Genomic DNA, 144,179 nt, shown 5'->3' on the forward strand with positions numbered 1-144,179 from the left:
CGCCGTAACAGAAAAATAAAATCACAACTGCGTTATGTATAGCTTGAGGCTCCTGGTAGTCATACTTTTTTTTTGTGGCTCTTTGTGTCTGTAAGGCTACTTTCACACTTGCGTTCGGAGCGGATCCGTCTGGTGTCTGCACAGACGGATCCGCTCCTATAATGCAAACGATGGGATCCGTTCAGAACGGATCCGTCTGCATTATCTTTCAGAAAAAATTCTAAGTCTGAAAGTAGCTTCAGACGGATCCGTCCTGACTTTGCATTGAAAGTCAATGGGGGATGGATCCGTTTGAAATTGCACCATATTGTGCCAACTTCAAACGGATCCGTCCCCATTGACTTACATTGTAAGTCAGGACGGATCCGTTTGGCTCCGCACGGCCAGGCGGACACCCGAACGCTGCAAGCTGCGTTCAGGTGTCCGCCTGCTGAGTGGAACGGAGGCCAAACGGTGCCAAACTGAGGCATTCTGAGCGGATCCGCATCCACTCAGAATGCATTGGGGCCGTACGGATGCGTTCGGGGCCGCTTGTGAAAGCCTTCAAACGGAACTCACAAGCGGAACCCGAACGCAAGTGTGAAAGTAGCCTAAGGTTGGCAATCCCTGGTTTAGGGGGAATATAATTATATTGTGGTCACTGTTACCTAGTGTTTCTCCAACAAACTCTGCATCATTAGAAATTACCAGATCCAACAGAGCATCACCCCTAGTGGGAGCTTCTACAAACTGGTCCATAAAGTGGTCCTGCAGCAAGTTGAGGAATCTTCTCCCCTTTGTGGTTGAGGCGGAATCATGACCCCAGTCAATGTCTGGGAAGTTAAAATCTCCCATTATGACCACTGTACCAGCCTGAGCTGCCCGCTCTATTTAGTTATACAGTTACGTTTCTATCTCCTCTGTGATGTTAGGGGATCTATAGATTACACCAAGAATTATATTTTCAGTGTTTGTTTTTATCCCTTTGAACTTCCACCCATAAGGTTTCCTCATTCTCACCATCCTCACCCACAATTGCCTCTTTCACACTTGTCTTCAGATCACTCCTCACATACAGGCACACGCCGCCACCTTTTCTATTGACCCTGTCCTTCCTAAATAGTGTAAAACCCAGATCTTGTGGTATAATAAAAGTGGCAGGGGTCAGTCTTACTAGTGTGCACGTCCCAGATGCTCCGGGAGGGATCCACTTGTATGCTGCTATTCCACCGGCATAATAGAGATCACTGGGCAAAGTGTAATTATAGGTAAAGTGATAAAGCAAATATATATGCTGCAGCAGTAACAGTTATACGTTGGTTATAAAGACACCATTCCTCCCCTTCTCCGCTTTTGCTTCCTAAGCTACTTACAAACTGGCAGGAGTATTTCAGACCTGTTTCTGTTGTGGACCCGTTATTCAACTTCTCACAGTCATCATCCCCACCTGAAGGGAAAAACTGGTTATATTCCCATGACTTATTATGGAGGGTCCTAACTAGTCCCTGCCTACTACCTAATTGTGACAATTCAGCTGTCACTACGCAAGCAACCGAGCATGCATTGGGCCATTTGCGCAAGGGACTTGGAGGGACTCCCTGCCTCCAGCTCCACTGCATACTGCCACTGTGTCTCGAGGTCATCTGCCTAGTCTTCCTCACCACCCTCTACCTCCTCCTCTCCTGTGACTTGCGGGTCCGCAACACACCACGGACGTGTGAATGCAGCCTAATAACTCTGCCTTTTCCTAATCTTCAATCTTCAGTGACTACCCCCCCCCCTTCCCCCCCGCCACACTTACCATTATTTAGGGGACCTACCAGCTTGGATCTTGTTTTTTTTAACATTTATATATTTAAAGAATTTTTTGGGATTTGTTTTGCTCTCTTTTGCCACCTGCAGTTCGTTTTGTATTTTTGCTAATTTTATCTCCTTTTTACAGATTTTATTAAGGCCTTTGTAATCTTCAAACGCTACAGCTGACCCCTCAGATTAGTATTTTTTATTGCCCTTTTTACAGTAGCTGTAAGACATGGGGGATTTAATTTTAGCCGTTTATACTTGTTAACTAAAGGAATAAATTTTTTTGTGCAATTACTCAATGTGGATTTAAAGCTCTCCCATTTATCCTCAGTATTATTATGTGACAGTAGCTGCTCCCAGTCTATGCCCTGAAATGCTGCCCTCAACCCAGGAAATTGGCCTCTTTAAAATTCAGTGTCTTTGCTCTGCCTGACAGAGTTTGCTTCTTATAGTTTAGGGCAGGGGTGGCCAACCCACGGCTCTCTAGCCGCATGTGGCTCTTTGCAGCTTTAAGTGTGGCTCTAGCGGTGGAGATGGGAAGCAGCTGCGCAGCCTAATAGAGAACATGGCACACGCTGCTCTCAGCGCGTACCATGTTCTCTTCACTAGCACAGTGGAGAAGGAGGGAGTCCCTCCCTCTCCACTGTGACACGGCTGCCGCTTCCACCAATGGGGAGATAACAGGGAGGAGAAGGGGAGCGGCTGTGGCCACTGCACCACCAATGAATGTAATTAACACATTAATTCAAGTATAGGAGGCAGTGGGTGCCGGCAGCGGTATTCCATACCCGTCAACTGGCCTCAATAACAGGGCATTTGACCCGCCGAACCGTGGAAATTAACCCCCTCAGGGTCCCCTCCCCCCCTCTTCATTGGTGGCAGTTCCGATCGGAGCCCCAGCAGTGTAATCCTGGGGCTCGGATCTGTTACCATGGCAGCCAGGACGCTACTGAAGCCCTGGCTGCCATGGTCAGCTCCCTGCTGCTGTGTGTACTATGCACAGGGCAGCAGGGAGAGTGTGAAGTCCTATTCACCCTGATAGAGCTCTATTAGGGTGAATAGGACAAGGGTTCTAGCCCCTAAGGGGGCTAATAGTAAATAAATAAAAAATAAATAAATAAAATACAAAAAATTGAAATTGCTCCATTTCCCAATTTTACATAAAAAATTTACAAACAATAAAAAATAAACATATTACATATCGCCATGCCCGAAAAAGTGTGAACTATTAAAATATAAAAAAATATTTCCTATGCGGTGAACGCCGTAACAGAAAAATAAAATCACAACTGCGTTATGTATAGCTTGAGGCTCCTGGTAGTCATACTTTTTTTTTGTGGCTCTTTGTGTCTGTAAGGCTACTTTCACACTTGCGTTCGGAGCGGATCCGTCTGGTGTCTGCACAGACGGATCCGCTCCTATAATGCAAACGATGGGATCCGTTCAGAACGGATCCGTCTGCATTATCTTTCAGAAAAAATTCTAAGTCTGAAAGTAGCTTCAGACGGATCCGTCCTGACTTTGCATTGAAAGTCAATGGGGGATGGATCCGTTTGAAATTGCACCATATTGTGCCAACTTCAAACGGATCCGTCCCCATTGACTTACATTGTAAGTCAGGACGGATCCGTTTGGCTCCGCACGGCCAGGCGGACACCCGAACGCTGCAAGCTGCGTTCAGGTGTCTGCCTGCTGAGTGGAACGGAGGCCAAACGGTGCCAAACTGAGGCATTCTGAGCGGATCCGCATCCACTCAGAATGCATTGGGGCCGTACGGATGCGTTCGGGGCCGCTTGTGAAAGCCTTCAAACGGAACTCACAAGCGGAACCCGAACGCAAGTGTGAAAGTAGCCTAAGGTTGGCAATCCCTGGTTTAGGGGGAATATAATTATATTGTGGTCACTGTTACCTAGTGTTTCTCCAACAAACTCTGCATCATTAGAAATTACCAGATCCAACAGAGCATCACCCCTAGTGGGAGCTTCTACAAACTGGTCCATAAAGTGGTCCTGCAGCAAGTTGAGGAATCTTCTCCCCTTTGTGGTTGAGGCGGAATCATGACCCCAGTCAATGTCTGGGAAGTTAAAATCTCCCATTATGACCACTGTACCAGCCTGAGCTGCCCGCTCTATTTAGTTATACAGTTACGTTTCTATCTCCTCTGTGATGTTAGGGGATCTATAGATTACACCAAGAATTATATTTTCAGTGTTTGTTTTTATCCCTTTGAACTTCCACCCATAAGGTTTCCTCATTCTCACCATCCTCACCCACAATTGCCTCTTTCACACTTGTCTTCAGATCACTCCTCACATACAGGCACACGCCGCCACCTTTTCTATTGACCCTGTCCTTCCTAAATAGTGTAAAACCCAGATCTTGTGGTATAATAAAAGTGGCAGGGGTCAGTCTTACTAGTGTGCACGTCCCAGATGCTCCGGGAGGGATCCACTTGTATGCTGCTATTCCACCGGCATAATAGAGATCACTGGGCAAAGTGTAATTATAGGTAAAGTGATAAAGCAATATATATGCTGCAGCAGTAACAGTTATACGTTGGTTATAAAGACACCATTCCTCCCCTTCTCCGCTTTTGCTTCCTAAGCTACTTACAAACTGGCAGGAGTATTTCAGACCTGTTTCTGTTGTGGACCCGTTATTCAACTTCTCACAGTCATCATCCCCACCTGAAGGGAAAAACTGGTTATATTCCCATGACTTATTATGGAGGGTCCTAACTAGTCCCTGCCTACTACCTAATTGTGACAATTCAGCTGTCACTACGCAAGCAACCGAGCATGCATTGGGCCATTTGCGCAAGGGACTTGGAGGGACTCCCTGCCTCCAGCTCCACTGCATACTGCCACTGTGTCTCGAGGTCATCTGCCTAGTCTTCCTCACCACCCTCTACCTCCTCCTCTCCTGTGACTTGGGCAGAAAAACCACCCATTTCTGTATACATTGCTTATGTGTGAATGTCCTCCTCCTCCAGTTCAGCCCTCACAGGGCTCAGGTGGCCATGAGATGTTGGTGCCACGTCTCCTGTCCCCTGGTCAGACAGATTTAGCAGCATCTGTTCCAGGACATGAAGCAGTGGAACGACGTTGTTCATTCCGTAGTCCTGGCGACTGACAAATAAAGTGGCTTCCTGAAAGGGCCTGAGCAAACGGCAGGTGTCATGCATGAGCTGCCACTGGCTAACGTCAAAGTAACACAGGGGAGAGCTCCTGTCCGCCTGCATCAAGAAATCGTTTATGGCCTTCCTCTGCTCATATAGTCAGTCCAACATGTGGAGGGTGGAGTTCCAACAGGTGGTAAGGTCGCATATGAGGCGATGTTGGGGAATGCCATTCTGCCTTTGCAGCTCAAGAAGGGTGTGCTTTGCAGTGTAAGAGTGGCTGAAGTGCATGCACAGTTTCCTGGACATTTTCAGGATGTCTGGCAAATGGGTGTAAGACTTTAGGAACTGGTTTACAACCAGATTAACCATGTGCACCATACAGGGCGCATGGCTCAGCCCTCCTTGACGCAGTGCCGACACAATGTTCTTCCCGTTGTTGGTGACCATGTTTCCAATCTTAAGTTGGCGAGGAGACAGCCAGGATTCGATTTCTTAATGGAGGATGAGGAGCAGTTCCTCCCCTGTGTGACTCCGTTCGCCCAAGCAAACTAGGTGCAGAACAGTGTGACACCGCTGTGCCCTGCACATGTGGTATGCTGGAGGAGCACTTCAAATTGTGCCTGCAGTGAGGACTGAGGACAAGGTAGAGGGTGAGCAGGCAGCAGAGGACATTGGCGCAGGACCAACAGCTTGAGACCGTGGAGGCGGCAGGACCGTCACCTGGCCGAGTTGCTGTTGTGGCTGTGCAGGAATTACATTTACCCAGTGGGCCTTAAAGGACATATATTGTCCTTGACCGTAGTTACAGCTTCACACATCGGCGGTGCCATGAACTTTAGCAGACACAGACAGGCTCAAGGACTGGCCTAACTTCTGTTCAACATACAGTTGTGTTCAAAATAATAGCAGTGTGTTTATTTCCATACACACAAATGCAGTGGGAACACTACACATTCTATTCCAAATCAAAACATGAATAAAAATATCAAATTTGTGTTGTTCCTCTAAAAAAATTGAAGAAAAGTAAAAAACTGTATTGTGTGCAGGGCTGGTACTGCATTTTTGGAGAAATAATGACTGCTTAGGACTCTCCACCTTGGCTCAGCACAAGCCATCAGTTCTCTGAATGGTGCAGAGTCCGCCACATGGAAAGGGAGCGACTGTAGTACCAGCAACTTGGCCAGGAGCACGTTCAGCTTCTGCGCCGTTGGATGAGTGCACGCATACTGTTGTCTATTTGCAATCGCCTCTGGGATCGATTGCTGACAAAATGACTTACGGGGAGTAGAAGGAGGAGCAGGAGCATCAGGACCAGTAGATGATAGGGAAAAAAAAGCACAACTCCCTTCTGCTGAGGTGGTGGAGCCTTGACTTGCGGAAAAGGGGTGCGGGCCACTGGGTGATGCAGCAGTTGCTGCCTCAGGCTGTACCTCTACATTAGAACCATGGTTTTCCCAAGCCACTTTATGGTGACGCTGCATGTGTTGACACAGGGCCATGGTGCCAACATTGGCACCCTGGCCACGCTTTACCTTCTGCCCACAGATTCTGCAAATAGCCATGCTGAAGCCCTCTGGCCGTGGCTTTATGAAAAATTGCCACATCGCAGAGTATGGCATCTTCCCCCCACCACTCCGTGCTGACTACCTGCTACCACTGCCTCCGCGAACCCCTGGACTGCTACTTCTTTCCGGACAGGTAGGCTCCTGCGTAGTGGGCAGTCTACCCCAGGCACGTTTGGCTCCCAACCTTCCACCCTGCTGACTCACGGCCACGCTACCACCCTCTTCACCTGAGCCAAGACTGAAAATGAATTTAAAAAAGAGAAGTCGTATCTGTCCTTTCTACTTTTATGATCCACTCCAGGCTGCATCAGGAAACCTGACCGTGTGGTCATACCCTTAGGGCCATTTCACAGGAGTGTGTCCAGTGTGGAAAGCACTTTTGTCTAACAGGAGCGCACAACATTATACTGATTTTTAATGCTGTGTGTCTCTGCATGACCTTTATGACATCATTATGTCAGTATAATGCCTCATTCACACGTCAGTGTTTTGATCAGTGATTTCCATCAGTGATTGTGAGCCAAAACCAGGTGCAGCTCTAAACACAGAGCAGGTGCAGATCTTTCCCTTATACTTTGTCTGTGGAGGTTCCAATCACTGATGGAAATCATTGACGTGTGAATGAGGCATTATACTGACATAATGATGTCAGAAAGGTCATGCAGAGACACACAGAATTATAAATCAGTACAATGACGTGTGAAACAAGCAGTGTCCACAACAGGGAATCATGCTTGCACACATGTGATTTCTGCAGTGGACACATTCGTCTGAAACAGCCCTTAGAGTTCCGAGGACACTGTAGACTAGGAACCAACCGTTATAGTGACGTATTTATTTTCCTTTTCAAAAACAGGATTCAATCCTATCCAGAAAGCCCCTTCCACTGTCCTCTGATAGGACCCAATCTGCCATGCGGATGAAGTCTTAAGCTGGTTTTAGATAGAAGCATTCCACCCATAGTCAACTTCCCATATTATAAGCATGACCACACCCTGACACCCATAGAGCAATTTAACTTAGTACCAAAGTGATCTATGTTTAGTTTGGTAAAACCGTGCAAAATCTGGGTGTTCAAATGCTAGGGCAGATTCAAACACTACATTAAAAAGTATAGTGAAGCTTAGGAAAATGCACACGACCAACAAAACTATTTGCATTCCGATTTTGCAGTGGATTTCAGTCATTACAATACAATTTGTAAAATGTACAACAGGTTATGCTGCATACACCAGTTTCTGCAGGAAACCCTAAAATCCCATTCACTGGACTTTTGGCACTACATTTTGGTTTGAAAACAGTGCCAATAATGTAACTCCTCACAAAGCAAATACACAAAACGAGCGTCGAGGTGTGTTCAGGATCCTCTGACTCATGCACCCTCAAACATGTCTACAGGTGGGTTATTTCCCTGACTATTTTCATGGTGACACCTGTTGGGGTTCCCTTTCTTTCTTCTTTTTGGTCCTACAGTGAATGGGGAGTGTAGGTATTTGTGTGTGGGAGCTACATTGCAGTGGGGGGTACACTGTGCATGATTCGACCCCAAAGGGCATATTATTTTTGATAGCAATGGGGTTGCTCGTTTCTGTGCAGTAACATGAGTTTCCAACTTTTTTCCCAACTCTGATGTTTTTTGTCCTCATATTTATTCTTTTTTGTATATTATAATGTCAATAAAATTGGATCTTTTATATATTTTTTCAGTCTTTATGCCTTTTTTCCTCCATGTGGGGGATTTGCTTGTAGGTTTATTGCTTCATTAGGGCAGGCATTATACTTTTTTGAGGCTTGTGTTGGTTTTTCTTTGTATCCTTGTATTAGTAAGAAGTGAAAAGAATACAAACGGACAACAAGCTGAAAGTTAAAGATGTTTTATTCAAACGATCAAGAGGAAACAGTCTTGTATTTTATTCCTGCAGAAATCGACAAAAGACACGCTGAAAAATATTTACACGTATGACAAGGAATCCCAGGGAAAAAAAGTTTCCATTGAGGCTATAAAAATGCAAAGAAATATTTTTTTTTTTTGTAAAAAGCCAGAAACCAATGCCACATTTATTATTTTACAGAAAATCATTATAGGTATGAGCAGTCACTGCATCCTGCACTTTAGCTATTACTTCCAAAGTGTTCTCAGAACCCATCACTGTATTATAGCCTGACAATAATAAGTTTTTTAAATAAATGCTGAATACATTATATGTCATTGCCATAAGTGCAAGTAAATAACGTGTGGTAGCAGGCTGACTGGTAGGTGTCCTATCAATGGGACCCTCATCAATCACAAGAAGAGGAGTTCTGTGTTCCACAATCGCTATAAGTGGTCCAGCAGAGGGTAAGGAAGCTGATCAGTAGGCAAACTCTATTAATCTCTATGGGAGATACCAAAACAACTGGGTACATGGGACCCCTGTTCTTATGACCGCTGGGTCCCACACTTTTCTCACATCTCCTATGGAGCAGTTTGACAGCTGTCAAAGCATGCCATTCCTCACCTATATGTTACTAGAAAAGTTTATAATAGCCAGTATTATAAAAACCTGACCGTGTAGCTGGTTGACGACTAACCAGAATTGGAATTTGGAGTGGCAATGTGCATACTCGAAAGCCATTCCAAACACATGGAGGTCTCCCGTTCTTGTATTAATGGGGGTTACTGCAGTCAGACCCCCATCAATCAAACAGTTATCTCCCATCCAGTGGATAGGGATAGTTTCTTGTAACTGGAATATCCCTTTAAAGCCTCATTCACACGTCAGTGTTTCACGGATGTGTGCTGTACGTGTTCTCCACGGACAGCACACGTCCCCATTCATTATAATGTGTGTATTCAGACATCAGTGTTTTAGCACAGATGTATGCTCTATTTTGTCCGTGTTCACGCATCCATCACGTCCATTATAGTCTATGGGTCCGCGAAAACCACGGATGCAACACAGATGCTTTGAAAATTATTTTTCAGCTGTTCGGTGTCAGTGAAACACGGATGCAACACGGACAGCAAAAAACAGACACATGGACCCAATACGGATCCTTCACGGACAGCTTCATGGATGCATCACTGACCACCTGCTCACGGATTTCAGCAAGGACACGGACGTGTGAATGAGGCTTAAGACTGTAGCAACAGCTTCAGATGTCGTATGGTTGCCTCAGTAGCCAGTCCATCCTGTCTGCCACCAATTTCAAGCTTCAGCCACTTCAATGTTTTTTAACTTGCTTTATTTCCATTATAATCTTGAGACAATAATTAAAAAAAATAAAAAAATCAATAAGGGGCGATTTTTCTATATTTCGATAAACTAAAAATATCCTTTAAAAGTGCTGCTTACGTGTTTGCATGAATACGCGCACACATACAATAATATTTCCAGTGACCATGTGCACTACGCTTAGGCTGTGGTCACACATCAGTGGGGTTGACGTGCTTGACATTTGCATTCTTTAATTGCCACCTTTTATCATCACATCTTTTTTAGGTCCAAATTTGTGACCTGATTAATGTTACAGCGCTTGTGAATAAGATTCTAACCAGGCCCTAGTTCAGCAGAAAACATTAATTACACCCCTGCACTACTTTTAATAGTCATCTGGGTTTTGAAGCAGTGACTAGTCTTAGTGTCCTTGATGTTTACACACCCATTCTTCCTTGTATGTCATTCCGGTTGTCAACCAAGGAAGAATGACCACTGCAGCACTGTTCAGCATTACTATTTTTCTGCCTAGGTTCCCTGTCTAGCTGCATGTCACTACTGGGCCATGTACCACTTGGAGACACATCACCCCTGAGACCAGTCATGCAGAGGAGCACCTGACACTGTCTGTCTCTCCAGAAGTTTACAAGGCAGGGACAGAAAACCGCTAAAGGGACCCAGGGAGCTGGAAGAAAGCGTGAAAGAGCTGCTGATAATTTCACCAGGTACTGCAGGCTGGGGTTGAAAGTAAAAAAGAGAAGCTGGACAACCTGCTTAGGCCTCATGCACATAAGCATATTTTGTGGTCTGCAAACTATGGATACTGTGCGTGTTGCCTCCGCATTTTATGCGGCCAAGTATCGGACGCGTCTGTTCTGCATTTTGTAGACAGACATACGGATATAGAAAGCACACGGATCAACCATGTGCTTTTCGCATCCGTATGTCCTTTCTGCAAAAAGATAGAATATGTCCGCAAAATATGGATTCCGGACCCATTGATGTCAATGGGTCCGCAAAAAAGAAATGCGGACAGCACACGGACATGTGCATGAGGCCTTAAAGTAAGATTCCACTTTTGGCTCCACTTGAATGGCTACATACTGTAGCTGCATTATGATCACTTCCCTGACGTATAACTAATATCAGAACTTTTTCCCTTAAGAAAAGGATGTATTTGAGTAGTAGTTAAAGGGAGTCTATCACCTTCCCAAAGCAACATTAAAGGGGTTGTCCTGCAATACAAAAAAGTGATCATTATGTACCTGGCAGATGCCGCACTGCTGCTCTGGTTCTCCTGGCTGGGATCTGTTTACTTGGCTGCAGCAATGATGTCACGTGGACAACACATGACTGCTGCAGCCTATCACTGGCATCTTCGGTGCACTGCTGAGACCAGTGATTGGCTGCAGCAATCACGCGTTTCACCTCTGCACCCAGGTAAATAGATCCTGACCAGGAGAACCTGAGCAGCAGCAAGGTATCTACTAGGTAATTATCACGTTTTCACTGCTGGTGGATCCCCTGTGTTGTCCGGTTTCCGAACCCCTTTATGTTCAGTAGTACATAAACAGTACTCCTGACACTGACTCCAGATCACTAATTAATACTTTTTAATACTCACCCCTGTTTCCCCACTGTGCTGCCGCTGAAATACATTGGGTGTACATTAAGAAGGTCTTCATTAATAGCGTGCACTTATGAGTCTTGTCAATGTATTCCAGTGGGTGAATGGGGTGAGCATAAATATATATATATTAGTCATCCGGAGTCAGTGCCATGTAGTACTACACTTCATAGGTCACAGACTCCCTTTAAGAGGAGCAGTCAAGGAGTCAAAGTGGCATCCTACTGAGAATAATTTACCATAATCCCTTGTGGCTGCTTTCCTCTGTTACATGAATCTCTGTTTGCAAAGGTCAAGGGCATTGATTCATGTAATAGAGGCAATTTAGGGAATTGCCAATAAAAGTGGAGTACTACTTTAATGCTTTATGAAAAAACACGTCCCGTCTTTAGAATTAGAAGGTTTATCAAACCAACAGAAAAAAAAATGTATAGCGCATACATGTGACAGGGCCAGGCGTAATGATATTTACATTGCCTGGCCCTGTCAATCAAAGTGCAGAGGGAGCAGCAGTTGCAGGAAGAACAGAGTTTTTAAGTGTAACGGCTCCTAGAGGCTGATTTGCACATATTAAAACATAATTTTTCTCAGCGATGCGGTCACATATGAACATGGGACCAACACAGACGCCTTCAGCTGCCAAGCGCACATATAACAGGTCAGCCAGTACATAGGTACAAATCTGCTGACAGACGCCCTTTAATATTGTTCACCTGTGCTTTAGATTTCTTTACTATACTCAAGGAAACATTAGATTAGCCAGCAAGGCAGAGTATTCCTGATAATTTCCTGTAAGAAAGCAGCACCGTAAATAATTATATCAATAGCAATTCCCTAAGCCCCGACCAGCCAAGGGTTACACAATTCCTCAAATTATATTAGATAATTGCTATTGTGAGTCCACCTGCACCAAAATGGTCGCTTTCCCTGCAGTCATCTTCCAATATAATATGGGGCCGCAATCTAACAGTATGGTCAGTCAGCATCAAATACATTTTCCCTTTACATCAGCAACAGATTTAACAGAATCCTATTGTACTTACCGCAACGAGGACGCAAGGAATAACAGTCCATGAATATACAGCGCCATCGCAAACTGCCTTCCCATACCATCCTAGCATCAGATACAAGGTGCACGCTTCCTAGCGTAGCTGGGACAACTACAGTAAAATGCACTAATGCTGGACGGAGGAGAATAACCAGATCATACGTATTATAAGAAGTGATATAGTGGAACAGGAAGAGAAATGAGCTCTGCTGTGCAACCAGGAACAATACAATGATACATCAAAATATGGAGTGTCCAAGTCATGCCAACTAGGCAGGGAAGCTCAGTATAATCTACCTGTTCCTCATCCTATCTTCTAGGCAGCAGAGATTTATAAACGGCTGGATTTAGCCATGTGATTCATCTCGCACTGCACAGGCTGGTTTTATATATTTTTAAGAACGGACCAGTGGTGAAGTACCAGCAGATGTGCTGCTGGTCCATTTCCTTCCCGATTCTGTCGTCTGAGCCAGAAGCTGCCAGTCACCCCAACCTCTCAGATCTCCTCCCAGCAGCCTAGCTGTGAAACGGGAGATGTTACAAAGAGCAAGGATTATGAGGCGGATTCATATATACTATCACAGGAAGGTCTGGAACATTTATAACGACTGATGCTAAAGTGACTTATGACTATGGCATCTATTCTTGACCGCTGACGCCAGTGACTGGCTGCAGTGGTCGCATGGGGTGTATGGCTATGTCACAGAGACAGGGGGTAAAGAGGTAATGCAGAAAATGGTGGACGATTAAACTGGTGACTATCGCGTCTATTTTTTTTTTTTTTTTCATAATCCTTGGCTTTGGGCGACTTTCAAATAACTTAGACAATCCCATTAACCAGAGAACAGTATACAAATCTACACTATAATGTCCACATAAATTTCGACAGGACAAATCAATGGCAAAAGAGTTTTCTTTTAGCATACATTTGATGTTGCACTCAACGACTGACCTCCTTGTATGTGTGTGCACACAGAGATAGCTGTCAGTCACTAAGTAGGACTGACCACCACTGGATTTCTCAGATAGGACTGCATGTTGAACATGGCAAGAAGTATAAAAGACACAATGACTTCTATTACTCCCTATACTTGGGGCCAGCTACAAAAATGACAGTATTGTACGTTGCCCTGCAACTGGCACTTACAACATAGAGCCAGCCTTGTAGTAGTTTTTTAGGCGAGATACATTGATACATCCGCTTCATTGACACTGTTCCCCGACCTGATCATAATACGTCTTTATTGCCTTTAAATTAAAGCCATTTTTACAGATATTTTAAATGTGGCTAAATCCAAACTAGTTAGAATGAAATACATTTTACTGCCTAGGCATGGTCCCCAAAAAGTAAATTGCAATATCCCAACAACTTATGCCACAAAAAAAAAAGAAAAAAAAAAGAAAGAAAAGAAAAGGAATAAAAAAAAAAAAAAAGAAATGAAAAACCCACAGATAGATGATAAGTGGAGGTTTCCCACCGGGGAAATGGGGCCTGGTAACACTGTTTGCACATTATTTACACAAGATGGGTGACTTCTCTATTGAACTTTAAATCCACGAATGGTGGTCACTGGACATTTTTTTCTTTCAGACATTTATGGCAAATCCTGTGGACATCCCATAAGTATCGAAAATGAAAATACCCCTTTTATATATTATAGGGGAGATTTATCAAAACTGGTGGGAAAAAAAACCTGGCTTTGTTGCCAATAGCAACCTTTAAATTTTTCAGCTCCTATGGAAAAAAAAAAAATCAATCTGATTAGTAGCTATGGGCAACTAAGCCAGTTTTCTTTTGCACCAGTTTTGATAAATCTCCCCCTATATGTTAGACAATCCTGGAAACCTGCATCACTGGACATTATCCAGCAATTGGTTTGAACTAGTTGAGCATAGATGTGCAACCACTGACCCTGCAGCTCTTGTGGAACTACAAGTACTAGCTTGTCTGATCAATCAGATCATGATGGAACTTGTAAAGATACAGCAATCACCAAGGACAAATCTATAGGAGAATCCATTTTTTTTTCTGTCTGTGGCTATAGACAATATCTTACATTGGTTGTAGACAACAGTAAACTTTCCTGCTTTATGACAAGGGAGAAATATTAGATTAGACTTTACAAAATGATAGGTAATTATTGGCTTACCAGTTGCCCAAAAAAAAAATAAAAAATAATCCAGCATGTTTTGCCAGCCAAAGGTTCCCTACATCTGTCCTATCGCGAAAAACAATGTTCGATCTGTACAAAACAGTCATTGAGACGCATCTAGCGACTTCTGGAAGGTGCAAATTCTGGGGTTACTGAATGCTCTGGACATATTTCTTACATAGTTATATATATATATATATATATATATATATATATATACTTATATTACATAAAAGCCAGGCCCCTTTAAAAGGGATCAAATAATTCCTATTTACCCCAAGATACACAAATAGTCAAATATCTACATCTTGTGCTAATGGCTTCACAAGAAATTGCTACATCGATCGCTCCGTGCACATATAAAAGAATCACGGAAACATGAACGATCAATAAAATAAAAAATAAAAAACAAGAAAAAAAAAAGCTTGTGTATACAAACGTGTACAAATGAACATATACTATAAAATATGGATCTAATGTACACAGAGAAACACAAGGATAGTGCAACAGAGCGAAGAACTTGCCGGCACTCATCCTTCACGTGGACTGATACTTTGTATCACAAGGTGCTTCAGGCTTCGCCCCTAGCGCCGGTGAACGGAAATAGACATGGGATTTTAAGGGGCTGAGTGCACAAAGTTCTACTTCCAATTATGAGAAGAATAAGCAGAAAGGAGAGGGGGCAGTGACCCCCACTGTAAATGTAATAGGAGAGGCCACTGGTACATGTAATATTTAGAAATGTATACACACTGTACTGTGTACGTCTACCGAAAAGCAGAGTAGTCTGCATGACACACAAATCAAGAGGGTGCTCTGCAATAACAGACCATTACATGGAAATGACACATCACTCTGCATGAAACACAGGTAAGCTACAGATTTTCTGTAGGTGTCTGGACCAGATATTCCCAGTTATTCTACATACTATGAACTCTTCTGCAGGCCGGTAAATTTGGACGTTGCTCTACAGACATGTGCTCTGTTCCCCAGAAGATCTGGGTATCCTCTCCAATCCTCCAGTCTACTCCTCCTCAGCTGGGTAGAAAATGTTCAGATGTGGTGGATGCCGAGAGTCTAGTTCATCCCTTGTCGTGGTTTGTGGGCGTCTTTTCACCTCCTCTCTGTGAAACCAAATAGACAAGGGAATGATAGGTCATGGTTTGTATCTATGTGAAGGCAGAGGATAAGATAAAGAATATGAAAGGCAATATCACTTCATCAAGAAAAGTAGAATTAATAAGGTGGATGCGCGAGGCACCAAATAGCGCGCTTCTGTCAAGTTCTTCTGAAATGTCACATTCCTTACAAAACTGGTTGACAAATAGTATGGATGTTGCTACAGCTCACTCAGCACTCCCAGACTCCTGCCTTGTTTTATAGCTATACAGGAATACGGAGTGTATCAGCAGAATCTACTATTCAGGAATCAAGAAAAGCTGTGGAAGCAGCCATACTTGTCACCCAGCTTTCCCAGAATATGATAAAACAGTAATATTCATATATTGATGCCATTTCCCCCCCAACATAGGCCATTACATATCTCACTGACTTTACTCCTACAAGGGCGGGTTCACATCAGCGTTACAAATTCCGTTATAACACGGAATTCCCAGACTCCTGCCTTGTTTTATAGCTATACAGGAATACGGAGTGTATCAGCAGAATCTACTATTCAGGAATCAAGAAAAGCTGTGGAAGCAGCCATACTTGTCACCCAGCTTTCTCAGAATATGATAAAACAGTAATATTTTTTTTTTTTTTTTTTAACAACTTGACTAATTAGGAAAACAGAAGGCCTTTTGTTTAGTGGTGCTCTTCAATTTATTGTCATATATTGATGCCATTTCCCCCCCCAACATAGGCCATTACATATCTCACTGACTTTCCTCCTACAAGGGCGGGTTCACATCAGCGTTACGAATTCCGTTATAACACGGAATTCAAAACGGAAACCTTTAGATGCATTCCGTTTGTTCAGTCATAATAGAGGTCTATTTTTCTTTTCTGTCCTAAATAACGTAAACCAGACGGATCTAATCTGCTTCCCCATAGACTTCAATTATAACGGATCAAAACGGAATGCCTCTAAAGGCTTCCATTTTGAATTCCGTCATAACAGAAAAATAACGGAATTCATAATGGTGATGTGAACCTGCCCCTAATGTGCAATTCTACTTTTCCCAGATTTTTGGGGTTGGGGCAGTTAACTGACGCTGTCAGACATATTGGATTGTCTGCTGATGCTGCCAAATGGGGTGGGTCTGGCCTACTTTGATCTAATGTTTATGGCTAAGGCCTCTTTCACACTTGCGTTGTCCGCATCCGTCGTGTACTCCATTTGCCGGAGGTGCCGTAACACCGCAAGTGAACTGAAAGCATTTGAAGACGGATCCGTCTTCAAAATGCGTTCAGTGTTACTATGGCAGCCAGGACGCTATTAAAGTCCTGGTTGCCGTAGTAGTAGTGGGGAAGCAGTATACTTACCGTCAGTGCGGCTCCCGGGGCGCTCCAGAATGACGTCAGAGCGCCCCATGCGCATGGATGACGTGATCCAAGCGATCACGTCACGCATGCGCGTGGGGCGCCCTGACGTCACTCTGAAGCGCCCCGGGAGCCGCACGGACGGTAAGTATACTGCTCCCCACTACACTTTACCATGGCAAACAGGACTTTAGCGTCCCAGCAGCCATGGTAACCATTCAGAAAAAGCTAAACGTCGGATCCGGTAATGCGCCGAAACGACGTTTAGCTTAAGGCCGGATCCGGATTAATGCCTTTCAATGGCCATTAATTCCGGATCCGGCCTTGCGGCAAGTGTTCAGGATTTTTGTCCGTAGCAAAAAGTGCAGCATGCTGCGGTATTTTCTCCGGCCAAAAAACGTTCCGGTCCGGAACTGAAGACATCCTGATGCATCCTGAACGGATTTCTCTCCATTCAGAATGCATGGGGATAATCCTGATCAGGATTCTTCCGGCATAGAGCCCCGACGACGGAACTCTATGCCGGAACAAAACAACGCAAGTGTGAAAGAGCCCTAACTTTAGTTCAGCGGTCTCTGATAGATGTTCTGGTTCACAAAGATTTTTTTACAATCGGTTTAACAAAATCCCATTTTACTCCATCTACCACTACTTCATGAAACGTACTCCTGACTTCTGTACCCCCCCTCCGCCTTGTGACCCAAGGTAGGGGGGGGCTTGGGCAGTGAGAACGGGTGGGGCAGGTGATGATGCCATGGTGCTACATGTTGATGTCACAGGAAGAAGAGAAGGGGCTGCTGGTGGCGTTATCAGATGCTGCAAATCCCATCGTTGTTGTAGTTGTTGAACAAGTTGATAAAGAACGTTTTGCTGTTCCTAGGAAAGAAGAGGTACACAATGCCACTATTTAAGTAAATTAAACAAATAAGGCTCTGTTCACATCCTGGTTTCTGATTTTACAAAATCTAAGATGGATCTATTATGATCTGCCGTTCCATTGATGGATCTATATTGATCTGTTAAAGCGGTATTCTCATCTCTTTCATTTGTCCTCGACCTTCTCAAGCCATGTCCAAGTTAACAAGAAGAATTAAATGGGTTGCCAGGATTAGAACAACATGGATGGTTTGTGTCTGGAATTGCAGCTCAGCTCATTTGAACAGAATGGAGAAGAGATGTAATGCCACGCACTGAGCAAAGTGTTTCACAGCTGGGAAAAAAGCAGTAGCATTTTTCTAATCCTGGATAACCACTTTAAAGGGGACATCTGTTTCTTTTTTACTTTTTTTTTTTTTTTAACGGTCACTAGCAGCCTATTGTACCTGCTGAAATAATCATAATCATACTCACCTTCTCCCCCCATTCCTGCTTCCTTGAGCAATCTACTGACTCCCATCCTGTAAACTTACAGGTAGCTGGACAGCATAATATGTGCCACTAAAGCGAATGACTGGCCGCAGCGGTGACGTGTCCGCAAGGTGCATGTGACCCAGCAGTGACATGCCGCTTGGGAACAAGTCACCGCTTAAGCAGCACATGTGACCCTGTCCGTCTGGAAGTTTGCAGGATGGGATTAAAAGACCAATAAAGGGAGCCAATGGTGAGAATGTATGATTTTATTTTTCACAGGTACAACAGGCTGCTAATCACAGTTAAAAAAGTACAAAAGCTGTAAACCCCTTTAAATCGGCCCTGTCATCATGATCAACCCTATTAAACCAGACATACTGCCTGGTAGGGCTCATCATGCTGATTAAAATGATACTTTTCTTTTGTTTGTATGCTATACAGCTGCAGAAATATCAGCATTTTTACTCATATGCAAATGAGCAAGTTGAAGCACCAAGGGGAGGGGCTGAATCCATGGAGCACTCCTTGTGTAACACCCCTGTGCTCTGCACATTCCCTCCTCTCCTAGACTGACAGGGCTAGACATCAGCATGATGAGGGCAGAGCTGTGTTCTAGCATGTATATATCATATACACTACTTACTGTAGCCTTACCATGTTGGGAAGAATGGATTTCTATGCTTAGAAAGTGAATACATACTACTGGTTTATTCACAGGCACAATATATGATTATAAAGACACCAGTAATATGTATTAGCTTTGTTAGAAAAACCACATGTGCATCCAGGCAGAATAAGGGGACCTTCTGAATGGAAAATACCCCTTTAAGGAAGGTTTAAAATCCTTACCACAGTGAGATGAGCAGAAGTGAGCTGCTGCAACTGCTGTGCTAGCTGCCTTTGTTGTTCTGTCAGTGTATTCAGTGGTGAGAGACTGCATTAGAAAAAAAACAACCAAGCTTTAGTAAATCGTATCAGAAATCTAATGTACATTAAACACAAGAGAGAAAATATTCCATCAATATTAACTCACCTAGCTGGTATGTGGCTACTGGCAGATCCACTGCCAAGAGGATTCTGAGTCTGTCCAGATGTTGTCTGTAGGCCGCCCGTTATACTTCCTAGAATGCTGCTAAGTGCTCCAGGATTTCCTGAAAGAGCTCCAAGAAGTGGAATGGTTGCCAGTGCAGAAGGGGCTCCAGGACCTGTGCTTCGTACCAGCCCATTCATGAGTTGCTCTGCTCCCATGGCGGAAAGTGATGAAGCTGTCTGAGAGAGGGGACCTGGGGGTGGAGTGCTGTGCAAGGACAGACAGGAGCTGCTTCTGCTGGGGCAGCCGGAATGCGGGTCCTAGACAGGAGTAGAGTTAAAAATAAGCAAAGAACATTATATAGAAGGAAAAACAATAGAACCACAGTATACAACAGAGCAGGAGATTTCAGAAGCTAGGGGCTATGGATGTTAAAACTACCCTCTGGTAAAAAAAAATAAAAAATAACATTAACAGAACACTTGGATTGAACAGAACACTTACATGTTGCCGTCCTTTTGCTCTTTTTAACTACAGATCCGCTAATTCTCAGGCTCCACTTCTGGCATCCAAGATGGCCACACTGCTTCCTAGAATATCTGGTGCACACTGTGAATAGGGGAGCCCAAACTACATCTTACTTGTCCAGTCTTTTTGGAGTGAGCAGTGCTGTCCATTCCAAGCGCAGCAGGAAGTGTCCTGGGCTACCAAATACACAGTGTGTATCCGGCAGTCTGTGGTGCAGCCATCTTGGATGACAGAAGAGGGGCCCCGGGAATCGATGGCTCTGTTGCTAAAGAGATTAAAAGGAGGGCACCATGTAACTGTTCTGGTCATTCTCCAGTTAAAGGGGTTGTGTCAAACCAGCACCTGGATCTGAATACTTTGGTAATTGCATGTAATTAAAAATTTAGTATAGATAGTGATCTATTCATTAAAATGTATCTGTATAGCACCACCTGCTGTTTGTCCTTTTCCTTATTTTTTGTCCGTCAGACTGAGCTGGTCGAACATGCTCAGCTTAAGGGTCCATTTAAACGTTCGTATGTGTTTTGCGGATCCGCAAAACACGGACACCGGCAATGTGCGTTCCGGCACTCTCATATTTTTTTACGGAGGTGCAGATCCGGAAGTGCGAATACGCAAATGCGGACAGCACATTCCGGCCCCATTGAAAATGAATGGGTCCGCACCTGTTCCGCAAAATTGCGGAACGGATGCGGACCCATTTTGCAGACGTGTGAATGGATCCTTAGTCTTCAAACTGCCACCAGCCTTATGTTCTGTTAAAAGCGGTGGCAGTTACAGGGCAAGAGCTGCAAAGACAAACCCCTGAGCTGCCAGGCTGAAGATAATCTAGTATAGCAATTGAAGCTGTGAATGTGGAGATCTCTGGATCCATGTGAGGTACAGAACTGGTTCTAGCTTTGTTATAAAGGTATTGTCATGTACTATATGATGTCTGATTTTAATTTTTTACAATCATGGCATAACCCCTTTAATGTAAAAGGCATAATGCCAGACAATAATGGACACAAGTAAAAGTAAATTTGGATAAGGGCAAAGAAGATATGTGACCAGTGCTTACAAGGGTAAAACAGCAGCAAAGCAAACAAATATGACCAGAAAAAATTATGATGATGTACGCAAAACAGACTAGAGGAGACAATAGGAATACAGTGGGGTGGCCATTGTGAGCAGTGAAATTACTGGTTAATTCCACTCTATATAATCTCACCTCAGAAGGCGAGTTTTCAGTACGAATGCTGCTCTTAGAAGGACTCTTATTGCTCAGAGAGTCTTGAGAGGTGACTGCAGGCACAGAGAGGAAAGAGTCAACGTAAATAAATACCTTATGGAAGAAGAGCTAGTTCCTTTATGTAAAAACTGCTGATAGGAGAGAGCCATCCCTAATGAAACATGATGACCATAAGTCCAGGCCTCACCATGGGCGACATTAATTGCTGGTAATGTCGGGGGAAAGGGGCAAGCAAGCTGGACATTAAGTAGCTGCAGCTTCTCCTTCCGAGCTGTCAGAGTCGAGATCTGATCCTGTAGTGAGCGGTTCTCTTTCTGCAGAGAGTGCAATGCCTGGAGCATGTCCACAACTGAGTATAAAGAAGAAACATGATCATCTTTCCAGCAGTACAATGGTGGCACCCCCACTGTATAAATGATCTATACTAGGCAGTACATAAAGCCTCCTGCCACTTGTAACGGGCCGTGGTCTAAACTGTCTGGTTCATACTGCCATCTACCACTGCACAAACTGTATCTCCTACATATGACTGGAGGTAACTGTATTCCCTATAGCTTTGTCGAGCAGGAGATGATAAAATCTATCATGCCCGTCCATATTTATATATAACTTGATAATCCCACCTCACTGCCATCGCCATGGCCCAACCTGACACTTTATTCTGTAAGAACATGCAAGTATCACAGCCTTCGTCAGCCATACACATAAGATAGCGTTCATCCGACACCTATCCCTCCCGATCACAACCCCGGCCAAGTAAGCTTTTTTTCTCTCTGAGAAATAAAAGGATTGAGTAATTGAAATCCAACCGCTCAATCCTTATCCACTGGGTGACCATCGGGAGGTGTCCATACACATTAGCTGGTCCCTCCAGATATCGGCTGGTGTGGCCGATATAAATTTGATTTGTATGGTCCCTCTAAAGCCATGGCATCGCCTCCCCTCTTCTTATAGTCAAAACAGATACCCCTTATTTAACCTTTAAAAGCAGAGTCTTACTGTTAACCCCTGCCTCTCCATGTTTCTCCAACAACTGTTCAAGGTTGGCTGTGAGCTGTGGTACATTATCACTCTGTGTAGAGGGGCCACTTGGATCATACAATGGAGGCAGGCTACTGATTGGTGACCTATTGGTGAAAAACATATTTTTCTAAGCATGAATTTAGATATACAGCAGAGACATAAAATGGAAGATGCAACTGTCGTGCTTTATCAAATATACTTACATGGAGGACAAACTCTCTCGTGGAGAACTACCTCTACATATAAAACTGCAGTCTTCCAATTCAGGCTCTGTACAAAAGCAGAAGCTCTCATTTACCGTTATTGATCACTTTTCAATAAGACAGTCATTCACTTTTTATTCACAAAATTGTACACAGGCACCTGAGGATTCATTGCCTACAGGACCTTCCTCACTCACTGAGCCTACAGGATAAGCTTCTTAGCACAGATGTTCTAAGAACTATTTACACTTGAAACTAGAGTTGAGTGAATTGATTTGTACGAATCGACTAAACAACCAGAGTACTTGCAAGGGGCTCCCCCTGCAGCATGATTGACAGGGTCGGACATCTCAGCCGGCCCCCGACAATCTCCCACCTGCGCTGCTGCCCCAAGTAGCGGTGCATGTCTGCTTCCACTTCAGGAGCTGCGACCGTTCACGCTGGAGCGAGATTGTCAGGACCAAACGAGATGTATGGCCTTGGTAATCAAGTGGCAGGGGGATCGTCTTCAGCTATGGGGACATCCCCTTGCAAGTGTAGAACTGTGGTTGCTGAGACAAATCAATTAGTACAAAATCAATTAGTTCAGCTCTAGTGCCAGGTAATAATCGTCTTGACTATATGGTTGTGCATTGAATGGTACTCTTGGTATTGCAACAGATTTATCACAGTGACAAGCTGGTTGATAAATATGGTGCATAACTAGATACTTTTGTGTAACTTTATAACAAATATTGGTCGGCTTATTTTGAGACAGAATTTGTCAGAATTGTGGCGCTAAATGTCACATATTAGGCATTGCCTCTTTTCTGGCACCAAAAACGCACCAGTTTGCGCCAAACTGCACCAAATTATGATGCAGGTCTCGCCTGTTTCAAGGTGCACTGACATTAGTAAATGTGGGCCAAAGTTTTTCACCTGTAAAAACTGAAAAGGCAATATCTACATTGAATCAACATGTTTCACCTACAGAAAAAAAACACAATTGTGGTAAAGACATGTTTTTTATGTTTTTTTTTTTTTACAATGTGCTTTTCATGCATTTTTAAGAAGTAATACAAAAGCAATGGGTAAACTCAGCCTAAATGAAACTGTTGCTAATCAGCACAGACTTCAATCAAAGCAAGCTTTACAGCTATGTCCTAATGCACACGGCCATTGCGGTTTTGTGGTCCACAAACCTTGAATTTGCAAAGTACGGATACTGCTATGTACATGCCAAACTTTCCTTGGTCCCTATTATAGAAATGCTAGTGGACATGTTTATGTTCTGGTCCACTGTGTAAAAACTAGATTTTTGCACTTACCGTAAAATCTGTTTCTCTTCTGTTCATTGGGGGACACAGGCTTGACCATGGGTATAGCTGTTGCCACTAGGAGGCAGACACTAAGCACAAAGGTGTGAGCTCCTACCCTTCAGCTATACTCTTTCTACAGGGGCTAAGCTAAATCAGTTAGTGCAAAAGCAGTAGGAGAAGCAAGACAAAAAAAACACACTATGCACAAACCCAAAACCACACAGGCCAGAAAAGACCCGTAAACAAGAGAACGGGTGGGAGCCGTGTCCCCCAATGAACAGAAGAGAAACAGATTTTACGGTAAGTACAAAAATCTAGATTTCTCCTCCGTATCAGAAGACGCAAAGGTGTGCACTCTGTAAAACTTGCAAAGTGTTCAAAGACGACCATGTAGCCGCCTTGCATACCTGAAGGGCCGAAGCCCATGATGCACCGTCCAAGAGGCCCCCACTGCCCGAGCCGAATGAGCAGTCACCCGGAAGGGTGTGGCCCGGTCATTAACGCTGTACGCTTCCACAATGGCCAAACGAATCCATTGGGAAATGGAAGTCTTTGACGCCGCCAGCCCTTATCTCGGCCCCTCTGGAATAACGAACAGGGAATCCGTCTGCCTGAAAGATGACGTCTGGGACAGATAGACTCGAATGGCCCGTACCAAATCCAGAGTGTGTGAAGCGACTGCGCCCGAGGAGGAGACGGGTCCGGACAAAATGGAGAGAATAATCTAATTTAGATGGATTGCCGACACCACCTTCAGAAGGAAGGACTGAACAGGGCGAAGGACCACTTTATCCTGATGGAGGAGCAGGAAAGGCGACAGACATGAAAGAGCCGCGAGTTCCGTCACCCTACGGATGGAAGTGATTGCCACCAAAAATGCTACCTTGTAAGACAGGAAACTAAGCGACACCTGCTGCAAAGGCTCAAACGGTGAAGACTGGGGAGCATTAAGCACTAGATTAAGATCCCAAGGATCCAACGGAGGACGGGAACGGCACGAATCATGGTCTGACCATGGCATCCGAGAAACCCTGAGCCTTTAGTAAGGTGGCTTCAACGGCCATGCCATTAAATGTAGCGACCCTAAATTCGGGTGGAAGATGGGTCCCTGCGACAGGAGGTCCTCCCAAAGAGAAAAACGCCAGGGTTCGTCAGCGAGAAGGGTGACTAGAGGAGACGCATGCCACACTTGGCGTGGCCAATCGTGGGCCACGAAAATGACGGGCAGTTCTTCGGACCTGATCTTCCGGAGGAGATGCAGAATGAAAGGAAGAGGCAGGAACACGTAAGTAAACGTGAACCAACTCCACGGAATCACCAGCGTGTCGCACGCCAGAGCCATGTGATCCCTGGACTGCGCGACGAAGTCCTTGACCTTGTTGTTGAAGCGGGAGGACATGAGATCCATGTCCGGCCCCAACCCCATCGCTCGCAGATGGCTCGAAAAACATGCGGGTGAAGAGCCCATTCGCTAAGATCGAGACGCTCCCTGCTGAGGAAGTCGGCGATACAGTTGTCGACGCCGGTAATGTGAACTGCCTACAGCGCCGGAACACGGTTCTCCGCCCATCTGAGGATCAGAGCCATTTCTGCCATGGCTGCCAGGCTCCAGGTGCCGCCCTGGTGATTGAAGTACGCCACCGCCGTGGAGTTGTCGGACTGAACCCGAACCGGACGTCACCTGAGATGTTTGGTCCAATGACGCAGAGAGAGACTAACCACTCTCAACTCGAGAACGTTGATTAGGAGGGAGCCTCGTGTGACGCTTTGAACGGAGAGATTTCCCAACACTCCCCCCCCCCCCCAACCCCTGAGGCTTGAGTCTATTGTCAACACCAGCGACCGGAGAGGAAGGAACAAGAGGCCCAACGTCAGCATCGGTGGGGCCAACCACTACTTGAGGGCCTGGCGGGTCCGTGCAGAGAGACGCATGGGCCGATCCAGGGAGGCTGGGAAACGGTCCCAGCTGGACAGAATGGCTCGCTGAAGAGTTCTGGTATGGATCTGAGCATAGGGACCTGCTTCGAAGGCAGAGACCATGTGACCCAGAGCCCGCATGCAATGACGAATGGGCAGAGGACAGGTCTGCAACAAGGGGAAAATCTGAAGAAGGAGAGTGGATAGCTTCTCCGGAGACAAGAATACCTTGGACTGAAATGTGTCGAGCACCATGCCCAGATAAGTCAGCCACTGCGATGGATAAAGATAGGACTTCTGCCTGTTCAGGATCCATCCGAAGCGCTTCAGGGTGTCCAGGACTATGCGCAGGCTGTCCGCCGTCGCCTGGAATGACGGACCCTTTACTAGGATGTCGTCTAAGTAAGGAATCGCCACAATCCCCCTGACATGGAGCACGGCCATGACTTTCGCCAGAATCTTCGTAAAGACCCTGGGAGCCGTGGCCAGGCCAAACGGGAGGGCCACAAACTGGAAATGAAATGGACCCACTGCGAACCGGAGAAATCTTTGATGACTGACGCAGATGGGAACGCGAAGATAAGCGTCCTTGATGTCTATCGAAGACAGGTACTCCCCCGGTTCCATGGATGCAATGACCGACCTCAGGGACTCCATCCGGAAACTGCGGATCCGAAGGAAGCAGTTGAGTGCTAGACCGTTGCCTCTTTTTTGGGGATCACAAAGAGATTGGAGTGAAACCCTTGAAAAAGGTCTTGCGCAGGAACCGGAACGATCACTTCCTGCCGCAGAAGTGTGTGAATAGCCTGAATTAAAAGAAATTTGTGGCCGAGGGAGAGGTCAGAGGAGATGACCGAAAAAATCAGAACAGAGGGGAGGACCTGAATACCAGCTTGTAGCCCTCTGCAATGACCTCTCTCACCCAAGCATCCGAAACGTGCGCCAGCCAGACATGCCGAAACAAATAAAGGTCTTGGGGTTATAGGACTTGGAGCCCTGTTGACGGGGGCGCCAGGAAGGGCTAGGCTTGAAAGAAGGCTTGCGCTTCTGATCCAAGGCAGACTTGTCGGCCGACCTCTTAGGGCTGGAAATTCTCCGAAAGGGGCGAAAAAGAGGCTTCCGCTTTTTGGACTTATTAAACCGCCCCCTGTTCTGTGGTAAATGAGTGCTCTTACCACCTGTAGCGTCAGAAATGATCTCATCCAGGCGCTTATCAAAAAGTCTGCCACCGGTAAAGGGGAGGGCCGTCAGGGTCCGCTTTGAAGCATTATCTGCCGCCCAGCAGGAGAGCATAGGGTACGGCGAATAGCCACCAACAGGGCTGACGAGCGAGCTATAAGCCTGGCCGCGTCCAAAGAGGCCTCACAAATATATGCACTGGCATGAGAGCTGCAGGGCCATATCGGTCAGTTCCCCAGAGGTGACTCCCGAGGCGAGACCCTGGCGTAAATTATTTGCCCACTCCCCCATAGCCTTGCTCACCCATGTAGAGGCAAACACCGGCTGCAGTGCTGTGCCCACTGCGTCAAAGGAAAATTTTGCAAAAGCTTCCAGTTTCTTATCCCTGATAAGAGAAAGAAGCCCCATCCACCATTGGCAAGGTAGTATGTTTAGCCAAGCGGGAAACTGGTGGGTCCACTATAGGTGAGGACGACCATTTCATAGTCAAATCCGCTGGAAATGGATAAAAGACGTTTATGCGTTGTAGCAAGGCAAAACGTCTATCAGGAAAATCCCACTCCTTGGAAAGAGAGGAATCAAAATCCTGGTGGTTGGGGAAACACTTGTCCGAGCAACGGGACCTTCTAAAGGAAAAACCCGAGCTGGCTGATGAAGGTGCGGGGTCCTCAACCTGCAACGTCTGAATAACCTCTGTAATAAGATTGTCCACCATGGAGGATAGTTTGGACAACTGACCCTCCAGAGAGACAATATCCTCATCTGACCCCCTCTCCTCAGAACATGCCTCTTCCACGGAGGACACGTCGGAGTGCGACTCTCTGGTAGGAGGAGGACAGGCCGAGGAAACGGGATACACAGACACCCTTTTGGGGGAGGATGTTCTGGCCCGTTTTGCGGGACGGCTGCGATGGGCATGAGCCCCATGATCCCCAGAGTAGGACAGGTCAGTGGACTGCCTTGCCGACAAAAGCCCCAATATTTCCACAATAGCCTTGAGAGGGAATGCGCCCACTCAGGCTCTACCATAGGCTGGGCAGTAGGGGCGATTGGGTCCGGGGCCGAGCCACTTAATGGTGGAGCAGCACACGCAGAGCAGAGGGGATCTGATTGACCGGATGGAAATTTTGTGTGACGCACAAGCAAAATGGAGCACAGAAGTGACCGCCTGCTTCGGGGCCTGGGCTCAGACATAATGACAACTCTGCAGTGACAGGAAGGAGGACGAGGGGGGAAGGTTAATCCCTGCAGGAAGGGGAAAACAGCGCTTACCCAGCCTGTGTCCCTCCATGCAGCATGTCCAGAGGATCCTTGTTAGCGTCCCGCCGCAGCTGCATTTAAAATCCGGCTGTGGGCGGAGCCAGCACAGAGTTCAGATTCAGCTCAGCTGACGGCGTGGGAGCAGGGAGAACTCATGCCCCGCCCCCCAAAATGGATCCAGCCCCCAGCACAGGCCCTGCTAGCCTCCGTCCCCGCCCCCCCTCTCACGGGAACGACAGTTCGCCGCATCCCCGGCCGAACAGAGACGCCACCCGGGGGATAAGAAGCCACGGGGAGCCCATGCGGGAGTAGGCTGCAGAGAAGCCGGGGCCTCAATTTGCAGCAGCCCCGGCGGCGCCCTGGACCTTGGAGAGTGACACTAAACTGGAGACAGAGGGGACTTGCGGTGGGCGGCCGTGGTGAGCCGAAGGCTGGCGGGATGCAGAGGCTTTTAGGAACCTCTGGTCCTCCATTGCTACTGGAGAACGGAAAGGAGCAGCAGGCATGGGGGACCCCCTGGTCTCCCGTCTCCTGGGTGGGAGTGCAGGCAGCTTTTAGGACTGCCTGAAACTCCCACTAGAAGAAAAGAAAGAAAAAAAAAGGAAAAAAACAGCAGACCTGCAACGTAGAGAGGTCTGCCTCCTACAGACACTAAGCTAAAACTGATTTAGCTTAGCCCCTGTAAGAAGGGTATAGCTGAAGGGTAGGAGCTCACACCATTGTGCTTAGAGTCCGCCTCCTAGTGGCAACAGCTATACCCATGGTCAAGCCTGTGTCCCCCAATGATACGGATGAGAAATAAATAAATGTAAATAAAACCAGAATGCAATGATTTGCAAACCTCACAGAGCCATATTTTATTCACAGTAGACCACAGAACACATATCAGATGCTGAAAGTGAGACATTTTACCATTTCATGAAAAAAAAAGAATTCATTTAGAACTTAATGGCAACAACCTACCTCAAAAATGTTGGGACAGCCATGTCTACCATTTTGTAGCATCCCTGCTTTTTTAGTATGCAAATGTCTGGGAAGTGAGACCAATTATTGGAGTTTTGGGAGATGAATGTTGTCCCATTCTTGTCTGATATAGGATTCGAGCTGCTCAACAGTCCTGGGTCATTATTGACGGATTTTTGGTTTCATAGTGCGCAAATGTTTTCTTTTGGTGAAAGGTCTGGACTGCAGGCAGCCAGTTCAGCACCCAGAAAAGTCATGCTGTTTTGATGGATGCAATATGTGGTTTAGTGTCATCTTGCTGAAATATGCAAGGCCTTCCCTGAAAGGGACGTTGTCTGGATGGAGCATATGTTGTTGTAAAACCTCTATATACTGTTCAGCATTAAAGGGTTTCTGTCACCCCATTAAACCGTTTTTTTTTTTTTTTCTTTACTAATAATCCCTATAGTGCGATCTCATGATACATAAGCAAATTAATCATTTTGGTTCAGTAGAATTTGCTAAAAATCGATTTTTAAAATATGCTAATTACCTTGCTACCAGCAAGTAGGGCGGCTACTTGCTGGTAGCAGCCGCATCCTCCGATGGTAATGACGCCCCCTCGGCATGCTGATTGACAGGGCCAGGGAAGGGAATCGTTCTCTGCTGGTGCTGTTAGAATTTTAAATCTCACGCCTGCGCCGTACCGGTCTTCAATCGGCGCAGGCGCACTGAGAGGCGGACGCTCGCTCGACCGCTCCATCCTCAATGCGCCTGCGTCGATGACGTCATCAAGTACACCCGGAAGAGAAGACGCCGGCATCGCTGGAAGGAGGCGGAGAGTCTGGTGACGTCGCTGGATGCTCGAATCAGGTAAGTATGTACATAATAAGCATGCTGCCACAAAAACCACCAACGAAATGGGAATAAATAATTTTATAAAAATGACAGTTATTAACACTATACCACCAACGATTATTAATAATAAATCCCTTCCGGGTGTACTTGATGACGTCATCGACGCAGGCGCATTGAGGATGGAGCGGTCGAGAGAGCGGCCGCCTCTCAGTGCGCCTGCGCCGATTAAAGACAGGTACGGCGCAGGCGCGAGATTTCAAATTCTAACAGCGCCAGCAGAGAACGATTCCCTTCCCTGGCCCTGTCAATCAGCATGCCGAGGGGGCGTCATCGGAGGATGCGGCTGCTACCAGCAAGTAGCCGCCCTACTTGCTGGTAGCAAGGTAATTAGCATATTTTAAAAATCGATTTTTAGCAAATTCTACTGAACCAAAATGATTAATTTGCTTATGTATCATGAGATCGCACTATAGGGAATATTAGCTATGAAATTAGTAAGGGTGAGCACTCAACAAATGGCGTTTGGAAACTAAAATTTAATTAAACACTAAAATATTTAAAATAGATAAAATAGTAATATACTGGATGAAGGATAAATTAGTATACAAATTGGTATATAAACATATAGAATTTGTGGTAAAATTTCATATATGAACAATTCGCATCTAATCACACTTCACATAGATGTGCACATGTGTGCTAGTAGCCCATTCAGTATGCAGTCTCTTAATAGTATATAAAGTTGGTGTATTGATCTATGGATGTTCGAACAATGTCCTGAATAAAATAGTCCTGTTCGGTTTTCTCTTACAATGATTGATGCTGAATAGTAAATTATCGCATCTCCAGTGACATCATTCGATATCATAAAACGCTATGCGTTGGCTGCTCTCCAAGTGTATGGTGCCGGTCGTACCGGTGTTAGGGCAGATTGGGGCAAATAGCACAGGTAACTTGGTCTTACCTTCCTCGTGTCTGTCCCAAACTTTCTTCTCATCTAGCGAGAGTGACGCAGGATACAATTGGCATAGTTCTGCGTACTGCTTCACAAACTCACCGACTTCTCGCGGGAGTTGAAACTCTCTTCCGGGTTAATCCGTTCACGTGACTTGTATCCAACGTAACAGGTACAACAAAGTATCGGTCTTTTCCAAGTTATAGGATTTCTCCCATGGCCATGCAAGTTATTGCGGAGATGTTTGCTTCTTTATTACTGCGATCCAGACCAGACGCGTTTCGGGAGCTCTGCTTCCCTTCATCAGTGGTATCGCATCTGTGGCAATCTCCGCCTTTTATACCCACAGTCTAGATCAAAACTGTGGATACCTGGAATTCACTGGACCATAAATACTCTGTTGCGGTTAGCATGCGTTTTATGTGCGTTTTTATTGGCACTTATGCGTTTTTTTGTAATATAGATTACTTTTCTCATTCTAGAGCTGTTGTATAATGGAGAAGATAATCCAAGATTGCATGAATGAGAACACATAGCCAATATAAAGAAGGGTTATGAAAAACACTGTCTATCAAAACATTATATGGAAGTACATAATAAAGATCCAACTGGTCTGATATTCATGGCATTGGAGAAGGTAGATAAACATTGGCGAGGGGGCAACTACATCAAGCAGATGTCAAAAATTGAGTCGCGCCGTATTTATGAATTTGGATCTATGTTACCTGTTGGCTTGAATGCCGAGCTAGAGATATTTGGATTTTTGTAGGGAGGTAGCCCGGTATCCGACTCTGATGCCATAGTCAGGCCGTTATTGGCACTATGTCATGTACTCGGATCAGGGTGCCCAGACCTTTAGGGTAGATTTTATCCATACATTAGCGCCAACTAAAATCCAAAGAAAAGATAAGAAAACAATCTTTAGGCGAAATCCCTTGTGAGGACCTTTGCGGCAGTTGCTGAATAGACTATTATATTAAAATTCCCTGCAGGTCATTATTATGAAAGCACTCTCTATGAAAGTATTTTTATGAAAAATATTTTTATGAAAAATATCATATCATGCCTTATAATCTATGTATCTTGTTGTAAATTGTCGTATATCTGTTATCAAACAGTACCTATTATGTGTCCTATCCATAACAATATTTTTGATCTTATTGAATATTAACAGATTATTTATATGTATATTTTATATTTCAAGAATCCATTTTATGTTTTATACTAAAGGATATATTGTATATGAACTCATATTCTCATTTTTCACACAAATATATTGCATATTGAAAAAAGAAAAAGGAAAATAAAAAAAGTTAAATAAACCCAGATTGCGAATATCTAATTCATGCAATCTTGGATTATCTTCTCCATTATACAACAGCTCTAGAATGAGAAAAGTAATCTATATTACAAAAAACGCATAAGTGCCAATAAAAACGCACATAAAACGCATGCTAACCGCAACAGAGTATTTATGGTCCAGTGAATTCCAGGTATCCACAGTTTTGATCTAGACTGTGGGTATAAAAGGCAGAGATTGCCACAGATGCGATACCACTGATGAAGGGAAGCAGAGCTCCCGAAACGCGTCTGGGCTGGATCGCAGTAATAAAGAAGCAAACATCTCTGCAATAACTTGCATGGCCATGCGAGAAATCCTATAACTTGGAAAGACCGATACTTTGTTGTACCTGTTACGTTGGATACAAGTCACGTGAACGGATTAACCCGGAAGAGAGTTTCAACTCCCGCGAGAAGTCGGTGAGTTTGTGAAGCAGTACGCAGAACTATGCCAATTGTATCCTGCGTCACTCTCGCTAGATGAGAAGAAAGTTTGGGACAGACACGAGGAAGGTAAGACCAAGTTACCTGTGCTATTTGCCCCAATCTGCCCTAACACCGGTACGACCGGCACCATACACTTGGAGAGCAGCCAACGCATAGCGTTTTATGATATCGAATGATGTCACTGGAGATGCGATAATTTACTATTCAGCATCAATCATTGTAAGAGAAAACCGAACAGGACTATTTTATTCAGGACATTGTTCGAACATCTATAGATCAATACACCAACTTTATATACTATTAAGAGACTGCATACTGAATGGGCTACTAGCACACATGTGCACATCTATGTGAAGTGTGATTAGATGCGAATTGTTCATATATGAAATTTTACCACAAATTCTATATGTTTATATACCAATTTGTATACTAATTTATCCTTCATCCAGTATATTACTATTTTATCTATTTTAAATATTTTAGTGTTTAATTAAACTTTTAGTTTCCAAACGCCATTTGTTGAGTGCTCACCCTTACTTATTTCATAGCTACTGTTTTTTGACCAGAGGGTGGGTGTCCCTCTCACGGGTTAGCAGCACCAATTCTTTGATCACGTCTTGAGTGAGCCACCATTTTCAAACATTTTATAGGGAATATTAGTAAAGAAAAAAAAAAAAAAATGTTTAATGGGGTGACAGAAACCCTTTAATAGCGTCTTTCCAGATGTGTAAGTTGCCCATGCCATAGGTACTAATGCAACCCCATACCATCAGAGATGCAGGCTTTAGAACTGTACACTGATAACAAGATGGATGGTCCCTCTCTTCTTGAGTCCCCAAAACATGGAGTCCTTGGTTTGAAAAAAGAATTTCACAATCTGATTCATCTGACGACAGAACAGTTTTCCATTTTGTCTTGCTCCATTTTAAATGAGCTTCTGCCAAGAAAAGACAGCAACATTTCTGGATCATGTTGACATAAGGCTTCTTCTTTGCATGATACAGCTTAAACTTGCATTTGTGGATTGCATGGTGATTTCTAGTACAGACTCATGCCTGTTTTTAATGAACTGCTGACTGAGGGCCCATAGTTCACAAGCATCCAGTACTGACTGTTGGCCTTGTCCCTTGTGCATATGGATTTCTCCAGATTCTCTGAATCTTTTGACGATATTATGTACTGTAGATGGTGGGATATTCGCAGTGTGCTAAATTTTTCTGATGTGTTTCGTGGATTGATGAACCTCTGCCTCTCTAACATGCTATTTTTATACCCAGTCATATACCGGTAATTTAGTTGTAAATTGCTCCTCCAGTTGTTTTTATTAGTAACACTTATTTTTTCAGCCTTTTGTTGCCCCGTCCCAACTTTTGAGATGCGCTGTTGCCATCAAGTTCTAAATTATTTTTTTTTCCATGAAATAGTAAAATGTCTTACTTTCAGCATCTGATATGTGTTCTATGATCTACAGTAGGGATCGACTGATATTGATTTTTTAGGGCCGATACCGATACTTTATACCGATATTCTGTGAAATTTCATTTTAAAAAAAATAAAAAATCCTACACAAATCTGCTGAAAATGAATATTTTTTATTGTTAATGTGTATTTTTTTTTGTAAATCTTTCTTTTTTATTTATACTTAATATTTTGGTGGTTTTTTTTTAAACTAACTTTTAGCCCCCTTAGGGACTAGAGCCCTTGTCCTATTCACCCTGATAGAGCTCTATCAGGGTGAATAGGATCTCACACTGTCCCTGCTGCTCTGTGCTTTGTGCACACAGCAGCATGGAGCTTACCATGGCAGCCAGGGCTTCAATAGCGTTCTGGCTGCCATGGTAACTGATCGGAGCCCCAGGCTTACACTGCTGGGGCTCCGATCGGAGGAGGAAGGGAGAGGGGACTCTATGGCCACTGCCACCAATGATTAAAACTGGGGGGCATGGGTGGGGGGGCGCACTGCGCCACCAATGTTTTTAATACTGGGGTGGGGGGGCGCACTGCGCCACCAATGTTTTTAATACGGGGGTGGGGGGCACACTGCGCCACCAATGAACATAAATCTCTCATTTATTCATATACAGGAGGCGGGAGCTGGCTGCAGAATCACATAGCCGGCTCCCGACCTATATGAGCGGTAGCTGCGATCCGCGGCACCTGAGGGGTTAACTACCGCTCATAGAGGTCGGGAGCCGGCTATGTGATTCTGCAGCCAGCTCCCGCCTCCTGTTCAATTTGAATGAATGAGTAAGTTAACATCATTGGTGGTACAGTGGCCACAGCCCCTCCCCTCCTCTTCCCATCTGTTCTTTATTGGCGGCAGCAGCATCACAGGGGGGAGGGAGACACTGCTTCCTTCTCCCCTGTGCTGCGGAGGGAACACAGAGAGCGCTGAGAGCAGCGCGTTCTGTGTTCCCCATACGTTATCGGAATATCGGCAAAATAGATGCCGATACCGATAACTGTCAAAATCCTGAATATCGGCCGATAATATCGGTAAAACCGATAATCGGTCGATCCCTAATCTACAGTAAATAAAATATGGGTCTAATAATAAAATGAGATTTGTAAATCATTGCATTCTGTTTTTATTTACATTTTACACAGCGGCCCAACTTTTTTGGAACTGGGGTCATGTAATTTTCAGAATGGCCAATCAGATGCGGACAGCGCATGTGTGCTGTCTGCATTTTTTTGCGGCCCCATATATGAATAGGTCGGTTTGTGATCCACAAAAAATGTAGATGAGATTGGATCCAAAATAAAGTCATGTGCATGAGGCCTAATAGTTTTATATATGGATTTTGGTGCAGATTCCGCACCCCAAAAAACGTGCCAAAATGCTTTTTTTCCCCATTTACCAAAAAGTGACATTCATTCTTGGTGCGGATTCCACATGGAATCCACATCTAAACTTCCCATTGAAATAGGCAGAATCAAAAACCACATCAAAAAACATATCAAAAGCCACATCGGAATAAAAACCACATCCAAAAGAACACAAGCAATCCTGAAGCGGATTCTGCTTCAGTTTTTTTTTTTTTTTGCAGCACACAAAAAACTCCTTGTGAACATATACCAACACTCCTAATTCCTGACAGCAGGATGACTGCAGTGAGGAGCAATTAAATGGAGCAACAGGGTTTATGTTCAGCCACCATCCATATGGCTGGCGAGGTGGTTTAGAGGACCTCATTAAGGCTACTTTCACACTAGCGTTCTGCTGTCCGCTCGTGAGCTCCGTTTGAAGGGGCTCACGAGCGGAGCAGAACGCTTCCGTCCAGCCCTGATGCAGTCTGAATGGATGCGGATCCGCTCAGACTGCATCAGTCTGGCGGCGTTCAGCCTCCACTCCGCTCGCCTCCGCACGGCCAGGCGGACAGCTGAACGGGTAGAAAAATTTCTAAGTGCGAAAGTAGCCTGAGCGGATCCGTCCAGACTTACAATGTAAGTCAATGGGAACGGATCCGCTTGAAGATGACACCATATGGCTCAATCTTCAAGCGGATCCGTCCCCCATTGACTTTACATTGAAAGTCTGAACGGATCCGCTCAGGCTACTTTCGCACTTAGAAATTTTTCTAAGTTATTAATGCAGACGGATCCGTACTGAACGGAGCCTCCGTCTGCATTAATATGATCGGATCCGTTCAGAACGGATCCGATCAAGCGCAAGTGTGAAAGTAGCCTAAGTGGTAGGGGTGTCAGAGGTGGGACCCCCACCAATCTAACATTCATGTAAATTGATTGCTGAAGGGAAAACCACTGTTCGCGTTTTTGTGCTTATAAGACGATGATCTACTGGTTTGTGTATTTCCATTTTTATGGCAGAACAAGATAAGTAGAGAAGAGGTTACCTGTCCTATTGGTTTCAGCCTGGCTGAGGAGAGGGGGCATTGACACTGGGCTTCCAAATATATGCGATGATGGGATACTAAATGTGGAGCCCGCCAGTGAGAATACCTAAACAGAGTAATAGGGAAAAACATAGAAATGCATTAAAACAGCCCCAAATCCATGTATATATAGAAAGAGAGTGAGTCAGCAATTTAGATTCTTCAAAACTGGAACTCTCATAGAAATAAATGGAGCGGCTGAGCATATGCCCGACTGGCAGCTCCGTTCATTTTGGAGGGCTCCATTGGGGTATGGAGTCAACATTCTCATGATCAGCACAAGATAGCCCCTCTAAGTATAATGGACCCTAAGCAGTTGCTTGGTTTGCAACCCTAAAGCAGCGAATTTCCACTCCCCCCCCCCCCCTTTCCAAGAGCCAAAACTTTTTTACTTTTCCATTCACAGTCATTTGAGGGCTTTTTTTTTCCATTACTGCACCATTTAATTTATCATCATGTATTCAACAGGAAACAAAAACTTGGGGGGGGGGGTTGGAGTTCAAAATAGTTTTTTATTTTACAATGTTCCCTTAGTGCTAAAAATGACTTGAGAGCCTTATTCTGCCGGTCAGTACATTTACAGAGATACCAAATATTATATATATATATATATAGTTTCTATTATGTTTTACTATTTGAAAAAACATCTTTCAAAAAATAATTTATTTGCATTACCGTATTCTGACACCCTTAAAGGGGTTATCCAACTCCTATAATGCCCCCCAAAATGCCTGGACTCCTCATACTGGTCATACTTACCCCGCTCCCCTGCACCTGCGTCACCCGCACGGCCGCCGGTGCATCTCCCCGTCGTGGCAGCAAATAGCGACGGGGACGAGCCTCCCTAGCGTCACCCGCGATGCTAGGGACGCTCATTCCTGTCATGGCCTTCTGTTGGCTGCCTCCCCCCAATCGCCGGATGTTTTGATCCGCGCGATGGGGAGATGCAGTGGCGTTAATTTAAATAGGAGATAAAAAGGCCCCTACTACACAAACAACAAATAAGACGTGCCCTTTTGGTAGGTTTGGGCAAAAACGACACAACATACAAAAAATATATATTATAAGGGAGAAGGTCAAGGAGAGGGTAGGTAAATATAGGGGCTAGGGCTGTAATGTGTACCATCCACTGGCCCTAATACCTCCCTACTTGTCCTGTAACACCCTATATGATATCCAAAGGACGGGGTCCAAAATGCCCCGCAAGGGGTGGCCCAGACAGGAACTCTGATCCTAGTAAAAGGCCCTGTTAAGGCCCTAATCAAATGATTGATGTAGGAAAGGAGTACACACTTTGGAACACAATGAAAAAAATAATAAACACTCCTTTCCTACATCAATCATTTGATTAGGGCCTTAACAGGGCCTTTTACTAGGATCAGAGTTCCTGTCTGGGCCACCCCTTGCGGGGCATTTTGGACCCCCGTCCTTTGGATATCATATAGGGTGTTACAGGACAAGTAGGGAGGTATTAGGGCCAGTGGATGGTACACATTACAGCCCTAGCCCCTATATTTACCTACCCTCTCCTTGACCTTCTCCCTTATAATATATATTTTTTGTATGTTGTGTCGTTTTTGCCCAAACCTACCAAAAGGGCACGTCTTATTTGTTGTTTGTGTAGTAGGGGCCTTTTTATCTCCTATTTAAATTAAAGCGAAGTTTTATATTAGTCTACTGCCCCTTTAGTTTCTTTTTGGCATCTCTTGAGCAGTATATCAGGGTGGCTCTGACTGCCCCTCCTGAATGACCACTTATTGTGTATTTTGTATTTTTGGGATATGTCCGGGTTCTTGGCCACGGGCCTTGATAGGAACGTTTGGGTCTCTGAGGCCAGCTTGGTGTTCTCTGAACAACTTTTCATACAGAAAAAATATACCCCCACCCTTAATGGCGCCTTCTCGGAACTCACTAGGTTATATAAAGAACATATAAGTTCCTGGTGGGAGGTGCAGGGTTTGGAACATTATATCAAACAGGGGATCGTGCCCAGGGGGCTTCGTATCACCCTTTCCCCTGCACACCGCATCAGGAACCCAGAATTCCTGAAAAAGTGGGAAAAGGAGGCCACTGCTAGTTCCCTAAAATTTATGCAGTTATTGGTGGACGAAGAGAGGATTGTTCTAGAGCGGGCGGAGGCGAGTCTTAAAGAACAGATTGACATCACAAAGAAATTTCAGTCGGAACCGGAATTCTCTGTTAAAGAAGCCCAGCTGCAGAACGCGGTGGAGCGGTACCAATTTCATTTAAAGGACCGCAAGCACAGGCAATTTAGCAGAGACTCCCAGGATTTCCGCGATAATAAAGCGTATCAGTTCTTGACTAACCCGCCCACTTCACAGAACACAGACATATCCTCTACGGATACAGAATTCTCTGATACAGAGAAAGAGAGAAATCCTAAGAGCAAGGGACGCGGACGGGGTGCATATAGATCTAGGGGACGGGGTAATCGGTCGAGACAGTACCCACAGTATCCCTCTCAAACTCCACCTACAGCCGCACCGGGTCCTTCCTCTCCTTTTTTAGATCAAGGGACACATTACCCTCTCAGGAGCAGGAACACCGAAAAACAGACACGGTAGACCAACTCCTTTTAGACAAACGGATTATTAATCTCTCTGCCCGTATCCTATCACCAACTGAACTGAGTCTGCTGGGACGTGGACTTTCGTTCGTACCCACCAATAAATTTGACATCTTTCGGTGGACAAGAGACTTGAATCTCTTTGCCCGCAGACTGAGATGGCACAAGTTTCATAAACTTAGGGACAAGAGGGAAAGCCGTGAACTGGGTGTCCCCGTGGAAATTTTAAAAGACGTTCATCTATTATTTAACCTTGATCAGTCACCCCCCAATGCAGAAGGGTTGGGTCCATTCACATCTCTAAAAAATAGGAGTGTCAAGATGCCCCCGATAGGGGAAGTGTCCTGCGTAGACGTATTTCTACAACACACCATCTCAGAATTGGCCAATATACATCCAGTCCCACCTAGGTTCAACTGCAGCAAAAAAGAAAGGATGGCTATCAAAGACCTCGAAGAGGATAAAAATATTGTTATCAAACCGTCTGACAAGGGGGGCAACATTGTTTTAATGGATACATCGGCGTATCGTAACATGTGCCTATCCATCTTGTCAGACGGCACGGGGTACGAGATCCTTCGGAGCAATCCTATTAGTAGTCTGCAGGGGACCCTGAGAGATATTTTAGTGAGGGCCAAGAACATCCACATTATTAGTGACGAAGAATATGATTTTCTATACCCACGTTACCCGATCATGGCTACTTTTTATTGTTTGCCAAAAGTGCATAAAGAGACCACACCCATCAGAGGACGGCCAATCGTTTCAGGGATTGGTAGTATTTCACAGAATTGTGGTATCTATGTGGACAGGGTATTGCGTCCTTTTGTGGTGGCCCTGCCATCCTATGTGCGAGACACAGGCGATTTGTTGGGGAAAATTGAGGACATCTGCATAGAGCCGCACTGGTTTCTAGCCTCCATTGATGTGGAGGCACTCTACTCCTCCATTCCACATGAACGGGGATTGGAGGCCTCCAGACATTTTTTGAGCACTAGGGGGCAACAATTTTCCCTACACAATGCTTTCACCCTGGAGCTGCTGGAGTTTGTGCTGTCAAACAATGTTTTTATGTTTGACGGTCGCATATACCACCAGCTCAGGGGCACGGCGATGGGCAGTTCCTGTGCCCCATCTTACGCCAATTTGCTCCTGGGCTGGTGGGAGGAATCAGTGGTGTTCGGGGACCCGCCGCGTTGGTTCGTGGATCATATCGCTCTCTGGTCACGCTACATTGACGATATATTTCTGTTGTGGAGCGGACCAGAGAGCGATTTTAACAAACTGATCACCGAACTGAACGTGAATAACTTTGGCCTTAGATTCACCTCGGTCATCGTGAGGGACCGTCTTCCTTTCTTGGATGTGGTCATCATCAGGGATGACAAAGGTGGTTTAAATACGTCCATTTATAGAAAACCAACTTCCACTAACTCCCTTCTTAGGTGGGACAGTTGTCATCCTGTCCCTCTTAAGAGAGGGATACCCACCGGACAGTACCTGAGACTCAAACGTAATTGTTCCGAAGACAAGGATTTTAAATATCAAGCACGTGACCTTAGGTCTAGATTTCAGGAGAGGGGATACCCAGATAGTACGCTCAGACTGGCCTATGAGAGAACCAAGGCACGCAAACGAACGGAACTTCTTCATCCCACAAATATCAGGGAACGTGAGTCTCAGAGTGCTGTCCGGGTGGTAGGCACCTTCGACGCGGCTGCGTCACAGGTGAGGAAGATTTTGACGCGCCACTGGGACACTTTGCTTATGGACCCAGACCTGGCTGAGGTCTTGGATCCCTCGGTCTCCCTGACATTCAGGAGGGGCAACAATTTGAGGGACAGACTGGTGCACAGCCACTTTACTTCTGCAGCTAAGCCACGGACGTGGCTGGATGGTTTGGTGACGGGCTGTCACAGATGCGGACGATGTAGCTTCTGTGATAGCTTGACACAGGGTAAGACGTTTGTCGGTGAACCCAGGAATACTACCTACCATATCAAAGGATTCCTGAATTGCCGCAGCACAGGCGTGATCTATTTGATTACGTGCGTATGTGGCCTGCGCTACGTAGGCAAAACATTCAGGGAGCTACGGAAACGCATGGGGGAGCATCATGGGGATATTCGCAACAGCAGGGATACCCCCGTTGCACGTCATGTACAGACGGCCCACGAAGGACGTGTTACGTCCATCAGGTTTATGGGGATCGAGCATGTTCCTAAGCCCATCCGTGGGGGAGACTGGAATAAATCCATCCTACAGAGGGAATGTTGGTGGACATTCACACTGAATACGGTTGTCCCCAATGGGCTAAATGAACATTTGAACTTCAGCTGTTTCTTGTGACTACCTCCGTCTCTTGTTAGGGCCTTGTGACCACTTTCCCAACTATAAATCCCTTTCTATTTTTGGTCTTAAACGCGGGACGGTGGGCATACACTGTCACATCCCTGCGAGGAGGTGGAGGAGGTTAGGGGGGATAGGGGTCTGGAACGGACCGATGAGCAGGTGGTCTCTCCCTCTTATCGCACCCTCTTTCCACCGCCTACTTGTTATGGATTTTCCCATATGTGGTAAAATAGGGAAGCAATCCATTTATAAGTATATTATTACAGTATCCTGCCGAGCGTAGGAGAGGCTGAGGCAGGACACTTTATCTATCCCATTTAATAACCAGGAAACAGAGGGGTGTTATGATATACCCTCCAGTCTGGACATTAGGGATACCATTGCGCCTGTGCGGCCGATGCCGGTGCCTGGGTCATGTGACCGCGTCTGTGATGCATTTGCATCCCATAAGGCGCGGCCGGATGACGCTGGGGTAGGGCGCCGGCCGTGCGTTCCACCCTGAGTCCCATGGAACGCATGGGATAGGGGTATGAGGCGCAGGCGCGGTCACGTGATTTCCGGATACTCCGTGCACGTGACCGCGGCCTCTGACACACTGCAGGAGCGTCATCAATAGGCGCACTGCAGGAGCGTCATCAATAGGCGCACGGCCGGAAGTCCACTGACTCCGGTAAATGCGCCCTATTTGGCCCCATAACCTTTATAAGGTGGCGGTTTCCGCCTCATAACTGCCGGTCATCAACCTTGCGGACACCACCACACTGGGTCCTGCTGTTCAGTGCGCCAACAGCCACCGTGACCGCAGCCACAAATGAGTAAGTCACTATCTTTCCATGACCCTATACTGGATAATTGATGGGGAGGTTTTCTTTTTCCTTTGACTACTTATGTGATGTACTATTATATATGTATTTCGTTATTCATAGGCTTAGTCAAAGACTGACTACAGCAAACACCTAGCCCCGTGTCCCCTGAAGATTCCTGGGGCTTTAACCGAAGAAACGCGTCGGGACACCTGAGTATGCCCCCACACTGATCCACTCTCTGTGTCTGGTTGGTGGTATACCCATTTTCTTGTGTTTATTATTTTTTTCATTGTGTTCCAAAGTGTGTACTCCTTTCCTACATCAATCATTTGATTAGGGCCTTAACAGGGCCTTTTACTAGGATCAGAGTTCCTGTCTGGGCCACCCCTTGCGGGGCATTTTGGACCCCGTCCTTTGGATATCATATAGGGTGTTACAGGACAAGTAGGGAGGTATTAGGGCCAGTGGATGGTACACATTACAGCCCTAGCCCCTATATTTACCTACCCTCTCCTTGACCTTCTCCCTTATAATATATATTTTTTGTATGTTGTGTCGTTTTTGCCCAAACCTACCAAAAGGGCACGTCTTATTTGTTGTTTGTGTAGTAGGGGCCTTTTTATCTCCTATTTAAATTAAAGCGAAGTTTTATATTAGTCTACTGCCCCTTTAGTTTCTTTTTGGCATCTCTTGAGCAGTATATCAGGGTGGCTCTGACTGCCCCTCCTGAACGACCACTTATTGTGTGAGATGCAGTGGCGGCCATCAGGAGCAATGCGTAAGTGTGCAAGGGGTAAGTATGACCAGTATGAGAGGCCCGGGCATTATACAGGGTTGGATAACCCCTTTAAGTTTTTACACTTCCATCTGCAGAGCTGTGTGAGCGTTTGTTTTTTGCGGGGCAGTTATTTTGAGTGGAGGAGCAAAGTAATAAAAAAAACAGAGACCTGCCCAATCTGATCTCTTTTTTTTTTTTTTTTTCATTACGGTGTTCATGGCATGGGATAATTGGTTTTATCATTTAATAGCATGATCATTTTTGGATATAGCGATATCAATTACTTTTTATATGCAAAACTGGGAAAGGGGGTTATTTGAATTATTATTTTTTTAGATTTTGAAAAAACATTTTTTACTTTCATTTTTAGTCCCCTTATGGGACTTGAACCTGCAATTGTTTCATCACTTATACCATAGACTACAACAGTATACTATTACCGGCAATGGGAATTCTCTGCAATACCTATTAAAAGGAAATGTGTCCTCAGAAAATAACCTATTCTTTAAATCATATTTTTAGGTTTTTAATTTTTGGCGTTTTTAATTTTTCAATGTCATATTTATAAAAATGTACAAAATCCTGCAAATTTTACAATGGCAACTAGTTCTAATAATAGTTGTTTAATTTAGGTAGCTATTATCATTATCACCACAGTCAGAATTACAATGACAGATAATCACCTCTGTATAGATAAGGCATGATCCACAATTTATGATAGGCGATATCACAGCTTATCTACTCCCTCCTGACCTCTGCACAGGTCCCACAGCATGCCTAGAAAACTGTTCCATAGACGTTAAAGAGGACCATTCACCGGAGTTTATTAATTGAGATAAGTACTTGTACTTGCGGGGTACCCCTGCTGATGCTGCAACCCTCCTGCCTGTTTTGTTTAAATAGCGCTCCTATGGTACCCCCCAGTATTTTCCCCACTGAGTATGCAAATAGTATGGCAGCATCAGAGGGGGGTATCCCGCAAGTACAGGTACTTTTTTCAATTAATAAAATCCGGTGAAAAGGTCCTCTTTAACGAGTCAGCTACTGTCTACTGTGTCTATGGCCCATGTACCTGCTCCCAAAAGACAAGAAGTTTTAACAAATGGTAGGCCTATATAATTTTTTAAATATAGAAAGAAACATGGAAAAAAATTTAAATACTCTCCACTGTAGGCAGGGGGTCTGACCAGAGTACAGAAGGAGCCCATTCCCTCTTTTTAACCACTCAGATGCCGCCGTTGCTATTGCTTGTGGCATCTGAGTGGTTAAATGACCAGGGCTGGAGTTGTCTCTGCACCCAACATCTGTATAATACATGTGTATACATACATGTGCATGTGATAGATATATCAGTCAAAGATTGCAAAGGGGGTTAATGCTGGCCATGCTTACAGTTCTTTCCCTGACAATCCTCCTCTATTAGCTGCTTGTGTATTGCCTGCTAAGTGTACCACATATGTAACCTCAATGCATCTTATGTCATGGAAATAAATAAGCTTGACCTTGAATATATTTACTTGATAAGACTGATATTTTGCACAAAATTCTAAAATGGTATTCACACAATATTAAATATACACTGATCAGCCATAACATTATACCCACCTGCCTAATATTGTATAGGTCCCCCTAGTGCTGCCATAACAGCTCTGACCCACAGAGGCATAGACTACTCTGAAAGTGTCCCATTGTATCTGGTACCAAGATGTTAAAAAATAAATAAAATAAAAGTGGCCGTATGTTGTAGGCGAATCCAAATTGACAGAAGACACAGCAACACAAGTAGTGCCCTGTGAAAAAGCTCGACTGCGAAACGGACGTTGGGCCGTTCCCTCTAACCTGGGTCTGTATTATCTTTGAATTATAGCTCTCAGTCTATATTCGGTTGACTTGGCAGTTCCTGTTGTGTGTTTACTGCTGATGTCTTCAGGGATATGTCTTGTGAGGATGCTGGTTGGCACCTATTCATTTTAGTGTTCTGGGCCTGTGTTTATTATACACCACTGTGACTGTTGAGCCTCATTATTGATCTGTCCCTGTGGTTGGAGGGATCCTTTCTCCATATCCTCGCACTCTTTTCAGTATATGTTTTTTATTTTTATTATTTAGGTCATATGTATATGTCCACATATTGGACGATGTAATAAAGTTTTTGCTTATGATTTTGTGTGGCGTTCTAGTGTTTACATGTAGGCAGGGCCAACAGAAGTAGACAGGGCCTGCAATAACATAGTGTAGCACAAAATACTACCCCAGCGAAACCAAATACCATAGTGGAGCAGAAAATACTGCCGTATCACCATTCTAAAGACGGTGATACAGTTGAATTCAGGAGGGTACCTATGGCCGTTAGTCAGGTGTATAAGTACAGGGCTCCAGATGGCGACCAAAATGGTCGCAAATGCGACCTATAATTGCAAAATGACGACAAGACTTTGTAGTCTTGTCGCCATTTGCGCCTAGACCCTCCGCTGCTCTGCCGCTTTAAGAAGAACGGGATTTCATACAGCAGGCAGACGGCAATCCAATAACAGAGCTCTGTTATTAGTGAGGAGGCTGCTGATTGGTCATAGTATCCCCGGGCTGCCCTGCCATTGGCTGCTCCTCTCACACCCCCATTCTCCCGCGCTGAACACAGTAGCAGCTTGCTCTTCAGTCATGAAGACAGGGAGCCCTCTCCATGCCGACTGCTCCACAGAACAGGTTAGCTTGAGAAGTTTTTCAGCGCATACTTAACATTCCACAAACAGTCACAGTCACCCCTGCGCTGGCGCTGCTAAAGGCTAATCCTTATGTCTTTACGACCCTGATAATACTCAGTGTGAGCTCCCTGCCTGGGCTCACAAAAATTATCTTAATAAGGGAAGAAAAGGGTTAATAGGAGCCCCGCGCTGGTCAAGACACTAAATAGCCAGTGAACCATATATCTCTTTCAATAGTCAGTGCTTAGTAGGAGGAGATAACCTCCCCTCCTATGAAGCACGGACTATTGAGAGATATATGGTTCACTGGCTTTTTAGTGTCTTGACCAGCGCGGGGCTCCTATTAACCCTTTACATAACATTAGCAAGTGGCGGGATGGCTGATGATCACCTCGCCACTTGCTAATGGCTGCCGCTGCCCAGTATCCCCCCGCCTACCTAACTCTCTCTGCGAGTTTCCTATTTTATGCTGAAGTGTGTGGGGGGGGGCTTTTCTGGTGTGAGCGCAATATAAGTGCGATTGTGACCAGTTCCATCGGTTGGCGCACGTGCGGCGGTATGAGGGAGCACTCCGCCATTTGTACAGCCTACAATGCGGAGATGCCACCACGCTTGGGAGGCTCAAGTGTGGCTGGCAGTGAAGATGTTAAGGCCGCAGGGCTGCCGGTCATTAAAGTAACGAGCCTGGTATAACAGGCTGATATAAGGGGCAGCCGTGCAGCTCACCTACTCCTTGCAGGACTCTGATCATGCACCCTCCCTATCCGCCCTTCCCAAACTATGGGCCCACTTACCGGCTACAGCCCCCCTACTACAAACCCAAGGGGCCCTACTGGAAGCCTCCCTACAAGGGGGCCCCAGGGCCCATGAAGTCTGCCCTTCCCTTTGACTGCCTGGATAACTACCGGTGGGCTCAGCTGTAGGTCTTGCTCAGCCAGCTGGGGCCGGAGTTGGGGCTGACTGAGCCGCTCTTACACCAAAGATGTAGGGGTTCAGGTGAACCCCAGAGTGGACGCGTCTGTTCAGTGTTCACTGGGGCCCCGTATGCTGAAGAGCCGCAAGGGATGGCCCCTACTGTGCCGTGTGTACTATGCACAGAGCTGCAGGGAGAGTATGATGTCCTATTCACCCTGATAGAGCTCTATCAGGGTGAATAGGACAAGGGATGAAAGATCCCAGGCTCTAGCCCCTAAGGGGGGAAATAGTTATTAAATAAAAAGTTAAAAAAAACAAACACCAAAATATTAAGTTTAAATCACCCCCTTGCCCAATTTTACATAAAATATATAAACAATACAAAAAAAATACATATCGCCACGCCCGAAAAAAGTGCGAACTATTAAAATATTTTAAAATATCTCCTATGCGGTGAACGCCGTAACAGAAAAAAAAAAAAAACGTGCAATTTGCGATTTTTTTTGGCACCTTGTCCCGACAAAAATTAGGTTAGGACTGTTCTATTATGGTCCAGACGTTCCATAAAATCTGTAATGCACGCGGCTTTTTTGGCGTTTTTATTTTTTTAACGTGGTATTTAGTATCGCAATACTTTTTTATGGTATCAAAATAGAGTCAAAATTTTGGTATCGTGACAACCCTAGGTAAGACCTGTTTTTTTTTATTTTTTTATTATTATATCGTAATTATATGTATTTTAAATTTGGCGACTAAAAATTTTAATTTGGCTCCTAAATTTGGCTCCTTGATATTTTTTTTAGTCTGGAGCCCTGAAGTACCTGATGTTCCTAGCATTAAATTAATGCTGAGAGCATCAGATTGTTATTTACCTGGCCAGTAGTTGTGAGGAGGGCCGGGGCGGCCCACCAGGAAATTTCCCTATAGGGTCTATGCACAGTCCGCCCCTGTTTATACCATGTAAGTTGTGAGGTGAGGCCTCCACGGATTGGGCTTGTTTTTCCAGCACATATCAGATGTTCCAAGTCAACACCTTGAAGTCTTTGTCATTTACCTCAAACCATTTCTGAACAATTTTTGTAGTGTGGCAGAGGATATTACCCATCTGAAAGACGACATTACCATTAATTAATAACCATCAAATTAACATTCACATAAAAAACAGGACACAAAGTTTCCTAGCAGAACATTGCCCACAGCATCACTGCCTCTGCCAACTTGTCTTCTTCACATTGTGCACCTGGGTGCCATCTTGTCCCCATTTAAGGGACGCACATGCAGCCAGCTACATGATGCAAAAGAGAATCCTCTACCACTGCACCATGTTCCAGTTGTGATGCTCACAAGCTCACTGTAGGGGTTATCGAGGGTGGATAGGGGTCAGCATGGACCCTCTGACTAGTCTGTGGCTATGCAGCCCCATAAACAGTAACGCAACAAGCTCCCTTGCACTGTGTGTTCGGACACCTTTCTATCATAGCCAGCATTAACAATCAGCAATTTGTGCTACGGTAGTTCTTCTGTGGGATCAGACCAGACAAGCTAGTCTTAACTCGCCACGTTTATCAGTGCACTTAGTGGCCGATTATTCAGCTGACCTTCCTTGGATCACTTTTGGTAGGTACTAATCACTGCATATCAGGATCACTGCTTTTTGGAGTTGCTCTGACCAAGTCATCTAGCCATCAGAATTCCGGCCCTCGTCAGGGTTGCTCAGATCCTTACACTTTTCTAGCTTCCAACACATCGACTTCATGAACCGTTTACTTGCTGCCTAATATAGCCCACCCCCTGATGTTTGATGTTATGGCTGATCGGCGTACACTTGTATAAATATTCTGCATCTCAAAGCGTTTTGCTCAGACCTGTGTGGTAGAAGCCGTGGAGGATGGGGTGATGGAGCAGCCTCTGCTGTATGGAGTAAGGGAGCTCTGGTGGGATAAGAGGCTGGAGGGGAGGGGGGTACTGCAGGCTGTCCTCACAGTGATGGGGTCCTTATTACTGGTGTAGATTCCTGATATGAGAAGAATGCATAGTATCAGAGTGGGATTTACAGAAATATTTCCATTCACACTGGGAAAATGTTTGATGATACACAAAAGGACCCAGCTAAACAATAGACAGTCCTCCCACCAGCATAAAAGCACAAGTATTCTTACTGTACCTGATGACATCAGGGGTGAATCCATGCTGACACCATGCAGGGAAGATGACTGAGTATACTGCCGTAGCGGCAGGGGTAAAGTGGAGGAGGCGACACTGTGAGTTGGGTTGTTCTTGCTCCCACGAGGTCTCCCAGGACCATGTCGGCTTTTCCTGCTCCCTTTATGTTTTTTCTCTCGTGGCGGCTCACTACTTTCTCTGCTCCATTTCTGTGGTTTATGCTCACCAGGAGAGGGATCCCATGGTCGGGTGTGAGTTGATAAGTCACTTGAAAAGCGCATAATGGAACCAAAGCTGGAAAAGGTGAGTTCTGGAGGAGAAGATGGTGTGGGTCTCGACCTTCCCACGTCCTCTTCTTCCTCATCCTCTTCTTCTTCCTCCTGCTCTTCCAATTTGGGAAATGTGACCAATTCAGGAGGAGAGGAAGCACTACCTGCAATAAAAGACTGCATAAGTGGCAGGATAATGGCACCTATGGATACCACGTTTGCTCAGCTAGTTCCATAACTCCCATAGAAGTGATTAGACAGATATGCACATGTACGGCCACCTCTCTGCGTGGATGCCAAAGGCCAATTCTACCGGGTGAGACAGGAGTAAGTTGATGGTCCCAGATGCCAGACTTGCATCTATCAGATATTTATGGCATATCCTGTAAATATGCCCTAAGTTTCCAAAGTAGGAAAACTCCTTTAACGTCTTAAAGTCCGAGCCTATATTAATTTTTACATTTTTTCCTCCCCGCATTCCAATAGCCTACATTTTTTATTTTTGCGTTCACATAGACATGTGAGGGCTTATTTTTTGCGGGACAAACTGCTTTTCTATGGCACCATGTAATTTACCAGGTCTTGTATTGGAAAACGGGAAAACAATTCTTTGTGGGGTAAAATTGAAAATAAAATAAAATAAAAAAACACAAAAAAACATCACAGCGTTCACTCTGCGCTAAAAAGGACATCCTTAATCTGTAGCTTTTATTGTGTAAAAAAAACAATTTGATACATATGCAATTTAACCTGAGATGAGTCCTGTATGTGAGAGGAGTCAGGGACAGGACTCATCTCAGGTTAATTTGCATATGTATCAAATCGTTTTTTTCACACAATAAAAGCACACAGAGCTATGGGGACTGGGTATTGCGGATGTGCTAGCGGCCATCTAGCAACCCATGTCCTCAGCTCTATACACAAAATCCCGGTGACAGGTTCCCTTTAAAAAAAATTAAAATTAAAATTTGAATTTTTTTTTTAATATTCTTTGCATCAACATTTTCCGACAGCCATGACTTTTTATATACTGGTCTACAGAGCTGTATGAGGGCTTGTATTTTTTTTGGAACGAACTTTTTTTTTTACGAGTACCATTTTTGCGGTATGTACAACTTTTTGATCACTGTTATTCAGGGTTTTTTTGGGGTGGGGGGACAAGGTGACCGGACGCGGTGAGGCTTTATATGTTTATTTTTATATTGTTTATACATTCTAATAATGTTTTTTTTTTTTTCACTTTTGATTCAATAACTATTAGCCCCCTTATCCTATTCACCCTAAGGCCTCTTTCACACAACCGTATGGCTTTTTCAGTATTTTGCGGTCCGCAAAAAATACGGATGACGTCTATGTGCATTCAGTTTTTTGCGGAACGGAACATCTGGGCCCTGATAGAACAGTACTATCCTTGTCCGTTATGCGGACAATAATAGGACATGTTCTATCTTTGAACAGAACGGAAAAACAGAAATACGGAAATAGAAGGCATATGGAGTGCCTTCCGTTTTTTTTGAGGATCCATTAAAATGAATGGTTCCGTATTCGGTACGCAAAAAAAACACGGAACGGAAACGGAAGAAAAAAACGTTGCTGTGCAAGAGGCCTACCGTAATAGAGATCTATTTGAACAGGATCTTGACATGCTTCCTGCTGAGCTATACCTCAGCAGACCCCAAGCTGTCACGGTAACCGATCGGAGCCTCGTGATATCACTGAGAGGTTAAATGATGGGGTTCGGCGTGATCGCCGTTACCAGTCACTGCCACCAGTTGTCTGCTGTATTAAACAACCGACACCCGTCACGTATGGTGCAGGCTCACCGCTGCAGTCCACTCCATACAACTACGGGTGCATAATGCTGTACATGTACGGCATTATACGTTAAGGGGTTTAAGATGTTTTTAGGCAAACCATTACTATCTGCAGTTTACACAGGACACCAACTGCACCCTTCATCCCTGTATACTGCCAGGTTATCATTATACAGTTCTGTGTCAACAGAAAGATAATGTGCTGATTATAGCCAATGTAAAGCTGTCTTTTTAGGAAAAATGTCAGAAAAATTTAGTAAGCGCAAAAAACTGGACAAGCCCTTTAGTTTTTACTGATTGCAATTTGTCTGTCTCCAAAATAAATTTTCTGCATCCTACTACTACAGTATATGGAATTAAAATTAGATCACCTAATTCTGGTACATACCCGTAGAGGACGCACTGCCAGCTCCTGGCGCTTTGCCAATTCCTGTCTTTCGAGCCCTGTGACCTGATTGTTTTTTCCCCTTCTCTGACCTCGTAATCTCCGGACTGTCTGTACTGCTTTCCAGCTGTATGGACCACAACAGGAGAAAAGTACTTGACGTGATAAGAAAGAAATGTATGTACAGTTCTTCACGGACCACCAATGGACATAGACCTTACTATTATGTATAAGGTATACACATTCAGATTCATAGTAGATGAGAAACAGTGCACACACACACACGTGTGCATAAGAGCAATGAGAACCTACAGAAAATCAATACCTTTTCTGTAACGATGGGTAACAAAGGAGGGACAGTTATGTGACCTGGTGAATCGCGATGCTTCCGATGGCGAACTCTCTCCCTGTCCTTGTGACTCTGAAACAAACAAAAAAGCAAATCAATCATTTCAAAAGCTAATATAATGAGATATTTAACCAGTCTAGGGAAGAAGTCTTCATTCCTTGATTAAAAATCCGGAATTCTAATATTTCAGCACTAGACAGTTTATTCCTGCTAGTATAGTACTTTCACATGTTTATGTGCATAAGGGTCCAAGTAGGCTGCCAGATCATGAATGAATACCAGCCAGATTTAGAAATTTATAGTGCGCCTCCAGTTATATAAAACTTCTAATGCGTCACAAAGACAGAAATGTCATAGGTCTGAGAACCCCAAAGCTGCTAACATGATGCTTCGTCCACGTGACAGCTGTCATCTTCACCCACCTGTACTTCAAGCTTGCAGGAGCCAAACCTTCTATGTGCTATATAAAGTGTGTTTCACAAGCTTTAAATGATGGAGGTCTCAGAACACAGACTCCTATTGATAATAACTTCTGATATGTCTCTGTGATGTATCAAGTTTCATGTAATTGGAAATGTGCTTTAAAGTTACCATATTAACTTTGCTTTTATAATAAGTACAGGGAAAAATCAACAGAACACAGGCAGCATTTACAATGCCTGCATTCTGTCAATGAGTGGAGCAAAGTAGATAAAAATCATGAAAAAAGATTCCACAGGGTGATTTAATTTTCAATAATTATTTAAAAATAAATAAAACCATAAAAAAAGGACAGCACAATATAACTGGCGACGGACTATCGCCTTTTCAAGGTGTCAACCTGGGGAAGGTAACAGTCCATCGCCGAAACACGTTGTATTGTGCTGTCCTTTTTTTATGGTTTTATCAGTATTTTATAAAAAAAATTATAAATCAATTTCCAGTGCAGCGCCCAGTAGTAACCCTTTTTTGTTTTTTTATCTACACCCTTTTCCGGTTCCAGGCGGGTGGGTGCAGTGGCCTGGTACCTCTGGAGAGGTTATCCTGCTCTCATCTAGTGTGGTGCCTAGTAGTTGGAACCATCTCCGGTAAGAAGTGTTTAACCATGTTGCAGGAATTGGTGCGCGAGGTATTACACAAGGGGAAGCGCCCCCGAAGAGGAAAGGCAGATATGATGACCTGAAGGCTATGATGATCATGCCTCTCCTTTTTCCCTACAGTTCCAGTAGATGTTGCTGGGATAGCAGTTGTGTGTTATTTGAGTTCCAGGCCTCAGTCCCATAACATATACTATAATGTGACAGATCAAATACACAGATATGTGCATGTTACTCAATAAACTCACCTAGATACTGGATCTTCTTGTGGAAACTCAGCAGTAATTTTCTGGAAATGCTCTCAAATACGTAAAATTAGAAAGAAAGGGCTTTCTATTGGTGTCTATTTGCGGCCAGGCCAATGTTAAACTTACTGTATAGTTCCCTATAGTTATCCCTACTTGCATTGGATATGCATGTATATTTCAATAGCAAGAGGAATAAGCTGCAACATACTGTACATCTCTAGCGCTGGAAAGAATGGAAGAATCAAATGGCTATATTCAGAGTGATTTTAGTAACTTCTTCTGACCTGTCAGGCTTCACTTATAAATATTAGATTGCTGACTGTTCTCACTTTAGAATCATTTCTTCCTTCTGGGAAAGAGCATATCACAAGCAATTAAAAACGAAACAACAACAAAAAGGCTAAAAACATACCTTTTTCTGTCGTTCTCGGTACAGAAGAGGCTTCTCTATAGAAGGCGAACCTGACCGGCTACACCGTCCTGGGATGAAAGGGCAAGGGAGACGGGAGACTTTCTGAGTAAAAGGGGGGGAAAAGAATATCACATAATATGCTTGATCAAGAAGCATTATGGAGAAAAAGGAAAACACTTGTATTTTACAATATTATATCCTAGTGATATGCCAACCCCCTTACAACCTGTATTTTAGTCCAGAGTTGCATTCTCAACTGTGCAGATTTCAGAGCTGAAATATCCCAATGTCCTTTACTAGCTCAGTGATTAATTCTGATGTAAGAAAACCCTATGTCCCACCGCATTACACGAGCAGAGCTAAGCAGTAAGGGCAGACTCACGGAATTAGCAGCAGAAATCTGAGGCTCACCCTCGGATTTCTACTGTGATTTTGCATGCTGCAGACCCACCCCTGGATTTGGCCCCATACCGAGGCTAATTGAAGTGTGGACACCTGCCATGCTTTAAATGTTTTCAGTGCAAAAAACTAGGCCAACAAAGGGCATGTTCTTTCTTGACACAGACTTGAAGTCCATGCAGAAAAAATCCACTGTCATATGATTGGTAACACGGATCCCACTGGAATCAATGGAATGCGGATTTGCCACCAAAATCTACATAAAAAGGCTCATGTGAACAAGCCCTTGGGTATGTGTCTGCTTACTGACTGCAACATTTTCACTGCAGCTCTGCAACTCAGGATCAGTACAACATAAGTAATGGAAGTTACTCAACTTATGTACATAAAAATAAAAATAAATTATAATAATTATTCACTTGGAAAAGCCTTTTAGAACCCTTTTGAGAACTAGCAAGTGATTAGAACACCCAATGTCAGATACAGCCAACTGCTTTCTCTTATAACGAAAAAATATCTATAGGCCAACTGTTTAGAATGGTTGCCCTACTTGATGTACAATATACCTTTCTTAAAAACAGCACTTACATCTCCACATCAGGGTCACAGAAAGTGACTTTTGCTGGTGGTATGAGATGACTTAAGCCTCATGCACACGTCCGTGGAACACGGACCGTGTGATACCGGCCTGGATTTCTTCTGAGTGCAGGAGCGCACGGCCTCATTGGTTGCAATGACGCTGCAGTACAGTGATACACTGGTATAGATCATACCAGTGTACTACCATACTGCGGCGGCAGCAGGAAGCGCACGACGTCATAGCAACCAATGACGCCGTGCGCTCCTGCACTCAGAAGAAATCCAGGCCGGTATCACACGGTCCATGTTCCACGGACGTGTGCATGAGGCTTTAGGGATACGTTTTTCCTGGTAGTCTGGGGCAGTAATTGGAGTTAAAGGGGTTGTGTTACTTCAGCAAATGGTATTTATCATGTAGAAGAAGTGAATACAAGGCTCTTACTAATGTATTGTTATTATCCATATTGCTTCTTTTGCTGGCTGGCTTAGTTTTTCCATCACATTATACACTGCTCATATCCATGGTTAGAACCACCTTGCAATCCAGTAGCGGTGGCCGTGCATGCACACTTTAGGAAAAAGCACTAGCCTATGTGCGGTCCCACGGTCCTAGCTACCAGAGAGGCTGATGCTTTTTCCTAAATTATGCAAGCACGGCCACCACTGATTGATTGCAGGGTGGTCGTAACCATGGAAACGAGCAGTGTATAATGTGATGGAAAAATGAATGAAGCAAGCAAAGGAAGCAATACGGATAATAACAATACCTTAGTAAGTGTCTTGTAGTAACTTTCTTTAATGCCAGCATTCTTGCTGTAAACTAGTGCAAGTACCGCAGTCCATAAATGGAATGTAGACTACAGACTGCCACAAAACAGGCTACAGTCTAACAGTTTTGATGGATAAGCATGAAGCCATGGGGAATTTAAAAAGCCACACATAACCCTGCTGTAGGTTTAGGAAGTCATTATGTTATCATTATATTAGGTGATTGGATATCAAATTCTCTGATGCTCTTACATTAGATTAACTTTACAGTGCAGATACTAAAAGGGTGCGTCTTGAACCGCCTCTACTGCTACTTGCCAGGCCGCACCTAAACTTGGACATACCTGTGGATCTCTCACCATCTTGTTATAGTGGTATTTGCAGTATCCAATATACTTGACATTGTCCACTTCCTGGGCCTCCTCCTCACATAACAAACCAGCCATCTGAGCACTAAAATGAAAGAGTATAAATGTCTCTTAGCACGTCATACTTATACGACGTAATAACATTGGAAAATCCATCACAGATATTCCTACTCTGTGTATCCCCTGAGATGATAGCATATGACATGCCGATGCTATATATGAGTTTGTGATTTAAAGGGGTTTTCCGAGATTTTCCTCAGGATAGGTCATTAGTATCTGACGGGTTGGGTTCCGACAACCGCCAATCAGCCGTTTGAGGAGGCATCGGCGCTCCTGTGAGTGCAGCGGCCTTTTCTCAGCTTTTCCTAGGCCAGTGACGACACATTCATCTGTCACGTAGCCTAGGTGCAGCGCAGCCCCATAGAAGTGAATGGGGATGAGCTGCGATACCAAGCACAGCCGCTATACAATGTACGGCGCTGTGCTGGGTGAGCTGTGAGAAGGCCCCAGTGCCGTCTCAAACAGCTGATCGGCAGGGATCCCAGTGTCGGAACCCCACCGACCAGATACTGATGACCTATCCAGAGAATAGGTCATTAGTATAACCCTTTTTACTATATTCAGCAATACGCTGGTATAACTATATCAATATATTCAGGCGTATATACATTTTTCTGCCCTCATTTTTGAGCTACATCCATGTTTCAACCCTATAACCTAGAACCTGTAGTTCTTGCACTAGTTTCATACTGATGGGGTTTGTAGAACGCTCACCATGTCACATGGAACGCCTGTCGACAACCATGTCTGTTACAGGTCATACAGGCCCCGGATGCAGCTCTGCTTTCTCGTCCCTGGTCTTCACATATATAGCAAGTCTATGAAAGCAAGCATAGTGAGTCTGGCAGAGAGAATAGGGGCAGATAACTGGCAAACACATGGCAGTGACATTTTGAAAATGTAAGGGGCCTACAGACTTACCTTGTTGAAGCGATCGTGTGGCACATACTGCAGGACTATAGGCTCCATTGTCAGCACATTTGCAAACTGCACCTCAGGGATGTATAACGCACAGACCACATGTGCCCAACCTGGAGGAAGCATTGAAACATTACAAGCAGTGAGATTACCAATTTTTAGGGAAAGCAATACTTTGTATTCTGTCAGCTGCCCCCTAGTGGCCTAGGCTGGATATACACAATTAGAACTGACAGTCCATATAGTAAACCATAATCATTTTGCCAATGGATAATTTCAACCTAAGAAAATCTGCTTGATAATGTGGTAAATAATATATTTTTTTTGTCTTTAGTAGAAAAGAAAAATGTAAAAGTGCATAGGTGGAATATTTCCAATTTTACAAAGCATTTGTCTCAGGAAAAAAATAAAATAAATACGTGTATGACCCAATCTTCATTAGAGTTCTGACCCCAAAATAACCAAAACGTTCATTTTTCGGGGGATCTTTACATCTATGGCAAATTTTACCTCCATTGTCAGTCCTCTTCAGCGCCCCTTCTTTATGTGGGCAAAGGTCACATCTCTGGGAAGAAGAATGAGAGGATGGACAATTATTAGTATGTGGTTATGATATGCTGGGACTGTAACTTACAGCTTGTGTCTGCTGCTTCATAGACAGAATATAGGGCAGCCTGTATTCTGTATAGTTTTTGCAGGGAAGGGGGGTATTTGAATTATCAGTCGCTTTATCAGCTTATTATATGAATTAATACTTAAAAGGGAATCTGTCAGCTACAAAACACCCTGCAAACTAGAGTAAGCGGTGTATAGTATAAGTGGTGCTGAGTCTGATTATGTCACAAACCAGCAGTACAATGCACTGAGGACTCCTCCACGAGTCCATTTTACAGTCAGGTCCATAAATATTGGGACATCGCCACAATTCTAACATTTTTGGCTCTATACACCACCACAATGGATATGAAATGAAACGAACAAGATGTGCTTTAACTGCAGACCGTCAGCTTTAATTTGAGGGTATTTACATCCAAATCAGGTGAACGGTGTAGGAATTACAACAGTTTGCATATGTGCCTCCCACTTGTTAAAGGACCAAAAGTAATGGGACAGAATAATAATTCTAAATCAAACTTTCACTTTTTAATACTTGTTGCACATCCTTTGCAGTCAATTACAGCCTGAAGTCTGGAACGCATAGACATCACCAGACGCTGGGTTTCATCCCTGGTGATGCTCTGCCAGGCCTCTACTGCAACTGTCTTCAGTTCCTGCTGGTTCTTGGGGCATTTTCCCTTCAGTTTTGTCTTCAGCGAGTGAAATGCATGCTCAATCGGATTCAGGTCCGGTGATTGACTTGGCCATTGCATAACATTCCACTTCTTTCCCTTAAAAAAAACTCTTTGGTTGCTTTTGCAGTATGCTTTGGGTCATTGTCCATCTGCACTGTGAAGCGCCGTCCAATGAGTTCTGAAGCATTTGGCTGAATATGAGCAGATAATATTGCCCGAAACACTTCAGAATTCATCCTGCTGCTTTTGTCAGCAGTTACATCATCAATAAATACAAGAGAACCAGTTTGATTGGCAGCCATACATGCCCACGCCAGGACACTACCACCACCATGCTTCACTAAAGAGGTGGTATGCTTAGGATCATGAGCAGTTCCTTTCCTTCTCCATATTCTTCTCTTCCCATCACTATGGTACAAGTTGATCTTGGTCTCATCTGTCCATAGGATGTTGTTCCAGAACTGTGAAGGCTTTTTTAGATGTCGTTTGGCAAACTCTAATCTGGCTTTCCTGTTTTTGAGGCTCACCAATGGTTTACATCTTGTGGTGAACCCTCTGTATTCACTCTGGTGAAGTCTTCTCTTGATTGTTGACTTTGACACACATACACCTACCCTCCTGGAGAGTGTTCTTGACCTGGCCAACTTTTGTGAAGGGTGTTTCCTTCACCAGGGAAAGAATTCTTCGGTCATCCACCACAGTTGTTTTCAGTGGTCTTCCGGGTCTTTTGGTGTTGCTGAGCTCACCGGTGCGTTCCTGCAGTCCGTAAGGTGAAATAGGGCCGAGTCCTTAAGGGGTTAAAAAAAAACTTAAGGACTCGGCCCTATTTCACCTTACGGACTTGGCCATTTTTTGCAAATCTGACCAGTGTCACTTTAAGTGCTGATAACTTTAAAACGCTTTGACTTATCCAGGCCATTCTGAGATAGTTTTTTCGTCACATATTGTACTTCATGACACTGGTAAAATGAAGTTAAAAAAAAAACATTTTTATTTATAAAAAATACCAAATTTACCAAAAATTTGGAATAAAATGCAAATTTCCAAGTTTCAATTTCTATACCTCTATAATACATAGTAATACCTCCAAAAATAGTTATTACTTTACATTCCCCATATGTCTACTTCATGTTTGGATCATTTTGGGAATTATATTTTATTTTTTGGGGATGTTACAAGGCTTAGAAGTTTAGAAGCAAATCTTGAAATTTTTCAGAAATTTTCAAAAACCCAATTTTAAAGGGACCAGTTCAGGTCTGAAGTCACTTTGCGAGGCTTACATAATAGAAACCACCCAAAAATGACCCCATTCTATAAACTACCCCCTCAAGGTATTCAAAACTGATTTTACAAACTTTGTTAACCCTTTAGGTGTTCCACAAGAATTAATGGAAAATAGAGATACAATTTAAAAATTTCACTTTTTTGGCAGATTTCCCATTTTAATAATTTTTTTTCAGTTACAAAGCAAGGGTTAACGGCCAAACCAAACTCAATATTTATGGCCCTGATTCTGTAGTTTGCAGAAACACCCCATATGTGGTCGTAAACTACTGTACGGGCAAACGGCAGGGCGCAGAAGGAAAGGAATGCAATACGGTTTTTGGAAGGCAGATTTTGCTGGACTGTTTTTTTTGACACTATGTCCCATTTGAAGCCCCCCTGATGCAACCCTAGAGTAGAAACTCCATAAAAGTGACCCCATCTGACAAACTACACCCCTCAAGGTATTCAAAACAGATTTTACAAACGTTGTTAACCCTTTAGGTGTTCCACAAGAGTTATTGGCAAATGGAGATGAAATTTCAGAATTTAAATTTTTGGGCAAATTTTCCATTTTAATCCATTTTTCCCAGTAACAAAGCAAGGGTTAACAGCCAAACAAAACTCAATATTTATGGCCCTGATTCTGTAGTTTACAGAAACACCCAGTATGTGGTCGTAAACAGCTGTACCGGCACACGGCAGGGCGCAGAAGGAAAGGAATGCCATACGGTTTTTGGAAGGCAGATTTTGCTGGACTGTTTTTTTTGTCACCATGTCCCATTTGAAGCCCCCCTGATGCACCCCTAGAGTAGAAACTCCAAAAAAGTGGCCCCATTTTAGAAACTACGGGATAGGGTGGCAGTATTGTTGGTACATATGATTTTTGGTTGCTCTATAATATTACACTTTTTGTGAGGCAAGATAACAAGAAAAAGCTGTTTTGGCACCGTTTTTATTTTTTGTTATTTACAACATTCATCTGACAGGTTAGATCATGTGAAATTTTTATAGACCAGGTTGTCACGGATGCGGCGATACCTAATATGTATACTTTTTTTTATTTATGTAAGTTTTACACAATGATTTCTTTTTTGAAGCAAAAAAAATAATCAGGTTTTAGTGTTTCCATATAATTTTTTCAGTTTTTGGGCGATTACTTTGGGTAGGGTATGATTTTTGCGGGATGAGATGACTGTTTTATTGGCACTATTTTGGGGTGCATGTGACTTTTTGATCGCTTGCTATTACACTTTTTGTGATGTAAGGTGACAAAAAAATGGTTTATTTAGCACAGTTTTTATTTTTTATTTTTTACGGTGTTCATCTGAGGGGTTAGGTGATGTGATATTTTTATAGAGCCGGTCGATATGAACGCGGCGATATCAAATATGTATACTTTTTTATTTATTTATGTAAGTTTTATACAATAACAGCTTTTTTAAAAACAAAAAAAATGATGTTTTAGTGTCTCCATATTCTGAGCCATAGTTTTTTTTATTTTTTGGGCGATTGTCTCAGGTAGGGGCTCATTCTTTGCGGGATGAGGTGACGGTTAGATTGGTACTATTTTGGTGGGCAAACGCCTTTTTGATCGCTTGCTGTTGTATTTTTTGTTATGGAAGGTGACAAAAAAATTGTTTATTTAGCACAGTTTTTATTTTTTACGGTGTTCATCTGAGGGGTTAGGTCATGTGATATGTTTATAGAGCCGGTAGATACGGACGCGGCGATACCCAATATGTATACTTTTTTTTTTTCCCCTATTTTTTACCAATTTTTTTTTTTCTTTATTTGGGGAAAATGACGTTTTGGTTTATTTTTACTTGAAACTTTTACGTTTTTGGGGGGAAAACTATTTTTTCAACTTTTTTTTTCACTTTATTTTTTGTCCCACTTTGGGACTTGAACTTTTGGGGGTCTAATCCTTTACAATGCATTCCAATACTTCTGTATTGGAATGCATTGGCTGTATGAGTAATACTGTGTGTATTACTCATACAGCTTCCGGCCTGTGAGATCCAGGGGGCTGGATCTCACAGGCTCGTCACCGGAAGGCAGCGCAATGCCTTCCTTAGACATAGCGCTGCCTTCCATGCCATCGGGTCCCCTCTACAGCCGCATGGGGACCCGATGGCACCGCCGCCCGCCACCCCAACCGCAGGTAAAAGCCGCCGATACAGGGGGGTCACATGACCCCCCTGGCGTTGTGACAGGATGCCCGCTGAATGATTTCAACGGGCATCCTGTTCCTATTAACCCCCGCCGCAATCTACTTTTAAACTTAGGACGTACCAGTACGTCCTGAGTCCTTAAGGACTCGGCAAACATGGCGTACCGGTACGTCCTAAGTCCCTAAGGGATTAAGAATGTTCCAAACAGTTGTTTTGGCCACGCCTAATGTTTTTGCTATCTCTCTGATGGGTTTGTTGCGTTTTTTTAGCCTAATGATGGCTTGCTTCACTGATAGTGACAGCTCTTTGGATCTCATCTTGAGAGTTGACAGCAACAGATTCCAAATGCAAATAGCACACTTGAAATGAACTCTGGACCTTTTATCTGCTCATTGTAATTGGGATAATGAGGGAATAACACACACCGGGCCAAGGAACAGCTGAGAAGTCAATTGTCCCATTACTTTTGGCCCCTTAACAAGTGGGAGGCACATATGCAAACTGTTGTAATTCCTACACCGTTCACCTGATTTGGATGTAAATACCCTCAAATTAAAGCTGACAGTCTGCAGTTAAAGCACATCTTGTTTGTTTCATTTCCAATCCATTGTGGTGGTGTATAGAGCCAAAAATGTTACAATTGTGTCAATGTCCCAATATTTATGGAGCTGACTGTATGTGTAAGCTCGGGAGTCCTCTCAATGCATTGTACTGCAGGTTTGATGGAGCACGGCATCAGAATGCAAGTAAGTATGAAGATAAAAATGACATAACTGGACTTGGCGTTACTTACACTATACATTGCTTACTCTAGTTTGGGGGTTGTTTTGGAGCTAACAGATTCCCTTTTAAAGGGCATGTGTCAGCAGATATGAAAAGACCTGTTACATGTCCTCTTGGCAGCTGAAGGCATCTGTGTTGGTCCCATGTTCATATGTGCCGCATTGCTGAGAAAAATGATGATTTAATATATGCAAATGAGCCTCTAGGAGCAATGGGGGCTTTGCCGTTACACTTAGAGACTGTGCTCTCTCTGCAACTGCTGCGACCTCTCCACTATGATTGACAAGACCAGGTATGATGATATTTACATTGTCTGGCCCTGCCAAACTGCAGAGGGCGTGGCAGTTGCAGAGAGAGCAGAGCCTCTAGGTGTAATGGCAACGCCCCTGTTGCTCCTAGAGGCTCATTTGCATATATTAAAGCATCATTTTTCTCAGTAATGCGGACACATATTAACATGGGACCAACACAGATGCCTTCAGCTGCCAAGTGTACATGCAACAGATCAGCCAGTTTCACAGGTACAAGTCTGCTGACAGATGCCATTTAAGCAATGCCCACCCTACAACAAGCTAAATTTACCTTTTCACATCCGAATTTCATTCCCTAAGACTTCTCGCACACAAACGTATTTTTTGTCCATGTCCGTTCTGGTTTTTTTTTGCAGCCCATATGTGGAACCATTCACTTCAATGGGTCTGCAAAAAATAAGCTGTGCATTCCATATCCGTATGTCTGCAAATAAACAGAACATCTCCTATTCTTGTCCATTTTGCAGGCAAGAATAGGCAAAAAAAACGGATGCAATACAGATGTCATCCGTATTTTTTGCATGTCCGTATTTTGCGGACTGCAAAATACGGACCGTTGTGTGCATGAGCCCTAATACTTAGGCTACTTTCACATCTGCACTTTTCTTTCCAGTATTGTGATCCATCATAGTATCTAAAAACCGGAGGAAAACACTTCAGTTTTGTCCACATTCATTGTCAATGGGGACAAAACTGAATGGAGTGCACCAGAATGTATTCCGTTCCGTTTCACTGGGTTCCCATGCCGCACACAAAAGCGCAGCAAGCAGTATTTTTGTGGATACTGATCAAGACAGATCCACCATGACACACAATGTAAGTCAATGATGTCGGATCCAGCACTAAAACCATTTTAAGGCTAGGTCTACACGACGACAATAAGTCGCGCGACAGATAGGGCACAACTACACTGCAACATTTGTCGCCCGACAATTTTTTTAATGGTAGTCTATGGTGTCGCAATGCGACATGCTGCGACTGCTACAAATAGATTTTTTGCGACTGTCGTGTCGCAGTATGTTGCATGTATCAATGCGACACCATAGACTATCATTATACAAATTGTCGCGCGACATTAGTGCGACAAATGTCGTTGTGTAGACCTAGCCTAAGTCGATGGATGCCGTCTTGGTAATTTTTGAGATAATACAACCAGATCTGTTCATAACGGATGCAGACGGTTGTATTATCATGACGGAAGCGTTTTTGCTGTTCCTTGCCGGATCCAGCAAAAACGTTGATGTGAAAGTAGCCTTAGCTCTTTTTTCAGTTTACATAGGTTAAAATATTTAACCCAATATTTAAATGATTACATTTTACTCATTTAACCCAAATAAATCAAAATTTTATTTAAATTTAAACAATATCCTCACTAATCTGTATAAGATGTGTGTGTATTAATGTAGGAAACTGGTAACAGCAGGAGGTTCCAGTGCCACTAATTGTTCTGGCTCCTTTATGAATAAACCCAAACTTGGGCTTCCAGCAGCGCTTTTGGAAGTTCTTATACTGACTTCATTATTAGCAGAGAGGAAGATGGCCACTGTCCCAAGGATTTGATGCTAAATATATTTTTCTTTTTATAGGTTATATTAAATGACGGCTTCGTATGGGGTCAGGACTTTTTGTCTCCTTACTTTTCTACGTACAGACAGGAGAGGAAACTCTGCTATGGCTGAGCCAATGGTGATAAGAAGGAGTATATTTACTAGGAAATAGACATTTACAGCCCATGGGTTATCACAACAAAACAGAGCGCTCAATGGTTAAGCACTGGCAATGGTTAATTCAATGCCCATAGCAAGGTTAAAAACCCCATTAAAGACGGCCTATTGCATTCTCTCGGTTTATATGCCAAGGAAGACAAGCACAAAACGGACAGATATATTTTTCTTGGCTGAATAAATGGCAACTGCACTTTCAGAAAACTTTTGATATAGAAATGTGAGAATTTTGATCAATGGGAATCTTAAATACAGAATCCCCAATGATCGCTACAGGGAAATTGTGGAACAGCATATCAATTGACCAATCAAAATAATGAACCACCATGCGATACGTGGTCATGCTGAGTCCTCCAGCACAAAAGCTGTTCTTTACCACTCTGATTGCTACATCTCCTGAAGGGGCATCCCTTAAAGGGAATCTGTACCAACTACCTCCCTATCAAACAGTTTTTCTTTTGTTGATCCGAGGCGTTGTTCCCGAGTTATGATACTTTTATTTATTATATAAATTAAGCCTTTGGAGCAATGAGGGTGTCACCATTGCTCTTATTGCACACAAGTTCCACTCCTTTCTGTGACCTTCTCTCCCTTGCTGCTTTGCACTTCCTGACCCTATCAATCAGAGGAGCAAGAGCAAAGCTTGGGTGCAATGTAAAATACAGCGGGCACCCAGCCGCAATGACAGGGATGGGCTATAATGCCAAAACCGGTCGGTTAACCCCTCAGATGACACAGTAAATAGCAATCACTGCGTCTATGGAGTTAGGCAGAGGGAGGCGGCTTGGAGCCCCCGCAGTAAAATTGAGGTGCTCCGATAAGTTACCATGACAGCCTGGGGCTTGCTGAAGGTTTCCAGGCCTGTCATAGTAATCTGCCTGCAAAGGTGTGCACGAGGCACGGCTCAGCAGGCAGAGCGTCAGAACCCCATAGGCCAGGGCTGGCCAACCTGCGGCTCTCCAGCTGTTGTAAAACTACAATTCCCACCATGCCCTGCTGTAGGCTGATAGTTGTAAGCAGTCTAAGCATGCTGGGAGTTGTAGTTTTGCAACAGCTGGAGAGCCGCAGGTTGGCCAGCCCTGCCATAGGCCATAAAGTAGTAAAACAAAAAAAATTAATAAAACTGTACAAATTTGGTATCGCCATAATCGGACTGAGCCGCAGAATAAGGACGTCATGTCATTTTTAGTGCACAGTGAACGCCATAATATCAAAACCCAAAAAACCTTGTTGGAATTGTGGGGCTTTTTTTCTATTTCACCCCAGAATAATTTTTTTCCCATTTTCCAATACAAGACATAGTAAATTAAACAGTGCCACTAAATTCAACTTATCCAGCAAAAAAATAAGCCCTCATATGGCTACGTGAACGGACAATTAAAAAAGGTTGTGGTTATTGGAAAGTGGGGAGAAGAAAATGAAAATGCAAAAACGAAAATGGGCACGGTACCTAAAGGGTTAATGTATTTCTTTAGCAAAAGCACCAGTGGAGGGACATCATCAATTTGATCCAGACAAATACTATGAGCAGCTGTTCACCCCAAACATAAGAGGCTCAATTTACTGCTGTAAAAAGTTTTACAATGAGAACCGTGAAGCCGATTTTGGCCATCGTCATCTCAAAAAAGAAGCTTAGACATAAAGACGTACCTAAGGGAATAAATGTACTTGATTGACTACTGATCCAGGCTCTGCCATGCAGGGACAGGAGAATAATTTTTTTTCATACTAGTGCTAATTTCCCCATACATTATAGGGACTTTTTACCCAACTATAAATCAACGGTCTCCAACTGTTGCAAAACTACAACTCCCAACATGTCCACACCGACACATTACATTTATTTGATACAGCTCCAAATATAATTGGTTCATAATTTCTATTTAGTTGCAATTTGATTTGAGCTAAGATCAAAGGCACCCCAGTGGTATTGCCATGGTTTACACATGCACCTATATACTATACTGTATAAAGACACATCACATCCTGCACTCCAAAATAGGGGCTTCAAAAAGTCACAAAATAGGGTTTTCTAACTTTTTGGGATTACATTTGCAAAACAATTGTGCTGTTTTGCATTTACACTACTATAAAAAAAAAAAATTAAAAATGGATGGGAAAGTGGATGTGATTAGAGTCAGGCCTCTTTCACACGACCGTATGGCTTTTTCAGTGTTTTGCGGGCCGTTTTTCTGTTTCCGTTGTGTTTCAGTTTCGTTTTTCCGTATGGCATATACAGTAATTACATAGAAAAAAATTGGGCTGGGCATAAAATTTTCAATAGATGGTTCTACAAAAACTGAACAGTTATGGAAGACATACGGATGCATTCCCGTATGTGTTCAGTTTTTTTTTTGTGGACCCATTGACTTGAATGGAGCCACGGAACGCGATTTGCGTGCAATAATAGGACATGTTCTAACTTTTAACGGAACTGAAAAACAGAAATACAGAAACGGAATGCCGAAGGAACACATTCCGTTTTTTTGCGGAACCATTGAAATGAATGGTTCTGTATACAGACCCGTATACGGCCCGTAAACGGAAAAAAAATTAAAAACGGTTGTGTAAAAGAGGCCTCAAGCTGATTTAAAGGGGGTTGACCAATTTGTAAAAATATCAGACAAAACCCCTTATTCTATTTTTGATGTAATATTCAGTACATCTGTATGTCCTATCATTACTGACCCCTACTGTGCAGCAGAAGGCCCACGGGCCCCCTTGTGTGGGATGTGTCAACCTCACCAATCCTCAGGTGCTGTGTCCACAGGGAGCAAGTTGGCAGCAGTGATGCAATTCCCCCACGTCATCGTTTTCTGTGCTGTCCCTGGATGGATTCTCTTTTGTGAATGCCCCGAATGTGAAACAGAGACTCCATCCAGGGACAGCATAGTAAAGGGGTGACGTGGGTGAATCATGCCCCCACAGCCATCTTCAGCCCTATGGATACTGTGCTTGAGGATCATAGGTGTTTACACATGCCACAGATGGGGACCTGGGGCCCTTCTGCTACTCTGTGAGGGTCAGTTGTGATGTTCCTAGGTGCCCATCTGTGGTATGGCAGCAGTGGCCTGACTGACCCGTCACCACTTTCTGTGCTGTCCCTGGATGGGTTATCAGTTGTGCATGCCTGTAGCGTTCAGCGCATTCACAGAAGAGAATCCATCCAAGGACAGGGCAAAAAATGATGTGGGTGATTTCTTTCACCTGATGGACACAGCGCCCAATGATCATATGTGTTTTCACATTCCACACACGGGGCCTTCTGCTGTGTGGCGGGGATAAGTTATGTGACCGACAACTACAGCACGCAAAGGTAAATGTAGTCAGAAACCTTACTTGTGTGCTTAGCAGGCACCTGGCAACACGGTCTAGAGCAGGGAAGTAACTCCACAGCGCTCCATGAGGAAGGAAGGAAGAAAGGCGCCAGGTCATGGAGAACATGTGCTATTACTGGGTCAAATATTTCCTTTTCAACTATTCCCAATGCATCAGTCTCACCCCAGTGTTGCATGTGTGGCAATCATCATCACGGTGGCGGGGGGGGGGGGGGGGTTAAACAACACCAGGTGGGATCTAACATTGTTTCTCACCACCGCAGCAAGTGGAAAGCAGCAGAGCTGCAGTAACCCTGCGCAGCCGCTGTGCTTCCAGCTTCATTCAAAGTGCTCGTTTCCAGGACCAGAGGCTGCAGCAAACAGCTGACCAGATTTCCGTTTTTCACTGATGTGTGCTGTTCAAATGTTCTATGGACAACACACGTACCCATTGATTTAAATGTGTCTGTTCACATTTCAATATATTTTTACTGACCGTGGGTCACAAAAAAAAAAAAGAAGAAATCACGGGGACCTGCACTACTTTGATCCGTGATGTGAACCAAGCACGCCCATTGAAGTGTATGAGCCCGTGAAAATTAATGACACACATCCGTGTTGTGTCCCTGATGCATCCGTTTTGTGTCCCTGATGCATCCGTTTCTCACTGAAGACAAATAGGAGATTCTTTGGAAACAAATTTTCAGCTGAGCAACGTCAGTGAATTACGAAGGACACACCAAGGTTAAAAAAACACATGGACCCGCCACGGCTCCTTCACGGAAGAGACATGTACGCTTTTTTTCACAGACGTGACACTGATAAGGAAATGTGAACGAGGCCTGAGGAAGGGTAATCAATATCAGGAGCCTGGAAACCCTCTTTAAAGGGGTTATCCAATTTCAAGAAAAACCCCCACATGTGCTGGGCCCCTCACCTGTAATATACTTACCCTGCTCCCTGCGCCACTCCTGGTCCCCATTGCCACTGCTGCTTCTCCCTGCACACGGATTAAAACATCCGGTGTCGGGTGGGGGGGAGCAGTCAATGGCAGACGGGGACGACCCTCCCTAGAGTCACCCGCGATGCTAGGAAGGTTCGTCCCCGTCTGCCACTAGCTGCCCCCCCCCCCCCCCCCCGACATGCGTGTGCAGGGAGAAGCAGCAGCGGCGATGGGGGGACCAGGAGCGGCGCTGGTAGTGGCGTAAGTATATTACAGGTGAGGGGCCTGGCACATGGGGAGGGGGGGGGTTCTTGAAATTGGCGCCATATAAGCAAAATAAATAATTAAGATTCTTCCATATCTGGTTCATAACATTGTTCTCGGAAATCATGTTCTGATATATTATGGAATGAAATGGACACATATGAACTATGCATTTATTCATTTCACTCACTGATTTGGCGCCGACATATTCCGCAGCGCTTTACACACATTATCATCGCTTGGAACATTCAATCTACGGAGCTTCAGGAACAGGATGTATGTGCTGACAGGATGGAGGGAGAACATACGGCTCACTACTTACCACCCTGGCGGCTCTCTCCTGTGACTCGCACTTCCGACAGAACCACGGTCCTGTGGGCACCTGTACAATCCCATAGCACGCTGAAGGAGAGTGAGAAAATAAGGTCAAACAATAAGAAAAAAAGTAACCACCTGGGATCAGAAATCCCTACCAACCTTTAAAAAGAAGGGGCACTTCTGCAAATTTCTAGGGACTGGTGGGGGACTTAAAGGGGTATTCCGGTTGTTAAAGGTTATCCACAGGATAGGAAATGACTATTTGATTGGTGGGGGCTCCTACCGCTGGGAATCACAAGAACAAGTTCCCCATACCCCTCAGAGTGACCCATAATGAACAGAATGGCAGGTCAAGCACAGCGCTCCGCTATTTACCGAACTACTATACAGATGAACGAAGTTCTCACGCTCGATCCGAGTGGTAGGACCTCCGCCGATCTATTACTTATACCCTATCCTGTGGATAGGGGATAACTTTTAACAACCGGAATACAACACATTTCTATCACTTGTCAGAAGTCGGCTACACGGGAGCACAGATTGTATACAAAGTCATGTCTGAAGAAAGGGAAGCAAAAACACCAAACCCAAGAAATGTATTGTGCAGGAAGAATGCCCCAAAAAAAATCTATAGGCTGGGTTCACACATAGGTTTCACTGGCATTTTTCTGCAGTTTTGCTTTTTTTTTTGTACATATGGTTTTTATTGAAAAAATGCCAGCTCCAGGTGTCAGCTGAAATATGGTGTGGCGTTTTGTTTTTATCAACACTTGCCATTTATTTTATTTTTTTAGTTGAAGTTCTGGCATTTTTGTACCTCCTTCCCCATAAGGGGAAAAAAAACATGCACACATTTGTTTTAAAAAAAAATGTCAATACAAAATTGCCCCAAAAGGCGTGTGATGTGCAAAGAAATGCAAGCAGGATCTATAGTGGGGTTTTTAGGGGTAGAAAAACACCAATGCAAATTTGCGCGTGAAGAAAGGAAGAGGTTATCGCATGAACCACATTTTCACCCATGAATGGAGCAGTGTGAAGATGTTGTTCCTGCTACAGGACGGTCTACATCAGCCCTATGGAAGTGACCCGACATGCCTATATCCCTCCATTCTGAGACAGGACCCCTCACTCGAGATTGGGGGGGGGGGGGGTCCCAGCAGACATTTACAATCTATCCTGTGGATAGGTGATATGTACTATTTGTGGGATTAGCCCTTTAAGGACTATATAGATCAGGGGTCAGCAACCTTTGGTACTTCAGCTGTTGTGAAACTACAACTCCCAACATGCTCCATTCTCTCCTATAGGATTTCTGGGAATGGCTGAGCAAGGGTGCACGCTGGGAATTGTAGTTTCACAACAGCTGGCGTGCCAGAAGTTGCTGATCCCTGCTATAGATGGTCAGATAATACTAGCAAATTGGATTTTAATGTTTTTTTTTTTTTTTGCCAAACAGGGAAGTAAACAACAACAAAAAAAAAGAGTAAGGGCAGATTCACACTGAGCTTTTTGGAGCAAGTTTTGAGGCCGATTTTCCAGTAGGTTTTTCAGCTAAAGCCAGAAGTGGATCCAGCAGGAAGAAGACGTATAAGCCCTGCCTTTATAGGTCTAATTCCTTTTGAATCCACTATGGCTGAAATACCTGCAAAAAATAAATAAATAAATCTGCCTTAAAACCTTATAAAAAAAATAAAAAATCCATGTGAACCTGCCCTGATCCCTCGCCTACATTTTGGAACCTCTCTTGGCTTTAGCTAAAAAATAAATAAAACACTACCAACTTTTTTAATGTCCTACAAAAATCGCCTTCTTGATAATACAACCACTAGATGGCGCTCTATACATAATGCATACATTCTCCTATACATCACCATACTTTGCAAGATATATATATTTTTTCGTTTGCAAAAAAAAAAAAAAAAACAACATCTAAGTGTACAGCTTTGACATCTCCAGCCCTGAAGGCTATATACCGTCGTCACACTGCTCTGGTTTCCTGTAGCGTGGATGACAGTGACAGCTCAATCACATGGAACCCACATCCGCATGTCAGAGAAGGCATCCACAAACCACAAAGGTCTACACGACACCTACGCTCTCTATACACGACGTCTCTATCTTATCAACCGGGGACGTCACTACAATTCACCGGGCCCCATAGCAGAGTAGGATGGGGCCCCCAATGCCTAAACAGCAGCATGGGTAGCAATAATTAAAGGGATGTACAATAGCAAACAGCCACCATGCTGTCCTTACCCACCTGCTATGGCTATAGTTCTGCCCATGCTGTCACATGTACCACATGCCATATGGAAAATGTAACCCAAAATTCTACATTTCGACAGTGAAATGTCCCGTTAACCCTTTCCATGGCCATACAATAAGCAGCGTACAGGTTATGTGGACTTGCTCAGTGTGAACACACTCCTAGTGAGACCTAGTTCTGAATATTCCGACAACTTCTAGTTACTGACACCTCATTAGCATATATGTAAATGCCCGGGGGCGGCTAGCTGCCCTGTCAGGAGGGGTCGCCCCACTTACCGTCATACACCTGCCCTTTCCACCCTAACAGTTACCCCAAAGGTGTTTATCTACCGCCCCTTCTGTCAATATTTGCCCCTCCCCCAGGACGCGTTGCCCCACCTTGGTGCACCGCCACACTGCAGCCGTGGCCGTCACAATAGACCAGTGGGTTCTCGGCCCAGCCCCTCTCATCCGAGCACACGCAACAACCTCCAACCATCTCCTTCATCCTCCCATGAAGCCGCCGCCACTGCTCTCCCCGGGGCCGGGCGGCCGACCTGCCGGGGCCAGTGCGCATGCGCAACCTGCTCAGATCACCCCGGGCGACGACCATCGTTCTAGGGACAAGACGATGACGCATGCGTAGAAGACCCAGTTCTCTTCCAGCGCGCATGCGTACAGCGTTATCTTTAGTACAAAAGCGTGAGCGGTGCCTATGGTGGTGTAGAGCGCATGTCCACTACGTGCGTGGAGGTCTCGGTACAGTCCACAGGTGCATTGCTGGTTGGGTGATCAGTTCTATGCGTAATGCTTCTGAAGGTGGTTCAGTGTGGCATTACTTTCCGACACATGACTTGAGGGAACATCTATGAAAACCAGTGGATAAGGTCGAGCAGTTGCCTATAGCAACCGACCACATGACTGATGGTGCTTGGCAACCCACAAATAAAAAGTGGTCACATACCCTACAAAATAAAATGAAAAAAAAAAAATTGGAAAAAGGTACAGACCATGGTGGAGATTGATCAAAACTAATCCAAAGGAAAACTGTTGTAGTTGCCCATAGCAACCAATCAGATTCCACCTTTCATTTTTCAAAGCTCCTTTTGAAAATGAATGGATCAATCTGGTTGCTAAGGGCAACAATGTCAGTTTTCCTCAGCACCCGTTTTGATAAATCTCCCCCCATGTATGTAGTAATGAACACGCATTCTCACCACTGCAAAATTTAAAGGGGCTTATTGATGAAGTCATGGAAAGCCCATTTAAGGCCTCTTTCACACGAGCGTGACGGATTAGGTCCAGATGCGTTCAGTGAAACTCGCACCATTTTGCAAGCAAGTTCAGTCAGTTTTGTCTGCAATTGCGTTCAGTTGTTCAGTTTTTTCTGTGAGAGTGCAATGCGTTTTGATGCGTTTTTCACGCGCGTGATAAAAAACTTAAGGTTTACAAACAACACCTCCTAGCAACCATCAGTGAAAAACGCATCGCACCCGCACTTGCTTCCGGATACAATGCGATTTTCACTGAAGCCCCATTCACTTCTATGGGGCCAGGGCTGCGTGAAAAACGCAGAATATAGAACATGCTGCGTTTTTCACGCAACGCAGAACTGATGTGTGAAAAAAACGTGCATGTACACAGACCCATTGAAATGAATGGATGAGGATTCAGTGCGGGTGCTATGCGTTCATGTCACACATTGCACCCGCGCTGAAAACTGGCTTGTGTGAAAGGGGCCTAAGGAGCACATTTTTTTCTCAACTAAAGTTTTCAAGAGTATGTCATTGAAGTGCGCTAATATTGTGTGCCAGCCTCAGATGTCTCCCGAATTTACAGCCAAAGGTGTCCCTCAGAATACCTGCCATGCAGCTACCCCCATATAGTACCTTTCTTACATGTCCCCCAGAGCCCTGCACTTACCTGCACATCAGACACAGCACCTAAAGGCTCTTTCACACGTCTGTGTCCGTGATGACATCAGGTTGGTCAGTGGTTCATCCTTGAAGGATCTGTGTTTGGTCCATGCGTTCGTTTTTTGCCCTCCGTATGTCATCCGTATTCCACGTGCACTACTAGGCTAAAAAATTTCTTTCCACAGCATCTCCTATCAATGGTCCGTGGACTTAGACAGAACACGGATACCTTCCATGTTGTGTCTGTGGTTTTCATGGACCCATAGACTATAATGTGCTTGAGGGATCCGTAATCACAGACAAAAATAGGGCGTGCTTCCGTGGTGTCAACATGGTCCATGGAAACCCACTGATGTGTTAATACACTCGTTTAAATGAAAGGATACGTGGGCGGTCCATGGACGACACAGCTCACATCCGCAATTCACGTGTGAAAGAGGTCTAACATTGGCTCCAATGTCAGGTATATTAAAGAGACAGGCGGCTGCCTTGGGCTAAGTGCTCACGATCAGGATTGTGCGCGGAAAATCCACACCGCAGGTCATGTACATTGTATTCTATGAGACTTTGAAATCAACATGTACACGATGCAAAAAATTTCTGTGTGGATTTTTAAAATCCACAGCATGTTAATTTATTTTATTTTTCCTGACCGGATTTTCTCCATTCACTTTAATGGGAAGAGTAAAATCCGCATGCAGAAAATCCTCACCAAATCCGCACCAATTGATGCGGATTGTCCACACGGATTTTTCTGTGAACACCTGCGGATTTCAGTGCGGATTCTCTGCACATAAATCCTGAACGTGTGCATTTACCCTTATGGCTCATGCACACGACCGGTTTCCCCCCCCGTTTACTGGCCTTTTTTGCGGAACCATCTATTGAAAATGTTATGCCCAGCCCAATTTTATCTATGTAATTACTGTATACTGTATATGCCATACGGAAAAAAAGGGACAGAAACGGAAACACAACGGAAACTAAAAAACGGAACAATGGATCCGTGAAAAACGCACCGCAAAACACTGAAAAAGCCATACGGTCGTGTGCAGGAGGCCTTAAGCTGTAGCCAAAACAAAAATAATGTAGTGTTGGATTCATCTGTGCTTTTGCGCATGCACAGCAAAGGTGATGAGTCAAGAAGCTTCCCACTGACAGCATGGGGAACTCCACAAGGATGCAATATGGAGACAGCAGTCCTGACGCAAACATTTATTCCATAGGTAATGTTTTAACTTAACACAGCCTTTTTCAAGCATACATTGTGTGCACATTTATATAGATAGTGATGACATCATCAAAACACACCAAAAAAATCGCCCCAATGATGTCACAAAGGTCAGTTGGAAACAACAAAAAATGAGTTGCCCATTAAAGGGGTTGTCCGGTCTCATACATTGGTGGCATATTGCTAGGATATGCCACCAATGTCTAATGGCTGCACTTGTCTCTAGTATGAAGCCCGCAAAATGAAGGAGAGCGGACTGCGCATGTGCCCTCTATTAATTTTTATGGGATTGCTGTAAATAGCCGAGCAGGGTCAGCTATTTCTGTCAGCCCCATTGAAGTGAACGGAGCGGTGGCCGCGCTTCTGCGTTGCGCTTCCCACTAATTTCTATGCAACTTCTGAAAAAAAATGATCCTTTTTCGAATATGAACTCCCCCTTTCTGATGCCACACTTTCATTTCACACGCATAATTTGATGGATAACAATCTCTGCTGGAGATGTGGCAACCGTGTTGGCTCCCTATCCCACATCTGGTGGTGGGACTGTCCTGGGATCAATCCCTATTGAGAACAGGTTGAGTCTATTGTGTGAAGAGTTTATGCATCTAATATTATTCTTAACCTGGGCTTCATTGCTTTCACAAGGACAGGCCTAGACTTTCATCTAAGACTAACCTATTGGTCCATGGTTGCAGCCAAATCCTTAATTCCTCTCCACTGGAGGCAAACACAACCTCCCTCTGTCCAAGAATGGATAGATAAGTGTAACCAAATAAGTCAATCTGAGGATTTGTCCAATAGGATACTTAGAACTCACCATAAATTTCAAAAGCTATGGTCTTCAGATCCACGTCCAACACACAGTGGACACCTTGAGTTCCTTTAGAGGTTGACCCTTTACGCTGTCAAGACTCTCAGTGGATCCTCTTTGACTTTTTTGATTATGATCTCACTTACAGATGCCTTCTTTTTTGATGTGGCACACTTTCATTTCAATTTAACCCATTGCTTTCCCTTATATTTATTGTTATTACTCTGTTTGGATATCTTTCAGTGGTACTATGGTTACTTTGTTGAATGGCATTGACATTGCTATTGTAATCTACTTAGAAACTGATAAATTGATAAAAATAAATAATGGTAATATTATGCTTATGTGTAAAAAGACAAAACTTTCTTGCGGCATTAGATTTGTGGTGATTTGTTGGACACATATGCCCATATAAAGTTGTCCTGTTCCATGGAAGCTTTGTCTTCTCTATATGACCTTTCCAGCGACTAAGAGCTCATCACACAGAGGAGGAGAAGCAGTAAAACCATCTGGAAGCTGTAAGAAGCCTCAGAGCAGCACAGATAAAATGTTTACAGATGTATTCATGACATGACGCCTCTACGAGAATCAGGATTGCCCTGGGAGAGACCAGTGTGTTTGTGGTATCAGTCCAGAATGACAGGTACTATTCATGTGATTCTAGCAGTACTAGTCTTGTGGCCATGTGTTCAGGTTTCTTTGTGAAGGTTTGGAAGCCAAAACCAGGAGGGTCTGACCTTAAGGCTGGTTTCACACGGGCATTGCGGAAAAAGATGCGGGTGCGTTGCGGGAACATGCAGGATTTTTCCGCGCGAGTGCAAAACATTGTAATGTGTTTTGCACGCGCGTGAGAAAAATCGGCATGTTTGGTACCCAAACTTCTTCACAGAAGTTCGGGTTTTGGTTAGGTGTTGTGTAGATTGTGTTATTTTCCCTTATAACATGGTTATAATACAGAATGCATAGTACAATAGGGCTGAAGGGGTTAAAAAAATTTTTAAAAAAATTAACTCACCTTAATCCACTTGCTCCCGCAGCCGGCATCTCTTCTGTCTTCTTCTTTGAGGAATAGGACCTTTGATGACGTCACTGCGCTCATCACATGGTCCATCACATGATCTTTTACCATGGTGATGGATCATATGACGGACCATGTGATGAGCGTAGTGACGTCACCACAGGTCCTTTTCCTGTGCACAGCAAAGATGAAGACAGAAGAGAAGCCGTGCTGTGCGAACAAGTGGATTAAGGTGAGTTAAATTATTATTTATTTATTTTTTTAACCCCTCCAGCCCGATTGTACTATGCATTCTGTATTAAGAATGCTATTATTTTCCCTTATAACCATGTTACAAGGGAAAATAATAATGATCGGGTCTCCATCCCGATCGTCTCCTAGCAACCGTGCGCGAAAATCACACCGCATCCGCACTTGCTTGCAGATGCTTGCGATTTTCACGCAGCTCCATTCACTTCTATGGGGCCTGCGTTGCATAATATAGTGCATGCTGTGATTTTCACGCAGCGCACAAGTTATGCGTGAAAATCACCGCTCATGTGCACAGCCCCATTGAAGTGAATGGGTCCAGATTCAGTGCAGGTGCAATGCGTTCACCTCACGCATTGCACCTGCACGGAAATCTCGCCAGTGTGAACTCAGCCTAACTCTCCTTTTACTCCAGATTTTTGCTTCCATACATTCATCAAGCAGTGGCGTACATAGAGAAGTAAGGGCCCCATAGCAAGGATCAAACCAGGCCCCCCACACAGGACAGAAGTTTTTTTTGCCTAAACCCCTTTCAGTGACCCTTGGGCCATTTTTCCATGGCCTCATTTGCTAAAAGTTGTTCCTTTAGAGCAGGGGTGCAGAACCTGCGGCCCGGGGGCCACATGCGGCCCTTGATACCATTCTGTGTGGCCCCTAACCATCTGGTAACAGACATGTATGCCTATGTCTTGTGGCTGCTCAGATGTATTTTTCATGTATTTCTCCCATTAGATGGGAGTCCTGGAAGTGTAACTAGACATTAATGGTATATAATGTGTGTTCAATATGCCATAAGTACAATATTTCAGTTGTTAATACACCTTTAAATTTTCATTTCGGCCCTCGTCATTGGTTCAGTCTGGCAATGTGGCCCCCAACCAGGAAACGTTGTGCACCCCTGCTTTAGAGGGTGGAGTCCTGACCAAGTTTTAACCTCCAGTAGAAGAGGGGATGATCCCAACTAAGACTGGGCCCCCTCTTGGTCTGGGCCCCATAGCAGTCGCATGGTCTGCCGCTATGGAAGTTACGCCCCTGGCATCAAGAAACTTGAAGGTGTTGTCATATTTATGTTATGATACTGCAATAAATGTATGAATGTGTTTGGAAAGCTGATTCTATGAGATAGGTTGCCCTTCCTCATAAGGAATAATAGTTCCCTAAGGGTCCTTTTACAATGGCTGATGCTGAGCTGACCGAGGATATACAAGTCAATCAGTGCTCGTTTAAAGGGACTTTCTCATAGTCCGATGCAAAGTGAAAAGGGGATGAGCTATTATTATTACAATCATTCATCCCCTATTCACTTTGTATATTGTGGGCAGCTTATCCCCTGTTTAGACAGGACGGTGTGCCTCCGACAAACAATGATTTTAGGTGCCGCATGAAAGATGTGATCACTTGACAAATAAGTATCACATGAACATTCTTCCCAATAATAGGCCTTATTCTCGGTCTGTGTAAAAGGGTCGTAATTGAAAAATATTTGACAGAGACTCAATGAAGGAAACTAAGGAGAGTAGCACGCAGGCCTCACATAGTTCGCGTATTCAGCATCTGTATTATGAGCACAATGTAGTGTCCCACTAGGTAGGGGTGGGCACTACACAAGGGTCAATTGGGTCACGTGTTACTTCTACTCCTAAGGGACAGTGATATTATATTTAGCCATGTACTTTAATGTATTTTCTATGTGCTTTTACATGTATTGTTCCCCTATGACATGCATAGCAGGCCTATTGGGGTGTAGTGTAGCATCCTAGACACTAGAGGGAGATAGGGAGCCCCTAGTATAAATATTCAGGCCCAGACAGGGAGGTGTCAGTCTGTAGTCAGGAGTCTGTGGACACAGAAGTGAGAAGGCATCTTAGCCAGAGATATGCTGAGGGCCTCCTCCTGACATGCAGCTAGATAGTCCAGGCTTCTAGTTGCCACCAGGAGTCTAGTGAAGGACCATAGCCTGCCTGAAGTATTATTGAACCTATGATAGCACAAGAAGAAGCCCCCCCAGTAGAAGAGATGTGCCTCCTGGGAGAAACCTGCAGTTACCCTCAAGCCAAGCAGAGACAGTGCAACCAGCTAAGATAAGTAAACTACTGGGCAGAGGAACTATAAAGTAAGAGCAAGGGTCAATACGGGAGGAAGATTAATTACCAAGGATAAAAGCCAACATTTAGGCATCCGGGCCTTGGGATGAAAGCCAGCCAGGAGTTCTAGGAACAGTGTACGCTATTTCTGAGGAGAAGGTACAACCTGGTCTGAGTGTGTATTATTATTGCCCTCTGAGTATCTTGCACAGAATTATACCTGCCAGTATTTGAAATAAGCCTGCTTGTGAAGCACTTGATATAAGGGACTGCATTGCCATCTTGTTGTACAAAGTTGGACTGTTATAAGTAAAGCAACATTTGGTTCACTATACCACCTGTGTACCTCACTTATTGCTATTGAAAACCGGTGTGCCACCGTTACAGGCACTGGCGTCATGATCCTTAAAGAGGACCTTTCACCGATTCTTACCCTATGAACTAACTATACAGATAGGTAGAGCGGCACCCGGGGATCTCACTGCACTTACTATTATCCCCGGGCGCCGCTCCGTTCTCCCGCTATGCCCTCCGGTATCTCCGCTCACTAAGTTATAGTAGGCGGAGATACCAGTCCCTAAGTTATGGTAGGCGGAGTCTGCCCTAGCGCTGGCCAATCGCAGCGCAGAGCTCACAGCCTGGGAGGTTATTTTCTCCCAGGCTGTGAGCTCTGCAGTGCGATTGGCCAGCGCTAGGGCAGACTCCGCCTACCATAACTTAGGGAACGGAGATACCGGAGGGCATAGCAGGAGAACGGAGCGGCGCCCGGGGATAATAGTAAGTGCAGAGAGATCCCCGGGTGCCGCTCTACCTATCTGTATACTTAGTTCATAGGGTAAGAATCGGTGAAAGGTCCTCTTTAACCCCTTAAGGACTCAGCCCTATTTCACCTTAAGGACTTGGCCATTTTTTGCAAATCTGACCAGTGTCACTTTAAGTGCTCATAACTTTAAAACGCATTGACTTATCCAGGCCGTTCTGAGATTGTTTTTTCGTCACATATTGTACTTCATGACACTGCTAAAATTTGGTCAAAAAAGTTAATTTTTTTGCATAAAAAAATACCATATTTACCAAAAATTTAGAAAAATTAGCAAATTTCAAACTTTCAGTTTCTCTACTTCAGTAATACATAGTAATACCCCAAAAAATTGTGATTACTTTACATTCCCCATATGTCTACTTCATGTTTGTAGCATTTTGGGATTGATATTTTATTTTTTGGGGATGTTATAAGGCTTAGAAGTTTAGAAGCAAATCTTGAAATTTTTCAGAAATTTACAAAAACCCAATTTTTAGGGACCACTACAGGTCTGAAGTCACTTTGCGAGGCTTACATAATAGAAACCGCCCAAAAATGACCCCATTCTATAAACTACACCCCTCAAGGTATTCAAAACTGATTTTACAAACTTCGTTAACACTTTAGGTGTTGCACAAGAGTTATTGGCAAATGGGGATGAAATTTGCGAATTTCTTTGAAAGGTGCGCCGTATGGTTTTTGGAAGCCAGATTTTGCTGGACTGTTTTTTTGACAGCATGTCCCATTTGAAGCCCCCCCTGATGCACCCCTAGAGTAGAAACTCCATAAAAGTGACCCCATCTAAGAAACTACACCCCTCAAGGTATTCAAAACAGATTTTACAAACTTTGTTAACCCTTTAGGTGTTGCACAAGATTTAATGGAAAATAGAGATACAATTTCAAAATTTCACTTTTTTGGCAGATTTTCCATTTTAATATTTTTTTTCCAGTTACAAAGCAAGGGTTAACAGCCAAACAAAACTCATTATTTATGGCCCTGATTCTGTAGTTTACAGAAACACCCCATATGTGGCCGTAAACTACTGTACGGGCACACAGTAGGGCGTAGAGGGAAAGGTGCGCCGTATGGTTTTTGGAAGCCAGATTTTGCTGGACTGGTTTTTTGACACCATGTCCCATTTGAAGCCCCCCTGATGCACCCCTAGAGTAGAAACTCCATAAAAGTGACCCCATCTAAGAAACTACACCCCTCAAGGTATTCAAAACAGATTTTACAAACTTTGTTAACCCTTTAGGTGTTGCACAAGATTTAATGGAAAATAGAGATACAATTTCAAAATTTCACTTTTTTGGCAGATTTTTCATTTTAATATTTTTTTTCCGGTTACAAAGCAAGGGTTAACGGCCAAACAAAACTCATTATTTATGGCCCTGATTCTGTAGTTTACAGAAACACCCCATATGTGGTCGTAAACCGCTGTACAGGCACACTGCAGGGCGCAGAAGGAAAGGAACGCCATACGGTTTTTGGAAGGCAGATTTTGCTGGACTGGTTTTTTTGACACCATGTCCCATTTGAAGCCCCCCTGATGCACCCCTAGAGTAGAAACTCCAAAAAAGTGACCCCATTTTAGAAACTACGGGATAGGGTGGCAGTTTTGTTGGTACTAGTTTAGGGTACATATGATTTTTGGTTGCTCTATATTACACTTTTTTGTGCGGCAAGGTAACAAGAAATAGATTTTTTGGCACGTTTTTTTTTTTGTTATTTACAACATTCATCTGACAGGTTAGATCATGTGGTAATTTTATAGAGCAGGTTGTCACGGACGCGGCGATACCTAATATGTATACAATTTTTTTTATTTATGTAAGTTTTACACAATGATTTCATTTTTAAAACAAAAAAAATGTTTTAGTGTCTCCATAGTCTAAGAGCCATAGTTTTTTCAGTTTTTGGGCGATTATCTTAAGTAGGGTCTCATTTTTTGCGGGATGAGATGACTGTTTGAGTGGCACTATTTTGGGGTGCATATGACTTTTTGATCACTTGCTATTACACTTTTTGTGACGTAAGATGACAAAAAATTGCTTTTTTTACACCGTTTTTATTTTTATTTTTTTACGGTGGTCACCTGAGGGGTTAGGTCATGTGATATTTTTATAGAGCCGGTCGATACGGACGCGGCAATACCTAATATGTATACTTTTTATTTATTTATTTAAGTTTTACACAATGATTTCATTTTTGAAACCAAAAGAATCATGTTTTAGTGTTTCCATAGTCTAAGAGCCATAGTTTTTTCAGTTTTTGGGCGATTATCTTGGGTAGGGTATGATTTTTGCGGGATGAGATGACGGTTTGATTGGTACTATTTTGGCGTACATGCGACTTTTTTGATCACTTTTATTACCTTTTTTGGGAAGTAAGGTGGGCAAAATTTCAATTTCCTAATAGTTTTTATTTTTTTATTTTTATGGCGTTCACTGTGCGGGGAAAGTAACATGACCGTTTTATAGATCAGGTCGTTACGGACGCGGCGATACCAAACATGTGTAGGGAATTTTATTTTTTTCATTTTTAATCAGTGATAAATGTGTTTTTGGATTTTTACTTTTTTTTCACTTTTTTTCACTTTTTTTTTGACCCAGACCCACTTGGTTCTTGAAGATCCAGTGGGTCTGATGTCTGTATAATACAGTACAGAACAATATATATTGTACAGTACTGTATTTTACTTACACTTTGTCTGAACAGATCTCTGCCTTTAGCACAGATCTGTTCAGCACCATGGACAGCAGGATGCCTGAGAGGCGTCCTGTTGCCATGGGAACCTTCCCCGTCTGCTCAGTAGTTGTCAGAACTTCGCAGACGGGGAAGGGTAAGCACAGGGCTGAGGGGGGCTGTCTGGGGGCTCTCTCCCTCTCCATCGGGGGGCTGCAAAGGCACAGCAGCCCCCCGATGGGAGAGGGAGGGAGCTCCCTCTTACTGTTAACTTTTTCCATACAGCGGTCCGTACAGACCGCTGTATGGAAAGGGTTAAACGGCTGACATCGCATCATCGATGTCAGCCGTTTATACCAGGGTGCCAGCAATGTGCTGGCACCCTGGTATACCCACTAGAGACCAACGATTATACAAGGGGAGGCGGGCGGGGGATCGCCCGCCTCCCGCACCGCCCCCACCGCCCACAACTCCCCCCCTGCACCACCCGCCGGCAAAAAATCATGCAGGGGTGCAGGGGGGGGGTGTAAAATATATATTTTAGGGACACTAAAGCTTCTGATCCCCGCGGTCAGGGCCCGCGGGGATCAGAAACTGCACAAAGCGCAGCAAACCGCAGGTCTGAATTGACCTGCGGTTTTCTGCAATCGCCGATGCGGGGGGGTCAAATGACCCCCCCCTGCATTGTTACGGGATGCCGGCTGAATGATTTCAGCCGAAATCCCGTTCCGATTAACCCCTCGGGCGCCGGAATACAGATTTCAAGTTATGACGTACCGGTACGTCATGGGTCCTTAAGGACTCGGGATCCATGCCGTACCGATACGTCCTAAGTCCTTAAGGGGTTAAAGGGACCTTGCCCCAGGCACTCAAAACACCTGCAACATCCAGGGCACCTCATCCACCATCAGGCCTGGTCCCTACATACAGAGTGTGCCCCAGAGGAACTTTGTGTCAGCCTCTCCTTCACTGTCGCATGCCTGCCCAGGGTTCTCCTATCAACAGTGAGTAACCCTCGATTGCCCATAACCGTGACCTCACTTCGCAATACCCTGCAGGTCTGGCGTGCTGCATAAATTGGCGTCACGAACAGGATACGATCATTCCTGCGCCATTGTTGAAATACAAAAACTGTGTGCCGTTATCTACCTAAAAAGTGACCAAGCCCTACTGTTTATTGGAAAATTTCTGGGCCAAAGAACTCTCATAATTGCGGTGTGAAGAACTGTATATTGCATGGACTGTTTGCCGTTTATTTAAGCCACCACTTGCTGTCAGTGAATAGACAGCGTTTTGCTCAAAGATGGCCGCTTAGCTTGACTGGATTTATTGCTGCGTCATCTTCATATTTTGCTGGCAGGAAAAATTGGCGCCTTTTGCTAAGAAAGAGCGGGAAAGGCTGTATGTCCGCGCCACCGCCCTGTCTGGACATTTGCATGTCTGCTACAATGGACTCCGCCTCCCCCATGCTGGAGTACCTGGGGGGCGGCCTCCCGGAGCAAAGGGAGGATCTGTCTACAATTATTGGTGCCGCCCTCTCGCTCTCCGGAGAAGAATCGAGCATGTTGACCAGTGAAGACTGCTCTGAAGGGATGTCAGCACCTGGTGGATTAAAAATGAATCCTACTGATATGGAGCAAGAGGACGCTCCACCAGCCTACTCTCCGGGACCGGAGAGACCCACCTGCCCGCCACAGAGGATGCAGCCTGAGCCCTACTATGGCTCATGGAGAGACTTTTACCAGCCCTCGTTTAAGTGGTCAGCATTGATGGCAGAGATACGGGAGGCCGCGATAAAGAAGACGACCAGAACCAAAATTTACTTTGAAGAACTGGCCAAGACTGTGCATGAGCGCCACACCGACAACCAACCCCACCTGGAAAGGAGAAAGGGGTTGGTAGTGGCCTTCGATAAAGACAGAGGCTTCGGCTTCATTAAAGATTATACTACCGGCAGGGATCTCTATGTCAATCGAAGATCCGTCAAGTGGAGCTACCTCCCAGAGTATATGCACAACCTCCGCGAGGGAGAGGAGGTAGAATTTACCCCTGCTGAAGGCCTGCGAGGCCCCTACGCTACTGCTGTGACCCGTCCTAAAAAGAAGCCGGAGGACTGGGAAGGAGATGAGGACTATACTGGCTGCGAGCGTGAACCTGAGCGCTCTCCAGAACCGGCCCATAATACCTTTCAGGAGTGAGGCTCCTTCATTGGCACGAACGTCTTCTGGCAACCAACTGTGGTGGAAAAATGGGTGAGTCCGTATCCTTCCCCTGAGTTGCCCCGCCGAGAGAAAACTATCCAGGACCTTGAAAATCTAGAGCGATTCCATGTTGCTCTAGACAACATCCGAAAAGGAAAAAAAGCAGACACACCACCTGAGCCTGCAGCGGCTGCGCAGGACCAGCCAGCTCCTTCACCTGTACCTGCGGTGTCATCGGATGAACCCGAGAGCCTGGATGACCAGATCGTCCAACTGGAGCTACAGCTACGAGACCTGCGCCGACTTGCTACCGCCAGGATCCAGTCCCCACCTTAGAAGGAGGAAAGTAGAGTCCAGTACTCGGACATCGCTGGGTCTGAGGTAAGGGTACCTGTCCCTGCCAGTCAGTCACCTATAGTGTCTGCAGCTGCGGTGAGGCCCCCAAGGAGGCCCTCTTATACCGTGTACCGCCGCGTAGAGTCAGTCATCCCTGAACCTACGGAACCGCTTGCAGCGGCGGTATCCAGACCAGTGCAGCAGCCTACGATTATCATGCCTGGACCGATGCGGTCACCAACCGTAATTACCTCTAGGCCTATGGGGCCAATACCAATTAGGGGTCCTTTCATGCTGCAGTTGCCCCACAATACTGTTTTGTGGGCCCATCCGTCTGTCGGCTCTCAGTACAGGCCCCATTCACAAATGGAACCAGGGAGTGCCACTGTTATGCCAGGTGGATTTGATATACCCCTGTGAGTAGGCCTGCGAGGCCACTACGTGATTACTTTTTGCCAAGGGACCCTATCTAAGTGGATTAACCCTTTCAGGACAGGAGTCCTTTGTTTTGACACGATTGAGCTGCTGCCAGTTTTCCACGGCCCAGTGGCAGTTGTAAGGCCACTGAGAATAATACCTGCTCTGTTGCCATACTGTTAACAGGATCTCCTGCCTGCTTCCAGAACTAAAAAGCCAAGTAGTGCTTATTTTTGCTTGCACCTTTAACCCTTTTAACCCCCTTTTCAGGTTGATTAAGGGATATTAAAGCACTTATTTTATGCGCCATTTTTAATAATGTGGACTTTTATTGTGCTGTGACTTTTATATGCAACTCATACTTCAAGAAAATGTGCCCAGAGATGACTCTAACATATATGGGCCTCTGAGATGCTGCTTTGCTATTCTATCTTGGCAATCCTCCAGTATTTATCACTTGCACTATCTAATTATAAAAAGGAAACCTGGGTACGGACTAATTTTTATTCTTTAAGCCTCCAAGAATTTATGTTTGTTCTGCATTTTCTATGGAACTACTGTGTTTTATTATGGACAATTGCACTTCAATGTTATTATGGACTATCCTGGTTATACCTTGATACGCTGCACCAGGTCAGCGCCCCCTGTTCCCTTATATTATCCTGAGAGAAGAGAACGACTCCCCTTTTCACCGGACTTGTTCCTAAGCCAGCAGAACTGCCTGATATATATATCTGTGAATTTGCAAATGTAGATGTATGTTCCTGCTTTGCATTATTTTTGTCTTCCAGGTGCAGTCTCCTGCTGGGCAGGGCCCCTTTATGTTGCGCCGAGGACGGGCAACGTTGTAGCATGGGGGTATCTAGTGTCCCACTAGGTAAAGGTGGGCACTACACAAGGGTCAATTGGGTCACGTGTTACTCCTACTCCTAAGGGACAGTGATATTATATTTAGCCATGTACTTTAATGTATTTTCCATGTGCTTTTACATGTATTGTTCCCCTGTGACATGCATAGCAGGCCTATTGGGGTGTAGTGTAGCATCCTAGACACTAGAGGGAGATAGGGAGCCCCTAGTATAAATGTTCAGGCCCAGACAGGGAGGAGTCAGTCTGTAGTCAGGAGTCTGTGGACACAGAAGTGAGAGGCCATCTTAGCCAGAGATATGCTGAGGGCCTCCTGACATGCAGCTAGATAGTCCAGGCTTCTAGTTGCCTCCAGGAGGCTAGTGAAGGACCATAGCCTGCCTGAAGTATTATTGAACCTATGATAGCACAAGAAGAAGCCACCCCAGTAGAAGAGATGTGCCTCCTGGGAGAAACCTGCAGTTACCCTCAAGCCAAGCAGAGACAGTGCAACCAGCTAAGATAAGTAAACTACTGGGCAGAGGAACTATAAAGTAAGAGCAAGGGTCAATACGGGAGGAAGATTAATTACCAAGGATAAAAGCCAGCATTTAGGCATCCGGGCCTTGGGATGAAAGCCAGCCAGGAGTTCTAGGAACAGTGTACGCTATTTCTGAGGAGAAGGTACAACCTGGTCTGAGTGTGTATTATTATTGCCCTCTGAGTATCTTGCACAGAATTATACCTGCCAGTATTTGAAATAGGCCTGCTTGTGAAGCACTTGATATAAGGGACTGCATTGCCATCTTGTTGTACAAAGTTGGACTGTTATAAGTAAAGCAACATTTGGTTCACTATACCAGCTGTGTACCTCACTTATTGCTATTGAAAACCGGTGTGCCACCGTTACAGGCACTGGCGTCACGATCCTTAAAGGGACCTTGCCCCAGGCACTCAAAACACCTGCAACATCCAGGGCACCTCATCCACCATCAGGCCTGGTCCCTACATACAGAGTGTGCCCCAGAGGAACTTTGTGTCAGCCTCTCCTTCACTGTCGCATGCCTGCCCAGGGTTCTCCTATGAACTGTGAGTAACCCTCGATTGCCCATAACCGTGACCTCACTTCGCAATACCCTGCAGGTCTGGCATGCTGCAACAACACCTGGACCCCAGAGGTACTTCACTAGAGCTGCAGAGGGTGTAGCTAACTCTTTGATTACACCCATGCTGAGCATAAAACTCAAGATCTCTATAGGGCAGCAGTATAGCTATTTGCAGGAGTCTATCTGCAATAGAGTAATGGCTATATGATTCCTGTTATTAGCTGCAGCAAGTGGTGTAGAACAGTCCAGCATGATGGTGTCCAAACATGTAGCTACAGGCAAGAAGTTCCTTGAAGGTTAACATATTTCTTCTTGTTCCATACCTACCCATCAGGAGTACTCACTTTTTCTAAAGGGGTTTCTTTTTGTTGGAAGGGTCCCCTGGTGATGCTAGAATCAGCTGGAATCTCTATAAGGACCTAGGTGCAATTGTTCAATGTTCCTGTGGGATGACCCAAGGGGGGAATGAAGAGATATACATATCTATGGGCTGCCCCTGAAAGAGGACAGGGTCAAAGATGCACGTGTCCTAGCTTTCTAGGGTTCTCCAGAACCCTTTCCTCCCCCTCCTGTTTGGCATTAAGGACTACAACATTTTTATTTTGTATTGCTGTTTGCTGAGAGCCATAACTTTTTTATTTTTCCCTTTTATTTTTTGCTGGATGAGGATATTTTTAAATGGCTGATTTCTGAAGTTTTAACGTATTAGGTTTTAGTGGTATTTTTATATTTGTACATACCGTATATGTCGGCGTATAAGACGACTGGGCGTATAAGACGACCCCCAACTTTTCCATTTAAAATATAGGGTTTGGGCTATACTCGCTGTATAAGACTACCCCTGAATGCCCAGCCCTCCCTGTCTTCAAGACGATCTTCTCCAGTCCAGGGAACTGACTGGGATCTGTGGATGGCACTGTTATGGGGAGGGGGATCAGTGGATGACACTGCTATGGGGGGGATCTATGGATGACACTATATAGCATCTTATGCTATATGTGTCATCCACAGATCCACCCCATGACAGTGCCATCCACAGATCCCCCTCCCCCTAAACAGTGCCATTCACAGATCCCCCCTAAACAGTGCCATCCACAGATCCCCCCCTAAACAGTGCCATCCACAGATCTCCCTACCCATAACAGTGCCATCCACAGATCCCCCCATGACAGTGCCACCCACAGATCCCCCTCCCCATAACAGTGTCATCCACAGATCCCCCCTTGACAGTGCCATCCACAGATCCCCCTCCCATAGCAGTGCCATCCACAGACCCCCCTCCAAATAGTGCCATCCACAGATCCCCCCCTAAACACTGCCATCCACAGATCTCCCTCCCATGACAGTGCCATCCACAGATCCCCCTCCCCGACGCCCAGAGGAGTATACATTTATTAACTGTAATCTGTAAACTTTAACTTTAAATGAGCGCTCTTGTCTTTACTATTGTACCTTACTCTCAGCTCCGCTAACAGGCAGTGCGGGCGGCGCTCACTCACTGACGTCACGCGCCTGCGCCACCTAGTGGAAGGAGCAGGCACGTAACGTCAGACGTCAGTGAGTGAGCGCCGCCCGCACTGCCTGTTAGCGGAGCTGAGAGTAAGGTACAATAGTAAAGACATGAGCGATCATTTAAAGTTAAAGTTTACAGATTACAGTTAATAAATGTAGTGAGCGGTGGGGCCCTGTATATTCTAACACCCAGGCAAGCGTCCCCGTCACCATGGGAACGCCTGGGGGTTAGAATATACCATCGGATCTGAGTATACCCGGCGTATAAGACGACCCCCGACTTTTGAAAAAAAATTTTAGTGTTAGAAAGTCGTCTTATACGCCGGCATATACGGTAATAAAGCATTTTAATAGAGAAAAAGTATATATACTGTATATATCCAATCCCAACTTCACTCTACTTCACACCTCTATCTACATACTTGTAACGCTATACAAGTTTTTATACAAACATTTTGAATAAATATTTTTATCAAATCCCAAATACGAGTGTGCCTGCTACTTTTATATTCTCTCTCTCTCTCTCTCTATATATATATATATATATATACACTGGGCAAAAATATAAGCGCAACACATTCGGTTTTGCTACCATTTTGCATGAGCTGAACTCAAAGATCTGAAACATTTTCTAAATACACAACAGACCCATTACTCTTAAATATTGTTCACAAATCTGTCTAAATCTGTGTTAGTGAGCACTTCTCCTTTGCCAAGATAATCCATCCCACCTCATAGGTGTGGCATATCAAGGTGCTGATTAGACAGCATGAATATTGCACAGGTGTGCCTTAGACTGCCCACAACAAAAAGCCACTCTGGAATGTGCACAGTTTTGCCTTACTGGGGAAGGGGGGAGGGGGGGTCAGAAAACCAGTCAGTATCTGGTGAGGCCACCATTTGCCTCACGCAGTGCAACACATCTCCGTCACATAGAATTAATTCAGGTTGTTGATTGTGGCCTGTGGAATGTTTGTCCACTCCTCTTTAATAGCTGTGAGAAGTTGCAGAATATTGGCAGGAACTGGAACACGCTGTCGTACACGCCGATCCAGAGCATTCCGACATGCTCAATGGGTGACATGTCCGGTGAGTATGCTGGCCATGCAAGAACTGGGATGTTTTCAGCTTCCAGGAATTGTGTACAGATCTTTGCAATATGGGGCCGTGCATTATCATGCTGCAACATGAGGTGATGGCCGTGGATGAATGGCACAACAATGGGCCTCAGGATCTCGTCACGGTATCTCTGTGCAATCAAAATGCCATCAATAAAATGCACCTGTGTTCACTGTCCATAACATACGCCTGCCCATACCATAACCCTACCGCCACCATGGGCCCGTCGATCCACAACGTTGACTTTAGTAAACCGCTCACCCACACGATGCCACACACGCTGTCTGCCATCTGCCCTGAACAGTGAAAACCTGGACTCATCCATGAACAGAACGCCTCTCCAACATGCCAGACACCATTGAATGTGAGCATTTGCCCACTCAAGTCTGTTACGACAACGAACTGCAGTCAGGTCCAGACCCCGATGAGGACGACCAGCATGCAGATGAGCTTCCCTGATACGGTTTCTGACAGTTTGTGCAGAAATTCTTTGGTTATGCAAACCGATTGTTGCTGCAGCTGTCCGGGTGGCTGGTCTCAGACGATCATGGAGGTGAACATGCTGGATGTGGAGGTCCTGGGCTGGTGTGGTTACACATGGTCTGCGGTTGTGAGGCCAGCTTGCAGCGTTCGGGTGTCCGCCTTGCCGTGCGGAGCCAAGCGGATCCGTCCAGACTTACAATGTAAGTCAATGGGGACGGATCCGTTTGAAGTTGACACATTATGGTGCAATTTCAAACGGATCCGTCCCCCATTGACTTTCAATGCAAAGTCTGGACGGATCCGTCTGACTAACTTTCAGACTTAGAATTTTTTCTGAAAGATAATGCAGACGGATCCGTTCTGAACGGATCCCATCGTTTGCATTATAGGAGCGGATCCGTCTGTGCAGACACCAGACGGATCCGCTCCGAACGCAAGTGTGAAAGTAGCCTAAGGCACACCTGTGCAATATTCATGCTGTCTAATCAGCACCTTGATATGCCACACCTGTGAGGTGGGATGGATTATCTCGGCAAAGGAGAAGTGCTCACTAACACAGATTTAGGCAGATTTGTGAACAATATTTGAAAGTAATGGGTCTTTTGTGTATGTAGAAAATGTTTCAGATCTTTGAGTTCAGCTCATGCAAAATGGGAGCAAAACCGAAAGTGTTGCATTTATATTTTTGCTCAGTGTATATATATATATATAATCCAGGTTTACAACTTTTATTGGAATGCCTCTCCTTTTTAACTAAGCAAATAGTTATGAGCCTCCTATCAGATAATTATTGCATGGGCGATTATCTTTCAGCTGGCAACAAGTTATTTAACCCCAACTGGTGCAATGAGTTGCTTCTCATTTCTTAAACAACCATGTCGAGAGACACATCTCGTGGTTGTGGAAAAGATGTTGGTCTGTTTGAGAAGGCTCAAATTATTGGCATGCATCAAGCATAGAAAACAGGAGATTGCAGAAACGACTAAAATTGGGTTAAGAACTGTCCAACGCATTATTAAAAACTGGAAGGATAGTGGGGACCCATCGTATTCGAGGAAGAAATGTGGCGGGAAAAAATCCTGAAGGATCGTGATCGGCGATCACTTAAATGTTTCGTGAAATCAAATTGAAGAAAAACAACAGTAGAACTCAGGGCTATGTTTAATAGTGAAAGTAAGAGCATTTCCACACGCACAATGCGAAGGGAACTCAAGGGATTGGGACTGAACAGCTCTGTAGCCGTAAGAAAACCACTAATCAGTGAGGCAAACCAGAAAAAAAGGCTTCAATTTGCTAGGGAGCATAAAGATTGGACTCTGGAGCAATGGAAGAAGGTAATGTGGTCTGATGAGTCCAGATTTACCCTGTTCCAGAGTGATGGGTGCATCAGGGTAAGGGTAATTTCACACTTGCGGCACAGGATTCTGGCAGGCAGTTCCGGTGGAACTGCCTGCCGGATCCGGCAATCCGGACGCAAACTGATGGCATTTGTCAGATGGATCCAGATGTGGATCCGTCTGACAAATGCATTGAAATGCATTGAAATACCGCATCTCCAGACGGATCCGGTATTAATTTTTATTGCATTTTTAAAGGTCTGCGCATGCGTAGACCGGAAAGCCGTATCCGTTTTGCCGGAGCACTTAATGTCGGATCCGGCACTAATACACTTCAATGTAAATTAATGCCAGCATTCCGGCAAGTGTTCAGTATTTTGGGCTGAAGAGAAAACTGCAGCATGCTATTTTCTCCGTCCAAAAAAACGTAAGAGGGACTGAACTGATGCATCCTGAATGGAATGCTCTCTATTCAGAATGCATTAGGATAAAACTGATCAGTTTTTTTCCGGTATTGAGCCCCCAGGACGGAACTCAATACCGGAAAACAAAAACGCTAGTGTGAAAGCACCTTAAGAAGAGAGGCTGATGAAGTGATGCGCCCATCATGCCTAGTGCCTACTGTACAAGCCTGTGGGGGCAGTGCTATGATCTGGGGTTGCTGCAGTTGGTCAGGTCTAGGTTCAGCAACAGTATGTGCTCCAAGAATGAGGTCAGATGACTACCTGAACATACTGAATGACCAGGTTATTCCATCAATGGATTTATTCTTCCCTGATGGCACGGGCATATTCCAAGATGACAATGCCAGGATTCATCGGGCTCAAATTGTGAAAGAGTGGTTCAGGGAGCAGGAGACACCATTTTCACACATGGATTGGCCACCACAGTGTCCAGACCTTAACCCCATTGAGAATCTTTAGTATGTGCTGGAGAAGGCTTTACGCAGCAGTCAGTCTCTACCATTATCAATGCAAAATCTTGGTGAATAATTAATGCAACACTGGATGGAAATAAATCTTGTGACATTGCAGAAGCTTATCGAAACAATGCCACAGCGAATGCGTGCCGTAATCAAAGCTAAAGGCGGTCCAATGAAATATTTTTGGTGGCGACTTTTTTTTGGGACGGGCAGTGTATCTTTCTCTGTAAGAACTAGATCCCAGCTTTGAGTTGTTATTTGTAGATGCAAAATCTTGACCATGATAAACCTAGCTGCATTGTGGTCTTACCTACTTCTTCTCCAGTTTTGGGGATAAAAATATAACAATTGCACAGGGTGTCCTGTGCCTTGGCAGAGGACAGACCGCCTAGATGAGATTGAATTTGCCACTTTCTGGACACAATTTCAGGGTAGAGGTTGGTTCCCTCTCACTCATCTCTTCTGTCATGCATACAAGATCCGTTACACTCATGTTTGTGCTATAATCCAGGATTTTATAGCCAGACTGGTTTATATATGTTATTCTCATACATATAAGTAACAGAATCCTTCTGAAGAACATGAAACCACACACCAGGTCAATGTAACCTTAAGACACAGATACTCCTGTGAACGGTGCAGTAAGTATATCCAAGTCAACATGCAGCTTGGCCACAGGATATGTGCAAATTGTATACTATTTAATAGATTATAGAACATATTTTTTTTCACCTGATAGACCTAACAAGCAGACATAAGCAGTAGCACCCATTAGACAGCCAGAGACTGTGATAACATACAAAAAAAAACATTACGATGACATGGCCGTATATACATGTGACTAGCCAATCAGTGGCGCCGCAGTATACAGCAAAGGAACAATACAGCAAAGGAACACTGAAGCTAGTGATTGGCTGTTATAGTCACATGTGTGTCAGGGCACGTCATCGCAGTGAGCTCTTTAGAATGAACCATTCTTTCACAAATGGCTGCATGGCTAGGGGCTGGATTTTATACACCTGTGGCAATGGGACTGAATGAAACCTGAACTGAATGATTAAGAGATGTGTCACAAGTTGGATGTGGTTAGTCGCTCGGGGGAAGAGGCATTGTTTCTTAGCTTAGAAGCAGAAAAAGCATTTGATCGATTAAGCTGGCCGTTTTTATTTGTGGCTCTGAAGGCCTATGGTCTATCTGGCCCCTTTGTGTCACCGCCAGTTCTGTGAGAAGGTCTGGCAGATGTTCTTCTCTACCTCTTGTATGATGTTTTTTGTTTTGGTTTCACTTTCTCATCTCCTTTCCTTCTGCCAGGTGTCACTTATTTCGACTAATCGTCTTCCTTTATATTCCGTCCCATACTGCCTCACTTTGCGGTTTATACTACTTCCAGGATGAAGTGTTCACTGCTGGAGGCTGCTTCTGCTGTTTGTTCAGATAAGTCTTTTACTTTATTGTGTTTCCTTGCTGGCTTGATTCTAGGTGACCCTGACTCCGTCCGTATTAAGTGCAGGGAGCCGGTGGTCGTGTCCCCTCACTATTATAGGGTTTTCAGGTGTCACACAGTCTTAGGTACGTGGGCATGCAATCGTTTACCATACAGACCCTTGCATGTGCATAGCAGTCAGGGAGAGCTCTTAGGGTTTTATAGGGCTCACCTATAAGCTCCTTAGTTTGGGATCAAGCCAGTCGATCGTTTATTTATATGTTCCAGCTATCTGCTAACTTCATCCGTGACATTATAAACCGCCATAACCGTCTTAAGCATGGATCCGGTTTCAGCCTTGATTGACTGCATGCAAGGTCTTTCGCTGGAGGTAGCAGATCTCCGTAAAACTGTGTCTCAGTTTCAGGTGACCAGTTCTGCTGGCGTTCATGGAGTTTGTTCTGAGCCTAAGATCTCGCTCCCGGATACGTTCTCCGGGGGTAGTGAGAATTTTGTTCGCTTTAGAGAGGCTTGCAAACTCCATTTTCGCCTACTTCCCCATTCCTCTGGTGATGAGGAGCAGAGGGTGGGGATCATCATCTCTCTGCTCAGGGATAACGCTCAGTCTTGGGCCTTTTCGCTGCCGGTGGGGGTACGGCCCCTCCGATCGGTGGATGATTTTTTTGTAGCCCTGGAGCAGATCGTATTGCTCTGGCTGAATCTAAACTGCGTCTTTTATGCCAGGGTAAACAGTCCGCAGAGATATATTGTTCGGAATTTCGGAGATGGGCAGCTGATACTGGTTAGAATGATGCTGCACTTCGAAGTCAATTTTGCCATGGTCTTTCGGAAAGATTGAAAGATGCATTCGCTTTTCATGAGAGACCAGCGTCGTTAGAGTCAGCCATGTCTCTAGCTGTTCGTATTGACAGGCGTCTTAGAGAGAGAGAGGAGACTACTCTTTCCTGTCATATTCAGCCCAAGGACAGTGGGGCTGTCTCATTCAGTGTGCAGGGGTCTCAGTCTGTCTCAATCCCCTCTGAGGAGGAGGCCATGCAGCTGGGTTTGCTTGCCTCTGATAGTAGAGGATTCAGCTCTCAGAGGAGGGTTTGTTTCTGTTGTGGGGGTATAAATCATTTGGCTAATGTTTGCCTCTCTAGGAGATTCATGGAGTTTTCTGAGGGTAATAAAAACAAAACAAAAAAAACCCTCTAAAAACTTTCCATTTGCTACTATTGGCAAGGTTGATGCGGAAATTGAAGGTTTGCCGTTTGCTTGTAGTTCCCGTTTTCTCCTACCTGCCAGGGTGGCACTAGACAGCAAGAACATTGTTTGAGATTTTTGTAGATAGTGGAGCAGCTGTCAATCTCATTGATAATCAATTTGCAACAACGCATGGTTTTCAGGTATGCACTTTGGAAAAGGATATACCTGTTTTTGCTATCAATTCCGCTTCACTTTCTCAAAGATGCTTAAAGGGCATAGTTCACAATATCCGTTTGACTGTGGGTGACGCTCATGTTGAGGATATGTCATGTTTCGTCTTAAGCGGATTACCTACTCCTCTAGTGTTGGGGCTACCCTGACTCACTAAACATAACCCCACCATTGATTGGCAAGCAAGGCAAATAAATGGTTGGAGTGAGTTTTGCAGAGAGAATTGCCTCACGGCGTCTCTTTCAGAGGTTTCTACCATGACTGTGCTATCTTTTCTCTCTGAATTTTCGGATGTGTTTTCCGAGAGTGGTGTCCAGGAGTTGCCCCCTCACCAGGAGTACGACTGCCCTATTAATCTCATCCCAGGCGCCAAGCTGCCAAAATCACGACTATACAATCTCTCCCAACCTGAAAGAGTCGCTATGCGTACTTATATCTCTGAGAGCCTGAGAAAGGGACACATCCGACCCTCGAAGTCACCTGTTGCCGCTGTTTTGTTTTTTTTGTTAAGAAAAAAGATGCTTCTTTAAGACCTTGTCTGGATTTCAGGGAGCTGAACTGTATCACGTGACCCATATCCACTTCCTCTGATCGCGGACCTGTTTAACCAGATTGTTGGGGATAAAGTTTTTTCTAAGTTGGATTTAAGAGGGTAATACAACCTAGTCAGGGTCAGGGAAGGGGACGAATGGAAGACGGCCTTCAATACCCCTGAGGGTCATTTCAAGAATTTGGTTATGCCCAATTTGTACTGGTGCATCTAGATGACATTTAGATTTTTTCTCCTGATTTCAAGACTCATCGGGACCACCTACATCAGGTCTTGCTGATTCTGCGGGAGAATAAATTATACGCTAAACTGGAAAAATGTGTGTTTGCGGTTCCGGAGATTCAATTTCTTGGTTTTCTTCTCTCCACTTCTGGTTTTCAGATGGACCCTGAGAAGGTCCGCGCTGTGCTTGATTGGGAGCTTCCTGAGAATCAGAAGGCGCTGATGCGGTTTTTGGGTTTTGCCAATTATTACAGAAAGTTCATTTTGAATTATTCCTCTGTTGTTAAGCCACTCACTGATATGACTAAAAAGGGGGTGGATTTTCCTCGCGGTCGGTAGATGCGCTTAAAGCCTTTTCTAGTATTAAAGAGAGTTTTGCTTCCGCTCCCATTTTGGTACAACCTGATGTCTCTCTACCTTTTATTGTTGAGGTGGATGCTTCTGAGGTGGGTCTGGGTGCGGTCTTATCTAAGGGTCCCTCTCTTGCCAAATGGCGACCGTGTGCATTTTTCTCAAGGAAACTATCCTCTACAGAGAGAAATTACGATGTGGGAGATAGGGAGTTGTTGGCCATCAAATTAGCTTTTGAGGAAAGGCGCCATTGGTTAGAGGGAGCCAGACACCCTATTACCGTGTTTACCGACCATAAGAATCTGGCCTACTTGGAATCGGCCAAGCGTCTGAACCCGAGACAGGCCAGATGGTCTTTGTTCTTTTCTAGGTTTAATTTTGATGTTACGTTCCGCCCTGGGGTTAAAAATGTGAAGGCTGATGCCCTGTCACGTTGTTTTTCGGGAGGGTCCCATTTTGGCTGAAGGGGTGGTCGTCTCTGCTCTTTATCCTGATTTGGAGGCAGAGGTTCAGGCAGCCCAGGCAGAGGCTCCTGATCTTTGTCCTCCTGGGAGGTTGTTTGTGCCTCTCGCTTTACGACACAAGGTTTTTAAGGAGCACCACGATACTGTCCTTGCTGGGCACCCGGGGAGTAGAGCCACAGTGGATCTCATTGCTCAGAGATTCTGGTGGCCGGCTCTTCGTAAGACGATTGAGGGTTTTGTGGCAGCCTGCGAGACCTGCGCTCGTGCCAAGATCCCTCATTCACGGCCATCGGGTTCTCTCCTCCCGTTAACCATTTCTTCCCCTCCTTGGACGCATCTGTCCATGGACTTCATTACGGACCTGCCTCGTTCCTCGGGGAAGACTGTGATTCTGGTGGTAGTGGACCGTTTTAGCAAAATGGCACATTTCATTCCCTTTCCTGGGTTACCCAATGCTAAGACGCTGGCGCAAGCGTTTGTTGATCATATTGTTAAATTGCATGGCGTTCCTTCAGACATCATTTCTGATAGGGGCATGCAATTTGTTTCCAGATTCTGGAAGGCCTTCTGTTCTCGCTTGGGGGTTCGGTTGTCGTTCTCTTCTGCTTTTTACCCGCAGTCGAATGGTCAGACCGAACGCGTCAATCTGGAGACATATCTGCGCTGTTTTGTGGCGGAGAATCAGGAGGATTGGTATTCTTTTTTGTCCCTTGCTGAGTTTGCTTTAAATAACCGTTGCCAGGGGTCCTCTGATAAGTCACCATTTTTTGGTGCATATGGGTTTCATCCGCAGTTTGGGACATTCTCTGGAGAGGGGTCTTCTGGTTTACCTGATGAGCAGAGATTTTCCTTGTCTTTGTCATTTATTTGGCAAAAGATTCAGGGTAATCTGAAGAGGATGAGTGAGAGATATAAGCGTGCGGCAGATAAGAGACGTGTGCCTGGTCTGGACCTGAATGTGGGTGAGGTTGTCTACAAAGAATATCAAACTAAAGGTTCCCTCCTGGAAGTTGGGTCCTAAGTTTATTGGGCCTTACAAGATCTTGTCCGTCATCAATCCCGTTGCCTTCCGTCTTGATCTTCCTCTGACTTGGAAGATCCATAATCTTTTTCACAAGTCCCTATTTAAACCTTATGTCCAACCCACTGTACCCTCCTCTTTGCCTCCTCCTCAGATTATTGTTGATGGTAAGGGTTATGGTCCTGAGGAGAGGATGTGGGTCCCAGTGGCCACTCGTCTCATCAGGGCTTTCCATAGGTCTCATCCTGAGAAGGTGGGCTCTGAGTGTCCGGAGTCCACCCGTAGAGGGAGGGGTACTGTCACCGCCAGCTCTGTGAGAAGGTCTGGCAGTCGTTCTTCTCTACCTCTTGTATGATGTTCTTTGTTTTGGTTTCACTTTCTCATCTCCTTTCCTTTCCAGGTGTCACTTATTTCGACTAATCGTCTTCCTTTATATTCCCTCCCATACTGCCTCACTTTGTGGTTCATACTACTTCCTGGATGAAGTGTTCACTGCTGGAGGCTGCTTCTGCTGTTTGTTCAGATAAGTCTTTTACTTTATTGTGTTTCCTTGCTGGCTTGATTCTAGGTGACCCTGACTCCGTCTGTATTAAGTGCAGGGAGCCGGTGGTCGTGTCCCCTCACTATTATAGGGTTTTCAGGTGTCACACAGTCTTAGGTACGTGGGCATGCATCGTCTACCATACAGACCCTTGCATGTGCATAGCAGTCAGGGAGAGCTCTTAGGGTTTTATAGGGCTCACCTATAAGCTCCTTAGTTTGGGATCAAGCCAGTCGCTCGTTTATTTATATGTTCCAGCTATCTGCTAACTTCATCCGTGACACTTTGTTCAGCCATTTGAGGGTTGTACTCCTCCCCCACGGCGCTAATCAAACTTCCACACACGGAATCTCGACCAATTGCCGTTAACAACGGGACGAGACAGGGATGTTCTCTATCCCCCTACTGTTCACGTTGTGTATTGAACACCTAGCAGCTAAAATTAGAGCGTGTCCAGATATCAGAGGCGTTATGGTGAGGAAGAAAAATAAACGAACCAGCACCTCCATAATAAGTGAATATGAGAACGCAGGTGCATGCTACCTTGGCTGAAACACAATTGGTTTAGTAGAACTACAGGTAACAGCACTCTGCTAGTCAATTGCACAAAGATATAAGCAAACACTGAAAGAATAAATGCTTGGTGGTCATACTTACTGCAAATGCAGCTAGAAGCTCTTTGCGAATATAATTGATCAAAAATATTTCGGGCCCATCTACCAGTCGACAAGGTAGCTTCTAATCAGATGGGTCCTACTCTAACATGCCTCTCCTGGGCTTACAGCCTACAATCTGGGCAAAGTAGTACCAAGCTGTATCCTACACATGCCTCTCCCAGGCTGTGAGCCTGCAGTATGGGCTGAGTAGAATACAGCTGTACAAGCTATCTAATTAAAAGCACATGGTAAATGGGCTGGTGGTGCACGGTTCAATCTCACCACTAGGGGGAGCCACACCCCCTAGTGGCAGTGACAATGGGGAAGAAAAATAAACGAACCAGCACCTCCATAATAAGTGAATATGAGAACGCAGGTGCACGCTACCTTGGCTGAAACACAATTGGATTAGTAGAACTACAGGTAACAGCACTCTGCTAGTCAATTGCACAAAGACATAAGCAAACACTGAAAGAATAAATGCTTGGTGGTCATACTTACTGCAAATGCAGCTAGAAGCTCTTTGCGAATATAATTGATCAAAAATATTTCGGGCCCATCTACCAGTCGGCAAGGCGTTATGGTGAGGGATAAAGAGATAAAGAGTTCAAGTTGTCCCTATATGTCCCAGATGATGTCCTACTTACCCTCACCAACCTTTACACCTCTCTCCCGAACCTTCACTCAACACTGCAGGAGTTTGGGCACCTGTTGGGGTATAGGGTCAATACCCATAAAACTGAGGCTCTCCCTCTTAATATCCCTCAAACAACTCTCGACACCCTTAAAGCTAATTTCCCCTTTAATTGGAGAGGGGATTCCTTTACGATACCTGGATGTGGACCCCATTATAAGGATTTATATAAACACAATTTTCCCTCCATGTACAGGGAGATTAGAGAGCTACTCACTAAATGGCACACACTCTCTATATCCTTCATGGATCATCTTACCAAAGATTTTGTACTTGTTCGAGACCTTACCCATTTCTGTACCTCTTAAAGACCTGCGGTCTATCCAGTCACAATTTTTAAGATTCATTTGGGCTGAAAAACGCCACAGGATTCCTAGGTCAGTGCCTTTGTCAGACAAGCCCCAGGGTGGTTTGGGAGTCCCGGATTTGATTAAGTACTACTGGGCTGCCCAACTGCACTGCATTACGGCTTGGGCATCACTACAGCCTTACTCCATTTGGATGCAAATAGGGAGACTCTGGTTAGCTCACATCCACCCTAATTCTCTGCTATGGTCCAGTCCCTATAACGCACCATCCCCTAGGGAACTCCTGGGTCCAATGCTTTGCACTAAGTCCATATGGCGGACTTGCAGCAGTAGATAACCCCTGGCATCCCACCATTTATCTATGACCTCCTTTCTGTATCACCCCTCACTCCTGGCCAGTCTTACTACGTCGGCGACAAGGATTTGGTTTCAGCAGGGTGTTTTTATATATACGCGGATATAGTTGACCCGTTCTCAAGGGAACTACTATCCTTCCCTGCTATTCAGGCTAAATACCTACTTTTCCCTTCAGATCAGACACTTTGCTCAATCAGTTTTTTCTGGGTTAATTGTCTCCCTCCCGACAGCATTTGAACGCCTCTGTAGAAAACGAGTACACATGAAGGGGTTAATATCTTATATCTACGCTATCCTGTTAGATCCCATCCCAGATTGGGTCACCAGACACTCTTACACGGTCCGCTGGGAAGAATACCTGGGAAGAACTCTACCAGTCCTCTTCGCTGTTCTGCTGTCTTAATCTTTGGGTTCATGCACTGTTTACATCTGGCGGTGCGTCGGCATGTTCAGATGCTCTGCTGCAGCCAATAACTGGCTTCTGCAGTGATGTGGCCACAAGCAGCACATCACCGCTGAAGCCAGTCATTGGCTGAAGCGGTACATGTGACCATGTCCATTCACAGCCGGATGTAACCAGTGTGGGCACCGGAAGATGGAGACAACAGAGGCAGTGTGGAAGAGCAGTGGGAAATAAGTAAGTTTGAATCTTCTGTTTTAGGAGGCAGTTTGTCAGAATTAGAGAAAATACAGGGGCGTAGCTATAGGGGGTACAGAGGTAGCAGTCGCTACCGGGCCCAGGAGCCTGAGGGGGCCCAGAGACTCTTGTGCCACATAAAAAGACACTGGCATTATAGAAAATGCATGCTGGGAGGGCTCTGTCATAGATTTTGCACTGGGGCCCAGAATATTCAAGTTAATCCTCTGGCTGGAGAGAAGGGGTTAGGTCAAGAATTTGTTATGGTGGCGGATGCTATATGAATTTTTCCCTCAGGCAGCATGAAGGCTATGTGCTTCCCACAAAGCACCGAGGGAAGAGGGGCTCAAGCTGAACTCTTGCACCAGGGCCCATGAGCCTTTTAGCTACACCACTGAGAAAATATAATTATTACCTGGAAACCCGCTTTAGAGAGCTATTTAATATTGATGATCTATACTCCAGATAGGTCAACAGTATCAGATCGGTGGGGGTCTGGGAATGGGAGTTGAGCTGCAGTATGCCGACGCAGCCACTACACAGCGGACAGAACCTTCTGCTTCTGGCTCTGTCCACTGTTTAGTTTCTGCCCGAAAAAGTTGATTGGTGGGGCTGTTGGGAGTCAGACGCCCCACCGATCTGATATTGTTGGCCTATTTGAAGGTTAGGTTATCAATTTACATATTTATTTAATGCACTTATATAGCGCTGACATATTCTGCAGAGCATTACAGACACTAGCCCCCCAATGGGGCTCAAAACCAAAGTTCCCTAACAGTGTGTCTTTGAAGTATGGGAGGAAACCAGCAGAAACACAGGGAGAATATACAAACTCCATTGTCAGATTCAAACCTAGGACCCCAACGCTGCAAGGCACCAGTGCTAACCACTGAGCGACCATGATGCCCAATCTCAAAAAGCTGGAATACGCGTTTATGCAATTACTATGGTTTTTAACAGATATGCTTACCTCATGTACATATGCTTTTTTTTTCAGGTTGGGTTCATCTGCCTGTTTTTACCATGTAAACCAATCCCTCTGATTTGTTTCCATCCTCTATGTAGCACTTTCTGTTCTAACCAAACCCATGATGCACTTCTCCTTCCACTGCCATAGCTCTTCCCACCTGACTAGGTACATAGATCCTCCCCTATCGCTGCATGGACATGGTCATGTGATCACAACCCAGAACGGGAAGATAGGAGCAATAAAGAAATACATTACACAATTACAGCCACCTTCATAAATCATTATTTTAAATATTGATGCAAACCAGACACCCCTTTTAAAGCTGGGGTTACAAATTATCACTCTGCAAACATTCCAGTCTCATTATTATGCACATAGGGTGTCAGTATTCAGTTATGATCTTCACTAGATGTAGCTAAAAATTGCACGTATAATTCCACCCCAATGATCTCAGCATCTTGTGCACTGGACATACCTCCACTTCACTACCCACATCTGCAGTAGGTGATCATTCAATCCTTCATCCTTTGTTCCATTAAGGTTCTACACTATTGTTCCAAAACTTTGATCACGGAGGAGCAACGTCCTGGCCTTGCATTCCAGTGACCCTTTACTTTGGGTGAAGTCTTCAAAGACTGAACAGCTGCACCATAGAAACTGATAGGTAGGTGTTTAGCTGTGACTGTTTCACACTTCTTGGATTGTGAAACAGAGATTAATTACTTATCTATGGCGGAGGATCATTTACGTATCATCACTACATGAAAAAAGATCAGGGCAATGGAGGTTTAAAGCTGTGTCCCGGAAACTGCTGCAAGCAACTTATGTTATGAGATCATGCTCTTGAAATAACGTGAGCGGACGCAGCCTGGTATCACAGATCACCATTGCAAAACAAGCAGCGGTTTCGCATTGCGGTGTTTTTGCTGCCTATGTTTTATTCTTTTATCAAAGCTAGGATTGGATCCAACAGGAAAGACATGTATAGAGAATAGCGTTATAACTATCTTCCATGTTGGCCCCATTCCCAGCTTTGTAAAATAATAGAAAAAAAAACTAAGAAATGACTGACTGCTAATGCATTCTGCCCCTGCTGTATGACCACAGCCTATGGCTAGCTTCACACTAGCGCTTTTGTATTCGACTGACTTTTCTCTGCATTCCGGCATTGCCAGAAGCTACCTCGTTGCCATCCGGCCCTGTTAACTATAATGGGGACTAGCGGAAATCCAGAAGCAACCTGGCAAATATGGCGAGAATCTGCCGGACAAAAAACGCTGCGGTTTTTGATCCGGCCGATTCTCTGCAAATTTGCAGGGTTGCGGTTGTATCTCACCAGTCCCCATTATAGTTAAAGTGGTATTCCCATCACATACAATGGGGGCATATCGCTAGGATAGAGAACGGAGCTGGGAGAGTCACGGCTGGAGAACCCCGGGTTTCCCGAGGTCCGTCCACCACCAAGCGCTGCTCCCATACAAGTGAATGGGAGTGCACCGTGCACACGTGGCCCCTCTCCCATTCATTTACATGTGGCAGATGGAAATAGCCGAGCCAGCGCTCGGCTATTTTTCGGCCGCTCCATTGAAATGAATGGAGGGCAACTGCGCATGCACAGTACGCCCTCCATTCATTTCCCCGCTTCGTTCTCGTTGTAGGTGCGTGTCCCAGACTTGGGACCCGCACCTATCAGACAATGGGGGCATATCCTGGCGATATGCCCCCATTGTATGTGATGGGAAAACCCCTTTAATAGGGCCGGTGGGTATCAAGTAGCATCTGGCAATGCCGCATACAGACAACCTGCAGGAGACATCTAACGCTGTGACACTAGCCTAAGGTCTTGTGCACATGGTCCTATTATGGGTCTGGACAACATTATCCAGAGTTCCTTAATTTTCCTCTAATTTCGTACTGGACAATATCTTTAATATTGGGCACCTACACATGACACCTACAGGAGTTTTTATGACATCCCATTCTAAATCCATAGATATTAATTTGAAGCTCGTCCTCCTTTGCAGCTAAGACAGCTTCCACTCTTCTGGGAAGGCTTCCTACATGATTTTGGAGTATATCTGTGGGAATTTTTGCTCATTCAGCCAGAAGAGCATTTGTGAGGTCCGACACTGTTGTTGGATGAGAGGTCCTAGATCACAGTCTCCATTCTAGTTCATCCCAAAGGTGTTTGATGGGGTTGAGGTCAGGGTCTGTCTGGCCAGTCAAGTTCTTCTGCACCAAAATCATCCAAGCATGTCTTTATGGACCTTGCTTTATGAACTGGGGCACACAAAGTTTACCTGGCTGCAGAAATGACGTGCGGTATATGGTCAGTAAGGGTGAGTTCACACCACTGCTGTATATTTCTATTGTTCTTCTTCTGTTAGAGGAGCAGAACTATAAAAATAACAGAGGCTCCATATTTAGCACATAACTGACCTGAATAGACACAAATGACTATAATGGAATCCATTCAGTTTCCATTCGGGAACCGATTTTTTTTACCAGACAAAAAAGTTCAGCATGCATGACTTTTTTGTCTGGTCTTTTTACCAAATTTAAAACAGAAGCCCTGAAGCGAGCCCGAACAAGTCCTAAATGGCTGCATAGTTCATGTGTGTCACCAGTGGAACCTGGGAAACAAAGACCATAGGGAGGCAATGGAGCAGCGCTGGAGGCAGCATGGGTTAAAGGGTGAGTATGTTCTTCTTTGTGTTATATTAAAGTCCCTGTGTTTGGCCACAGACAGTCCCATGTTTTTTTATTTGTTCCAGGTAATCCGTCTCACACTTCCCCCCCACTCACAACATGTTCATTGCTTAGGGCCCTATTACACCATGTGATTTTTGGGCCAAATAATAAGAATAGGTGTTCATAGGAACGATCATTTCTGATCACTGGCTTGTATAAGGCCTCATGCAAACTACCATATCCGTTTTGCAGTCTGCAAATCGCTGATCCACAAAACAGAGATTACGGCGATCTGACTTTGTGAGCAAGGAGGAGATTCGGAGGACGCAGGCGGTGCTGGGCTCCTTCACAGGGGGGTGGCTGGGTTCCAAGAAGGTTAGTACAGCCCCTTGGGCTCCTTACCAGGCTCATTTACATATCTAAAACCACACAGAGATATGGGACAGGTATATTGCGGACATGCTAGCGGCGATCTAGCCGTGCATGTCCGCAGCTCTATAGGGTAACAAGAGGTGACAGAATCCCTTTAATCTGATTAGTCGTACAGCCCACATATTGTAGCTGGTACTCCCTGCAAGTTATGACATAAACAGCAACATCTGTATTGCAATTCAAATAGTGTTGTATTGTATAGCTACCTCCATTGGCTGTAGAGGTGATTGATTGAGATTGCAGCATCTGCATCTATTGCTGCCACATTTCTAACAGCTCTTGTATGTTAACCACGTGGGTTTTTTAGTCTTCATAACTTGATAAAAAAATAAACTCGGGCTGACCCTCTGACCAATGGTAGGAGCTTTTCATGCTACACATTTAATACCTGCCGATACTACATTTTCCCACTCTCTGTCATAATTCAAAACCGGTAAATGTCGCTGTATGATATTGCTGATCTCTCCACATTCCTCACTGAATCATGTAACAAAGGTAATGGGACGTGTTTTTCGCTGCACGATGTTGTCACTGTTTACATTATCAAAATGAGTCTTCATTCTTCTATGGCCCCATGCACTGTCAGTGATTTGGCTTCAGTGGTCCGTGTCCGATTTTGCTTCAGTTCTGTTTCCTTGTGTCTTCCTTTTTTTTGTCTGACAGGGGGGAAAAAAGGAAGGTTAATGAAAAGTGTAATTTTATTGCACCAAGGTCTTGTAGAAAAAAAACGGACATGGAAGCAGACACGGATGTCATACCAGTTGTGCATCCGTTTTTTTTGACGGACCCATTGACTTGAATGGGTCCATCCTCCGTTTTCCACTGACAAGAATAGGACAGGTTATATTTTTTTGACGGACTGGAATCACGGATGCGGAGAAAAAACGGAGGACTATCAGTTTTTTTTCACAGCTCCATAGAAATGAATGGGGCCTCCGCTAAACTGTGAAAAATGACGGAACGGACGCGGATGCACACAACGGTCGTGTGCATGAGGCCTATTGCTGATCTTATTTTTTGATCTTTGTTTGACTGTTAAGGGAAATACTAAAGAAACCCTATCTTGTGTCAGTGCCCACTGCTTCGCTCAGTGTAATAACTTGCCCACAATCTTGTTGCAATCTTCTCTGCTTCCTGTGAAAACAGGGGACATTTGAGCAGTTACGTCTAGCCCTAGCCATCTCTCCCTTTGGGATATTTTTGATGACAGTTGCAGGATGGCACGAAGTCGCCAAAAGTATTGTGTTGCCTGCTAGCTCTTTCCTGTGTCTATATGTTAGAGCACTGGCCATTTCGCTATCAGCCTTTAAACACAGATCTAAAAAAACAATTGATGAGGGATCACTCTGCATAGTTAATGAGATTGAGGCAACACATCCATTTAGGTACTCCTCAAAAACGGGTATGTCGGACGCTACGCCATCAACAAGTCGTCAATGTAACGACCATACCACTTGATACGGTGAGTGAAAGGATTTTTCTCGGAAAACAAATAATGTTTTTCCCACCAAGACATAAATATATTTGCTACCGGCGGTGAGAACTTGGCCCCCATAGCAACCCCAGACACCTGGAGCAAAAAAATCCCCATTAAACATTAAAAAATTGTGTTGGAGCAAAAAAAAGTAATCGCTTCACATATAAAATCCTAAAGAATGTCTGTATAGTCGCTATAGGTTGCCAAATACCACCGCAATGCTTCAATAGCCAGATGGTGGGGAATATTGGTGTATAAAGATGTCATATCAGCAGTGACCCACAAATATTCACTTTCTACTTAAAATTCTCAAAGCATTGCAAAACCGTGCGTCTACTTTATCTATCTATCTATCGTATCTATCTACTGTGTCTATCTATATATCTTCTATCTATATATCTTCTATCTATCTACTTTATCTATCTATCTATATATCTTCTATCTATCTACTTTATCTATCTATCTATCTACTGTATCTATCTATCTACTGTGTCTATCTATATATCTTCTATCTATCTACTTTATCTATCTATCTATCTACTGTATCTATCTATCTACTGTGTCTATCTATATATCTTCTATCTATATATCTTTTATCTATCTACTGTATCTATCTATCTATCTATCTATCGTATCTATCTACTGTGTCTATCTATATATCTTCTATCTATCTATCTATCTATCTATCTATCTATCTATCTACTGTGTCTATCTATATATCTTCTATCTATCTACTTTATCTATCTATCTATCGTATCTATCTACTGTATCTATCTATCTATCTATCGTATCTATCTACTGTGTCTATCTATATATCTTCTATCTATATATCTTCTATCTATCTACTTTATCTATCTATCTATCGTATCTATCTACTGTATCTATCTATCTATCTATCTATCTATCGTATCTATCTACTGTGTCTATCTATATATCTTCTATCTATATATCTTTTATCTATCTACTTTATCTATCTATCTATCTATCGTATCTATCTATCTACTGTATCTATCTATCTATCTACTGTGTCTATCTATATATCTTCTATCTATCTACTGTGTCTATCTATATATCTTTTATCTATATATCTTTTATCTATCTACTGTATCTATCTATCTACTGTATCTATCTATCTATCTATCTATCGTATCTATCTATCTATCTACTGTGTCTATCTATATATCTTTTATCTATCTACTTTATCTATCTATCTATCTATCTATCGTATCTATCTATCTACTGTGTCTATCTATATATCTTCTATCTATCTACTTTATCTATCTATCTATCTATCGTATCTATCTACTGTGTCTATCTATATATCTTCTATCTATATATCTTTTATCTATCTACTTTATCTATCTATCTATCTATCTATCTACTGTATCTATCTATCTACTGTGTCTATCTATATATCTTCTATCTATATATCTTTTATCTATCTACTGTATCTATCTATCTATCTATCGTATCTATCTACTGTGTCTATCTATATATCTTCTATCTATCTACTTTATCTATCTATCTATCTATCGTATCTATCTACTGTATCTATCTATCTATCTATCGTATCTATCTACTGTGTCTATCTATATATCTTCTATCTATATATCTTCTATCTATATATCTTCTATCTATCTACTTTATCTATCTATCTATCGTATCTATCTACTGTATCTATCTATCTATCTATCTATCTATCGTATCTATCTACTGTGTCTATCTATATATCTTCTATCTATATATCTTTTATCTATCTACTTTATCTATCTATCTATCTATCGTATCTATCTATCTACTGTATCTATCTATCTATCTACTGTGTCTATCTATATATCTTCTATCTATCTACTGTGTCTATCTATATATCTTTTATCTATATATCTTTTATCTATCTACTGTATCTATCTATCTACTGTATCTATCTATCTATCTATCTATCTATCTATCGTATCTATCTATCTATCTACTGTGTCTATCTATATATCTTTTATCTATCTACTTTATCTATCTATCTATCTATCTATCGTATCTATCTATCTACTGTGTCTATCTATATATCTTCTATCTATCTACTTTATCTATCTATCTATCTATCGTATCTATCTACTGTATCTATCTATCTATCTATCTATCTACTGTGTCTATCTATATATCTTCTATCTATATATCTTTTATCTATCTACTTTATCTATCTATCTATCTATCGTATCTATCTATCTATCTACTGTATCTATCTATCTATCTACTGTGTCTATCTATATATCTTCTATCTATCTACTGTGTCTATCTATATATCTTTTATCTATATATCTTTTATCTATCTACTGTATCTATCTATCTACTGTATCTATCTATCTATCTATCTATCTATCTATCTATCGTATCTATCTATCTATCTACTGTGTCTATCTATATATCTTTTATCTATCTACTTTATCTATCTATCTATCTATCTATCTATCGTATCTATCTATCTACTGTGTCTATCTATATATCTTCTATCTATCTATATATCTTTTATCTATCTACTTTATCTATCTACTGTATCTATCTATCGTATCTATCTATCTATCGTATCTATCTATCTACTGTGTCTATCTATATATCTTTTATCTATCTACTTTATCTATCTACTGTATCTATCTATCTATCGTATCTATCTATCGTATCTATCTATCTATCTTTTATCTATCTACTTTATCTATCTACTGTATCTATCTATCTATCTATCTATCGTATCTATCTATATATCGTCTATCTATCTATCTACTGTATCTATCTATCTATATATCGTCTATCTATCTATCTATCTATCTATCTATCTATCTATCTACTGTGTCTATCTATATATCTTCTATCTATCTATCTATCTATCTATCTATCTATCTATCTATCTACTGTATCTATCTATCTATATATCGTCTATCTATCTATCTATCTATCTATCTATCTACTGTGTCTATCTATATATCTTCTATCTATCTATCTATCTATCTATCTACTGTATCTATCTATCTATCTATCTACTGTATCTATCTATCCATCCATTCAGTCACGTCTAGAGCAGGTTCACCTCAGGTATTTTGTCTGATCTGGTCTGTACAGCGGGGCCGTCCACTCATGGACAGGAAACAGTGACTGATGAGCGCCGCTAGGCGGCGGTGTAACACTCCTGTATAAGCCACAACCGTAGATAGCATGGCTGCCAATTATTAAGACAAAAAATGTCCATCGAAATCCCTACTAATGTCCTGTAAATAGTTATAAAACAGGAAGCTACAAGTATCGTCCTCTGCGCGGACCGCACCAGCTCCAGTATGAGAGCTATTTACCGCAGAGCAGGGCGGGTCTGTGCGGTACCGACCACTGGAAGCAGGCACTATATACTTGGCTTATGTTGCGGTTTGTTTATTGTGTACAGCAGCCGGGGTGAAATGACGCAGCTAGTTTGCCGCACTGTATCCGCACGGTAACGCATCTCCTGATCTTATAGAGCAACCTTCACATTTTGTAATCCCATGTAATAATAATATGTACTAATTATTTCTAATTAATATACAGAGTCCTTTATTATTGTCCATTCAGAAGGATAAAAAAGTGTTTCTCCCAAAGTGGCTGAAAAAGTATATATATATATCTATCTATATATATCTATCTATATATATCTATATATATCTATATCTATATATATATCTATATATATATATATATATATATATATATATATAAAGATAGGTATAGGTAGATATAATATAGAGATATATAGATATATAGATTATATAATATAGATAGATATTAGATAGATAGATAGATAGATAAAATAGTGATAGATATAGAGATAGATTTGAGATAGGTAGGTAGCTATAGATAAATAGATAGATAGATAGATTGAATGGATTAGATAGATAGATAGATAGATAGATAGATAGATAGATAGATAGATAGATCAGGGATAGATAAAATAGTGATAGATAGATAGATAGATAGATAGATATGGGATTAGATAGATAGATAGATGATAGATATGGGATTAGATAGATAGATAGATAGATAGATAGATATGGGATTAGATAGATAGATGATAGATAGACAGACAGACAGAACAGGGATAGATAGTTATATAGATAAAATAGCGATGGATAGAGATAGATTAAATAGATAATACACAGACATGTAGATACATAGGAAATAATAGATACTACATACTGTAGATATGGATTTATTAACAGAAGATGATACTGAAATGGAAAGATTCGCTACATAAATAGATATTAGAGATATACTATAGATAGGAGATACATGTGTACACTGTCTATGTATCGGGCACACACAGTATACGGATATATAAAGTTCTCCCGCGCCCGGTCGGTCCGTTTCGTCCCGATATGAAGACGGATAACGGCGTGCTCGGGTTCCCCCCGGTACACGGTGCAGGGAGGGAGAAATAAACTCTATGCGGTGCGGTATAAACTGTATATGAAGCGGCTCGGTGTATTCCTAGTCATAGACATTGCAGGACAATTCACAGGCGCCCTTGGGGCGCAGATATTCAGGGGGCGCCCGCAGGCTGCAGAAAGTTGGGCTGAGGGGACTCCGGAGAGCCCAGCGGCCACTGGTAACCGCAGGAGCCATACATTTACCATTAGGATGCACGGTCTCTTTGTGAGGTATTGGTAAAGGGGAGGGAAGGGGAGGGACACTTTTTTTTTTTGAAGATGTGACGTCACGACTGGAATCAGCCAATGAGAAGAGAGCATGTAGCTCGCCGATTGGCAGGCTGCTCGTCCAGAGTGTGGTGGGTAGGACTGAGAAAGCGCAGCAGGCTACACAACGCCGTGCACACGCTACACCGACCCTGTGCACCCTGGGGCTGCGGGACCGGAGACCGGGGCTGACTGAGCGTCCAGCTCCCGGCACTGACTGCCTGAGCTCTCGGCGCTCGCTGTCCACCTACTATTGTGTGCGGTCTCACACGGAGAACGGAACTGGCTGTCTGCACCTGTGATTGCAGAGATGGAGTTTGCATGTGGAAGGTGAGGATTCCTGCAGCCCTTACTCCACCTGCCCCCCAGGCTGCATGCAGAGACCCTATGTATGGACTGCTGACCGGCTCATCTCAGGAGGCTTGGACTGGGCTACGAAAAGGAGAACAGCAGCATGTGGAGGGAAAGTGATGGGACATTTTGTATTTGTTGAAGGGGCCCAGCTTTTCTTCACCAAGAGTTCTTAAAGCCACATGGACCCTGATGGAGCCCCGGGCAGGATACCAGGAAATAGCGGGCACGCGGATGGGCTACCTACATGTTGGAGGCCGGCAGCTTTTTGCCCTTGCCGAGGTGCTAAGTGGCCCACTGAGAGGAGTTCCTCGGGGGCGTGTCTGTCGGCGTATGGAGAGACTGCATATTCAGAGCCGGCGTTGTGACCTACGAGAGCTCCGTGCCCTAAAAGCCCTTAGATCTGTCCCAAGTCGAGCCGTGCAGTGTTGTCTTATATCCAGGGAGGACCTCCATGTCCTTTGCTCCTCATCATGGGGGCCAAATACAGTCATTCCTAAAGAATGGATGCAAGTTGAGGGAGACGCACCTCAAACCCCTCAAAAGGAGTGTGTGCCCTCCAGGATGAGAGCCGCCTTCCCACCTGAGCTTGTGGATATATTTCCAAGTGCCCTACATAGCCCAGCTACCTCAGTGGGCTACTCCAGCCCCTCGGACTCTACTATTGACCAGACAAGTTTCTCGGACACAGAATCTGACAGCAGCGGTGATGTTTATCGGTCGGTAGAGATCAATAAGATAAGTCGTCAAATCATAACGCGGAGTCGTGACTGCAGAGATTTGAAACAACCGGTAAAGGACACACAAACTGCTCTGCAGGTTAGTAGTCCAACGCCTCCTCAGGCATCCAAGGCTAAAGAACCTTCTGAGGATAAAATGTGTGTGACCCAGGAGTGTGGACAGTCTCCTAAAATAGCAGAGGACAATGAAGAGGAGGCATCTCTACCTCCAGAGGAGGAAGATCATGATGAGGTTCCTCAATCTGCAGAACCAGAGCCCAGGGTACAACAGTTTGATAGGCTGGTCCGGCAATCCAAATTGTGGTGTTATGCCAGGGGCTTTAGAACAGACTTGAGAGACTTGCACCCTGCCATTACCCGTAAGTGTAGCAAGTCCCCTGGAGCCAAGAGGCCAGGCAGGCCTAAAGGAAAGGGGCTACTAAAGAAGAAGAGGAAGAAACTGGACAGAAATGCCATTGGAAGAAGATCTGCCTCAAACCTTCACGCACCTGTTAGACCCCCATTTAGCTTTTTGGGGAATTTTCCAGCACCCCCCTCTCTAGTGGTGGGAGAGGATGGGGACCTGTGTCCGGCTTATTCTTTAAATACACAGGACCAGAAAGCTGTGCCTAGAACTCACCCTGTCTGGGGCTGGAACCCAGGAGGAAATGCCATCCCTTTACCTCCTAGTCTGAAATTTAGGACCTTTCCCAAGGACCATCTGTGACTGGGAAGTGAACGCAATATAATTCAAACCATGTACATTTTCCTTGGGTCATCATGTCCTGGCACTTGTGCCCATCGGCATGGTTCTTCATTCTTAGAGAAGGCCTGGAATGAGTACAACGTGCCATTACCTGGATATATTTGAGTTTTGACTGGAGTAGGTGCTGTTGCTTCTTCTGCACTGACTTTGCTTTCCTCCACCATAGCACACAACCAAACTATATGTATTTATTTTAATAACCTGTGGAGGGGAGAAGCATTGCTTTTTTTTTGTTTGTTTTTTTTCTTAACACATCTTGAATATCAGCTGTGGTGCTATTGCCTAGGAGAAATATTTTGGAGAGCAAAATATTTTTGTAACTTTTTATTTGATGTAATGTATGTTTATTGACTATTGGTTTTCTTTTGACCTGTGTTTTCATTTGAATTCTTTTTTTGGTTTGGATTATTATTTTTTTAATAACCCTGTTGCAAAACCAAAAGGAATTTTTATAGGGTTAGTTACCTGCACATGGGTGCAAGTTTTCAAATCAGAAAATCTGTGCAGTTTTTAGACTGGATTTCTGTGCCTTTCCGCACCAAAAAAAACGACATGTTAGGCTACTTTCACACTTGCGGTAGCCTGTTCCGGCGGGGGACAGCCTGCCTGATCCGCGCTACCTAGTGTTTAGCGAGCTTGTGTTTTAAGTTCGGCGTCTAAAGTTCGGGTTATTGAAAAATCACATTATGGATTACGCTACCACTGACCATAACGGAATTTAGAATCCATAATGCGATTCTTCGATAACCCTAACTTTAGACGCCGAACTTAAAACACAAGTTCGCTCAACACTAGTGCTACCGCTAGTCCACCGTGCTGCCAGAAGTCTGCTCCGGCCCCATTCACTATAATGAGGGAGGTCCAGCAGCAGCACGGCAAACATGCCAAGAGGCGGCCTGACAAAAACTGCAGCATGCTGCGATTTTAGTCCGGCCGCCTCTCCGCACGTTCGGACCTCCAGCTCGCCCCCCCCCCCCCCATTATAGTGAATGGGGCTGGAGCGGACTTCCGGCGGCACGGTGGACTACCGGTAGCATGGATCCGGCAGGCTTTTCCCCCGCCGGAACAACTTGCCGGAAAAGGCTACCGCAAGTGTGAGGGTAGCCTTACTTGCGGTTTTGCTACAGATCTAACCCAGCTATAACGCTGCAGATTTCACATTCCGCACGGCAGGTACAATTTCCGCACAGAAAAAAAAAAAGCAAAGTGTAGATGAGATTTATCTAATCTCATTCACTTGGCTGGTACTTTATTACACCACGGTTTTTCTGCACGAGAATCTGCAGTGTGTGGCGGTAGCCTAAAATTTCAGAATATTAGTTTAAAAAAAAGAAGAAAAAAAAGTCTAGTATAAACATGCCAAAGTAATCTTTGTCTACTGGATAGAAGTTCCCTGGGGGGCTTGAGAAAACAGGCCATGTGGTAGGGAGATAGCGCAGGAAAGATGGAGGTAGACAAATGAAGCAGGAGGGTTATAGCCTGATGGAAAGTGAAGAGGTGAGAGATTATGGAAATAGAGAGGTGGAGGGGGGTGGGGAAAGTTGAAGGGAGAAAATAACCTTTTTTACCTTTTGCTTTGGTAAGTCAGATCTGTATGGAATCGTATAGCTACATATCATTACCAGTGGTATATATTATGCCATCCGATTGTAGTAACCAGTGGTACATTTAGTTCTTGCAGGAAGGCATGGAGGGGTTATCATCCAGCTGCTGACCCTATGCCAAACTTTTGTTAACCCTCTATGTGACTCCACCGAAGAGGTATGCAGCATGTTGTTGACCGCTTGTAGTTGAAGATCCAGTGCGCTCTGTTGAAGCCTGGCAGGGCATGCTTGGACTTGTGGTGTTTCAACCTTCGGCAGATAGCTACAGTAAGAGCCTATTTAGACCTTGTGAATTGTTTGCACTCACAGGGTTAACTGAGGCAGCCCCAGTTGTATACCTCTGTGAGTGCACTGGGGTCAGCTCCCTAATCTGATTATTGTATGCAGGAGAAAACAGACCTTCACACAAAGGACTTCAAGTCTCCTTACAATGGGAAGAAATTGAAAATGAAGTTTTTAAAACAAATAGACGGCGGTCAGATTGCAAGCTGGTGGAGTGGTCACGAATGCGGATCGCTGGCTGGGTCTCAGGGATGGGTGACGGTAGGGAATGGGTTAATTTAATATTGTGAAATTCCCTGCTACTGTTTTTCTTTCTTTTTTTATTTAACTAGACAGAAGCTGTTTGATTTTCATGCAAATTTGCAAGACAAGGGTTAATGCAGACTTGACCCATGTGTGTCAGGCACAAATCCGAATCCACACAAGAGACGCACCCCCCCACCCCCCTCACTACTCCTCCTCCCCCCCCCCCTCCCTATGGCCCCCACACCTCCCCTCTAGGAGGCAAGAGAAGGCCTGCAGTGATGCATCAAAGGGGCATCTTGCTTGAGATCTTGTGCCAGCCCCTGCTCCATACTAACCGGAATCTTTCAGTAAGTTGCTATTTACATCTAAATGAGATGCTATTAAAGGGAGTGAGGAGAGGTGGGGGATGTGTAGCCAGGCCCCCATCCTGGAAGATTTATTTCTGAAAACACAGTCCCACATGCCATTCCGACATTGCCCCCATACAGTTCGTCATCCACAGTGATCTACCATACATGTTGCCTGGACACTCAAGTTGGTTGTCAGTGTTTATTTTGGATTTATGGAGTTAAATTCACACAGAGGTGGAAATAAAATGAGGTTTTCTGGTTTCTGTTGTGCAATATGAAAGCCAAACTGATCAATAAACATCAATCTTGAAGGTAAAGTATTGTGTGTATTTTCTTGTATTTACACACAGTGATTTATTGTTTTTGTACTTTTGCCACTTTGTATAAATGATTGTAATTATAAGCATATGACACATTTTTCAGACTTTTCTTTTTTTCCCTACAAATAAGTCTAAACTGTCTTGAAAGCAATGTTTGTAGGGCATTTTATAATTTCCTGTTGGCCAGCATGCAACAACTAGCCGCAGAATTTTTATAAATTTTTTTAAAGACTTGTGAAACCACCCTAAGGTCTCATGCATGTATTTTGCGGTCCACAGATCCAAAAAATATGGATACCGACCGTGCACATCCCGTACTTTCCTCGGCCACTATTATAGGAGTGCCTATTCTTTCCCACAAAACAGACAGGGATAGGACATGTTCTATAATTTGCTGAATGGCTGCGGACAGCACATAGATGACATCCATGTGCTGTCCGCATTTTTTTTTTTGTAGCCCCATAGAATCTAATGGGTCTGCAAAAAAATGGGGATCGGACATTTTGATGTTTTTGCCCATATAGTTACAAAGTTATCCCCTATCCACAGGATAGGGGTTAACTATTAGATTGATGGGGGTCCTTCCGCATGGACCCCCACCAATCATGAGAACGGGACCTTGTACCCCCTGAAAAGAATGGAGCTGCCGCTCCATTCATTTCTATGGGAGTTCAGGAAATAGCTGAGCACTGTACTCTAAAGCAAGCGGTCCCAGTGGTAGGACCTCCACCGATCTAATAGTTATCCCCTAACCCTGTGGATAGGGCATAGCTTGTAAAAACCGGAATACCCCTTTTAAAGGGGTTGTCTCATCACAGACAATTGGGGCATATCGCTAGGATATGCCCCCATTGTCTTATAGGTGTGGGTCCTACCACTGGGACCTGCACCTATATCAAGAACTGAGCCCTGAAAGTGGTGGAGGGCTCATGCGCAGCCTCCTTCCATTTATTTTCCGTCGAGCCCAATGGGCTTGGTGGTGGCCGGTCCTCCAGCCATCACTTTGCGAGGCTCTGTTCACGATATTGGAGTCCCACCGGTGGGACCCGCACCTATAAGACATTGGGGCCATATCCTTGTGATATGCCCCCATTGTCTGTGATGAAACAACCCCTTTAATACTGCTTTTGAATGCCTAGCATTTTTTACTGCCCTATAGTGTCACATCCTCAGAACTGTATGGAGCAAAAAGCATTGGTAAAAAGACAAAAGCTATTAGAAAACACTAACATGCATTTTTTGGGGGGGGGGCAGCAAGAAAAAAAATGTCGGTCTATGGGACAAAAACACCAGGCAAGGAGGGGATTTTTTTTTTTTAACTGACCCTAAAAACTCACCTGATTGGGGGGGGGGGGGGGGGGGGGGGGGAATGCAACTACAAACACCTTCCATGCAATAGCTGGATCTGGCTTTTTTTTTTGCCTAAAAACACCAGCAAAGATAAAGTCACAGAAAATTGTAATACACACTGCCAAAAAATGACACCAGCCTAATAGATCTACCGTATTTAATTTCCTGCTTTGCCCACCATGAGAAAGTCATTTATAAGAATCCATAAGATAATAATATAAAATAGTGAGGCTCTAACAGGATAACCTCTAGGACAAACAAACACTGGTAACAATGGCAAATATCATATAAAAAGAACGTTCTCACCCATCAGAAGCTGTAGAAGTGGATGGTAGAGTCACTTTGGGCCCCCCCCTCCTCCTTTTTGGAGTTTTTCACACCACCTCCAAAGACTGCCAAATTTTGCTTGTTTCTACCCCTTTTTTTTTTAAATGCAAGCTTCATCTTTTGCTTGCCTCTATTCATGTACATCTCCCCTGATGAGTTCATACTGAATGAAACGTGACACGTCGGGAGCTTACCTTTTAATAGGGTGTACCAGGGATATCGCCCGGGATTAGGGAAAGGTACCCGGACGGGGACGCCCCTTGCGGGGCAAGTACCTCATATAGATAGGTAGGGTGATTTAGGGACTCTGCGACCTATTCCTATCTACGCTGAGGTCTACACGTTGGCATAATTTCTGTATGGTAACACAGCCCACCGGATGCATGGAAGCCTGCATCATTGAAAGTGACTCTACCATCCACTTCTACAGCTTCTGATGGGTGAGAACGTTACTTTTATATGATATTTGCCATTGTTACCATTCAGTGTATTTGTCTTTTGTTTGTTTGTCCTAGAGAATATCCTGTTAGCGCCTCACTATTTTATATTATCAAATAAATGTTAAGTTTTACCTTTTTGTCCCCTAGGGGATCAGTACATATTGCAATTTCATTTTGGGAGTAATTGGTCAAGTTTGATACGCTTGGCCCTATAGATTGTTGTTTATAAGAATCCATAAGCAGTATGTGTTTTATAAACTTATAACATGTAAAAAATATATATCAATTGAGGATGCTCACCGTCTAATTGGAGCCTGGCCTACTGGCCACCCCCAGTTCCCAAAAATTACCAAATGTCTACAAAATGGCTGGCTCACAATATTCTGCAAGTATTTTTACTCATACATATAAATTAGAAACATTTAGGGTCCATTCACACGTCCGTTTTTTATTTCCTGATCTGTTCCGTTTTTTGCTGAACAGATCTGGACCAGATCTGGACCCATTCATTTTCAATGGGTCCTGGAAAAAAACGGACAGCTCAATGTCTGATTTTTTTCAGGACCCATTGAAAATGAATGGGTCCAGATCTGTTCAGCAAAAAACTGAACAGATCAGGAAAGAAACAACGGACGTGTGAATGGACCCTAAATCACACAAATATACCAATAAATAAAATCCCCAATTAAAATATATTCACAATAAGTTAATAGAACTGGTCCTTTCACTTGTGTTTGGGCGTGTGGTTCAAGGTTTGGTGATTTACTTTAAAATAGTTCAGTCCTCTAATGTAGACAGACAAGGTAACATCCATATCTCTTATTATGGTCTATTCACATCAATGCGATTTATCGCTGTTAGTGCACGTTCATGTGTTAAGATTGTGCTGTTAGTCACAATCTCCTTTTCAGATGGTTAGAATAATCCAAATTTGTAGATTATAATATATGGCCGTTAGTGTTCACATTTGTATTCAACAATGTTGCGTGTTACTCACGACTTCCTGCAGCTTATCAGCCGACCGTGTCTTTCCCAGCGCATGCGCTCTGAGGTTCCTGGAACGCCGACTTCGGTTGGTAATGATGTTCTTGTTCACCTTGTCTGCGATATGTTCTCATACACACTGCCCCTTCACAGCCGCCACATGAACGTGCACGAACAGCGATAAATCGCATTGATGTGAATAGACCGTAATAAGGGATATGGATGTTACCTTGTCTGTCTACATTAGATGACTGAACTATTTGAAAGTAAATCGCCAAACCTTGAACCACACGCCCAAACACAAGCAAATAACGCACTTTTTGATTTAGTTTTTATGCGTGAGCTCTGCATTATAAAGGGACCAGTACTATTAACTTATTGTGAATATACATGCACACGAATGTTATTTGTTTCCGTGTCCGTTCCATTTTTTTTGCAGATAGGATGCGGACCCATTCATTTCAATGGGTCCGCAAAAAAAGTGGACAGCACACCGTGTGCGGTCCGCATCAGTATGTCCGTTCCGTTGCCCCGCTAAAAAAAAATAGTGCATGTCCTATTTTTTCTAGTTTGCGGACAAGGATAGGCATTATTACAATGGATTCGCTAAAAAAACGGAAAGCTGTACGGAACGGCATGTTTTTTTTTTTTTTGCAGATCGCAAAACACATACGATCGTGTGCATGTAGCCTAACAGAGATGGGCAAATTGATTAGTAAGAATTGATTCGATTCAAGTGTCCCGTAGCGGAGGACGCTACCCCCCCCCCCCCATTCCAGAGGAGCATGTATGGCCTATAGGTCTCCTCATGCCGACTAAGGCACTCTCTCCCCAAGGGGAGAGAGTACCCCCCCCCCCCCACCCCAATTCCAGGTAGTGGCGCACAAGGAGTTGCTGCTCCAGAAGCAGAGCCTCTGAGCTTGCGATGCTACTCGGAGCAACAGCCCAGCCGTGAGAGGTCCATCCCTGTCAATCAAGTGGCAGGGGGAGTGTCCTCAGGTTTGGCGGCATCCTGTTGAAGATGCTTAATGAGACAAATCAATTTGCTCATCACTGCTATCTATAGTTCCATGTTATCAGGCATTTCATACTGGAATGAAGCTGACTGTACATATATCCACGTGTGGCAGATTTGATGCGGACATTTCTGAATGACGCCCCCTCCTCATGTTGATTGACAGGACCAGCCAATGCGCTCATCCTCTGACTGGCCCTGTCTGCGTTTTAAATCTCGCGCCGGTCTTCAGTCGGCGCAGGCGCACTGAGTGGAGGACGCTCGCTCGGCCGCTCCATCCTCAGTGCGCCTGCGCCGGGTGTACATGTGACGTCATCGGCGCAGGCGCACTGAGGATGGAGCGGCCGAGCGAGCGTCCTCCACTCAGTGCGCCTGCGCCAACTGAAGACCGGCGCGAGATTTAAAACTCAGACAGGGCCAGTCAGAGGACGAGCGCATTGGCTGGTCCTGTCAATCAACATGAGGAGGGGGCGTCATTATGAATGGAGGATGCGGCTGCTAGCAGCAAGTAGCCCCCCTGCCTGCTGCTAGAGAGGTAATTTGCATATTATAAAAGTCAGTTTTTTTTATATAACTACTGAACCAAACTGAGTAATAGCCCTATATATTGAGAAATCGCAGCATAAGGATTTTAAGGAGACCAAAAAATATATAATTAGTTTAGTGGAGTGACAGAAGCCCTTTAAGCTCTCCTCTGCTTGCTTTATTAAGAGGTGCGTGCCTGTTAATATCTGGGGCGCATCTTTGTAGGCCTGTGCAAAAAGGTGGAGATCTAGACCAGTAAGGGAGCTGTTGTAGATCTGTGCTATAATCCAGGCCAGTCTCCTGCTGTAGATTATAATACATGTGACGGACCACCTACTCTGGCGAGCGGTGAGTCAAGCCCCCAAAAAGTCAAAACATTTTAATGCAGCAGCAGAGTGTGCCGAAGTTTGTGACTTTTTGGTGCCACTTTTCTGGTGTGGAGGTAATGATAAATGGCCCTCTAAGTTTTTTGAGCCAAACATCAGAGTGGGTAGAAAATAGAGATGTATGCAGGTTTGCTTTGTACTTTTTCTTCCTTTTGGTTCCACCTTTGCATGTGATTCCATCCTAATGTTCTTTAGATCACAAACCTAGTAATGTCTGTCTCCTAATCAATACTTTATCCTTCATTTCTAGAGGTTTTTTTCAATCTCTAGATATTGATGATCTATCCTCACAATAGGTCCTCAATATCAGATCGGTGAGGGTTCAACACTCGGCACCCGCACCAATCAGTTGTTCTCAGAAGCCATACAGCAGACAGATCTGGAAGCAGACCCCTCCCTCACGCTAGTCTGTTCGTATTATAACCGGGTGACCATTGTAGTCAATGCATAGCAGATAGGAGAGGCACAGTGCCATCTTAGCACTTCTATTTCTCATTCTACAGATCAGTCGTCAGACCCTCACTGATTGGAAGTTGGTGGCATAATCTAGCAGTTTGCCATCAATCTCTATGATGGGACATTCCCTTTAAGGCCATCTCCACACGTTGCTGATTTTGCTCGGATTCTCGTGCGGAAAGACTGCAGCGTAATACAGTACCAGCGAGTTGAGTGAGATTAGACAAACCCCATATACACGTCTGTGCAGAAATGATGAAATAACATGTCAATTCTTTGTGAGATTTTTGTACAAATTCTCTTTTTATTGAATGAGACAAAAGGTTGCAAAGACAGTAATCTTCAGATAAATGTTAATATTAAACATTGTGTTTTCAATGAACAATTACCAGGAAATTAGAAAACATAAATCTCAGTGTCAGAGTACCTGGTGAACGAACGAGGGGAAAAAGGGGACGATAGGAGGGGGTGTATGGAAGTAAAAGGATGGAGACAAATGACCAGAGGAAGGAAGGCAGTAAGATAAACCTTTAAAAATGTTTACAAAGCAAAATAAACAAAGTAGGCAAGATAATAAAAGCAGTGACGCTACATACTGTCAAAATGACCTAGGCCACTCGGCAGTACAGCACATACATTAAGAGATGAGTCTCCATTCTACAATGAGGTGGCCTTGGGTCTGAAAACCCCTGTGTTCTATCCATTTACCCCAGCTTTTTAAAAATGAAATTAAGGCGGGAATTTAGTTCCCAGTGGGCAAGCTCCTCAAAACTATAAATTTGATCCCTTTTTTTCCCCAACCTTTACAAAGGAAAGGAATCAGAAGTTTTGCCGCATACGGAACGCAAAAAAACGGCCCGTAAATGGGGAAAAAAAATATGGTTGTGTGCATAAGGCCTAAAATTGGCTATATGTTACTAAACCAGGAGCAAAGTGATTATGGTGATTGTTAATATACAGTATTTTTCTGTTTTGTCACAGAAACCATTCACCCATTGCTTTGTCAGCATTTCTATTAATATGGAAGTAAGAGTTTTGTGATCAGTTTCCAAGAAGCTAACTAAACCGAAAAAGTAGCAGCACCTTAGGAGTGGTTTACTGGGGACCTGAGCATTTTATATGTGGAAATTCTCTATGTGCACACAATTTATTAAGGACAGGCAACACTAAGGTTAATTTCACACGAGCAAGTTTTCTGTCCGTTTTGCGAACATACGGCATCCGGACTGAATCCTGACCCATTCATTTCAATGAGTATATGCACATGAACATTGTTTTTCACAAATTATCTTTGCATTCAGGAAAAATTTTAGTTCTATATTGTGTGGTTTTCAAGCAGCCCCTTGTCCCATGGAAATTAATGAGCTTGTGTCAAAAAATGTCACTGATGGCTGCTAGGAGATGTTGTGTTATTCGTCAGTTTTTCTTCACGTGCATAAAAAAACGGAAAACCAATGCAAACTGGATGCAAAAAACTAAAACACTTGTAAATAAAAAATGAAAATATTAATTAGTAATATTTATGCAAGTACCGCTAATTAATCATAAATAGACGTAATCGTCAGTTGATGATCACGCCTATTTATTACCTTAAATACACTCCTTTCCTGTCTTGCCTTACACGCTGCGCTGCCACTATCTGCGTGCGCCTTAGGCCTCATGCACACGACAGTGTTTTTTCACTGGCTTCAGTGGTCCGTCTCCGATTTTGCTTCAGTTGTGTTTCCTTGTGTCTTCCTTTTTTTTTTGTCTGACGGGGGAAAAAAAAGGAAGGTTAATGAAAAGTGTAATTTTATTACACCAAGGTCTTGTAGAAAAAAACGCGGACACCGATGACATACCAGTTGTGCATCCGTTTTTTTTTTGACGGACCCATTGACTTGAATGGGTCCATCCTCCGTTTTCCACTGACTAGAATAGGACAGGTTATATTTTTTTGACGGACTGGAATCACAGACGCAGAGAGAAAACGGAGGACTATCAGTTTTTTTTCACAGCTCCATAGAAATGAATGGGACCTCCGCTAAACTGTGAAAAAAAAATAAAAAATATATATATATATATAACTGTGAAAAATGACGGAATGGACGCGGATGCACACAATCATCAACCAAATTGCATCAGTGTGAATGCTTGGGGCACATTCACACTGATGCACCTGGTTTCAGGTATATAAAGGGGCCTATGGATATGGGGGTATATGATTTACTATAAGGGGGCACATGTATAAGGGGGCACTTTTTCCCCACAGGGGCCACAATGAGCCCCTGTGGAATATTAGGGGAATATGTGTGCAGATGCTGGGCACATCTGCGCACATCATCCTATAATGCGCCCATTTATGTATATTATACATGCATGCACGTGTTTGTGTGTGTATATATATATATATATATATATATATATATACACAGTCTCAACCCTTCCTCAACAACACTGAACACCGTCACAGACAAAACTGATTCAACTTGCATGCAAAACCATCCGTTTATTTGCGGACCCATTGACTTAAATGGAGCCATGGAACGTGATTTGCGGGCAAGAATAGGACATGTTCTATCTCTGAACGGAACAGAAATACGGAAACGGAATGCATACGGAGTACATTCTGTTTTTTTGGTGGAACCATTGAAATGAATGGTTCCGTATACGGAACGCAAAAAACGGTCCGTAAACGGAAGAAAAAAAACGTTTGTGTGCATGAGGCCTAAAGCCTCACAGAAGCATTCCAAATTTCTTAAACGTGGAGCGACACTTAATAAATTTGGTGGAAATTACATCAAGACAGACTCCTGCAAAACTGACTATGAATTCTCCTCAAGATAAATCTTTCCCTATATTTCACAGTGCTAGCCTTACGTTTTTGGAGGAAATTCTCTTTAAAATGGTTGTCCCAAGACTTGTACTTGTCCCTTATACACAGGTTCAGGGAGAAGTGATCAGACGCTTGTAGGTAGTTGATAAGTTAAGTCTGTGAACTAAAAAAAAAATCAGTCTGAAAGTAGGCATACCACCATGTAGGGTAGGTGCTCCAAAACAAAACCATAGCTTCCTTGTGAAAATCTGGCCCTTCAATTCTGAGAAGGCCTTCTTTTTATTTTTATGTAAATAAGGTTTTATTGCGCCTTTTGTGGGGCCACTCCCTTCAGACGACCCGGTTTCTACTGCGTAATCCGCTCTGGCTCTGAATTCTCAGGGACTGTCAATCAAACAAGAGAAGGCGCTGGGTAATGATATGGCAGAACAGTAGTGCACCAAATAGGGAGGCCCTGCCCACAGTGCACTTAAAATCTTATTTGCATAAAAATACAAGGAAGTATTTCTCAGGATTAGGCTACATGCACACAAACTTATTTTGTGTCCGTTCCGTTTTTTTTGCAGATAGGATGCGGACCCATTCATTTCAATGGGTCCGCAAAAAATGAGGACAGCACACCGCATCACTATGTCCGTTCCGTAGCCCGCAAAAAAAAAAAGTCAGTTTTAGGCATTGTTACAATGGATCGGCAAAAAAAATATTAACGGATGGCATCCGCGAAACACATACAGTCATACGGTTGTGTGCATGTAGCCTTAGAGAATCAGTTTTTCACAAAAAAGGTATGGTTCTTTTTCAGAGCATTTACTCTACATGGTGGTATGCCTACTCTTAGGCCTCATGCACACGACCGTTCCGTTTTTTGCGGTCCGCAAAACATGGAAGCCGCCCGTGTGCTTTCCGCAATTTGCCGAACGGAATAGGCGGCCCATTGTAGAAATGCCTATTCTTGTCCGCAAAACGGACAAGAATAGGACATGTTATATTTTTTTTGCGGGTCCTCGGAACGGAGCAACGGATGCGGACAGCACACAGAGCGCCATCTGCATCTTTTCCGACCCCATTGAAATGAATGGGTCCGCACCCGAGCCGCAAAAACTGCGGCTCGGATGTGGACCAGAAAAACGGTTGTGTGCATGAGGCCGAAAGCAGATTTTGCAGATGACAGACTTTTAAATCTTGGGACAACCCTTTTATGCACAGATCCTGCACATCAGCATACAGAGTCCTTATGGATCTATGCCCCATAGTTTTTTTATGCACGTGTTTTACATTGAAGTAAGGGTTCATGCACATGATTGTATGTATTTTGCGGTCTGCAAAAAAATATGGATGACGTCTGTGTACATTACGTATTTTGCAGATCGGAACAGCTGGCCCCTGATAGAACAGTCCTATCCTTCTCCGTAATGCAGACAATAATAGGACATGTATCTTTTTGCGGAACGGACATATGGAAACGGAATGCACACGGAGTAACTTCTATATTTTTTTTGCGGACCCATTAAAATGAATGGTTCCGCATATGGTCCACAAAAAAACTGAATGGACACGGAAAGAAAATACCTTTTGTGTGCATGAGCCCTAATGTAGGAAACAGAAAAACAAATGCATTTTACCAATCAAACAGGACACTGTTTTGGCATGACTGACCATAAAAAAAAAAAAAAGAGGCTGGTAAAAAATGGCAAAGGGTGCTTTCTAAAAGATATTCATTAAAAATGGCCACTTTCAATTGTATGAGGGCCGTCGATCCGTGAAAACAGCCCAAATAGAACGTCCTATTTTTTTTATGTCCGTTTTTCACAGGGTGTTAAAAAAGCGGCCAATAGACCTCAATGGTTCTAAAGACAAAGCATTAAAAAACCTCTGGCCCACTGCCATTTTTCACAGTCGTGTGAATGTAGCCTTATGTGGCTACATGAATTTATTCACATCACATTGGGGCCGTACATCTGGCGCATATGTTTGTATCCATACAGAAGTATGATATATTGTCCGCCTCTATGGAAGAGTCTTTTGGCATATGTTTAACAGGTTTGTAATGGTACTAAGCAGCACAACCCTTTCCTATGTTTGGTTTCTTTCACAAACATCTATGGGCAGATATAAATGTATGGCATATATTTACGAGGGATATACATTTTAGATCTTTTTGAGGAAAAGAAAAAAAATAAAAATAATCCATAATGGTAACTCTGCATACCTATGCATTGAAATCTGGGTTGTGCGTTCTGGGTCGTGTCACATTATAAATGGTAGGGTATTTTTAGAGCGAAAAACAAATGTGCTGCCTTTGATCACTGAATACTGATATACGTAAGCTGACATGCAATGTTCTTTGTCATTTTGTGATAACACGGTGGTTAGTCGGGGAGGGGGGCTTCACAATGGAGTCTTTAAAAGCTGGAGTACCTTCTATTTATACAAGATAGTCCTGAATCAGTCCCGAGTATAGAAAAGCTCCAGCATCTTGAGAACTTTATGGGTCTATCTTCATATATTAGGTTAGTTTGCATTATCTCTAAGTTGTTTATCCAACAATAAATAAATAGAAATGTCTGAAAACATTTACAATTAGTTGGGTTTACATTACGGTTTGCTCTTGTCGACCCTATAATTAATTATCTGGACCTCTGTCTGTGCTCTGTTCCCATGCTAAGGGCTGTATTAGGCTACTTTCACACTCGCGTTGTTGTTTTCCGGTACTGAGATCCGGCAGAGGATCTCCATACTGAATAAAAAAAAAGGTTTCCATTTAGTCCTCTTGCATTCTGAATGGAAAGAGATTGGTTCAGGATGATTTCCGCTCCACCAGCATTCCGTTTTGTGACCGGACACAAAACCGCTGCAAGCTGCGGTTTTGTGTCTGGTCATAAAAAGGGGGAAAAAAACGGATACGGCACTGAAAACAAGTCAATAGTGACGGATCTGGTTTTTATGGAACCTAAAAAAATGGTCCATCGCTCATTGACTTTCAATGTATTTAGTGACAGATCTTTTGGATCTTTTCCCGTTTTGATTTCACACGACCGCATCCTAACGGAACGGATGCGTCCTGATGTGCAAAATCTAAATGGATCAGTTTAATTCCTGTATTAAGATCCTCTGCTGGATCTCAACACCGGAATTAATAACGCAAGTGTGAAAGTAGCCTAACACTATGCGATCAGGAGATGAATGTAGGGAGGGAAGCACTAGTGGAGGAGACATCTGCTACTACATGCAGCAATCCCCTCCACAGTATGGAGTATATGTCGCTAATGCCATCGCTCGTCCCCCTACCAAATCATTGAATGCCGGCAGCAGCACATGATTAGACAGTACAATCTGCTGCCGGCAAACAATGATTTCTAAACCTGCTGAAAGATTCCGACTGCCCTATTACTGCTGCGGCAGTATTATACAGGCCGATCATCGCTAACGAGCGTTCCTACGGACGTTTGTTAGCGATGTTTAGCCCGACAATCACCTGGTGTAATATGAAAGCCCCTACTACTTCAGATATACTGTTGCGTATTAGCCCTGTGAGAGGCACGCAGAGTCCCTACAGCTCTATAGTACATCGTACAGTCCCTGTCCTCTCCTATGCAAGATATGAAGTAGATATTAACCTGATTGGCAGTCACTTTGTGTACATGAGCCTTTAACCTTTGTCTCCAAAATTATCATTTGTCTTTGTACACATCTCAGGTTACCTGCCTATTGAAATGCATTGCTACTGCTGTTTTGCAAATATCCTGCACACATCCCTGGGAGTTATAGAGCTATTCTAGGAGGACCCCATAGATCACATCATTCAGGGGGTTCAATATCTTTTTTGAAAAAAAATAATAATAGCCATATAAATTTTATTTAAAAGAGTTCTCCGAGCCACAGATATTGTTAACCTATCCTCCATATAAGTCTTAAAATGACCCCCAGGACCCTCCACCAATCCGCTGTTTTGGGCAGTCACGGTGCTGTAAGCCGTGTAGTGGCTGTGTCAGGGTACTGCAGCTCAACTCCCATTCAAGTGTATGGGAAGTGGGGTTCAGTATGCCAGCGCCAAAAACGACACATTGAATGGAGGCTTCTGCTCTGTACACTTTATAGTTTCCAGCGCCAAGGCTGCCCAGAACAGCTATTCGGCGGGGATGCTGGTTGTCAGACCCCCCAACGATCTGATATTGATGACCTGTCCAGTATGCAGCAGTGCTCTGGAGATAACTAGATACCATCCATATCCAGTAGAAAAGCAATAAATCCTGGACTGCGCTTTACCCATAGGAAGTGGTGCAGACACCAGCAGCTTCAGAAGCTTCCATTTATTAATAACTGTACACCTATAACGCGTTTTCAGGGCTTACAACATCCCCTTCTACAGATACTGAACAGAAGGGGATGTTGTAAGCCCCGAAACGCGTTATAGATATACATGGAACTTTCTTAAACTGCTGATGGTCACACCACTTCCTTTGGTTGAAGCAGGAGTTTTATAGCGGATTATTGACTTATAAGAAAGGATATTTTATATTTTAGAGGGATGAACCCCGGTAAATATATGGTATTTAGTTGGTCTCTTTTATCAAGTTCTTAAAGCCTGTGTTACACTGGCAGATTTTCTGCCAGATAATCGCTAACGAGCGTTCATTGGGCAATTGCTTGCTGAAAGATCATGATTTGCCGGCGGCAGATTGTGCTGTCTAATCACGATCTTTTGCCGGCAAATAAGTAGACAGTATAGGGAGGAGTGATGACATTAATGATCACTCCTCCCCATGCCGAGTAGGACATTGCTGCTTGTAATAACAGTGGTCTCCTCTGCTAGCGAGCAGGCGATTTCGAGGCCATGCCTCCATGCTGCAAAATATAGGACATGTCCTATCTTTTGCTGCATCTTGTGGATCACAGACCAGTTGAAATCAATGCGATGCAGAGTGCACACGGCGGCCCTGCGGTTGTGTGCATGAGGCTTTAAGAATTGTTTATATATGTTTCTGTTCACTGGAAAGCTGGGTGAATTAGACAATGGGGCTGTAAAAGTGGCTAAGAATTAAAAAAAAAAAAAGGAGCTTGCGACTATTTTATGCCTAAAATAGTTGTAAGTCCCTTAGTCAGTGTGCCCCAAGGAGGGTCATTTATGAAAGGCGGGCATTGAACACTGGTCTTGACATCCCCTCTGCCGGAGGATGCACCTCATTTCTGATAAGGGTCCATTCACACGTCTGCAAAATGGGTCCGCATCCTCTCTGCAATTTTGCGGAACGGGTGCGGACCTATTAATTTTCAATAGGGCCGCAAAATATGCGGACAGCACACAGTGTGCTGTCTGCATACGCACTTCCGTTCCGTGGCCCTGCAAATTTTTTTTTAACATGTCCTATTCTTGTCCGCAGCCATGAACAAGAAAAGGCATTTCTATTATAGTGCTGGCCATGTGCGGTCCGCAAAATGCGGTTTTTACTACAAAAATCACAGTGAAATAAAGTTGTCACCATGATTTTGTAGCAAAAATATCAGAGAGGCAAGGAGCATTATCAATCATGGTAATGCTCCGTGTCCCTGTTGTCCGGAACGGGGCTTGGCTCTCTTTCACACAGCGGATTACCCGCACGCATCCGCTTGTGTGAAAGAGCCCTAAGGGATACATAGCATCATAAATCAATATAATTCTATGCGACCCCGGCAGTGCTAGAAGTTTGGGAAAGGTGCTGTGCTGCGACTCCAGAGTGTGACACTCGCTCGTCTGAAAGCGGCCTTACAAGACACCAATATTAGGGCTCATTCAGACAGCCATATGCGGATCCGTTTTTTTTGCAGGTTAGATACAGACCTATCCACTTCTATGGGGCCCTTTTCTTCTGTTCTACGCAAAACAAATAAAACATGTCCTATACTTGTCAGTGAAAATCAAGACTTGGCTCCATTGTAGTCTATAGGTCAGCAAAAATCCGGAATGTAATCCATTTTTTTGCAGACATGCTGAACTGTTCGCAAAAAAAAGGATCCGCATTTATGCGGACAGCATACAGCCATCTGAATGAGCCCTTAGGGTAAGGCTTCACTGCCACTTTATGCAGTGTGACTGACTTTAACTATTTAGCTACAGCTGCAGTCCAAATGAATGCATTCAGTTGAATGCAATCTCGTGGACGGACTACAGCTGTCATTAAATAGTTAAAATAATTTTCATTACAGAAAGACGCAGTGTAGCCCAGGGCTTATAAGGAAAGACAATGCAATAAGTGTACAACTACACTGCAACATTTCTTGTAATGATAGTCAATGGTGTTGCACTGCGACTGCTACAGTCTTTTTTTTTCAACTGTTGTGTCGCAGTCGTAGCATGTTGCAGTGCGACACCATTGACTATCATTATAAAAAATGTTGTGTGACTTTTCTGCATCACGAAGTCATGCGCCAAATGTCGCCCTGTAGCCCTAGCATAAATGACACAGCCTAGGTGGGAACCTATTACAGATTTTGCATTGGGGACCAGGAGCTTCAAACTATTCCTCTGCTGAACAATGTGGCCACCTCCTACCATTTATATGTGTAATGCCCCAGAGTGGCATTACCACTTCTTCACCCCGCTACTGTCTTTAATGGTCTAATATATTGTCATCTCATGTATTTTGTTCAGGTCTACTACGCTGTGCATTCCTAATCTGTTTGTAACGGTTATGTTCAAGTGTAATGTGTCTGGTTCACCAGCAGGTGGCAGCAAACACGGCAGAGCTACAGTTAGGTAGAATGGAGCTTTCCATTCCATTCTACCCCCCCCTGTGGAGGAGTGAGCGAGTCCCACTTCCTGCAGGAAGGGTGGGGATCAGTTTTAGTTAGTCTAGCTTACCCCCTACTAGGGGAAGAAGGGTGTACTGGGCACGTCTCTGCTGGATGTGCCCAGGCCAAGCCAAGCTAGCCAGAGCACCGTCAGCTCTGCTGGATGTGGAGGCCACAGCTTAGAGCCTCAGGAGCCAGGAGTATGGTTCCCTGGTATAATTAAGAGACAGACTACAAAGAGAAGCATAAAGAAGCTACGTCATACAGCAAGCCTGTCAGCACAGCAGGGCTACAGAGCAACAGATGTAGCAGAGTTGAATTTGCCTGCCAGATTTTAATGCCGAAGACTGCTGGGAACAAGACAAAGTTGGGAGATTGTGTCTGATGAAATTTTATCAAAGTAAAGCTGCTATTCAACTTCATCACAAGGTCTGTATTTCTTCAAATTCCTCAACTATTCCCCCCTATTTGTCTGCTTCGGAGCCAACGTCTGTGGTCCAACCGTATCCAGGTAGGAGCACCGTGACACTCACTTACACTAGAAGGGACATTTTAGGCCACCCTTTACCACTCAGCCATTCCAACACCTGGGTACCAATCCCTCTAATAGGGCCCCAGGGGGTGGCCCGTTGCAAATGTATGTTAATTCCCCTGAAAATCAACCATGTCTGAGTCTCTATGTATGTATGTGTGTGTGTGTGTGTGTGTGTATATATATATATTTATATATATACACACACCTTCAGACAAACTTTGTAGCAACCTGCTTCTTAGCTGTGGATAGGGTTCAACTTTATGTAGTAAAATCACAGCAAGAGTATTTGCGAAAGTTGATTGTATTTTTATTTATATTCAGTTGTGGTAGAAGGGGGCATAAAGACACCATCCACTCCAGGCCGCCTTTATGCCCCCTTCTACCACAACTGGTGTTACTTCCTCTGAACTTCTACCCTCCAGCGGCACAGTGCCTGACGAAGGCTGAATTATTAGCTGAAAACGTTCGCCGCATTTCACGTTTTCTGAATATAAATAAAAATACAATCAACTTTTGCAAATACTCTTGCTGTGATTTTACTACATTATATATATATATATATATATATATATATATATATATATATATATATCACACACAGACACACACGGTACTGTTTTCTTATTGATGCACAGACTTGTCATCCTCTTTGTTTCTGTGTTTTGTTTTCTTCACGTCTCTGCCCCTCTTCTCCGGCTCCCAATGATTTGCCCACCCCCATAAGCATTTAATCCTGGATCAATAGCAAGAGCTCTCATTTACTAGCCCACAGGCAAATCCTCTTTTGTAAATTACATGTGTTTTTATTTTGCTGTGAATTTCCTCTTTCCCTGGAACCAGCCTCAGACGTTTGGTGACTTTTTTTTTTCTCTCTCCAATAAACAGAATCGGAATTTCAGTCTTGGACTAAAATGACCAGGTTTTAACGAAACATTTGCGACCAGTAAAATTCTGGTTATAGTGTGTAAGCCTACAAAAATACTAAATAATCTACATTTTACAATGACCTCATTTCAAGTAAAATAACCGGTGTTGTCAAGTTAATTCAAAAACATCTTAAAAAATTATATATTGCACACACAAACCTAGAATAAACAGATAGAACCCCATCATATAATTATACCTCGCCCTACAGAGCTGCTAATCTAATTCTAGTCAAAGATAAAGATAACATTAGATGCACAGCTGCTAGGCCAAGAAGGCGGAATGCTCCATGGGTGGGGAGATTTTTACAGATTAGATTAGCAATTTGATATGCGACACCTGTAAATACACAGGAAATACATTTTAGATGTTGGGACATAACTTTTGCCGACTGATGATATAACATCCATCAGCGCTTATTTACGCGGACCGATGCAAACTGCGTGTTTCCATTCATCAGCCTGTGTGAAAAAGCCTTAACATAAGGCCTCATGCACACGACCGTAGTTCTGGTCCGCATCCAAGCCGCATTTTTTACGGCTCCAATGTGGACCCATTCACTTCAATGGGTCCGCAAAAGATGCGGACAGCGCTCCGCGTGCTGTCCGCATCTGTTGCTCCGTTCCGTGGCCCCACAAAAAAAAATAGAACATGTCCTATTCTTGTCCGTTTTGCAGACAAGAATAGGCATTTCTATAATTTCTGCAAAATGCGGAATGCAAATGACTGGCATCCGCGCTTTGCGGAAGAAATCAAGGCAAAGCAAAAAAAAGTTGTATGAAGTCAGTCAGGCATCCTCAAACTGCGGCCCTCCAGCTGTTGCAAAACTACAACTTCCAGCATGCCCGAACAGCCTACAGGTATCAGCCTACAGCAGGGCATTGTGGGAGTTGTAGTTTTACAACAGCTGGAGGGCCGCAGTTTTATGTACATTTTCCTTTTTTTTCCTCAGTTTAGTTTTCTGATACGATAAAACACAATTTATTTCACCATCTACCTTTCAACTTCAAGAATTTTTTTTTCCTTCATGCTTTGTTTCTCTTCCGGATCCACTTCTGGCTTAAATATTTTTTTTTTTTTAGATTACAGTTTTTCAGTTAAAACTTGTGTGAACCCGTCCTGATACAGGATATCTGTATCAATACATTGTCCCATTGGCACTTTAAGGGCCCCCACGCACATTAATTTGGCACTGGAGGCGCTAGAATAACTACTTGCGTTTAGTTTTTTTGGTCACCTGTTTTTGTGCGGTTTTTTTCCTGGCGATTTTTGCACTGTAAGTGCGTTTTCTTCACGGTGTTTTTTTCCCTTATTGAGGAACGTCAAGAGCTCCAACAAGACAGTAAGCGTCAAAAATCGTCACCTAAAGAACAAAAAATGCCATAAGAAAAAAAACACTTGTGTAAACTGCATTTCATATTTTCCGTGGCCTTTCATTTAGGCCTCATTCACATTTCCGTTTTTCACTGACGTGTGCTATCCGCATTTTCATACATACTGAGTGATTTAAATGTGTCTGTTCACATTTCAGTATTTTTTTACTGACTGTGGGTCAGTAAAAAAAAAAAATCACGGGGACATGCACTACTTTGATCCGTGATGCACACCCATTGAAGTCTATGGGTCAGTGAAAATCACTGACACAAAGCGGATGGCATCCGTGTTGTGTCCGTGTTGCCTCCGTGTTTCACTGAAGACTGATAGGAGATTCTTTGGAAATTAATTTTCAGCTGAGCAACGTCAGTGAATTACTAATGACACGCGGATGGAAAAAACGGACCAACCGCGGATCCTTCGTGGGCATTTTCACGTACGCTTTTTTTTCTTCACAGATGTGACACGGAAATGTGAATGAGCTGGCACTTTTTCTGCCAAAAACCGTCAAAAAAGCCACTTGAAAATGCAAAAGTGCAGAAAAACCTTTGTGTGAATATACCCGGAATACGGAATTTGATACCGAAGGCTTTCCCCTGCACAAGTGTCCACGAAGGGGTCTGTAGTAACTGGACTGTAGGTGTAAGCAGCGCTGGAGCCACTTAATGCATTTATGACTTAGTGTTTGACTGTTAATTGGTTATTAGAGAACAGGAGGTGAAGTTCATGCTGTGAAGCCGCAGGAGCGAGAGGTCTGCCTGAGGTAGGAGGAGGGAAAGGGACTTGTGTCACTAAATTCTCCTCCAGCCTTTGTTTACATGTGACCAATGGAAAGGAGCAGACAAAGGGTTATTGTGAGCCCAGGGTCTCCCCGCTGCCCCCTCCTCCTGGATGCTTTTTACAAAGAACAAAATGGCCTGTTCCCATCCACACACCCGGATTTCCCACCCACAGACCTGATGTTACAAAACAACTTTAAATAAATGATACAGTCACCTTACCTCCCAGCTACAATAGGAAATAGAGTGGAAGGGAGGGGGCCTGAACATAGAAATCCAATTACTTGACACTCTTTTAGGTAATTTGACCCCTAACTTCTAGCTGTTTAGTGCAACTGTATCCTTTTAATTATTAGAAAAAGTGGATGGTAGGAATTGGGGACTGATGCCCCTTCATAGACCATAGAAAACACTTTAGAAACCAGGTAAAATAATGATCTGATGCCATGAGATAATGGGCACATTTACTATAGGGTCTGCGCCTGTTTTCCGGAGTAAATAAAGCGGTCTTATTTTTGAAGTCTCATTTACCAACGGATTTTGCGCTTGTTTAGGAGGCATTTGTGCCTTGTTCATCTAATTCTTATTTTGAGACTCATTTTGGAGTTGTCTTTGTTTTGCGCCTTATTTCCGATGTATTTATGTTGGTGCGCCTTTTTTTTTGCGCCTGAATTAGGAGCACAAACAGTGCGGACTGCAAAATACATACGGTCGTGTGCATTAGCCCTAAAATCTAATTTACCCTTTAGGCACGTTTAATGCTCACACCCCTTATTAGGCCCCTTTCACACGGGCGAGTATTCCGCGCGGATGCAATGCGTGAGTTGAACGCATTGCACCCGCACTGAATCCCGACCCATTCATTTCTATGGGGCTGTTCACATGAGCGGTGATTTTCACGCATCACTTGTGCGTTGCGTGAAAATCGCAGCATGCTCTATTTTGTGCGTTTTTCACGTAACACAGGCCCCATAGAAATGAATGGGGTTGTGTGAAAATCGCAAGTAAGTGCGGATGCGGTGCGATTTTCACGCACGGTTGCTAGGAGACGATCGGGATGGAGACCCGATCATTATTATTTTCCCTTAAAAAATGGTTTTAAGGGAAAATAATAGCATTCTAAATACAGAATGCATAATACAATAGCGCTGGAGGGGTTAAAAAAAATATAAAAAATAATTTAACTCACCTTAATCCACTTGATCGCGCAGCCGCCATCTCCTTCTGTCTTCTTTCTTTGCTGTGTGCAGGAAAAGGACCTGTGGTGACGTCATCACTCCGGTCATCACATGATCTTTTACCATGGTGATGGATCATGTGATGGACCATGTGATGACCGGAGTGACGTCACCACAGGTCCTGTTCCTGCACACAGCAAGGAAAGAAGACAGAAGCGATGCCGGCTGCGCGATCAAGTGGATTAAGGTGAGTTAAATAATTTTTTATATTTTTTTAACCCCTCCAGCGCTATTGTACTATGCATTCTGTATTCAGAATGCTATTATTTTCCCTTATAACCATGTTATAAGGGAAAATATTACAATCTACAGAACACCTATCCCAAGCCCGAACTTCTGTGAAGAAGTTCGGGTTTGGGTACCAAACATGCGCGATTTTTCTCACGCGAGTGCAAAACGCATTACAATGTTTTGCACTCGCGCGGAAAAATCGCGCATGTACCCGCACCTTTTCCCGCACCTTTTCCTGCAATGCCCATCTGAAAGAGGCCTTAGTTCAGCTAAGGCCTCTTGCACATGAACGCAATGCACAGGCACCGACCGTTGGCCAGTCGCATGCGGATCGTGACTCCATTCACTTTTTGCGGAACGGAAGCACAGAACAGAACCCCACAAAAGCACTCCGTAGTGCTTCCGTTCCGTGGTTCCATTCCGCACCGCATCTCCGGATTTGCAAACAAATTCAAGTGAATGGGTCCGCATCTGTGATGCTGAATGCACACGGCCGGTGTCCCCGTGTATTGCGGACCCGCCGTATGCAGGCCGCAATACGGCCACGGGGACATACGGCCGTGTGGAAGAGGCCTAAGGCTGCCTATTGACTTGAGCGAACTTGGTTTTACTGTGATTGCCATGGTTTTGTGACATGATTATTGACCATGCAGTTTATACAAGTGAAACACATTTATGTTACGAAACACATTTATGTTACATTTCTAACCTACAAATCACCACATCACAAAACTGGAGCAAACGCGATAAAAGCAAGTGTGGTTTTAAACACCGTTTTTAGCGCAAATTGACTGCGTGGTTATAATTTTCTCATCTGAATAAACCCTTACACAGCTGCTGGTAAAATATAAAACTAATGCACAAGTCCAGAGGCATCTCCATCAATGAACTGTGCATGCTATGATTAGAAAAATTATATCATTACCATTCAGCTCTGATTTTCCTTCAAGATCATTCACTTAAGGGCTCATTCAGGCGACGGTATCTGTTTTTGCGGTCCACAAAACATGGATATGAACCGTGTGCATTCCGCATTTAAGGGGACGGCCAGCACTATGATAGAAATGCCTATTGCGGACCAGAATAGGACATGTTCTATCTTTTTTACAGGGCCACGGAACGGAAGTGCGGATGTGGACAGCACATGGCATCTTTTGGGGCTCCGTTGAAATGAATGGGTCCCCATCCGTTCTGCAAAATTGCGGAATGAGCCCTAAGTGAGAGGGTCTGCAAGTAAAACAGACAGGACACGGACATCATCTGTGAGTGGTCCACATTAAAATGTGTTCACAGGCCGGATGTGTTAACATCACCTCTCTGAATGAGCCCTAACTCTTGTTAGGTGTATGTTCGCCTTCACTCTGTGGCCGCTGTGGGGTTTTTTCTTTTTAGTTAAACTGAGGAGTTTTACCACTTTAGTGAAATCCTCTGTGCCAGTTGGCAATATACATATGGGTCATATACTGGCTTCACTTTTCTCCTTATATGACTGTTCTGATGCCTCCTTATCACATATTTTTGTAAACTGCAGCACCAAGTCAGGGGATTTAACTAGGGATGAGTGAATTTCATATTTTGAAGTTCGTGTGTGCGGGTTCGTGTTGTGGTATTTACTGAATTGCGTTATGGAGAGGACTCCAGCATAACGTAAACCGGATGAATCCATTATGCAGGCCATAGATTTCTATTAGGCTCCATGCAATGTGCGTTCTGCATTTTGCGGACCGCACATCGCTGGCACTAATAGAATAGGACATGTTCTATTTTTTTCGGGAACGGAATTGCGGACCCGGAAGTGTGGGTCGGCAATTCCGTATCCGGGCCGCACATAGTGCGGCCCCATAGAAATGAATAGGTCCGCAATTCAGTTCCGCAAAAAATGCGGAACTAAATTGCGGACGTGTGAATGGGGCCTTAGGATGGAATGAATAACGGAATGCCTCTGAAAGCATTCCGTTATGCATTCTGTCATGGAATTGCGTTATGGTCCGTGGTAACGTAATCCATAACGCAATTCAGTAAATACCACAACAGGAACCCGCACACGAAATTCAAAATATGAAATATCCCTAGATTTAACCCTAACAATGCCTTCCTGCAGAGATTAGTTACATTAGCTGTAGATAATCATTCTGAGGGTTAACTCTCCTGACTTGTAGCTACAATAAACAAAAGTTAGTGATAAGGAGACATGAGAAGCAGTATAAAGTGAAAGAATCAACATAAATCACTAGTTTTGTCTGTAAAGTGCCGCCCCTTCCTTTGTGACACCCTAGGCATGTGCCGTCATGTGCCTTGTTGTAAATACAGCCCTGTATATTAAGGCTATGTCCACTCTTGACTGATTAGCTGGGGATTCACATTGCTGATTTTTGTGTAGCAAACTTGCAGTGTTGTACAGTACCAGCAAAGTTATGAGATTTTAAAGGGGTTTTTTCGCCCTTGTGACCTTTTCTACAGACCTCCCAGTACCTGCAGTGGTAATTATACTTACTGTACCTGATCATTGCAGCTGGGTTCCGGTTACATTACTGCCCCGCCGGCTCTGCAGATCCCAGGTCTCCCTGTGTTAACATCAGGTTAGATAGATCGCGTGACCACAGCAACCAATGACTGACCAAAAAAATAAAAAACTTGAACATATCTTTTTTTGTCGTTTTATTTGTGTACGGAGCTGTGTGAGGGCTCATTTTTTGTGGGGCAATCTGTGCTTTTCATTGATACCATTCTGGGGTGTGTACAACTTTTTAATCACTTTTAATTTATTTTTTTGTGGGAGGAGGAGTGACCAAAAAACGTTGAATCGGGGTTGCCAGTCATTATTTCTAATAGGCTGGGTCTCTCTGAAGAGACCCAGTGTATTAGAGCTGCATATGTTGGCCAGCAGGTGGCAGGCCAACATAGGAGATCAGCAATTAGAGAATTACTGTACTCCTTATGGGAGTATAGTAATATTCTCAAAAAACAAAGTAGTGGACATTGTAGCCTTCTAGAGGGGCTACAAAAAAATAAAAAAAATAAAAATTTAAATCACCCCCCTTTCCTTAGAATAAAAAAATAAATACATAAATAATAAAAAATATAAACATCATGGGCATCACAACATCTGAAAACACCCGTACTATTAAAATATAAAAATGGCTAATTTGCCATTTTTCATCGCTTCTCATACCTCAAAATTTTTTATAAAATGTGATCAAAAAGACACACACACTTCAAAATGGTATCAATAAAAACTACATCCTCAAAAAATCATCGCAAAAAATGAGCCCCCACACAGCTTGGTAGACATAACTATAAAAAACTTATGGGGGTCAGAATATGGTTTTAATACATTTTTTTCAGTATTTAAACATATAAAACCTGTATATTTATGGTATCGTTGTAATCGTACTGACCGAGAGAATGAAGGGAAGAGGTCAGTTTTTCTGCATAGGGAACGTCGTAGGGACAAAACCCGTAAAAATGTGGAGGAATCGCGTTTTTTTCCAATTCCACCCCATTTGGAATTTTTTTCCCGTTTCCCACTACATTGTATAACACATTTAGGCCTCTTTCACATGAGCGTGTCCGGATGCGTTGCGGCAAACCCGCGCGAGTAGGTATGCAATTGCAGTCAGTTTTGACTGCGATTGCGTTCCGTTGTTCAGTTTTTATCGCGCGGGTGCAATGTGTTTTGCACGCGCGTGATAATGAACTGAATGTGGTACCCAGACCCGAACTTCTTCACAGAAGTTCAGGTTTGGGTTCAAGGTTGTGTAGATTGTATTATTTTCCCTTATAACATGGTTATAAGGGAAAATAATAGCATTCTGAATACAGAATGCTAAGTAAAATAGGGCTGGAGGGGTTAAAAAAAAAATTATAATAATAATTTAACTCACCTTAATCCACTTGTTCGCGCAGCCGGCATCTCTTCTGTCTTCATCTGTGAGGAATAGGACCTTTGATGACGTCACTACGCTTATCACATGGTCCATCACATGATCCGTCACCATGGTGATGGACCATGCGATGAACACAGTGACGTCATCAAAGGTCCTATTCCTCACAGATGAAGACAGAAGAGATGCCGGCTGCGCGAACAAGTGGATTAAGGTGAGTTAAATTATTATTATTATTATTTTTTTACCCCCTCCAGCCCTATTTTACTTAGCATTCTGTATTCAGAATGCTATTATTTTCCCTTATAACCATGTTATAAGGGAAAATAATAAAGATCGGGTCCCCATCCCGATCGTCTGCTAGCAACCGTGCGTGAAAATCGCACCACATCCGCACTTGCTTGCGGATGCTTGCGATTTTCACGCAGCCCCATTCACTTCTATGGGGCCTGTGTTGCGTGAAAAACGCACAAAATAGAGCTTGCTGCGATTTTCACGCAACGCACAAATGATGTGCACAGCCCCATAGAAATTATTGGGTCCGGATTAAGTGCGGGTGCAATGCGTTCAACTCACTCATTGCACCCGCGCGGAAAACTTGCCCGTGTGAAAGGGGCCTTATGGTGGCATTAAATGGTGGCAACTTGTCCTGCAAAAAACAAGCCCTAATATGGATATGTGAACAGAAAAATAAAGTTATGGCTCTAGGAAGACACGGAAGAAAAATGAAAACTAAAAAACGGGAAAAAAAAATAAACTCCGGTATCCTAAGGGTTAAAAACATTTTTTACAGTTCCGATAGGGAACTATAACAAAAAATTATTGGATTGCTATTCTCATAGACTTCAATGCATTAGCATTGGAGTCTATGAGAAATTTGCTATGTTTCTATGGAGCCCTGCTACAGGCATTTTTAGGGGATATTATTTCTCGGGACACTATACAGGCATTATTACTGGGAGCATAATGGAGGGGACATTATTATTGCTGGAGGTACTGTATGGGCATTATTACTACTAGTGGCACTATGGTGTACCGGGGCATTGGAGAGCACAGCGGGTGCAGTAATGGGGGTAGCAGCAGGATACACAGGGGGGGGGGGGGGGGGGGGGGGAGTTTGTGCTGAGAAGATGGGGAGGATGATTGAAAAGTGAGGACTCAAACGTCTGTGTGGCAAACTCTGCAGAGAGATGTGTCTGAAAGAATTTGTTGTCGTGGTCTGGGCTGAACATAGAAGATGAAGAAAGAGAATGTCTGCATCAGAGGAAATGTCACTGAAAAAAACTATCATGGCGGTCTGGTTTGAATGGAGAAGATAAGGAAAGAGAACATCTACATCAAAGGAGACATCACTGTATGTAAAAAGTATGGGGCGCTGTATTACCCTGTATGACCAGGCATCATGCTGAAAGTAGCGCTGGCTGTGCTGTGGTCGGCATCTCACCTCCTCAGCCCCCTCCTCCATATTTTAATTAGAAACAACTGAAGGTGGAAAACAGAACATGACAGCTGGCACTGACCACCACAGAGGGGCAGCTTCTGAGGAGGTGTTTTGCTCTACACTCAGGGGAGGCGATCTCCTCAGGCAGCACCAGGTAGGGGCCATGGGCTCAAGGGAAGTGGTTAGGTTAAGAAATTGGCATTGGGGAAGGAGGGGCACCATTTCAGTTTTCACCTCAGGCAGCAGAAAGGCTAGGTGCACCCCTGCCTACACTGTGGTATTTGGTTCTGCAGCAGAACGAAATACCACAGTGCAGCACAATATACTGCCCCAGCAGAACCAAATACCACAGTGCAGCACAATATACTGCCCCAGCAGAACCAAATACCACAGTGCAGCACAATATACTGCCCCAGCAGAACCAAATACCACAGAGCAGCACAATATACTGCCCCAGCAGAACCAAATACCACAGTGCAGCACAATATACTGCCCCAGCAGAACCAAATACCACAGTGCAGCACAATATACTGGCCCAGAAGAACCAAATACCACAGTGCAGCACAATATACTGCCCCAGCAGAACCAAATACCACAGTGCAGCACAATATACTGCCCCAGCAGAACCAAATACCACAGTGCAGCACAATATACTGCCCCAGCAGAACCAAATACCACAGAGCAGCACAATATACTGCCCCAGCAGAACCAAATACCACAGTGCAGCACAATATACTGCCCCAGCAGAACCAAATACCACAGTGCAGCACAATATACTGGCCCAGAAGAACCTAATACCACAGTGCAGCACAATATACTGCCCCAGCAGAACCAAATACCACAGTGCAGCACAATATACTGCCCCAGCAGAACCAAATACCACAGTGCAGCACAATATACTGCCCCAGCAGAACCAAATACCACAGTGCAGCACAATATACTGCCCCAGCAGAACCAAATACCACAGTGCAGCACAATATACTGCCCCAGCAGAACCAAATACCACAGTGCAGCACAATATACTGCCCCAGCAGAACCAAATACCACAGTGCAGCACAATATACTGCCCCAGCAGAACCAAAACCACAGTGCAGCACAATATACTGCCCCAGCAGAACCAAATACCACAGTGCAGCACAATATACTGCCCCAGCAGAACCAAATACCACAGTGCAGCACAATATACTGCCCCAGCAGAACCAAATACCACAGTGCAGCACAATATACTGCCCCAGCAGAACCAAATACCACAGTGCAGCACAATATACTGCCCCAGCAGAACCAAATACCACAGTGCAGCACAATATACTGCCCCAACAGAACCAAATACCACAGTGCAGCACAATATACTGCCCCAGCAGAACCAAAACCACAGTGCAGCACAATATACTGCCCCAGCAGAACCAAATACCACAGTGCAGCACAATATACTGCCCCAGCAGAACCAAATACCACAGTGCAGCACAATATACTGCCCCAGCAGAACCAAATACCACAGTGCAGCACAATATACTGGCCCAGAAGAACCAAATACCACAGTGCAGCACAATATACTGCCCCAGCAGAACCAAATACCATAGTGCAGCACAATATACTGCCCCAGCAGAACCAAATACCACAGTGCAGCACAATATACTGCCCCAGCAGAACCAAATACCACAGTGCAGCACAATATACTGCCCCAGCAGAACCAAATACCACAGTGCAGCACAATATACTGCCCCAGCAGAACCAAATACCACAGTGCAGCACAATATACTGCCCCAGCAGAACCAAATACCACAGTGCAGCACAATATACTGCCCCTGCATAACCAAATACCATAGTGCAGCACAATATACTGCCCCAGCAGAACCAAATACCACAGTGCAGCACAATATACTGCCCCAGCAGAACCAAATACCACAGTGCAGCACAATATACTGCCCCAGCAGAACCAAATACCACAGTGCAGCACAATATACTGCCCCAGCAAAACCAAATACCACAGTGCAGCACAATATACTGCCCCAGCAGAACCAAATACCACAGTGCAGCACAATATACTGCCCCAGCAGAACCAAAACCACAGTGCAGCACAATATACTGCCCCAGCAGAACCAAATACCACAGTGCAGCACAATATACTGCCCCAGCAGAACCAAATACCACAGTGCAGCACAATATACTGCCCCAGCAGAACCAAATGCCACAGTGCAGCACAATATACTGGCCCAGAAGAACCAAATAGCACAGTGCAGCACAATATACTGCCCCAGCAGAACCAAATACCATAGTGCAGCACAATATACTGCCCCAGCAGAACCAAATACCACAGTGCAGCACAATATACTGCCCCAGCAGAACCAAATACCACAGTGCAGCACAATATACTGGCCCAGAAGAACCAAATACCACAGTGCAGCACAATATACTGCCCCAGCAGAACCAAATACCACAGTGCAGCACAATATACTGCCCCAGCAGAACCAAATCCCACAATGCAGTACAATATACTGCCCAGCAGTGTCGGACTGGGGTGCCTAGGGCCCACCAGTGGAATTGATTTTGGGGGCCCACCCTAGAGCTGGAAATATAACTTGTTCATTTTTCAGTCTCGCACAAATGAATGTATGCATTTTAGCACACAATACAGTAACAGTATGCTAAACAGAACAGTATTGTGCACTGCACTATATCAAATTGTTTCTCTTTAAAGGGAGTCTGTCATCACAGTTTCACCTTTTTAACCCTTCCCATAGCTTTCTAGCAGCATTACAGTTGATAAAAATGTTACCTTTATAAACCATCGTGGACTTATAAAACTGGCAAAAATCATCTTAGTAGGATATGTAAATGAGGGCTCGCAAGTGCCCAGGGGCGGCGTCAACCTCCTAGGTGCCCAGGCAGCTCTGCCTTATCGTCGCTTCTCCCCGCCCAGTTTTTCCCTCTTCTTTCGCCGAGATCCCGCGCCTGCGCACTGAGTCCGTTAGCCGGCGCATGCGCATTAATTACTGTGATGCCGTACCAGGAATGGACATCGCAGTGCGCATGCG

At 44.0% G+C, this 144,179-nt stretch overlaps 2 protein-coding genes across 4 annotated transcripts; one reads left to right on the top strand and one right to left on the bottom strand.

Annotated features, from left to right (window-relative positions):
- Window positions 1-14,061: 14,061 nt before the first annotated feature.
- Window positions 14,062-71,609, bottom strand: MLLT6 (MLLT6, PHD finger containing). Of its 3 annotated transcripts, none has more exons than XM_040435029.1 (21): window positions 71,419-71,609; window positions 68,777-68,856; window positions 56,894-56,948; window positions 56,387-56,496; window positions 56,180-56,283; window positions 55,382-55,490; window positions 53,292-53,393; window positions 51,532-51,627; window positions 51,210-51,333; window positions 48,740-49,171; window positions 48,441-48,589; window positions 47,630-47,680; window positions 36,397-36,502; window positions 22,343-22,409; window positions 22,116-22,243; window positions 21,304-21,465; window positions 21,096-21,169; window positions 19,361-19,677; window positions 19,177-19,261; window positions 17,644-17,853; window positions 14,062-15,617 (listed from the first exon to the last, which is right to left on the bottom strand). In XM_040435029.1, the coding sequence occupies exons 1-21, from the start codon at window positions 71,594-71,596 to the stop codon at window positions 15,576-15,578; spliced, it is 2,781 nt and encodes a 926-aa protein (XP_040290963.1). In that variant the 5' UTR covers window positions 71,597-71,609; the 3' UTR covers window positions 14,062-15,575. The 3 variants fall into 3 exon arrangements, 2 of the variants coding, with proteins under 2 accessions (XP_040290963.1, XP_040290964.1); XR_005779457.1 differs by lacking the exon at window positions 14,062-15,617 and adding an exon at window positions 16,278-16,785 and having other exon boundaries at window positions 17,531-17,853; XM_040435030.1 differs by lacking the exon at window positions 47,630-47,680.
- Window positions 71,610-111,222: 39,613 nt separating this feature from the next.
- LOC121005696 (elongin BC and polycomb repressive complex 2 associated protein) lies at window positions 111,223-113,043 on the top strand. The gene has a single exon (XM_040438469.1). It carries the CDS (start codon window positions 111,578-111,580, stop codon window positions 112,829-112,831), a length of 1,254 nt encoding a protein of 417 aa, XP_040294403.1. The 5' UTR covers window positions 111,223-111,577; the 3' UTR covers window positions 112,832-113,043.
- Window positions 113,044-144,179: the final 31,136 nt, after the last annotated feature.

This window comes from Bufo bufo, chromosome 6, assembly GCF_905171765.1.
Source record: "Bufo bufo chromosome 6, aBufBuf1.1, whole genome shotgun sequence".
NCBI lineage: Eukaryota > Metazoa > Chordata > Amphibia > Anura > Bufonidae > Bufo > Bufo bufo.

Bases quoted from the DNA above. Each gene is read 5' to 3' on its own strand.
- MLLT6 (XM_040435029.1), bottom strand. From the start codon at position 71,596: ATGCGCACTGGCCCCGGCAGGTCGGCCGCCCGGCCCCGGGGAGAGCAG. The intron at 53,394-55,381 runs GTATGTCCAAGT...CCTTTTACTCAG, and splicing joins AGATGGTGAGAGATCCACAG to AAAGTCTCCCGTCTCCCTTG. The intron at 19,678-21,095 runs GTGAGATTATAT...ACTCCTGTCTAG, and splicing joins CTGAAAACTCGCCTTCTGAG to GACCCGCATTCCGGCTGCCC.
- LOC121005696 (XM_040438469.1), top strand. From the start codon at position 111,578: ATGGAGCCCCGGGCAGGATACCAGGAAATAGCGGGCACGCGGATGGGC.